Source organism: Dreissena polymorpha, chromosome 7, assembly GCF_020536995.1.
Source record: "Dreissena polymorpha isolate Duluth1 chromosome 7, UMN_Dpol_1.0, whole genome shotgun sequence".
NCBI lineage: Eukaryota > Metazoa > Mollusca > Bivalvia > Myida > Dreissenidae > Dreissena > Dreissena polymorpha.
This window is the reverse complement of record NC_068361.1, coordinates 45,694,943-45,820,701: the sequence shown is the minus strand read 5'-3', so window position 1 is coordinate 45,820,701 and position 125,759 is coordinate 45,694,943. Positions and strand designations below refer to the sequence as shown.

General features: G+C 35.7%; 2 protein-coding genes across 8 annotated transcripts; both read left to right on the top strand.

The window, feature by feature from the left end:
* Nucleotides 1–4,482: 4,482 nt before the first annotated feature.
* LOC127837540 (kinesin heavy chain-like) lies at nt 4,483–77,089 on the top strand. 7 transcript variants are annotated; one of them, XM_052364712.1, is made up of 28 exons: nt 4,483–4,937; nt 7,495–7,521; nt 14,329–14,416; nt 16,357–16,535; nt 17,410–17,458; nt 18,604–18,659; nt 19,370–19,457; nt 21,854–21,978; nt 22,368–22,388; nt 24,834–24,938; nt 27,705–27,853; nt 29,290–29,438; nt 29,949–30,139; nt 31,601–31,708; nt 34,733–34,798; nt 36,832–36,933; nt 38,507–38,656; nt 39,904–40,095; nt 41,988–42,105; nt 51,415–51,577; nt 54,199–54,361; nt 55,304–55,375; nt 57,293–57,409; nt 65,393–65,529; nt 66,368–66,388; nt 67,315–67,394; nt 70,644–70,747; nt 74,921–77,089. In XM_052364712.1, exons 1-27 carry the CDS (start codon nt 4,803–4,805, stop codon nt 70,745–70,747), a joined length of 2,955 nt encoding a protein of 984 aa, XP_052220672.1. In that variant the 5' UTR covers nt 4,483–4,802; the 3' UTR covers nt 74,921–77,089. The 7 variants fall into 7 exon arrangements, with proteins under 7 accessions (XP_052220672.1, XP_052220671.1, XP_052220676.1 ...); XM_052364711.1 differs by having other exon boundaries at nt 74,880–77,089; XM_052364716.1 differs by lacking the exon at nt 7,495–7,521 and having other exon boundaries at nt 74,880–77,089.
* A 24,013-nt stretch (nt 77,090–101,102) lies between these two features.
* On the top strand, nt 101,103–103,112 carry LOC127839163 (major royal jelly protein 1-like). Its single transcript, XM_052367398.1, has one exon. The coding sequence runs from the start codon at nt 101,537–101,539 to the stop codon at nt 102,929–102,931; it is 1,395 nt and encodes a 464-aa protein (XP_052223358.1). The 5' UTR covers nt 101,103–101,536; the 3' UTR covers nt 102,932–103,112.
* Nucleotides 103,113–125,759: the final 22,647 nt, after the last annotated feature.

The window sequence follows — 125,759 nt, the reverse complement described above, 5'->3', positions numbered from 1 at the left end:
AGTAGTACCAGTGGGGAACTTGACCCATTCAGCGAAACTGGGAGGCGAGTTACATTCTCGATCAAATATAGCAAGAAATATCTTTAAAAAGATATTCGACGTGTATTTTTTGTACCACCTATCTTTAAAAAACGTTATGTTACAGTAAAACGTTTGTGGGTTATAACATAACATTTCAGCAGATATATTCAAAACTTGACATGATCTTTAATTACACCATGCTCTTTAATTTCACATGTATATCATACCAAACTTTATATTTCGTTGTTTTCTTTCCTAAGTTAATGATGTCATGTGTACAGACGTAATTTCACATAATTTTTCTCTTTTGATTATTGTTTTTTCTCTAATTCAATAAGCTTGGGCATGTTTGTTCGTTAAGTACGGCAATAATTTCATGATGATTCCCGAAAGTAGGTTTGAGCACATAGTCGTAAGAGTACTTGAATACGTGAGTTCGCCCATGAACACATGGTAAGGTTGACTAAATCTCCGCGATATGACCTAATATGTGTTTAATTTATAGCTGAGCTTCTTTTACCTTTATCAATGATAGTCAGCGAGGTATGCCGATTAGAAAAATCGAGCTATCTCAATCGGATTGGCTCGGTCTTTTACATAGGTCGCCATTGTGAAGAATTTTTACATGGTATGATAACTTAGACGAGCTGCTTCTCAGCATCGTCAATAATAGACCTTCCGGTATGAAGAAGATTTTTATTTTTTTGTCATGTCAATCATAGTTTTGCGTGGAATTACATTCTTCAAACAAATTTGAATGTGTGCCATTCTTGGAGTATTTCTGCCTTGTTTTAGCAACATAGTCCAACTAATCGTGTGGCTGAAGGATGTCGTGTGACGCAAATTCTAATACGACGTTGTACTTTTATGCGGATCCTTTTGTAAAAAAAAAACAGTTTAGAAGAATTCATGGAAACTGAACAGTTGAATTCAGGTGTTAATAGTCGTCCTATCAAACGTTACAAACTAACCGTTTGTATTCCACATTACGTAACAAAAAAGTGATTAATTGAGATACAATATATCACACTCATTTACAGTTTACATATTACGCAAACGTTATAAAACGTTATTGCTTTTTTGTTTGTAAGCATTTTGACTTCACGATGGCATGGAATAATATGATTTTTACATGTATACGTGAATCTGACGCATTCGTTCATTTCTAATTTGAATGACATTGGCGTTATATTGTTGCATTGTGGTTAGATGGCGACATTGATAAGCGCGGGAAATGCAAGTAAAAGAAAGAGGGCGAAGAATAGACAAAGGTCCTGCATCAACTTTGTTAATGTTAGAATCGGGATGATTTAGTTTCTATCATACTGTTCTGACGAATACTAGTAACACATGATCAGCAGTATATATGCTTCCGCTCGAGATTGAATTCCTACACATCTAGATTCGTTACCTTGGGTGATTCGACAACAATTTATGATAGAAAATTAAAATATATATAATTAACTACATATTAGGCTGAACAGCCACAAACGACAAAATCATAGAACTTGTAATAGTGTTATTGTGAGATAAATATGCAAGTGAGTGCAAACAGTACTCGGTCAATTATTTTCTTACAAACACACTTTTGCAGTCAAGATTTTAAAGTATCAAATTAAGATTTTATCACAGTACAAATATCAAACAAGGTGGACTATACAGGCTAAAGGAAAAAAAGTTTTTTGGATGTAGAGGACTTTAATACATAAAATGTTTTGAAGTCCGGTCCTAATAACGCCGGTGTCTCTCCTTGTAAATTATGTTGCTTCGGATAATTCAACTGAGCTTATATGTTGCTTCGGGCAATAACTAAATAATCTAAATTTTGTATTTCATCTATTGTGGTTTGCTACAGATAAATGGTAAGCACATTGATCTACACAGCATCAATGTCTTCTGTTATGAAGTTTCGAATAGGCAATCTAATTTTGAAACGTGCAGCTTCTTTAATACGGACCTTACCCTCTACATTTCGAACAGTTATCGGACCATGGCAAAGTTGCATAGAATGATACAGTGTGCAGGATCAACGGCGTTCAGAGTGGTTTGCACACGTGCTCGGCATAATGAAAACACACCGTTCCGAACTTTCTTTCCAAATATATCAAGTTATTGAAATATACTTGCAAAAACCTTTAGAGCATACCAGACAGTTTTTCTTTTAGTTTGTGCCGATATCTAAAGATTTAGGAATACATGATTGAATACGTCTGAAATCGGTGCCAAAATTTCACATTGCGTTCAGCATAACCGTGTATATGAATGCGGTACACATCGAATTTTTGAACACAGGCTTATTAAATAAAGTAATTCGGAGGTTTTTTCACATTGCAATAAGCCGCGTAAAACTGTCTTTTATGCACTAGTTGAAATTCTTCAGATAAAATTGTTTAAACAGTTATTTTAAAAAGCACCACTTACGCAGTGTGTTTACATCCATTACCGTAATATCCATTTGTGTACTCTATAAAGTCACGTGATCATGCACCCTTGATATGTTCTACACTAGAAACAAATTGTACAAAGTATTGAAATGAACACTTTATTTTTGATATTAAGGATAAGGAATGAATATCTGTTTGACTTGGCTAAGGATGACCTTACTCGTCCAACAAACCGGGTTGAACAAAAAAAAACACACAATACTTTGCATTGATACTTACTAGTCGGTTACACCAGTTTCATTCACTGATGTTTTGTTTCCGTCATGTGTTTGATCTTGTTCCTAAGCGAATGGCAAACTGTCGCTTGTCTGAGATGAAGTACCATTTCATTATGATAAGAATGATATTCTGCTGATGCCACTAGAATTTTCTTTTGTTTATATTTGAATTGATTTGACTTGACTTGACGACTACTTTATGCATTTGATAATGATGACATAAAATCGTGAGCATAAGCAGGAACCTGAAAATATATGATGTATCATGTTTGTACCTTATAAAAATGGTTTAGTTCGTGAAGTATCAATGCAAAGTCTAGTTGTTTATATTCAACCCGGTTTGTTGGACGCCAAGGTCATCCTTAGCCAAGTCTATCTAGTTTCCTTTTGCAAAAGCTTTCGTTTTATATTTGAAAACGTAGTTTATTGAGTTTTGTAGCTTTCGGTCTTCACATTATTTAAATATGTTTTATATAGGGTAAGCTATGAAAAACTACAGTATTGTATTATTCCTGTTATTTCGCCTCATTTCATTCTTCGACTGTTACTCCAAACGATTTCCGAGTATGTCCGTAAAACTACGAAAATTCGGTAATACAAAAAGTAAACCAGGCTAGCAATTCCATTCGCGTCAGCTGGAACAATTAATAAGCTTCATTTTTAGAGGTGGGACATTGGCCTTGACAATAAGTGGTCCAGGCTGCGAATCCCGTGGCCGGCACACTTGTTTTGTTAAATCTATTTTCTTGCTATTATTATTATTTTATACCATTCCAAATATAATTTTGTAGCCAATACATATATTACTTTTATCATAGCTACATGATACATCTTATTCACAACTTATGTTCAAAGTTTATACATTTCATAGTTCTTTTTTATTTCCTCAAAAACGTCGTTTGGCTAGAGGATGGTATTTTTCTTTGTTCCCGAAGGTAGATATATAATGTTTAACGATTTGGGACTTTTTGTATGATTCCACTTGTTACACCTTAATTAGCCTGTTGGTATGGCATATCGGTGTATTTAGCTTTTGTCTTTGAAAAAATGGATGTAATTAATCAAATTAAACACATCAGGTTAAAAAATATATTTTACCATTTTTGTGTTTATAATTTGTATCTCCGATATTGGCTGCGTTATATTTACGGTCGAACGCCATTTTGTTTGTTCTGAGGAGTACTGCGTATCGGTGTATTCACGATACGCAGTAATCGCAGTATACTATCATAGTGTCATCTAATAAAATCATTGTGTGTATAAATATATACCGAACTAAGTCTAGATTGATCATTATTGACGCTCATACGAGTGAATGTGTATATAAATGTTTCAGAAACAAAATGAGAAAAAATATTGAAGGATGGCAACTATAAATGTCTGAGAATCTATGTTTTTTTTCGGTAAAGTTGTTTTATATTTCGAGTGTGAATGCTTAATGGCATTATACTACAAAATATCAATCTTTTGCACGGCGGTTTCATTACATTCATCGTATGTGAGAGCATGGAACGACAACTTTGCATGGAGATTGACAAAATATGCGAAGAAAGAACAGTATTATAGTTCTAAAATCTTAATGAATTCGCGAAATCGTTGATGGACAATGTAAATTGATATTTTATATTTAAATATATATAATTGTAAACGTTAAAATTCGATATCTTTAAGTCATAAATTGAAATAGCCTTAAACACAAAATTAGTGCATTGTAATCTTAAATATTGCGAGTCATGATTTACTGCTATGTAACCCTCTTAAAGAATTATTGCGATGTAACCTTAAGTCGATGACATCATTCTCCCACAATCCTTTCGAAAAATGGTGGACAGGAGGCTGAATTTTTGATGATGGAAACATAACTTTATTGATTTATGTCTGTCGAGCACCAAAAGCCGATTGTATGTCTTTGTCTAGATGTACATAAAAACATTTTCAATAAAGTCAATTCATGTTTATGTCATACTGTGTACGCTGTGAACGACAATCAACATTTTCTTCATCAAAAATGAGCCGAATGAATTTTTGACTGGAGCCCATGAGCCCCATCTGTCAAAATTTACGTGAACAGATTGACACTTACTGGCTTTATTAAGAATCTGTTTCAACATTCGGAATAATGGGTGAACCAGCAGCTCCTGCTGATGAAACTATTAAAGTCGTATGTCGTGTAAGACCATTGAACAGCTCCGAAGAGAAGGCTGGGAGTAAATTTGTTCTGAAATTCCCGTCGGAAGAAACTATATCATGCGGGGTATGTTTTAAAATTTTAATGAAAACCTTTATCCATAGTAATATTGTAGATTCAAGTGAATAATGGAACTGACAGTTTCTTAATATTGAATGCAAATCTTATTTCCATAAATTATTTCTGCTTAACAGTGTACTAATAACTTGAATAACATCTTGAATATTATTGTTGCATTTTAAAAATTCTTTTTAACCTACTTATCTAAATAAACATTCTTGTCAATAAATAAAGCTTTTCACTTATAAAATAAATTATCTCAGGTTTTGTTAGTTTGAGCTAGCTTTGCAGCAATGTCATGGCTGCCATATTTGTTATGTTGGTACCTATTTCCAGTGCATAAATTAAATCCTTAACACTTGTTTGCTGTCTGCCAAATAATTTTTAAGAGCATATGCCTTGAGCCATACAGCAGTTTGGCTGTCATTTGCCATTGTCACCAAATGCTACAAATTTGCAAGAGCAGCGTCAAGTTTTTAAAGTGGCATGTTTCCTTCCTGAATACATAATTATTGGATGTGTTATTAAATCTGTATCACAAAGAAATTTAAAGGGTACTGGAGCCAATTATCTCACCACAGGGCATTTTAACAAGCAGTCTATTCCAAACTAGGAACTTTTTTTTTCATACATTTTTGATACAGAAAATACAGGACCTCCTCCTTTTTTGCAACATCTATCGGCCTTAGAATGTTATGTTTTTGTCATTTGTATATCAGGCATATCAATAGTATGAATGATTATGTGCAATAAATTTCAGATACTATTACAAACTTTGTTAAGGTCATACATGTATATCTGAAGTTAAATAATAATTGTTCCATACATGCCATAGGTGGAACTTGTAAAATTGAAACATCTTTTCTTGAACATGTACATAAATTCACTGTATAAAATATACAATTATACATGAACCATTCTGATTGTATTCAGTACAATAAGATTAAAGCAGTGTTTCATAGTCTATTTCATTTCAATAATTTGCAAGGAAATCATCATTATTTACATCATCAGACTATGGTAAACTTCATTCAAATGTGACTTTGTCAATGTCAGTCCTAAGACTCTGCAGGAGTAGGTGGGGTAGACAGTTTTCCACCGGAATTATTCCATTCTTAATACCTCAAGATCAGTTTGTTCTCAAATTTTGTATGGGACAATCCCTATGCAGACTGCATTAACATCAAACATTTCTTAATGTGGACTTATTTTGAACCACTAAAAACATTTAAGATTATGATAATTAGGATTAATGACTCTTTGAATCTATTATCTATGCATAAAAAAGGTATGTTTTTCAATGATTTTTTGAAATCAGCCTCTTTCAAATGACTTTTGTAAAAAAGCCTATTGAAGGAGATATAATTTATTGCTCTGCCATATTTTATAAAAAATACATCCTCAATAAACTTGAGACTTTGTGATTATTATTTTTTGCCCATGGTAGGGTGTAATAGAGTAGTTGGGTTGTCTGTTTGTCCAGCAATCAAGGTTCAGTTTTGTTAGGGTCTATTGATTTTTGGGCCTAGTACTTCAAAATCAGTTTTCCGGACTTTTTTGCTGAAAACTTTTGGTGTGTGAGTCTATTTACATGATGTGCAGATTAAGTGTGAGTTTCGTTGTGATTTATTTATTTGAGCCCTGCAAATAGGCTGGTAGCTTACCGGTAAATCACCATATAAACTTTTATCTTGGATTTCGCTATGTCATCATAATGAATTTAGAAGTCAGGTTTTAAGACATTGAAATGAATGTTTGACATTTTTTGTGCATTGAATTTCATGCCCTTTATGACATTTTATTTCTTTTAACATGTTTACTTTCTTGAAAATAAGTCAGTGCAAATAAAAAGTACTGAATTATTATTATAAAACAGAAAATTTAGTTTTAAAATTAGCGCAGAAGCTTTGCAAGAACTGAAGAAGATATAATCTGAATGATGAAATAAATTATTTGCACTGGCTTATGCAGTATGACTGTCAACACATTTACCATAATGATTCCATAAAATATTTATTTTGCATTCTTTTTTATGTAGTTTTGTTATAATTATTTTTGGCAGACTGTTTTTGCAGATTGTTCCATTCTCTCCTGTCTGTTACATGTATGTAGTAGCATGGATGAAAAACCACATGCTTTTGTTTAACTGTTTAGTATATTTTAGCATAAAATTTACCTGAATCACAGTTTGCAGAAATTATTTGTACAAACATTTTGATAGCTCTTGATAACAACTTAAATTTACATTAGCCTCGCTGTGGGAAAATGGGGTGTAAATCATGTGCGTAAAGTGTTGTCCAAGATTATTCCTGTGCACTCTGCACAGGCTTATCAGAGTCGACACTTTTCGTCTAGACTGGATTTCTGTTAAGAAGAATACGGAGAATTCCATAAAAGCGGAAAGTGTTGTCCGTAAATAGCCTGTGCAAACTGCACAGGCTTATTTTTGACAACATTTTACTAACATTTATTTAACATGTTTTCAAGAGCAAGTCCCATTGAAATGTTTTTCATCCATGCTCAGCTGTTCGTAGTACATAATACACCTCTTACAATGTTTTAGGGTCTAGGATCCGATAGCCGGGGCCCTGTGAGTTTTGTAGTAATATTCTGGAGAATCTATGGGAGCACATTTTACTTGTCTTACAATACAGCTGTATTTTATTTTTTCAAGCTACATGTAGAATCTTGCATAATCAAATCATGTGTCAATCCTTCTGATTAATTGGTTTTTATTACATCGCAAGAAGGGTTTTGATGCCATGTTGAGTCTGCATCCTTTTGTGTCTCATTTGAAAAGGCAGACAAGGGTGAATTTGGATTAAAATAATATTGAATACAAATATGTATAAACAATGAGTTATCTTCTCATTAATTAGTACTTTATGTGGGGCATATGTCATGATCATTAAACAATAATCACACAATTGCAAAGATTGAAAAAAGAAGATACCTAACTGTAACTGTGTCATGTAGAAGTGTGCTTTATAGATGAGCATGTATGCAACATTTAACACATGGCTTGGTTGAAGGGAAATGTTGAACAGTTCAAAGAATTCAAGTTTTGTTATTTTTAAATTTTGAACATAGGGAATTATGGTTATTGATTAGTTGTATATTAAATGTATTTAAATGCCCTTGGCATCAGTGGATGCCAGGAGTCATATAGCCATTGGCCTGTCCCTTTGTCTATCCATCCGTCTGTCCGTAAGAGGCTAAACCAGTTTTTTTTAAAGCCATTTCTGGAAAAGGAGTCTGTTCAAATAAGGAATTTTAAAATAGAAAAAACGGCAAATTTTGAAAAAGTTTTATCAACAAAATGGACCAAATTGGAATTTATTTTTCAACAAATATCACATCTGACAGGCCTGGCCAATTTGGGAAAAAAAACATATAAATTATACTTTTATACTTTGTTATATGTTTATGAAATAAACTTGAAATATAATAATCATTAGACACTTCTTTCTTTGGGAGGGTGGGGGAGGAATTGGGAAACAAATTGAGTTTGGGATTGGACCTGTTTGCTTTTGGATTGGGTCCATTTTACGGCCTTTTTTACATAGCAAAAAAACCCTGTAACCCTAGGGTAAGGAGAGTCATTACACATCAATACCTCATGCTACATGTACAAAGCTTTGATACTTTTATGGATATCACATTATGAGCATGCATATGACCAGACTGCATTTTGACAACGACATTGACCTAACAGTGTTTTTTTTTGTTCAAAATCGGGGCCGGTATCCGGCCCCATTCCCAACGGAAAAAAGTATATATTTTTCCCTAATGGGACCTACAAATTCCTAATTGAAAGTTTCCACACATTTTTTAAATATTTTTTTAGATCAACATTTAGTTTCTCTCCCATCCAGCTCTATAAGTTGCACTTTATTAAATATTACATGTATATTTAAAACACTTTTATACTCATTTTTGAAGCATTTGTTAGCAAAAAAACAACAACACTAATTTCCCAATTTTGGTCAAAACGCCACGAATTTTCCCAATCCAAAGGGACCCGGCCCCATTCCCAAATGGTGAAAAAACACTGTCTAATTTTGGACAAAGACTAACTAATATGGGCCAAATTCAGGTGGTAAGTATTCTAGGTTTAATCAAATTGAGTGTTCGACAAAGTTTAACATTAATACGACTTACTGAAAAGCTCTGAAAACAATCCCCACACTCACCTGACCTTATGTTGACCTTGACATTGACCTAATGTTGACCTTGACATTGACCTAATGTTGACCTTGGAATTGACCTAATTTTAGACTCACATCACCTGACCTCATGTTGACCTTGAAATTGACATAATTTTGGACTAAAGCTTACTCATCCAGGCATCAGCAATTATTGAACCTGGCATCTTGTTTCACTTACGACTCAGTTTATCCATGAAACGTTATATCATTAAAGGGAAGTGAATAGCTTCTCATTAAAACCTAATTATTAAAGGATCAAAGGAATTTTGCTGATGCACAACATTAAGACAATTCATCGCTTTACGTCAAGTTTTTGTCAGATTTTGTAAACTATTTTTTAAAATGAAGCATACATTCTGTGGAAAATGTAAGGGTTAACAGGATAAAATATCTGCTATTATTTAAAGCAATTATTGAGAAAAAATTATATTGCAACTGTAAGTAATTTGCATTTTAACATCGTGTTTGAAATTTAACTGCAGTATATTCATCTTCTTTTTATGTCCCCCACTATAGTAGTGGGGGACATATTGTTTTTGCCCTGTCTGTCTGTTGGTCTGTTGGTCTGTTTGCACCAACTTTAACATTTTGCAATAACTTTTGCTATATTGAAGATAGCAACTTCATATTTGGCATGCATGTGTATCTCATGAAGCTGCACATTTTGAGTGGTGAAAGGTCAAGGTCATCCTTTAAGGTCAGAGGTCAAATATATGTGGCCAAAATCGCTCATTTTATGAATACTTTTGCAATATTGAAGATAGCAACTTGATATTTGGCATGCATGTGTATCTCATGGAGCTGCACATTTTGAGTGGTGAAAGATCAAGGTCAAGGTCATCCTTCAAGGTCAGAGGTCAAATATATGTGGCCCAAATCGCTTATTTTATAAATACTTTTGCAATATTGAAGATAGCAACTTGATATTTGGCATGCATGTGCATCTCCTGGAGCTGCACATTTTGAGTGGTGAAAGGTCAAGGTCATCCTTCAAGGTCAGAGGTCAAATATATGTGGCCCAAATCGCTTATTTTATGAATACTTTTGCAATATTGAAGATAGCAACTTGATATTTGACATGCATGTGTATCTCACGGAGCTGCACATTTTGAGTGGTGAAAGGTCAAGGTCATCATTCACAAGGTCAAGGTCATCCTTCAAGGTCAAACATCATATTGGGGGACATTGTGTTTCACAAACACATCTTGTTTTTCCTGACTAGCAGGGCTTTTTTATGCCCCCTAAGGAGGGCATATAGTGATCGCACTGTCTGTCTGTCTGTCTACCCATCTGTCTTTCCGTCACACTTTTGCGTTTAGGTTTCGAAAAATGCTCATAACAACTAATGCTCATAACTACTATGTCGCTTCAGATGTTAACTTCATATTTAGTATGCATTTGTATATGGACAAGGCCTCTCCATACACACAAATATGTTGACCCCCTTGACCTTGAACTTAGGGTCCGCGTTTAAGTTTCGAAATCTGCGTTTAGGTTTTAAAGCGCGTTTTTCGGGGGCATATGTCTTCCGATGGAGACAGCTCTTTTTTTATTTGGGGGGAAAGGTCCTGACCTTTCATTATGGGGAAAAAAATTATCAACAAAACTGAGAAAGGGGAAACAATTACCCAAAGTAGGCTTGAAATTTGGGTAAATTGCATAATTTTAAAGAAATTCTCTTTGGGGAAGGGGCCTTTCTCTCGGGGGAAGGGGCCTTTATAAGGCCCTTGCTAAAGGAGGAAAAAAGATCTGACTAGTGTTACTATGTTTTGGCTTCTTTTATTGACCTGAAAGCTGCCAGTTGTGTAAGTGGTTGATTTCTTTGGTTTAATTTTTTTAATTTTATTAATAATGTAGTAGTAATATACTTGTCAGGATTTGTTATTCTGGACATTATTAAGGTGCGTACATTTAAAATAAATAAAAAAAAGTGAAACCATTTCCTGAAAATTTGACATGACATAAAAATGTTTCTTTTGATGGACAGCTTTGAAGTCATTCTTTTGTAAATATGTTTATGTTGCAATACTGTTCAGCTTTCTATTTAATAAAACATGTACTAATTTAGCAGTTCTGCTTGTTCTTTTCTTTTTTCTTTCATGTAATGTGTGTTTTTATGTCCCCCAGTCTATACTGGGGGACATATTGTTTTTGCCCTGTCTGTTTGTTGGTGTGTTTGCGTCAAACGTTAACATTTGCCATAACTTTTGCATTATTGAAGAAAGCAACTTGATTTTTGGCATGCATGTGTATCTCATGGAGCTGCACATTTATAGTGGTGAAAGGTCAAGGTCATCCTTTAAGGTCAAAGGTCAAATACATTGGTGGGGAACACAGTGTTTTGCAAACACATCTTGTTTTGCTTTGAATCAGAGGTGCTAGTTTTCTGTTTTAAGTTTTTGTTTTGTTATTCTTCACTATTAAATCATTTAAAACTGATCTGAAAGATTTGCTTTATAGCATTTACATTTTTGTCTTTAGTTGAGCCGTACAATTTACTCTTTTTCTTCTGTTATATCTATGAAAACTTCCAGGTGTAGTCATAAATAACTAACTAACACTTAGATTGTAACACTTTCTGTCATTTATTCTTACTTTGCATAAGCAGATTAGAATACTAACATGTTCTAACATGACACACACTTGCATGATTATCAAGTAACAATCAATACATATAAATAATTAATCAGCTTTTTTGTATATATTTGGAATTTCATAATCTGTGCAAGTAGGACAAATAGCCATATTGCCATCATCGATGACAGTTTTGTAGAAATATAAATATATTAGGCAGTTGCATTTATTTTTGCATTTTGTAAGAAAACGTATTTATAAATTTTGTTATATGAAAATTTTCCTTTTTATTAGTAAAAGATTGTTTTGTGGCACGATTGTAGATCATTATAAGATCATTATTTACCTGATTTTAGTTTCAAGATGTAATATTGTATTTGCCATGTGAATATTGAAAATGAGAATGAGAATTACATTTTTGTAATTTATTAATGATATTAAAATCCTGTAGAAATACTGGTTAAACCTTTTCTATGATAAATAAATTTATTACATGTAGTCTGATCAATGCATTGTTTCTCCATATGCTGGAATTTTACTCGCATGAAATTTTTATACGCCCGTTTTTAAAAACAGGACGTATTATAGTTTCACCCTTGGCCGGCGGCGTCCACAGCAGTGTCCGCTCTCTAATTCAAATAGTTTTCATCCGATCTTCACCAAACTTGGTCAGAAGTTGTGTCTAGACAATATCTAGGTCAAGTTGTATATGGGTCATGCCGGGTCAAAAACTAGGTCACAGGGTCACTTAGTGCATTTCAAGGATTAAGCATGGTGTCCGCTCTCTAATTGAAGTACTTTTCACCCGATCTTCACCAAATTTGGTCAGAAGTTGTGTCTAGATGATATGTAGGTCAAGTTCAAATATGGGTCATGCCGGGTCAAAAACTAGGTCACGAGGTCACTTAGTGCATTTCAAGCATTTAGCATGGTGTCCGCTCTCTTATTGAAGTAGTTTTTATCTGATCTTCACCTAATTTTGTCAGAAGTTGTGTCTAGATGGTATGTAGGTCAAGTTCGAATATGGGTCATGCGGGGTCAAAACGAGGTCACATAGTGCATTTCAAGCATTTAGCATGGTGTCCCCTCTCTAATTGAAGTAGTTTTCATCTGATCTTCACCAAATTTAGTCAGATGTTACATCTACAATGTAAATGATATGTAGGTCAAGTTCAAATATGGGTCAAGCTGGGTCAATAACTAGGTCTTGAGGTCACTTAGTGCATTTCAAGCATTGAGCATGGTGTCCAAAACTTTGGAACGGGCGTATCTTGTGACAGTTCGGCACTCTTGTTGTAATTAATTAATGATATTAAAATCCTGTAGAAATACTGGTAAAACCTTTTCTATGATAAATAAATTTATTACATGTAGTCTGATCAATGCATTGTTTCTCCATATGCTGGAATTTTACTCGCATTAAATTTTGTATACTATTTTTGTGTTTCCAAAGAGTTATTTTTTTAAGTTGCATCAAAAGGCATGCGTGTATAAGATATTGCACAGTTCCTGTGCTTAAAATCTTAAGGTGCATAGCAATATTTGAGTCTAGACTTGTGCACATTTGGGCGTGCAGAATTATGCTATTGCGCAGTTACTTGCATAATCTTCTTAGATGCATCAGCTGTATTTTGATCATCACAAGGCAAATAGACACACTGGCTGTTTCTAGAATTGGAGAAAACCATCGAACGACAAGCTTTATTGATTCGTTTAGCTGACTCAGCTTTTTCAGTATGGTTCAGATTGTTTTGTTTTTCCCAATAGCTAGCAGCTACAGGTCTGTGTGTGGCTTTGCTTCAGTTACTCTATTTATGCTTTAAATGCGAGGGAGATCAATACATATATGTAATATACCATGTATTGCATACTGGTTGACTTTGGTTTGGCCTTTATATTTGGGTTCAATGCTGGTGGTCTGTTTTTTTACAGATAATTGTGACATAAGCTAAGGAGTTCTAAGCATCCTATCTTGAATACTATTTATATTATTTCTGTATGGCAGAAATAATTAATGCCTTTGATCCAAAGAAATTAGCGTGTATGTTGTTTAAATATATTCATGTTGAGAAAAGAACATTTGACAAACACTTCTTATGTAAAAAATGGCGGTTTACTTCTACATACAATGTAATTATGTTGATAATATCGGCTGTATTTGCTATTAAACTATTCCCTGTTTTTAGTTTCCGTTGATATGCCAATAGAAAAAATCTAGTAAAAAGGTTAATTTAAGGCGACACATTCAGTGTTTTGTTGAAATTTTGAATATATTTAAATTTAGAATGAATCTTTATGGTTATTTACAAACATATGTTTCTTTAAAATGTGTATAAATAAATTGTGTTGATACATTGTATTTTATTTCATATATTGAACTTTATAATGTACTGCTAATAAGCAATTTTTGCTATTGGTGAATGGGAAGTAAAACTTTTAAAAACTTCATTGTAAAAGATTTAAAAGTAAAGCGTATTTTTCCAGCTGATAAAAATGGCTGTATGGCAATGTTATATTGTAAACAATAAATTGCTTCTGATCTGTAAAAAAGTTTAAAAAACAACAACACAAAATAAATAATATTTTCATATTTCTTGCAATGTTTGCTTTTCCAGGGCAAGTTGTTTGCATTTGATCGCGTTTTGAAACCCAACGTCAGCCAAGAGTATGTTTACACGGTGTCTGCAAAACCTATAGTGGCAGGTATGAATATACGGAATTGCACTTTCAGCATAAAAAAGATTTTCAATTTAAAAACATCATTTGATTAAAAATGTCAATAAAAAGGGAAAGTGTCATCCCTGATTTATCTGTGTAGACTTCTCTGGCATATCGGGGAGACACTTTAAGGACATGCTTTAAGGCCCTTTTTCTCATAAAGCGGCTCACATATTTTTTCCATTAACCCTTTGCATGCTGGGAAATTTGTCGTCTGCTAAAATGCAGTCTGCTGAATTTCTAAAATTAGCATTTTCTTTGATTTTTTTTCAAAGAATACTATCAGAATAGCAAATAGTTTGGATCCAGATGAGACGCCACGTTCTTAAGGACATGACACCATAAGTTTCATTCTATTACGCCATTTAGCTGTAAGGATAAAAATATATTTCTTCCACAGACGTACTAAGTAGTTACAATGGCACGATATTTGATAGATTTGTTATTTAAAGCACAAGATAATTAACATATAACCATGAACATATTTCCTTCTCAGATGTGCTCAGAGATTTCTATTGCATGAAATTCACGTAAAGTCAGACGGCTTTTATTATAGAGACATAAACACATCAGTGGTTTTTTCTTTAAAAGGGTCCGGAAGGGGACCCATTCCCAATGGAAAAAAGTATATATTTTCCCCAAATGGAACCTAAAAAATTATCCCATAATTAAGATTTCCAAAAATTATATATTAATAAGTTTATATATACTGTGAAACCATTTATTTTTGTCAGCATGAAATTTCGTCCTTTTTAAAAAAATGACTATTTCGTCAGCACTTAAATTCGTCCATTTCTGGTTTTGAAAAAAAAAGCGTCCGATTTGTTTGTAATGTTTGTAATACATGTAATACGCGGTTGCGAAAAATTCGTGCTGGGGAAAGAGGTGTAACACTTGGTAGTCACTTGCAGGAGGTGGGTCTTGTTTGGCATATGCCAATTAACAAGTCTGTTATTTCAGGTGATAGTAACTATCTCTTATATTTTTAATAGTATTGTCTTTTATCCGGATTCGCCGCGTGTTGGCTGTATAATCTGCAACACCCCTGAAAAACACAATACACACAATGGGTAATAAAGTTGTTAACAATTAGCGCTAATCAACACTATTCTACCTAAACGAAGTCGAGCCATTAGATACAGCCTTATTGCATTCGCGTTTTACAGGAAATGTCAGTTGTCAGTACACTGTATAATGTACACCCCTTTGTGTCAAAACCGGATTTAACTTGAGTGTGAATAGTCTACTGTTTCATGTTCTTTGTATCAATACCATCCGGGTATCTGTACTATAAGTATACCAGTCTACAAACAAGGTGCGCGCTTCCGCATATGGGTATTCGAACGTTCACAAAATTGACCTACGGTTTAGCGTTCATGCCGTCGAACACATTTAGCAATATAACTCGTTTTTTTCACTATTTCTTTACTTGCAAAAAATACTAGTGGCTTATAATTGACCTTGCAATCTTTTTTTACTCGCATTTTGCGAGTGTGCGAGTGTTAATTTCAAGCCCTGTGTAAATGCGTGGATTGCGCTGGATTTAAATGCCTCATGCCTACGGTAATTCAGTCTTATTTGTTTCAAATATGGGACATGATTGTTCGTTAGGATCTTGAATCGCCCATCGGTCGAAGGACGAAAAAGACGAAAATTAATGTCTGCCGAATAATAATGGTTTCACAGTATTTTAATATGTCTAGACATGTCATTTATCTCCAAATCCAGCTCAATAGGTTGAACCTTAGAAAATATAACATTAACATTAATGTTATTATAAATTTTAAAGTATTTGTAAGCATAAAATCAACAAAATTTATTTCCCAATTATAGTAAAAAAAAGATGCCATATTTCCCAATCCAAAGGGAACCGGCCCCATTCCCAAAATTGTGAAAAAACCACTGCACATATATTTCTTCCACAGACGTGCTCAGCGGTTACAATGGCACAATATTCGCGTACGGCCAGACGTCCTCGGGCAAGACCCACACAATGGAGGGCGTGTTGGGCGATGCAGAACTGCAGGGCATTATACCACGTATCGTGCAGGACATCTTCAACTATATCTATGGCATGGATGAGAACCTGGAGTTCCATATCAAAGTAATCACTTTGAGGATTTTGTGCACTCAACTACTCAACTTAGAGTTATGTTCAACCCTTTACCAATCGGATACGTACATTGATGCCTTTGTAGTCCTGTAGAAAATCAAATTAAATGATAGACCTTTGTCACTTCATTCTTGTTTTGAAGGCTTCATTTCCATCTCTGGTTAGCAACAAACAGCATAAAATATGAACAGCCTTCTAGTAACTCACAGGCTGTTCTGGTTTTATGATGGTTGCATGTGGCCATTTCGACTTTGCTTCTGTGTGTTCTAACTAATTTTGTGCACTGATTTTGTGCACAGAAATTCAAAAACTAGAATTATCTATATAAAAAAATGGACCTCATTTATTTTTGCATTGGAATTCAGCTCCATTAATCTGTTGAAAAAGTAGAAATGCAGATCATCCACCTTGATTTAACTTGAATTCCTGCTTTGTCTTAAAATGGAACCTTTGTGTAAAGAAAAAGTTCCTAACTACTGGCCTGCAACCCCTCACCCCATCCCAAAAAATAAAATTAATTGATATCATGCATAAATTCTAATTTGTAATTACATGAATACAATAAAATGAAGTAAAAACATATCTTAAAACGTTACACTAATAAGTCTTATTTTATTTTCAATTACACCATGGCATTTGAAGTCTGAGTAATAAATTAGTACATGTATTTTATTTCTCACTGTTCATCATTCCGATACCTGCCAAGTCTGAAAACATATATGAACTTTGAAAGCTATCTCCAAAAAAAAATTCTTAAATGAAATAATAAAAAAAATAGTTATTTTCATGTCTATTGGTTCACTTCAGTTATGTTCACGTCTATCGGTTCACTTCAGTTATTTTCATGTCCATTGTTGCACTTCAGGTGTCTTACTTCGAGATCTACATGGACAAGATCAGAGATCTGCTGGATGGTAGGTTCTGTAGAGATTTGTTTAAAGTAACATAAAGACTCAAAATCAAGTAATATTTCACAAATATTTCGTAAAATAAAGTTAACCCATAAAAAACAGTGTTCCTTATAGCAATAGCCAAAATTTCAAGGCTAAGTTGTATGGAAACATAGATTTAATGAGATACAAAATGCTTGTTTTTATTTTTTGTGGCACAATATATTCCATTTTTATATCCTGCAATGATATCTATTCATACGTCACAAACAAACATGATGGTGTTCAAAATATTGTCCCACAAATAAAAAAATAATTTGTATCTTGTTCAATCTATCTAAGTAGACCACATCTAGGGTTGAAATTTTTGCTATTGCTATAAGGAACATTTATTTTTAATGTGTAAACTTTATTTTTTGAAATACTGTACAAAATATTTGTTGATTATTAGTGTTCATGGGCTTTTAAACATATTTATCTACCAAGGTTACAAGATATTTTTATTGCACAAGGATAGGTTTGATGCCCTCTTCATTAATGTAAGTTTCAACTTAATAAATATGAGCGGCATTATGCGAATATGGGTCTTACTGAATATATTTATATATATATATATATGAGCCACATTGTGCGAATATGGGTCTTAAGCCATACGGGGCCAGCGTAGCGTAAGACCAGCCTATGCATTAGCTCAAATTAGTTGGTAGATACCCTGTCCGCTGAGTAGACCACAAAACTTGGTGTGACGTTTTAGTGACAGAGCAGACTTCACCGTTGCACTGGCTGGGTGGGAGCTAGGCTGGTCGCTCATGGCGATAAGACCTATTTTCGCATGACTCAGCTCATGTTCATTAGGCTTGAAGACTTGAATTATTGTCTCTGATTTGATGTTAAAAGTTATTGACCCATTATCTTATAATTTCCACATAGAATTGTTCAATAATTCTTAAGATAATTTAATGAAATTGAAACAGTTGATAGTTTTCTTATCTTTTCTATTTAAATAAAAAATTGCACACATATTCCCTTATTAAGCATATACCATCATATATGTAGGTTATTTGTTTATGTCTTACAAAGAAACTGTTACTTCTTGCAGAAAGTGTGAAACGTCTGATTTCTGTTTTTCTCTGTTAAACAATGTAAAATGTCTCATTTTTGTCTTCCAGTGACAAAAACCAATCTGTCCGTGCATGAAGACAAGAACAAAGTTACTTACGTCAAGGTAGAGTATGGCATATTTTGAAGTGCATTTATGGTTAAAATTGAACACCCACATTTCTCTTTAGGGGCGTTTAAACTTACAAATAAATATCTTGTCTTAAATGCTTCTTTTGCTTTTGTGTTGATTTTGTTACTTACATGTACAGTTTTTAGTCTTTTCCTTTTTTTTATTTAATAGACCAGTCCCTGCAGTTTTTACAATTACAATTTACTTGTAGACAGTTTTCACGGAGATGAAGGTAGATCACTCTGCCTTGATTGATTGCAGCATAAGCCCCAGGGTTATACAAACACTCTTGAGTCCATTGCCTGGGAAGAGCCAGTACTTTGTATCTTTTGAAAGATCTTCAGAATGCGTTCATTGTGCAGATCGAACTCGGGACCTCCCGATTGCAAAGCAGACATCAAAACCATGAGACTTATCTGTCTTTTTCAAGGATAAGAAGAAAAACTCTTGGATAATACATGTGCAAAAAAGTGGAGTCCGAGATTAACCTGTAAAAATCTCTTCTTAGGCAAAGTCCATTTTAGACAGAAAGTCTTGTCACTGATTAGCCTGTATGGACTGCCCAGGCTAATCTTGGACGACACTTTACGCACACGCATTAAGCCCCTTTTTCACAGAACGCGGCTTATATTAAAAAAACAAATCTGTTAGTTTAAGAGTTAAGAAAAAGGAACACCTCATAAAAAGCTATTTTTCGTACACAGGGGGCCACAGAGCGGTTTGTGTCAAGCCCTGAGGAAGTGATGGAGACCATAGACGAAGGGAAAGCCAACAGACATGTGGCTGTAACAAGTAGGTGTCTTTCTGAATCTGTGAAGGCCTAGATAAATCAGTGTATCAGCTAGTCTAAATGCAAGGGCACCCTGCCCTCCCTTCTGAAGCCCCGCCCTGCCCTTTAATTAATTTTTTTTAAATATTTTTTTTTTACATAAATTATGATTATTTATAAATCTCTCACATTGTAATTAATTTATTCCTCATTGTAGACATTTTATTTGCATGATTTAATAATAATGGGAAGAATATATTGTAACAAATATTAATAACTTAAATAATTAATATGAAACATGGAGTATTCCAGATACGCCTGCGTACTCGAATGTTTCCTTTTGACAAAATGCTGTGCGTCGAAAGTGCCTTTTGAAAAAATACCCCCCCCCCTTCCCTTATCAAATCCTTGCTGGAGCAGTGATAAATCCTTCTTTATGTGGACCATCCATCCCTCAAATCTGGTCTATGATACCCCTCTGTACTTGCACACCACGTTGCCGTGGACACAGTGCTGCAGACCTATACCCTGCTGAGGTTACTTGGTTGCTAAAATAAAAACGCCCTAAAGAAAAGAAGCAGATAGGGATACGAGATTTTATGCTTGACAAAAAACTGGAACAACCAATGAAGATGCTGACAGTTTTTTGTTTAAGGCCCTTTATCCCTCTTTAAAAATCTATATTTTTCTTTAGTTATGAATTGCAAACTTATAACCTCTTGTTCGGTATTTCAATGTTCATTAAATAAATACATATTCACTTGAGCCTTGTCAGAAACTCTTCATTGATTCCAATCTTTAGAAGTATGAAAGTAAAATAAGGCATGATTGCTGAGACACACTCCATGTCTTAAGAAAGTGCAGTAGAAGCTCTTAAACTCAAAATGCAATATCAGAGGTGTAGCTACTCAAAATGATATATCAGGGGTGTAGCTACTCAAAATGCAATATCAGGTGTAGCTACTCATTATGCAATATCAGGGTTGTAGCTACTCAAAATGCAATATCAGGGGTGTAGCTACTCAAAATGCAATATCGGGTGTAGCTACTCATTATGCAATATCAGGGGTGTAGCTACTCAAAATGCAATATCAGGGGTGTAGCTACTCATTATGCAATATCAGGGGTGTAGCTACTCATTATGCAATATCAGGGGTGTAGTTACTCAAAATGCAATATCAGAGGTGTAGCTGCTCAAAATGCAGTATCAGGGGTGTATCTACTTAAATGCAATATCAGGAGGGTAGCTACTCAAAATTCAATATCAGGGGTGTAGCTACTCAAAATGCAATATCAGGGGTGTAGCTACTCAAAATGCAAAATCAGGGGTGTAGCTACTCAAAATGAAATATCAGAGGTGTAGCTACTCAAAATGCAATATTAGAGGTGTAGCTACTCAAAATGCAATATCAGAGGTGTAGCTACTTAAAATGCAATATCAGGGGTGTAGCTACTCAAAATGCAATATCAGGGGTGTAGCTACTCAAAATGCATATCAGGTGTAGCTACTTAAAATGCAATATAAGTGGTGTAGCTACTTTGCTTTGGGACAATTGGAAATCAAAAGTACTCAAATCATTTTTAGCTCGGCTGTTTTTCGGAGAAAACCCGAGGTATTGTCATAGCCAGCCCGTCATGTTGTCCGCCGTCCGCGTCATGCTAAAACCTTAACATTTTGTCAAGGTTTTGAACATTGGCTCTAAAATCAAAGTGCTTCAACTACAACTTTGAAACTTCATATGTAGCTGCACCTTGATGAGTTCTACATGCCAAACCCATTTTTGGGTCACTAGGTCAAAGGTCAAGGTCACTGTGACCACTAAAAAAATATATATAAAAATAATTCTGACAAGCTTTCATCTATTCAAAACTGCACCTGCAGCCGAGCGTGGCACCCGTTATGCGGTGCTCTTGTTTATATTAAGTGATAGCCTTTATTTTGTATTAATAGCTTGTCTGGAAACGACATGAGTGTTGATACTTGATTCTTAATCATACATTGAGCATGCATTTGATCATAACATTAACCAACCAGTTGTGTTGCGCGGTAGGGTTGTGTTTACATTCACAGTATTTATTTTTATGCCCCCAGATCGAATGATCAGGGGATATATTGTTTTTGGCCTGTCTGTCGGTCTGTCATTGTACGTGTGTGTCCCAAAACTTTAACCTTGCTCATTAAATGAAAACTCTTGGGTCTATGTTTCAGGCCCTCTTGTTTTAGACTGTATATACATACAAACTATAAGGTATTTTCATTTTGTCTAAAACAATTCTTTATTCTTAAATGTTAGAAAAGGTTTGTGCATGAGCCCTGATCTTGTTGGCTGAAACCCCTGCAGGATGAGTTTCTTCAGAGCTTTTGTTTTAGCCCTGAATCTCTTTCTTGATCATTGGCATGACATGTTTTCTTTTCCAGATATGAATGAACACAGCAGTCGAAGCCACAGTGTGTTCCTAATCAATGTAAAACAGGAGAATACTGTCACACAGAAGAAACTTAGCGGGAAACTGTATCTAGTCGATTTAGCGGGTAGTGAAAAGGTAAAAAACAATGATGGCTGGCATAAAAAACTACCAAAAGTTACACATTTAATTTGCATAAGTGTTCATCTTTACATTTGCAGATCGTAACATTTCATGAAGAACCTTTTGTGTTTAGTGATTGAGCGGGTAGTGAAAAGGTAAAAAATGTTGAACAATTTGATGGCTGATGAACAACATTACCAAAAGCTAGATAAAACATTAGTCTTCATGTTTCCATTTGCTAAAAATGACGTGCAGATTTTTTTTGTATAATACCCCTGTTCCACAAAAATCATTAATTCCCCAAAGCCCCTTTAAAGTGGTTTATGTTAGCATTCATAAATTAATTGTAAACATTTCAGCACTCATAGTTTAATTATTTGTATGTTTCTAAATCCTTATCATAGGTTGGCGCTGAGGAAAAAAAAGTAGTAGCCAAATTTCAACTTTACGATAAAGACCCACATATAAGCTTACGTGCTCTATATATACAGGATCTGGCACGAGTTGTCATAGCATACCATATTTATGCCCCCCTTCCAAGAAGAGGGGGTATATTGTTTTGCACATGTCGGTCGGTCCGTATGTCGGTCCGTCCACCAGATGGTTTCCAGATGATAACTCAAGAACGCTTAGGCCTAGGATCATGAAACTTCATAGGTACATTGATCATGACTGGCAGATGACCCCTATAGATTTTGAGGTCACTAGGTCAAAGATCAAGGTCACAGTGACTCGTTCTTGGATGCAGTTTAGGACCACATTTGCGGATAATATTATGTACTGGTGTCGTGGGGTCTCCGTCCCCACCAGATGGTTTTGCAAACAGCCCTTGTTTATTAAACGAGTTAAGGAATTTTGTTAGTAAGGGAGCCTTTGGGGAACTTACTAACGAATTTTTCTGGACGAGTTTAATAAAATATGGTATGAAATGACAACGAGTGTCAGATCTTTTTTATCACATGCTTTGAAATGAGCAAATTAAATAAATATTGACATAAACATAATGATAAATCTCTAATGTTGTTTACATTTCGTGACGTCATTTGAAGTTGCAAAGTCTTTTATAGCAAAATAACAAAATGCGATTGGTCAATCGCACGAAAACTAAGCCCATGAAAACTCTAAAAAAGTATATTACACATGTGTAAGATAAAAATATTTGTAATGGTTATATTACATAGGAAACAGGTTATGGCATGTGATAAATGAGTGTACCTGTCGCTTTGTGTCACTGTGTGTGACGAACAAAGAATGAATAACAACATAATTATGATCTTAAATGTATTGGTATCAAAAAGCATTGTAATAAAATATTGATCAAACCACATTTAAATAAAATATGTTTTCCTCTGAAATTAATAGCTTTTCATTTCATTTTTATTTTATTTTCATGTATTGACAAAAATGGTCGGCCCCCCTCCCCCCCCCCTCCTCTCCCCAATATTTTTACAAACGGACTTGTAAACCTTGTGCTTTTTTGCTCTCTAAAAAATACATGTATTGCTATGTATTAGTCGTAAATTGACGCATTTTTCTATAATTTAAATGGATCAATACTTTCTATTTGTGTGCATTAATTCCATGTTGATGTTTCATTCTAAAATAGTACATGTATGACTGAGTTGCACGTTTATATTTAGTCACACCACATGGTCTGTTGCAACACGCACACTTTCAATGCGTGTAACTTGACAGCAACAATTTCGCGCTCTGTTTAAAACACGGTTTATACATGTATATTGAATGGTGAATGCGGTAAATGTAATGAAACTTGCAGAAGCAATTACTATCACATGGCTGTAGAAAACGGTGTACATACATTCTATAAATAGACATGATAAAAATATCCATGTACTTGAATTTAATTGTTACCTCATAAAATTGTTATCGGCTGTTGTCTTCACATCTTACACGCCATAAATTATTAATTTTGAACCATTCGCCTTTAACTTTTCATAATTAAGATTTTTTTACAACAAATTTGACGGTAATTGTTTGCAGTAAAAAAGTGTGATGACGATGCCCGCTGCTGTCTTTGATGCACTGTTTTAATTGCCGTTGTATATTATGTAAATGGTAAAACTGTGATTCCTTGTAAATCTATACGCGATAAACACTTACTTCGTGACTGATGTCAATCAAAAATAATAGTAGCCGGTAAACCCCGCCCTCATCAGGTTTCCGTAAACCAATTGGACGGTGAACATTACAGTTTGGCGACTGGAAATTTACCTGGGAATTTCTCCTGATGCATCCGTGTCAGCATACATAACTGTTTAATGTAGCTTGAATATTTTATACGCACGTCATGCTATCTCTTATCAGTGGATTATGTATTACCCCATACAGCGTTTATGGCGATTACATGCGGAAGACGGTACTTAGTGCTCTTTTTAAGTAGGGAACATTGATACACAATGTTTCTGGCGATTTATACAGCCTGAAAATAGGAATTTCGAGAGTGAATGTGAAAATCAAAGGGTCCATTCTTTTCAATCGCCAAGTTCATGAAAATCTAATTTTTTATCGCAAACCAGGAATTGTAATCGCCAAATGCGATTTTTGCGATTGGTAAGGCTTACGTAGCTTATCGCACGCCCTGCATTTATACCTTGTTGAAAATAGCAAACACACAAGTAGAGAAGTCATTGTTTTATTTTCATGTTTTAATTTTTTCAGCCATTACTTATATTTTTGCCAAGACTCGTGGTAAAGGTTTTCTAAAGGCCTTGCTAACTAAATTTACCAATATTAAACACTAAATATAGTTTTATCCTTTTAGCATTTGTCTTTTGTTTTTAATAGCAATCCTTACCTTGAACTATTCGTTTCTGGCAATCTGTTAGAACGCTTGTTTCATCTCTCCACAGGTCAGTAAGACTGGCGCAGAGGGAGCCGTGTTAGACGAGGCGAAGAACATCAACAAATCTCTATCAGCACTCGGAAATGTTATAGCTGCATTAGCAGAAGGCAATGTGAGTATATAACTACTCTGTCAGCGCATAAGCTTAGTTAAATGTGAGTATGTCAACAAATCTCTGTCAGCACTTGCCAAGGAAATGTTATAGCTGGGCTAGCGGAGGGAAATGAGAGTATATGTCAATGATGAATCTTCTGGAAACCTGGCCTGCAAAAGGTTATCTGAATAAGGTCTTAAAGAATATAAATCTTCAGTTCCGGTTTGTTAGGCTATGGAAAATAATATATAGGATCTTTCATGAGTGGTCATTTTGTATTGAATTTCGTCTTCTGAATGAAATAACTAGGGTAACTGACATTTTGAGAATTGTTAAGGAAAGCACATTTTCAGACATTTTCCAAAATACAGTTAGAGCACTTATGTTATTTTGCGCTCAAATTATTTCAGTGTTGAAATTATGGTAACAGCTCCTTTTTAATTTGTTATTGTTTTAAAAAAGACATATCAATTTGGAGTTTTGTTTTGTTTTCCAAGTGTTATTATAATACTAATCAGAAAATTTGAATACGGAAAAATGTTTATTATTTTAATAAAACATATTTTTGCTTCTCCTGACAATTTTACAAAAAGTCAGTTACACTACTTTTTACATTCAGAAAATGACATGTGTTTGTTATGTCAATTTCAAAAATTTGATAAAAAAATTATTTTTACCAAAAATGTTGACTTAATATTTTAACAGTTGATGTATGATGTCACCTTAATAAACACAAAAATTGAAAAAAGTAAAAATGTCAGTTACATGACTTATTTCATTCAGTAGGCGATTTATTAAACGAGTCATCTTAATAAAGGTAAAAACGAGGCTTGCCGAGTTTTTATCTTCATTTAGATGACGAGTTTAATAAATTCAATACAAAATGAGCACGAATCTAAGATTCTATTTATAACATGACTTACAAATTTTTTTTTATTTTATGCTCTTTTCTCTGTTTATTCACATTGCAAAAGTGTTTAACTGAAGAAATTCGCTGGAATAATGACGTCATTTCGTCACAAAAATGACGTCATTTCACAGTAATATAACTAGTGTAATAACAGCCGTGTAATAAACAAAATTGAACATTACGTTATTTCACTCCTGGGGCCGTATTCACCAACCGATTCTTAGACTTAAGAATAAAGAATAGACTTAGAACCAAGAAAATGTGTTCAGTGTTTGAATATATACAGGCCTCCACTGGTGACAGGGGTGTCAATTTTCCGGATTATTCCGGAAATCCGGATTTGAGCCGGCCAGGTTTGATTTTGAGGTGAATGTAAATCCGATGAGTTTGTTTAAGGCGGGTGGGGGTAGGGACAAAATTATTTTAGTGCGGGATCATTTCAGAACGAATATTGTTATAGCATCGTCGGCATTCTGGACATTTGCGCTTGGTACCGATTTTATTTATTGATTTCTGATTGGTAAGCGGCTGGCACTGACATGAGCAGTAACTGGCTAAGTAAAGCACTGCAATATCATATTTTAAAACAATATGTTAATCAAATTATATATTGACTGCGTATTTGCTAGGTTACTGGTTACTGGTTTTCATTTTCTGCAGTCAAACGATATGCATATTTTATTTCATTTGCAAATGATGTATCGCAACATGTTTTCGGACAGTCGTTTTGGGATACGCTGGTTTGTCGATTTTAATTTAATTTCGAAGTTCTTAATATCATTTGTTTTGAATGACAAATACACATGCGTAGTGTAACGGATGGTTTGGTTTATAATATTTCGCATTGTACTCACCAGAAATTGCACCTAGAAAGACTATTAAAAAAAAAGAACAATAAGCTAGGGCTCGGGGGGTTGGGCCCTCTCTTCCCTTTATCCTACGGCTTAATTTTCCGGATTTCAAATTTGGGACAATTGACACCCCTGTGGTGATTATGTCATTAACAAAATGTTCTATATGAAGAATAATATAGATAGAGACGTTTACTGCAGAGTTTGACTCAAAATTAAAGAAATTCTTGAATATTCTAATTTAAAGAATTTTCTTTATTCTTAGACTTAAGTCTAAGAATTCTTTGGTGAATACGGGCCCTGGAGTGTAGGTCATGTTTTAAAGAATATTATGTAATTTAATCTTTCAAAAACTTGGCTATGAGCATTTTGCATGAAGGAATCCCCTTGAATTTCTTTGGATCCTGACTGAGATGAGAGAGTACGAAACTTGGATAAATCTTCCCAGAATTTTTCTGCAATGCAGTTACACAAATGACCCTACCTAGCAGCAAATCAAAAGCTTAATAAACTTCCCGGATATATCAAACTTGAATTGAATGACTTGAGTATATATGGAAAATGCAATATCCAGGAAATCTATGACATGCAATTCTGTAATCACAGCTCTATCATAAGTAGCATCCGTTCTTTTGTAAAATATCAACTTGTCTAGTAAATACTCCTGGGTGCTAAAGAATAAAATAATGCCTTATAATAAATCAATTAGCTGTCAGTAAATTGATTTCCATGTAAACCGTGTAAAGCGCATGAACAAAAAAATGTATTTGCCATCTATCAAAATACTTTTACAAAATTTAAATGGGTGTAGACAGAGTACACCACTTGAGTTTGATTTCAAAATCCCTGGTCTTCATTTTTGGTAAATAAATATTTCAATTTAAACATTCTGCCAAATTTTGTAGCAATTTTCAAGTAGAGAAGTTATAACTTGGAATGAATTCATCTGTATACAGTATAGTTTCCCATCACCCGTTGATGATCTGACTTTGGCTGATAAAACGTTGTGTCTGCGTTTTGCAGAAGAGTCACGTGCCTTATCGTGACAGCAAGCTGACGCGTATATTACAAGAAAGTTTAGGTGGGAATGCCCGCACCACGATGGTCATCTGTTGTTCACCGGCCTCATATAACGAGTCTGAGACGAAATCCACGCTGTTGTTCGGGCAGAGGTATGGTTTTTGTTCCCCTTAGATTTTCTGTGTATTCATTATTATTTAAGAAAATTTACTCTGTATTTTTATGCCCCCGAAGGTGGGCATATAGTGATCGCACTGTCCGTCACACTTTTGCGTTAAGGTTTCGAAAAATGCTCATAACTTCTATGTCGCTTCAGATGTAACCTTCATATTTGGTATGCATGTGTATATGAACAAGGCCTTTCCTTTCGCACAAAATTTTTGACCACTTTGACCTTGGCCTTGAACTTAGGGTCTGCGTTTAGGTTTTGAAATCTGCGTTTATGTTTCAAAAAAGCGTTTTTCGGGGGCATACGTCTTCCTATGGAGACAGCTCTTGTTTGAATGTGTGTTCTGAATACATGGTAGAGACATGACAATAAATGAAAAGGTTTCTATGAACATAAAAAATGTAATGACTTCTTGATTTATGCTGAATGTCTCAAACAATATAAATAAAACTTCATATTTGTTTTGCACCATGAAGTATACATTTGCAGGGTTTAGAAACTTGCTCTTGATTATAGCAAATAAAGCAGTTTGTAGAGTATAAGTCATACTTGTGACAAAGCTCTAGGATTTTTCCTGACTTGCTTCCTTCTCATAGGGCCAAGGCAATCAAGACTAAGGTTTATGTGAAAATTTTAAGTGTGTAACACCTACTTAATTAATATTTTTCCTGAACTGCTCACTTCAGACCTGTAGGGTTAAGAAGATAAAATACATTGAATATTATCAAGGACATTAAATATTATCAAGGACATTGAATATTATCAAGGACATTGAATGTTATCAAGGAAATTGAATGTTATCAAGGACATTATATATTAAATCTGTGAATATTGAAGATTTCAAAACCTTAAGTAATATTTTAGCTAACCTGAGCACAAGAAGGCCTTCTTTGCCTCATTTTTAAATTTGTGCAGGAAATATGTTCAAATGATGGTACTGCCCACATTAAACCTTTGTCAAAAAAGGCTTTTTAAGAAGTCACATTAATTACACAAACATCAAAGCAGATCAGATCAGTTAATTATCCCCCGTCATAGGCAGAGGGATATTGTTTTGGCATTGTCCGTCTTTCCGTCCGTCCGGAGCCAAGTGCTTTGGCGGATTTCATTGAAACTTGGTATGAGTATATATATGGATAAGAGGATGATGCACTCCAAAGGGCATTGTACACCATCTGTTAATAACGGAGTTATGGTCCTTTGTATCGTGAAAAAAGGCTTTTTTGAGTGTCAAATATAACACTTTTGTGTCCAGAAGCATATTGGCGCGGGATATCAGTTCAACGAATTGGCTTGTTTTCTTTGAGTCTCAGCTGAGCCTTTGACCCACTTGTAAATCTGACCAACCACACAACTGTTCTGAAATTATGATTACTGTTAAATTCATATTTGTCCTGAACCCACACTGTTGTTCCGTAGGGCCAAGACAATCAAGAACGTGGTGTCGGTGAATGAGGAGTTGACTGCGGAGGAGTGGAAGCGCCGCTACGAGAAAGAGAAGGACAAGAACAACAAGCTGAGAATTGTGATGGCTAAACTGGAGGCTGAACTGGCAGCTTGGAGAAGTGGTATGTCAGTGGCGCTTTAGGGTGTTCTACGAGTAATCATGGTGCTCTGCAATGTTCATGATTATCCAGGGTGTGCTGCAGTTTTACTCCACTTGGAGCCTGCTATTCTGTGTTCATGTTTTCTAATCCATTTTCCAGGTCGTTCTGTGTTATAAATTCAAGTGCTCTAAATTTCTAAATTCAAACCAAACTCATGTTATTCCGTCCCTCATGAAGGTCTGTCAGTGTTCTAAAGTCAAGTGTTTTAAATTCATACTTAACCCTTTCCCACTCAGAAGTGAAAATGCGACCAGCATAAAACAAGAAAAACTGTGAGTAACTTGCATGCTGTTCAGGTTTTATGTTGTTTGCTGCACATCAGTATCTGAAGGCTGGAAATGATGCCTTTAAAACTTAAATTTATTAAGAATATTCTTCAATTTAATTTGATTTTCTAAGGGACTACAAACAGGTAAAAATGCGAATCAGAGGGGTTAAGGTTAACTTATGTTCCCTCATACCCTCATCCAGGTCAGTCAGTCCCACTGGAGGAGCAGGTGGATGTTCTCAAGGTCGCAACCTCTGACATGGAGACCACGCCCACTGCCACGCCCTCCACATCCCTGATTGGCTCCCTCACAGGCTCCATCACCATCAGCGAGGCTGACAAGGCCGCCTTCGAGGCTGAAAAGATGAAGTTCTACCAGATGCTCGATGATAAGGTGGGAAATGGTGTAATAGTAGGGTGGAAAGTGGTGTAATAGTAGGGTGGGAAAAGTTCTTATAGTAGAGTTGGATGTGAAGTTATAGTAGGGTGGGAAATGGTGTAATAGTAGGTTGGGAAATGGTGTAAAAGTTTGTTGGAAAATGTTGTAATAGTAGGGTGGGAAATGTTGTAATAGAAGGTTTGGAAATGGTGTAATAATTGGCTGGGTAATGGTGTAATAGTAGGTTGGGAAATGGTGTAAAAGTTGGTTGGAAAATGTTGTAATAGTAGGGTGGGAAATGTTGGAATTTTCAAACAAAGTTAGCATTATCACCTTAGTTTTTTTTATAAAGATTTAAGGAAGTGTACTTGTTCAGAAATAATAAAATTCATCCATGGACTATATCTTTGTGCATGCACATAAGAGAAGTTTGCTTACACATCCGTATACAGAGAACACTAACATAGTGACATCAAAGTTTGTATACAATAATGGTCAAAAGCATTTGTAAGACAAAGTGGTGACTGTCTTCCTTATTGCTCATTTACTCCCTTAAAATGGCACAATTGTAAGCTTATAGCCCATAAGTTTCCGGATATCATTAAACATTAAAGAGTTTTGCTGAACTGTTGTTTTTTTCCTACTTTTTTACAAGGTTGTACTGAGAGCACATCTGTGCTTATCCTTGTTCTAGGAAATTTGGGCTTAATTTATGTGCCCCATGTGTCTTCCCAGATTAGCCTGTGAAATCTGCGCAGACTAATCAGGTACAACACTTTCCGCTTTTATGGAATTTTTTGTTTCAAGGTGGTCTCTTCCTAGCCAAAATCCAGTCAAAGCGGAAAGCATTGTCCCTGATTTGCATGTGCAAACTTCTTAGGCTTATGTAGGACAACCATTTAAGCACATGCATTAAGCCCAGTTTTCCACTAATGATGCTCAAATAGTTGTAACATGTTTGAAAATCATTTAACATGAAGAGTTTTTGCTGGGATGTTCCAAGGTATTAGTTTTTCTTCATCCTCTAAGGTTATTCTGTGGACACATCTACAGGGTGCAGGATCAATGGGGTTTTCACCCTTTATTTTTGCAAATATCTCAAGTTATAGAAATACATTTACAAACATCTTTAGTGCATTAAAAATAGTTTTTCTTTTAGTTTGTGCGGATATCTTAAGGTATCAGAATAAATCCTTGAATAGTCTGAAATTGGTGACAGCATTTCATGTTGCGTGAAGCATAACCGTATACATGAATGCAGTTAAAATAGAAGTTTTGAACAAGAACACATGCTTATTAAATAAAGCAATTATGATATTTTTGACACTGCCATAAGCAGCATAAAAATCTGTCTTTAATGCACCAGTTGAAATTCTTAAGAAAGATTGTTTTACCGGTGTGTTTACATTCATTAACTTTTAATTGGGAACCTCACAGTCACATGTTCCTGCATCCTGATCTATGTTATGCTTGAAGGATGAGGAGATTGACAAGCAGTCACAGCTGATTGAGAAGATGGAACAGCAGATGCAGGAGCAGGAGGAGCTGATTGCAGCAGCCAGGAGAGATAACGAGAACATCCAGGTACTGAATGAGAAAATTCAGGTAGATAATGAGAACATCCAGGTAGATAATGAAAACATTCTGGTAGATAACGAGAACATCCAGGTAGATAACAAAAACATTCAGGTACAGAATGAGAACATCCAGGTAGATAACGAAAATATTCAGGTAGATAATGAGAACATCCAGGTAGATAATGAGAACATCCAGGTCTGTCTGTCTGTCTGATAATAAGAATATTCAGGTAGATAATGAGAACATTGAATTAGATAATGAGAACAATAAGGTAGATAAAAAGAACATTCAGGTAGGTTCTGAGAATATTCAGGTAGATAACAAGAACATTCAGGTAGATAACGAGAACATTCAGGTAGATAACAAGAATAAGGTAGATAACGAAAACATTCAGGTAGATAATGGGAACATTCATGTAAATAACAAGAACATTCAGGTAGATAATGAGAACATTCAGGTAGATAACAAGAACAGTCAGGTAGATAACAAGAACATTCAGGTAGATAATGAGAACATTCAGGTAGATAATGAGAACATTCAGGTAGATTGTGAGAACATTCAGGTAGATAATGAGAACATTCAGGTAGATAATGAGAACATTCAGGTAGATAATGAGAACATTCAGGTAGATAGTGAGAACATTCAGGTAGATAATGAGAACATTCAGGTAGATAATGAGAGCATTAAGGTAGATAGTGAGAACATTCAGGTAGATAATGAGAACATTAATGTAGATAATGAGAACATTCAGGTAGATAATGAGAACATTCAGGTAGTTAATGAGATCATTCAGGTAGATAGTGAGAACATTCAGGTAGATAATGAGAACATTCAGGTAGATAATGAGAACATTCAGGTAGATAGTGAGAACATTCAGGTAGATAATGAGAACATTCAGGTAGATAATGGGAACATTCACGTAAATAATGAGAACAATCAGGTAGATGATGAGATAATTAGAAAATTTTGGTCGATAATGAGAACATTCAGGAAGATAATGGGAACATTCATGTAAATAACAAGAACATTCAGGTAGATAATGAGAACATTCAGGTATGTAACAAGAACAGTCAGGTACATAACAAGAACATTCAGGTAGATAATGAGAACATTCAGGTAGATAATGAGAACATTCAGGTAGATTGTGAGAACATTCAGGTAGATAATGAGAACATTCAGGTAGATAATGAGAACATTAATGTAGATAATGAGAACATTCAGGTAGATAATGAGAACATTCAGGTAGTTAATGAGAACATTCATGTAAATAACAAGAACATTCAGGTAGATAATGAGAACATTCAGGTAGTTAATGAGATCATTCAGGTAGATAGTGAGAACATTCAGGTAGATAATGAGAACATTCAGGTAGATAATGAGAACATTCAGGTAGATAGTGAGAACATTCAGGTAGATAATGAGAACATTCAGGTAGATAATGGGAACATTCACGTAAATAATGAGAACAATCAGGTAGATGATGAGATAATTAGAAAATTTTGGTCGATAATGAGAACATTCAGGAAGATAATGGGAACATTCATGTAAATAACAAGAACATTCAGGTAGATAATGAGAACATTCAGGTAGATAACAAGAACAGTCAGGTAGATAACAAGAACATTCAGGTAGATAATGAGAACATTCAGGTAGATAATGAGAACATTCAGGTAGATTGTGAGAACATTCAGGTAGATAATGAGAACATTCAGGTAGATAATGAGAACATTAATGTAGATAATGAGAACATTCAGGTAGATAATGAGAACATTCAGGTAGTTAATGAGAACATTCATGTAAATAACAAGAACATTCAGGTAGATAATGAGAACATTCAGGTAGATAACAAGAACAGTCAGGTAGATAACAAGAACATTCAGGTAGATAATGAGAACATTCAGGTAGATAATGAGAACATTCAGGTAGATTGTGAGAACATTCAGGTAGATAATGAGAACATTCAGGTAGATAATGAGAACATTCAGGTAGATAATGAGAACATTCAGGTAGATAGTGAGAACATTCAGGTAGATAATGAGAACATTCAGGTAGATAATGAGAGCATTAAGGTAGATAGTGAGAACATTCAGGTAGATAATGAGAACATTAATGTAGATAATGAGAACATTCAGGTAGATAATGAGAACATTCAGGTAGTTAATGAGATCATTCAGGTAGATAGTGAGAACATTCAGGTAGATAATGAGAACATTCAGGTAGATAATGAGAACATTCAGGTAGATAGTGAGAACATTCAGGTAGATAATGAGAACATTCAGGTAGATAATGGGAACATTCACGTAAATAATGAGAACAATCAGGTAGATGATGAGATAATTAGAAAATTTTGGTCGATAATGAGAACATTCAGGAAGATAATGGGAACATTCAGGTAGATAATGAGAACATTCAGGTGGATAATGGGAACATTCAGGTAGATAATGAGAACATTTGGGTAGATTATGAGAACATTCAGGTAGATAATGAGAACATTCAGGTAGATAATGAGAACATTCATGTAGATAATGAGAACATTCAGGTAAATAATGAGAACATTCAGGTAGATAATGAGAACATTCAGGTAGATAATGAGAACATTCAGGTATATAATGTGAACATTCAGGTATATAATGTGAACATTCAGGTATATAATGTGAACATTCAGGTATATAATTTGAACATTCAGGTAGATAATGAGAACATTCAGGTAAATAATGAGAACATTCAGGTATATAATGTGAACATTCAGGTATATAATGTGAACATTCAGGTATATAATGTGAACATTCAGGTATATAATGTGAACATTCAGGTATATAATGTGAACATTCAGGTATATAATGTAAACATTCAGGTATATAATGAGAACATCCAGGTAGATCTTGAGAACACTGTGAATAAGTTGATAAAGACCACCATGACAAGTCTATGTATACATGTAGAAAAATGGTGTTAAACGAATGATTGATAAAAAACGAAACAAGTGGGTTTGATTGCTCATGAACTTAATGGCTGCATTTTTTCCTTAAGGCTGAAATGTCCACCATCTCCCAGGAGTATGATGCAGCCAAGGATGAGGTTAAAGAAGTCCTTCAGGTCAGTGAAGATTCAAGTTTCAGGGCTTTTTATCTTTATTTTCATTACTTCAAACAAACAAATCTTACTTTAGGATGTTCATGCCACTGGTACCCACTTTTGCCAAAAGGCATATTGCTAGTTGCCTATCTGTTTGTTTTGTTTCTTTGTTTGTCCATCAGTCCATCCGTTAGTCTATCATAGGAAGTTAACCCAAAATGACACTTTTTGTCTAGTATGGATAACAGTCCTTTTCATGGCAATTTGTCCTTTACGAACCCATTCCCAAATGGAAATTAAAAAAAAATCCCAATTTGAACAAAATCCCAATTTCAATTATTTTTTTATGATTATCGTACCTCAATTTTATTTCAATTACATCTAGCAAAGCATATAAATACAATTTATATGATTGCCTTCTTCTTATTTGAATTATTATAGAGATATATTAAATTAGTTTTTCCCAAATCAGTCGACCTTTTGTGCCAAAAAAAATCCCAATCCAAAAATTGCATTCCCAAAATGATCCGGAAAAGGCCAGGATAAGGTCTTTGAACACTTTTAACACACCCACATCATCTGACCACATTAAGACCTTGACAAACGTTTGGACTTGCGCTTTACATCAATGCTGCTTACTAAAAAGCTTTAAGCCTTCAACTCTACACTCGCCGCACTTACATTACCTGACCTCATTGTGACCTTGACATTGACCTACTTTTGGGCATTGACTTGGGCAATTGGGCTAATTGTTCAATACTGACAATGTACCGCTGGATGCATATACATTAATTGAACGCATTTATGGACTTATTGAAATGGGCAAATTATTCAAAACTTACAAGGTGGCATATTGGGACGTATGTGTTTATTGAATGCAGCATATTTTCATTATTGCTGTTATGAGAATGTTGCCTCAATATGCCAAAGGAATTTTTTGTTTTAAATGAGGACAACGTGTCCTATCCCCAACAGATGATAAACAGAAAAAATGTGTTATCAATCTGTATACTGTTTGGTTCTCAAGGTGAAAGAGAGTAAGCCAAAAATTAATGAAACACTTTACTGAGCCTCAAGTGTTGGTGTTTTATTAACCAGGTTTTCCGAAGGAAAAAACTGGTTATTAGATTGGCGAATGCGGGCGGGCTGGCTGGCTGGCTGGCGGGCTGGCTGGCTGGCGGGCTGGCGGGCGGGCGGAACAAGCTTGTCCGGGCCATAACTATGTCGTTCATTGTCAGATTTTAAAATCATTTGGCACATTTGTTCACCATCATTGGACGGTGTGTCGCGCGAAATAATTACGTCGATATCTCCAAGGTCAAGGTCACACTTTGAGTTCAAAGGTCAAAAATGGCCATAAATTAGCTTGTCCTGGCCATAACTATGTCATTCATTGTGAGATTTTAAAATCATTTGGCACATTTGTTCACCATTATGGGACGGTGTGTCGCACGAAAGAATCACATCAATATCTCCAATGTCAAGGTCGCCACGACTAAAAATAGATTTAAAAAAAATAAAACTTACAAAGGGGGTTAATTTTTTTTGTTCATTTCAAAGGTTCAGTTTGAGTTTTCTGCCTTTATCAGATTTTTTTTTCACAATGAAAACCTGGTTTTGTGACAATTTTGTCCCTTGTTTGCATCTTAAGTTAGGTGCAGCATTATTTACCAGATTGGGAAGATTTTACTGACATTAACCATCAATAATTGATATGTAAGTGGTATATATAAATGATGTGTAACCTGTCGACCATGAGGACATTGTTTCGTGAAAATGTGTTTCCTTTTTAGGTATTGTTAGTTATATGTAACCTGTAAACATTGAGTGATGTGTAACCTGTGATGTTTTTTTAATGATCTGGTTATGTACTTTAACTTATATACTCAGAATTCAATCATATAACATTCATATAAAAAATGTGAAATCCTTTTATCTTAAATGGTTTGTAGTGTTACATTATAGACAATTTCAAATGGTTGATATAAGTCATGTGTAACCTTCACAACATGGAAATATTCAGTGATGAGTAACCTTCATTGTTGTTGTTGTAGGCGCTGGAGGAGCTTGCAATGAACTACGACCAGAAGTCACAGGAGGCTGAGAGCAAAAACAAGGAGTACGATCAGCTTAATGAGGAACTCAGCCAGAAAATTGTACGTTTATAAAAAATGCCCTTCATTTTACCTTTGATAGAACATTTTATTTATAAGCCCTTTTACTCAGAACTGTTATTCTTATTTTGTATTCATCAATATATTATGTTACAAAAAAAATTACTATGATCGTACATACTTGCTTTAAAACAATATCTGTTGTGCCTTAACTTGGTTACATACATTATTCTTTGCTGATTGGTTCGTACAACACATAATAAAAAAAAATTGTTCAAATTTGAATAAACCTGTTGGTTTCATGGTAAACTTGGTCTTTTCAATTTCATTGAAGAATGTGACAATTGATTTATGGGACCATTATAATATATTTATTTTATTTATCTTTCCTTTTTATACGCCCGTTTTTAAAAACGGGACGTATAATAGTTTCACCCTTGGCGGCGGGCGGGCGGCGTCCACAGCAGTGTCCCCTCTCTAATTCAAATAGTTTTCATCCGATCTTCACCAAACTTGGTCAGAAGATGTAACGAGACAATATCTAGGTCAAGTTAGAATATGAGTCATGCCGGGTCAAAAACTAGGTCACTGGGTCACTTAGTGCATTTCGAGGATTTAGCATGGTGTCCGCTCTCTATTTATAGTAGTTTTCATCCGATATTCACCAAATTTAGTCAAAAGTTGTGTCTAGATGATATCTAGGTCAAGTTCGAATATGGGTCATGCCGGGTCAAAAACGAGGTCATGAGGTCACTTAGTGCATTTCAAGCATTTAGCATGGTGTCTGCTCTCTAATTGAAATAGTTTTAATCTGATCTCCACCAAATTTGGTCAGAAGTTGTGTCTAGATGATATGTAGGTCAAGTTCAAATATGGGTCATGCCGGGTCAAAAACGAGGTCACATAGTGCATTTCAAGCATTTAGCATGGTGTCCACTCTCTAATTGAACTAGTTTTAATCTGATCTTCACCAAATTTGTCTAGATGATATGTAGGTCAAGTTCAAATATGGGTCATGCCGGGTCAAAAACCAGGTCACTTAGTGCATTTCAAGCATTTAGCATGGTGTGTGCTCTCTAATTGAAGTAGTTTTCATCCTATCTTCATCAAATTTGGTCAGAAGTTGTGTCTAGATGATAGGTAGGTCAAGTTCAAATAAGGGTTATGGTAAAGTTTTCAAGTTATCTACCCAGAACTCCAAAGTGTAACAAGTACTGGTTCTACCCGGGACCCCAAAGTGTTGTTATGAGCCTTAAGCTTTGGTTGCCATCAAGTAAACAAAAATAGGCTCTTAACTCATATAATCCTTGTTTTTTAACCCTTTGCCACTTAGAAGCAAAGTGCGATTGGCTATATGCAACCAGCATATAACCAGTAAAACCTGCGAGTTACTCGCAGTCTGCTCAGGTTTTATGCAGTTTGCTGCTCATCAGTAGTATCATAGTGTTGAAAATGAAGCCTTTAAAACTTAAATCTTATTTCAACAATTATGTATATATTATACATTCTGCCGACTATACATGCGATTTATTACCATTTTCGTATGTGTTGGAAGAATGACTGAACTTCAGCAAATATTCCCCGAAATCAACTCGGAGGCTCATGTTCCTTTCAGGCCCTTCTGAACAGTCTTCAGTCTGAGCTAGACAGCACAAAGGACTCGAGTCTCCACCAGCGCAAACGGATCACCGACATGATGATGTCCCTGCTGAGAGACCTCAGTGACATTGGCACCATTGTGGGAGGCAACTCTGCAGAGACAAAGGTGTGTTATGGGTTTGTCTCCCTTTATTATGAAATAGGTAAGTTAATTACCCTTTTTTCTTAGTTACTTATTTGCTGACATCGGCGCCATTGTAGGAAGCAACCCAGCAGAGACCAAGGTGTGTTAATGGATTGGTTTTAAGATACTGTATTAAATTTAAGAAATTCTATGTTTCTTGGGTATTTAAATTTTATGTGTACAATTTATGTTTAGAATATATCAAAGGTTAGTTATATTTTTACAGACTTGAATCTTCTTTGCCAACAAATTTTGAGCTTATTTTTTTTAAAACAATTGTTTAATAATTGACTGAATTTAATTACCAGTAAATACTTGACCAGTCAGTATATTTTGCAGAATTAACTGAAATTTATCTCCATTTTTGTATGTCTTCGAAGAATGACAACATTTTGGGGGCCATCTACTATTTAATATCGACATCACTGCATTGAATGTATTCCTAAATTGTAACCTGACTCAAATTTTATGGCAATATATTCCCAAATTGTGGCCTGACTGATATTTTATCCCCATTTACTGTCAATTTTGGTCTGACTGGAATTGTATCCCAATGTATTCTCAAATTGTGGCTTGACTGAAATTGTATCCTTTACCAAATTTGTGACTTGCATCTCATTTATTACTACATTGTGATGTGACTGAAATTGTACCTTAATTTATTCCCACATTGTGGCCTGCTTGGAATTGTTTACCTTTTTTTCCAAGATGTCAACTGGCATTGTAACACACTTTTTCCCAGACTTGAGTGGAAATTTCATCTCAATTGTTTTTCACAGATTATGATTTTGATTGTGTTGGTAGTGATATGTACAAGGTAAGAACAGTTTGATATGCTCAAAACTTGCAATTTTGCATGGAAAAAGTGCAAAAAAAATAACTTTGTTTTTTGATGCTTAAACAGTTTATTCTCATACTTGAGTGGTTTATTCTCAGACTTGAGTGGTTTATTCTCATACTTGAGTGGTTTATTCTCATACTTGAGTGGTTTATTCTCAGACTTGAGTGGTTTATTCTCAGACTGGAGTGGTTTATTCTCAGACTTGAGTGGACCTTTATCTCCATGTATTCCCAGATGATTCTATGCAACGCTGAGAAGGTTGATTTGCGTTTGAAGTGACACTTTTTTAGCATAGAACACATCAAATGCCATAGTAAAATTTAACGTTTGTTACCATCCTTAAACATGCTAAAACAATATCTGGAATGTTATCTCAATGCATGGCCAGATGATGACGGGCAACACCGAGAAGGTGGAGGAGGAGTTCACGGTGGCGCGACTCTACATCTCCAAGATGAAGTCTGAGATCAAGACTCTGGTGACGCGCGCGCAGTCTCTCGAGTCCACGCAGCAGGATGCCTGCACCAAGCTGACCAGCGCAGAGAAGGACCTAGATGACTGCAGGCTACTCATTCAACAGGTACGATGATAGCATGGGAGCTTTGGTCTGGAAAAAAGGGCTTAATCAGAAGGATTAATCAAGTGATTATTAAGATGGCGACCTCCATGCAAAGATAGATAAAAAAATTGCCATTTTTTACCCTTTATTAATTTTATTAATTTTTTAAATGCCGCTCACTTCCCAGCCATATGAGCACAAAAGTTTTAAGAAATTATTTCGTAATAATATATCTCCACTTTACTCGCAACAAATATTTTAGAGTGATCACAAAATTAAAGCTCCTGCTCGCTTGGTTTTAAAAATTTATTTTGATCTTAAATGGGATGCTTTTGTGCATTGACAGAGCAGTGCAGGTAAATTGTTCAGTGGAGAATGAAATTTATATGAATTTATTTGCCTTGAATTAAGACCTGAACCACTTGCGAAGACTCGAGGTTGACATTTCTCTAAGCCTGGCTACATGAACATATCTATATTCAATGCCTACCTAAACCCATATTTACTAAGCAATTTTTAGATTTAAGTCTAAGAATAAAGACTATTCTTATAATATTCAAGTGTTGCTTAAATTTTGAGTAAAAAAATTGGCATTAAATGCCTCTTCATGTATAATAGTCTGTATGGGCTTGAAGCCTGTTGATACGTGCTCATGCTGAGCTTTTGTGATCGCTTTTTGTCCGTCGTGCGCCGTGCGCCGTCACATTTGCCTTGTTAACTCTCTAGAGGTCACATTTATTGTCCAATCTTCATAAAGTTTGGTCAGAAGATTGGTCTCAATGACATCTTGGATGAGTTCGAAAATGGTAACGTTTGCTTGAAAAACATGGCTGCCAAGGGGCGGGGCATTTTTCCATATTTTGCTATATATGGCTAAAGTAAAATCTTGTTAACACTCTAGAGGCCACATTTATTTTCTGATCTTCATGAAACTTGGTCAGAAGATTCATCCCAATAATATTTTGGATGAGTTCGAAAAAGATGCCGGTTGGTTGAAAAACATGGCCACCAGGGGGCGGGGCATTTTTCCTTATATGGCTATAGTAAATCTTGTTAACACTCTAGAGGCCACATTTATTTTCCGATCTTCATGAAACTTGCTCAGAAGATTTGTCCCAATGGTATCTTGGATGAGTTAAAAAATGGTAACCTTTGCTTGAAAAACATGGCTGCCAAGGGGCGGGGCATTTTTCCTTATATGGCTATAGTAAAATCTTGTTAACACTCTAGAGGCCACATTTACTGTCCGATCTTTATGAAACTTGGTCAGAAGATTCATCCCAATAATATCTCGGAAGAGTTAAAAAATGGTGCTGCTTGCTTGAAAAACATGGCTGCCAGGGGGCAGGGCACTTGTCCTTATATGGCTATAGTAAAACCTTGTTAACACTCTAGAGGCCACATTTATTTTCCGATCTTCATGAAAGTTGGTCAGAAGATTTGTCCCAATAATATCTTGTTATCTCAGGTGAGCGACTTTGGGACTTTCAGGCCCTCTTGTTTTTAAAGCTGGCAATATATTTCTTGGTCTGTTCTTTATTCTTACGTGTAAGAAAGGGTTGTTGAACCAGGTACTTTTTTAACCAGTTTTGGAATGGGGCTGGGTCCTTTGGGGTTGGGAAATTTTGCGGCGGTTTGACTAAAATTGGGAAATGAGTGTTGTTATTGATTTGCTAAAAAATGCTTCAAAAGTGAGAATACACGTTTTTTCAATATTATATTTACTAAGGTTAAACTTATATGGATGGGAGATGAACACAATATTGAGATCTAAATAAAAAAGTTTCTGTTTTGTTTTTTTAAATCTTCGATTATGAATTTTAAGCTCTCATTTAGGCAAAAAAAAATCCTTTTTTCCATTGGTAATTGGGCCGCGAATGAAAAAAAAACTTGTTTTCTTTGATAATGTGCAGCACGAGGCAAAGATGAAGACGCTGCAGGAGACGATACAGGACGTGGAGACCAAGAAGAGATCCCTGGAGGAGAACGTAGACATGCTCAGCGAGCGACTGGCAGCTGCATCTGCTGCTGGTATGTTTTTGGATTGTAATTACCTCCCCTTTCAGCTTATTACCTTCCTTGTCAGCCAATTTCCTCCCTTTCAGCAAATTTTCTCCCCTTTCAGTTGATTACCTCCCATTCAGCGTATTTCCTTCCCTTTCAGCTAATTACCTCCCTTTTTAGCTGATTTCCTCCCTTTCAGCAAATGTTCTCCCCTTTTAATGTCATAAATACTGACCTGTTATCGTATGCTTATACTTTCCAAGGGGAAATAACTTAACCGGAATTTTAACTGGGAATCCGCCACCTCAATACCGTAATACAGGCCAGGTTAAACATAGTGCAATGCAACCTAGCCAAAAATCGGTAACCAACCCCCAATATTCTTTCCGGATCAACCAGGTGTATACGTGTCTTTTACGGCTCTGAATTAAAATATTGTTTTTCACTTGGTTGATTGGGGTTTTGAATAGATAAATTGTGTTATTTATCTTTTTATTTCTCATTCGGATAAATTTGTGTGGATTTAATGGATTTTGTTTCATTTGTAAAAGGTAAGCCATGCTTGTTTTTATCGAACAATGGTTTATTTCTACCATGCTGGGTGTTTTCAGGCGCGAACGACCACGTGCAAAACGTGCTCTTCTAATACATTGCTAGAACGTGCAAAGCATGTTCTTCTAATGTGTTACGAGATCGTGCAAAGCGTGTTCTTCTATTGACAGATTGTTTATCATTTGCCATTGTGTGCAATAATGATTTTAACGTTCCGTATGACAATCTAATTGATCGTCATTTTATTTTTCATCTGTTTTGAATTAAACTTTTGTTTAATTTATGATCTACGGCAGTATTATTATAATTTTCATTATGGTCAAATAATGATTTTATGTGCCGTATGATAATCTGGTCTGTGACCAGTTTATGGTTGAATATGCTTTGCTCTTGTTTTTCATATATTCGACTACATGATGGTCGCAGAAACAAGAGTGGATAAATACCCGGTGACTTCGCAGATCATGGATGATAGTTGCAGTATCAGTCACCGGGTATCGGGCACGATCGCGACCATACTATGCTAAGTCTCTTAGACAGTCGGTCAACATCAGACCATATGGCGACACCCGTCAGCCGGTCTTTGCCCGATGGCATTGGTCAAGGACATCGACCAATGCCGGACCATTTGGCATCCGCCATACGGTCATTATCCGGTGACAACACTGGTCATGATATGACCGGTACGTCACCGGGGACGTTGATCACGGACCATTGATCGACGTCTGACCGGCCGGTCCGGTCACCGGTCATGTCACCGGTCCGGTCCGGTCATTGATCACCGGTCATGTCACCGGTCCAGTCACCGGTCATGTCACCGGTCATGTCACCGGTCCGGTCACCGGTCCGGTCATTGATCACCGGTCCGGTCCGGTCACCGGTCATGTCACCGGTCCGGTCATTGATCACCGGTCCGGTCACCGGTCATGTCACCGGTCATGTCACCGGTCATGTCACCGGTCCGGTCACCGGTCATGTCACCGGTCATGTCACCGGTCCGGTCATGTCACCGGTCCGGTCATGTCAACGGTCCGGTCCGGTCACCGCTCCGGTCATTGATCACCGCTCCGGTCACCGGTCAACAGTCATCAGTTAGGCCTGCCACCGATAACACCAGTCACCGGTCAAGAAGAAGAACTCGGTCTTCTTCATTGAATTATTCTCCTATTCTTCGTTGAATACATCGTCTTCATCAAGGATTAGACATCGGACACGCTCTTCTTCGTCGAGCAGTTCTCATCGTCGCGGCTCTCGTAAGCGATCACGTCGTCACTCACGGAGACGTTATTCTAGAAGATCTCGGTCTCATCGAAGCCGATCCACATCTCGGCCGATCCAGATCTCGACATCGCAGGAAACGAGGACGTCGTCAACCTTCACGTAGACATCAGCGGACTGCATTGAGCACCACTGGATAGTTATCGAACATACCTCTCCTTCATTGAGCAGTTTCTCGGCGTTGATACGCTCGTAAGCGATCATGTCAATGCTCACGGAGACAATATTGTAGAAGACAATATTTCCAGCGTAGCCGAACAATATTTCGGCATCGAAGTTATATGGATGTCGCCACTTCTCACGTAGGCGTTAATGAACCTACTGGTCATATCGACGTTCTCCATTTTATTCCTTTAGGAATATCATGTCTCCATTCCACGTGTGATGGTTCTTCTTATGGCATCCACACATGTTGCAGTCACCGAGCCGTAGTTGTATACGAACACTAGTTCGTTTAACATTCAGGCTTCGGGATAAGCTGTTCTTTTCTCCACTACGACTACAAGGACACTTATGCCTATTAATACTGATAATCTACCGTTGTTTTCCGGTTAACATTATCAGATGACTTCGTGGATGGTCATTCTTCTGCACCAGATATTTCCATTCTGACGCAGTTATATTATACCGGTCCCGATCACCGGACATCGGTCACCATTCATCGGTCATATCACCGATCACTGATCACCGGTCAGAATAAGTGATGTCTCATCGCCATCGGATTGGATTTTTTGGCATGATCTTCTTTTCCGAGCAGTGCTTGACATTGATAACAGACCATATGGATTCCACCATTTTTCGGTCTTTAACTGGTAACGTCACCGGTCATATTATGACTGGTCCGTTCACCAGGCTACAGTTACCGGTCATTGACCGGTCCGGTTCGGTCACCACTTACCAATTACCGGTATTCCACTGTGTTTTCATCGGTCAATTTTTAGTATCACGGGTATCGTCTACATTACATAGTTGTATACCCCTGGCTATGATTGTATTGAATACTATATTTTATGGATTTAACAATCTACATGACTTTTTGTGTTTTTCAATACTGATGTTCTACTGGCGACGGTTACCAAATCATGCTACATGTATATCTGTTATTTGTACTTCTATCTCAACCGGCTACATGCAGACTACTGGTCTTGCAGATAGATCGGCTGAAGTGGGCTCGGAGACTAGCATTGAGGTCGAACATTACTATTTGACCTCTATTAATTTATGTTCGAGACCCGAAGGATGAATTGTTTTAACCGCCTTTACCTGTCGGCTACAGACTTTGCAGTCAGTGTCACGGAACAGTTGGGACACATTAATGACGCTAGCAGGATTAGCAAGACGACATTTGTATCGACTTCTTCTTTTCTATTGCTCCTACGGCAGTGCATATTTTCAAGCTACTGGAATCAACAAGAGTTCTGATGCATAGGATTGCCTATCAGATTGACCGCATAGCGGCTACAGTCTTGTAGATGGCTTAGGACCTATTGAACTCAGATCTTAGATCCTAGGATCTGGAGGGACCTCATAGAAGTTATTCTTCTATTACACTTCTGGCCATAACAGGCCGTCTTCCTATAACTGGTCGTATTCCTTTCGGAATTCGTCCAGGTTAGAAGTCTTGAAGTAAATGGATTAATCAAGTCAGAATTTAAGACTTCCATGCATTCTACCGGCAAGCGTGGACCCGCTTAAGGTTACCCCTAGGGTTTTCACCTTTTTCTGCCATCACACCTCCGATTCCGGAGGTACCACTATCAATCATATTTCCGTACTTCGCAAATCGATGACTTCGCGACCTGTATTATCCAGGATTTTAAAGGCGCCTGTTATTGGTTCAAGAAGAGGCTATATTCTGTAGATAGGTCATAAACTTATAAGTGTTAAACACTGTCCTATTCTACCAATTTTCAAGTGTGTTTGGAGTGGGAAAGTTCGGCTTGCCGTGGTTTCTTTGCCCACCCATCCTTGACAAATGGTTCCGGTCACCGGTCGGTATTTACCGGTCCGGTCACCGGTCCTTCTGCTGAGACGTCTTTTCTTACGTCCGTTTCAGCTTTATTTTTTAAGATAATTGTATTAATCTCGGGATTATTTAATGACACAGATTTCCATCTTTTTGTCATTATTTACCACTATTCAGTGGTGTCTAGACTAGAAGATTATCTTGGCAAGAATATAGTTTATTCTACCACAATCTTCCTTACATCTTATACAGATGTGAGCAGATAAGGTTATGGACGATCACATAGAACAACGTATCTTGATTTTCTCAATTATGTGGTATCCTAACGAATATCACCTGCACATCTACATCTTGAAAAGCGAAAATTCTTTTAGCTGTTTTTCATTTACAACACATTTTCACGATTCCTTTGTGATGGTTTCAACTATCACACATCGGTCGTGGTTTACTTACAGACACGGAGGTGATCATATTATCACTCCTTGTAACTGGAAATCAGAAACTTATTCGTTCTTTGCAAGAACAACAAATTTTCTCTATCGTCTTTCTCATACCAGTTCGTCTCAACGCCCTGTTGGACCTTTTGTCCTGCAGTTCTTTCTTTCGAATTATTTTTCCGTTGGGTTCAATAATGTAATTGCGCATGCGCGGCAGTGAAGTTGCAGACGAGTTGCATGGTGTACATAGTATATCAAAGAATGTTGTTTATCATCAAACGCTAGTTATTAGCGTTTGCGATCGTATATCGCAGTGTATACCGGTATGCTGAACAACGTCAACAATGCAGTTCACAGAAATCGATCCAGCAGGGTGTGCGATTGTTATACATTCGTCCATTGACATAAACTGGAATATCTTGCCTTCTCAAGTTCTTGGTGAGTTTTTGCAATAACTGAGTTTTTGCCATAATTTCATGAAATATACTTAATGAACCATGGGATTATGGTTCTACGACCTTTTAAGTCTCCTGTACAATTATTTTCAGGAAACTTCTTCACAGGTCAAATATCATATCTCACTGAGACATATTTTTACTGATCCAAACATGTGCCACTTCATGTCTGGCCATTAATAACTTTTAGTTATCTCTACAGAAGAACGTTTTTCTGTTAGTTTCAATCCTTGTTACTAGTGCAAGGATAATTCCATCAGAACTGTATAAAGGTTCTATGGAAATTCATTTTTTACTGGGTAATTGAGAGCATAGTTATTACCTTAATCACTCTGCTAGATACATAGAGGTTTTTCTCATCTTTTTCTTGATGATAAGAAATTTGTTCTTTTCTTCATCAAAGGATAGAAATTATGCTTTCGTATACCTTGTTTTGTGTAAGTCATCGCAACTCTGTGCTGTCTTACCTATTTTGGAACTGATCCAAACTATGGAACGTCAACACTATGTTTTTCGTTCCTTTACCTTCTTAAGCGGTTTTGACTTGTGTAACATGTTGGGATGCTTAATGAGCTCCCTATGAACCTTTTTCATCAGGCTTATTAACAGTTCCAATATAATTTTAAGACGGTTTTCCTTCTTATTATGGCTTTTACCATACGGAGAAGTGAAATTCATGCTTTTTCTGTTGAATACGACCAATTCCAGTTGGATCTATTGTCGTTTTCACTTTGTTGTGTCAGCCAGGATTCCTTGCTTAATATCAAGTCCTCTATATGGCTTCTACCTTCAAGTTTCCAAGTTTTCTTAAACTGGTAGTCATAAAGATGAGGATAAACTTCTTTGGGCAATCAGGGCTTTGAAGTTCTATCTCAGCAGTGTTAGTCAGAAGTCCATTCGAGGTTCTCAAAGACACTCTTCATTTCCCCAAAAAAGGGGGGGGAGATGTGTCTGTGGCTTCTATTTCTCGGGGTTAGACCTCGACTAAGGAAAGTTAATCTTATCCTATCTAAGGATTCATTCCTTTTTAGGATCTGACCGCATGAATTAAGAGCTCTGTCTGTTTTGTGGGCATATATTAATCACACCCCACTTTTTGACGTGCTCTAAGCTGTTTACTGGAGGAATCCGACCACCTTGTCATCTTTTTATCTTCGTTTTCTGAAGTGCCAACAATACAATTTGTATACGTTTGGGCTTGTTGTGGTTTCACTAACGGTAGTGTCTTCTTTACGACATAGACATATTACTCTGTCCGAGAAGTCATAATTAATACCGTTTTAACAAAGATTACTTGATATCATTAGCTGATAACCCTGTTTATGGGTTCTACTGTGTTGGGAAAATATATACGAACCTTCCCACCGCAGCTGCAAAATCAGCATACGATAACAGGTCAGTATTTATGACATTAAAACAAATTTTTTAAATAAAATTCATTTTAATTATTAAATACTTACCTGTTATCGGTAAGTCCCACCTCCCACCCCGCTATTCGATTAATATTTTTGTATATATATTGAAAGAATATTGAGGGTTGGTTACCGATTTTTGGCTAGGTTGCATTGCACTATGTTTAACCTGGCCTGTATTACGGTATTGAGGTGGCGGATTCCCAGTTAAAATTCCGGATGAGTTATTTCCCCTTGGAAAGTATAAGCATACGATAACAGGTAAGTATTTAATAATTAAAATGAATTTTATTTAAAAAATTTGTTTTAGTTGATTTCCACCCTTCTCAGCTGATTTCCTCCATTTCAGCGTATTTCTTCCCATTTCAGCGTATTACCTCCCATTCAGTGTATTACCTTCCGTTTCATCTGATTGTCTCCCTTAGAGCGTATTTCCTCCCATTCCAGCGTAATTCCTCCACTTTCAGCAGACGTCTATGTCTTTCAGCTGATTTTCTCCCCTGTCAGCAGATTTCCTCCTCTGTCAGCCAATTTCCTCTTTCCAAATTCGCCTCGATTGTTGGTTATTGTTTATTTTAAAAAGAGGGAGATTAGTAGTTTAGGGTTAATGATGTATTAATTTTGATCGTTGCCATAAGTTGATAAAAGATCTAATAAGCTGCTTTTTTCAATCTCTTAGCTTCAAATAAATCTCAATATTTGGATGACACAATTAGTTTAAATTTTTAGCTCCACTGGCCAGAGGCCAGCGGGGCTTATGTCATGGTCCTGTGTCTGTCGTGCGTCCATGCGTTAACTTTTTCTTTAAACATCCTTTCTTAAACTACAAGTCCAATTCTGATTAAACTTCTCACAAATGTTCCCGGGTTGAACCATTTTCAAATTTGTTAAAATTATGCTCCTGGGGTTAAATTTGACCCTGCCCCGGGGTCACAAAAATGAACATACGCTTAAATAAGGCCTATTTTGTGCAAACTATAAAATCTTCTTGTCCATAACTGTATGGCATAGGGCTATCAAATTTGGTATGTAGTGTGACATCTAATAGTTCTCTACCAAGTTTGTTCAAATTAAGCCCCTGGGATCAAATTTGACTGTTCCTCAGGGTTCACAAAATAGAACATATGCTTATATTTGGCCTATTTTGTGCAAACTTTAAAAATCTTTTTGTCCATAACCATTGGGCCTATTTCTATTAAATTTGGTATGTATTGAAATCTTAAAGTTCACTATCAAGTTTTTTCACATTATGCCCCTGGGGTCAAATTTGACCCTGCCCCGGGGGTCACAAAAATGAACATATGCTTAAATAAGGCCTGTTTTGTGCAAACTTTAAAAATCTTCTTGTTCATAATTATAGAGCCTAGGGCTACTAAATTTGGTATGTAGTGACAGTTAATAGTCCTCTACTAAATTTGTTCAAATTATTCCCCTGGGCTCAAATTTGACCCTGCCCTGGGGATCACAAAACTGAACATATGTTTATATAAAGCCTCTTTTGTGCAAACTTTAAAAATCTTCCTGTCCTTAACCATTGAGCCTAGGGCTACCAAATTTGGTATGTAGTGACATCTCATAGTTCTCTATGCACATGTGTTCACCATCATTGGACAGTGTGTCGTGCGAAAGAATTACGTCGATATCTCCAAGGTAAAGGTCACACTTTGAGTTCATAGGTCAAAAATGGCCATAAATGAGCTTGTCAAGGCCATAACTACATGTATGTTGTTCATTGTGATATTTTTAAATCATTTGGCACATTTGTTCACCATCAGTGGACGGTGTGTCGCGCGAAAGAATTACGTGGATATCTCCAAGGTCAAGGTCACATTTTTAGTTCAATGGCAATTAATGATCTTGTCTGGGCCATAACTATGTCATTCATAGTGAGATTTTAAAATGACTCTGTACATTAATTTTGTTCACAGTCATTGGACGGCGTGTCATGTGAAAGAATTGAAGAGTTCAAAGGTCAAAATGGCTATAAATGATAATGGCATAATAATTCTTAAAAATCCCCATAAATTAGATTCTCTTGTTTTGTGAAGACAGCATGCAAAATAGTCTGTGTCAATGCGGCACGTGGGGTATACGTCACGTCTGTGACAAAGCTCTAGTTTGTCTAATAAACATTTACTTTGTTTAACAAACAACCTCTACAAAGTTATCATTCCTACTGCCTTTCGGCACCTCATGAACCTGAAAAATTCGTAACTTTATGTTTCCTCAGGCAAATATCTTCTTTGTAAAATAAACAATTTTTTCACCACGTTAACAATCCTGCTACACTCACTAATGCCTCAAGAATGAAGTAAAGTTCAGGTGATCTACGTCATTAGGTATTTTGCATATGCCATGAACTATATAAGTAATAGAAACTTTGAAACCTACAAACACTTTTTGGAATTTTGGAAAAAGATTCATGATTGAATGAAGGAACTTTCATTAATCTTGTAGAACATGCGTAGATTTGATCTTCAGCATCTAAAAATATGTGAAATAGAAAGAACAACAATATCTTTTGGAGAGATAAATGTACCTATGCTATAAGCAAAGGACCTGTGCGACAATTCCCGGGCTTTTTAGTCTGTTTAGTTAACACCATAGTAACGTTGTCCATATATAAAAATGCCCACCCTTCCAACTTTAAGCGCTTAGTGGGACGAGGGATAGAAAGAGAAAGTCACATGCTTGAGTACATTTCAACCCATGCACATTGCACGCTTTTTTAGCATAAACAAACTGTGGAGCGATACAGGGCCATAATGGCCCTCTTGTTAGTTTAAGCCGAGTTATTTAAGCACGATTGCATCGAAAGCCTAAAGCTTATGAGTCTGTTGAGTCTGTTTCCTGGGTATAACTAGTACATAGTCTCTTTTGGGTAAGTTTAATAAAACATCCCAATAGTGGGGATCCAAACCATGAAGTCCTATGGCTAGGTTGACACCATATCCATCACCTAAGGCGACTAAGTCGGTGAAAATGGGTCCATGAATTTTCTTTTTACATCAAAATTCTTCAGACATGATGCTTAGAGGTCGACATGACATTGTGTCTGCCTAGCAATAGAAAGGTCAGTGGTTTGATTCCTTCTCTTGGCATTCTTTTGATCTCCCCTTAGACAGCAATTACTTGTTCTACCCAAGAAACAGACTCGAGAGCATTTCAATAATTCTAAAGCTTTCTATGCAATAGAGCTAAAATAAATATGTTTTAACTAAACCTTACGCTTGCAGAGCAAGTGCACCTGTCTGCTAAGGTAGAGTTGCAGACGTCGATGGACATGAAGACCGCGCTGGAGTCACAGATGGAGGTGCATCGGGAGCAGCACGCCAGGCAGATCTCTAGCCTGCGCGATGAGATAGCCTCCAAGCAGGCGCACATGGACCAGCTTAGAGAGTATGTTGTAATTATAAGATGATGTGAGATAGCCTCCAAACTGGCTCAAAATGGGCCAGCTTAGAGAGTATTGGTCAATTATCAGGTATTAGATTGTCTCTAAACAGGCTCAAATGGACCAGCTTCTAGAGTATGTCTGACTTATATGATAATATGAGATAGCCTCCAAATAGGCAGTCATGGAACAGCTTACAGAGAATATGTTAATTATTAGATAATATGACATTATGTAGTAGTTATTTTTTAGCTCATCTTTTTTTTTGAAGAAAAAAAATGAGCTATTGTCATCGCCTTGGCGTCAGCGTCGGCGTTGGCGTCGGCGTCCGGTTAAGTTTTGCGTTTAAGTCCACTTTTCTCAGAAAGTATCAATGCTATTGCATTCAAACTTGGTACACTTACTTACTATCATGAGGGGACTGGGCAGGCAAAGTTAGATAACTCTGGCTTGCATTTTAACAGAATTATGTGCCCTTTTTATACTTAGAAAATTGAAAATTTTGGTTAAGTTTTGTGTTGAGGTCCATTTTATTCCTTAAGTATCAAAGCTTTTGCTTTCATACTTGCAACACTTACTAACTATCATAAGGCGACTGTGCAGGCAAAGTAATGTAACTCTGACTGGCATTTTGACAGAATTATGTGCCCTTTTTATACTTAGAAAATTGAAAATTTGGTTAAGTTTTGTGTTTAGGTCCACTTTATTCCTACAGTATCAAAGCTATTGCTTTCATACTTGCAACACTTATAACTATCATTAGGGGACTGTGCAGGCAAAGTTATGTAACTCTGACTGGCATTTGGACGGAATTATGGGCCCTTTATACTTAAAAAATTGAAAATTTTGTTAAGTTTTGTGTTGTGGTCCACTTTACCCCTAAATTATCATAGATGTTGCTTTCATACTTGGAACATTGCAAACTATCATAAGGGTACAGTAAAAGGACAAGTTGCATAACTCTGGTTGTCATTTTTACGGAATTATGGCCCTTTTTTGACTTAGTAACTTTGAATATATGGTTAAATTTTGTGTTTCGATCCACTTTACTTCTAAAGATCAAGGCTATTGCTTTCAAACTTCAAATACTTTCATGCTATCATGAGGTTACTGTACCTGGCAAGTTGAATTTTACCTTGACCTTTGAATGACCTTGACTCTCAAGGTCAAATTATAAAATTTTGCTAAAAATGCCATAACTTCTTTATTTATGATTAGATTTGATTGATACTTTGACAAAACTACTCTTACCTGACATACCACAAAAGACTCCACCCAAACCATCCCCCGTGCCCCCCCCCCCCCCCCCCCCCCCCCGAATCCCTCCCCCCCAATTTTTTTTTTTTTAAGTTCATCTCACAAATGACCACCACCACCCTCACACTATACTATACCCCCCCCCCACCCCACCCCACCCCCCAAATTGTTTTTTTTGAAACGGTTAAAAAACACAAATATTTATTTTTATTATTTGATGTTTGAAATACCGTCCAACCATCGCACTTAAGAATACCTCCCCATCCCCCCACCCCTGAATTCCCCCACCCCCCCCCCTATTTTTTTTTTTTTTTTTTTTTTTTTTTAAGATCATCTCACAAATGACCACCACACCCTCACACTAAACTATACTCCCCCCCCCCCCCCCCGCCCCACCCCCCATTTTAATTTTTTTTAAAACAGTTTATAAACACAAATATTTTTATTATTTTATGATTGAAATACCTCCAACCATCGCACCCAAGAATACCCCCCACCCCCCCACCCCCACCCCCCGAATTCCCCCCCCCCCTATTTTTTTTTTTTTTTAAGATCATCTTACAAATGACCACCACACCCTCACACTATACCCCACCCCCCCCCCCCCCACCCCCAATTTTTTTTTTTTTTTTTTGAAACAGTTAAAAACACAAATATTTATTTTTATTATTTTATGTTTGAAATATTGTCCAACCATCGTACCCAAGAATCCCCCCCTCTCCCGCCCACCCCCCCCCCCCTCCCGATTTTTTTTTTCTTTTTTTTTTTTTCGCTTTTTTGGAAGATAATGTAATAAATGTCCACGCCCCCACACTATACACCCATCTTCACTCCACCCCTCCCTCCTTTGTGATTGAAAATGAGAGTCCCTTCACCTTTAAAAAGAAAATAGATGAGCAATCTGCACCCGCAAGGCGGTGCTCTTGTTTATAGTATGAGACATCATCTAAACTGACTTCAGTGGACCGGCTTAGAGTGTCGTTGTTGTTTTTTAAAGAAAATATTAGATAGCCTCTAAACTGGCTTAAATAGATCAGCTTAGAGAGTATGTTTGAAATAAAACTTAATGCTTAATGCATGCACCTAAACTGTCATCCCAGATGTGTGCAGTCCACAGAGGCTAATCAGGGAAGACACTTTTGGCTTTTGTGCAAGTTTTATATAAAGTCTCGACTAAAACCAACTCGAGGCAGAAAGTGTCTTCCCAGATTAGTCTTTGCCAGTAAAATTTAGAGAAATTAATTATGAGCAAAAACATGTATGTCAGAAAATTTAGAGTCACAAAAATATTTATTTTTGCTAAAAATGTGTATGTCCGAAAATTGAGAGTGTCAGAAAACTTCAAGTAATAATGGTATTCATATTGCAGCACCAATCAGAAGCTGACGTTGGCCCTAGAGAAGGTGCAAGGAGATTATGACAAGCTGAAACAGGAGGAGTCCGAGAAGTCCACCAAACTGGCTGAGCTCTCCCTGCAGATCGACCGCCGGGAGCAGGCACGCCAGGACCTCATGGGGCTTGAGGAGACAGTGGTATGTGGCTGTCATTACGACGGAAGAAACAAATATACATACTGTTGAACTAATGGGGTTTCCTGCAGAATTGGCATTTTGCTGCAGTGATGTCTCTTGTATATATTATATGTCATTTTTATTAGCTCATCTGTTTTCACAGAAAAACCGAGGTATTGTCAGACAGCTCGTCGTGTCGTGTCGTCCGCCGTCTGCCGACGTCTGCTAAAACTTTGACATTTTGCTCTAAAATCAAAGTGCTTTTACCTACAACTTTGAAACTTCATATGTAGATGCACCTTGATGAGTTCTACATGCCACACCCATTTTGGGTCACTAGGGCTAAGGTCAAGGTCACTGTGCCTCTTAAAAAAAAAAAAATTCTGACAAGCTTTCATTTATTAAAAAATGCACCCGCAGCTGAGCGTTGGCACCCGTTATGTGGTGCTCTTGTCTAACAAGAATTACAAGTTTTCATTTGAATGGTGATATTTTATTTATAAATTGTAATGCATATGTTTTTGTCACATGTTTAAGCCTTTTAACCAAATAGTCATATGGAAACTTACAAAATTAAGAATCAAGAAACTGAACTAATTAATGAAAGCCTTGCCAAAAATTAGTGGAAGTCTTACTTCTTTTGAGCCTTGTTGTGAGAAAACTGGGTTTAATGCATGTGCGTAAAGTGTCATCCCAGATTAGCCTGTGCAGTCCGCACAGGCTAATCAGGGACGACACTTTCCGCCTTAACTTGATTTTTGGTAAGGAGGGACTTCCTTGATACTAAAAATACCATAAAAGCGGAAAGTGTCGTCCCTGATTACAGTGATTAGCCTGTGCGGACTGCACATGATAATCTGGGATGACTACGCACATGCATTAAGCCCAGTTTTTCCAGAATATGGCTCAATTAATGAAAGCCTTGCCAAAATTAGCGGAAGTCTTACTTCTTTTTTTTCACAGGCCAAGGAGCTGCAGACCCTCCACAATCTGAAGAAGCTGTTTGTTCAGGACCTCCAGAACAGAGTCAGAAAGGTAAGCTGTTTGTTCAGGGCCTCCAGAACCCAGTCAGAAAGGTAAGCTGTTTGTTCAAGGCCTCCAGAACAGAGTCAGAAAGGTAAGCTGTTTGTTCAAGACATCCAGAACCCAGTCAGAAAGGTAAGCTGTTTGTTCAGGACCTCCAGAACCGAGTCGGAAAGGTAAGCTGTTTGTTCAGGACCTCCAGAACTGAGTCGGAAAGGTAAGGTGCAGACGCTCCACAATCTGAAGAAGCTGTTTGTTCAGGACCTCCAGAACCAAGTCAGAAAGGTAACCACAGTTACGGGACTTAAATTGATCTTTTATGCAACCACACATTTTGTTGGTTCAGGTTGATGTTATAGTCTCTTTTCTTGTCTTGTATGCGACCGCAAATGTTGTTGGTTCAGGTTAGTGTAAAACAATGAATGGCCAGACTTGCAACCACCTTGGAAAGGTAACCATACTTACGTGGTTGTTCTTGTTGAGTGCTTTGTTATTGGTCTGAAAATTTGTTGGTTCCGGTTGTTTTAACCTTCTTAAGGCCAGAATTCGAAATTGAGTTGAAAGAGTTACCAGGGGTGGCGAAATCTCAAAAAACTATACTTGTCCACGGACAACCATTTAGGAAATTTAACTTGTCCATTGCTGAACTACACTTGTCCGTTAATGTTTATATAAATTATAAACGCATTTATTGATTAATGTAAAACAATGTGGAATATACCAAAATGAGTATGATTTGCTAGTTTTGTTTATAGTTGTATTTCAATAGTACATTCATTATAGCAGTATATTATAAACAATATAAAGACTTTCTAAAACTTTTAATCTTGCAAAGCTAGTGTTACTAAAACATGTGTTGAGCATCGTAATCTTAACAAATTAAACTAGTCCAATATGTCGACCTCATCAGACTGAGGCTCTGCGCCGCTACTTGTAGCAATTTGATTATCATCAACTGGTAACCATTGAAAATCTGTGAGCCAAGTTTCTTGAAAAGTTCTGGTGCGTTTACTTAGATCATATTTTTTATCATAATCTTTCTTAGTTTTTTTGGGAGGTGGACTGCTCAAAGCTTCGGGTTTCTGCTCCGTTGTTGAAGATTTAAAAAAACTAAATATTTCATTTTTACCATTAAAGTTGTCTTAAATAACAAGGTAGACCGTGTTTTGATTATCTTACTTTGATACTTTTTATTTCCGTCTGATTGTAAAAATAAAGAAACCAGTCTGTACACTGTCTACTAGTCGGGCCGAATGTTCAAAATGTGGCATGCTCCTGGTCTCTTATAGAATAAGGGAGATCACTGCGCAGGAGAGTGCCCGTATTTTAGCTTGATTGCTCCGCAAATAGCACTGACAATGTAATCGCATGTCAACATCCGGTTTTGTAAAACTTAATTGCGGCTTTAATACAATGTATTTTTTTGTATTCCTGGACCCGACTTTTAAAAAACTTGTCCACGGACAACTTAATTGAAAAAAATCAGTTGCCCAGACAAGCAAATGTACGACTCGGGCAACTCGGACATTTGATTTCGCCACCCCTGGTTACCATGGTAATGAGATGGTAACAGTTACAAGATATAAATTGCTCACATTGTTTGCTTTTTTCCATTTAGCAATCCTCTTAGTGCAGCATTCTGAAATTAATCTCTAGAGACGACCATTAAGTATTTAACCCTTTCCAGCTTAGAGGCAAAAGCAAAAAATGGCTACATGCAACCAGTTTAAAATCAGAACATTCGGCGAGTAACTTGCCGTCTGTACAGGTTTTTATGCTGTTCGCTGCTCATCAGTATCTTAAAATAAGGCTTTAAAATTGGAATCGCATTAAAAAGGTCTTTCATTTAATTAGATTTTCTAAGTAACTACAATTGCTGCAATGTGCCTGTCTGAGTAGTATATGGTTATTTATGTTTTCTTGCTTCAGACGACGAAAAAAGGAGAGGAAGACGATGAAGAGGATGTTGGAGGAAGCGCGGCCCAGAAACAGAAGATCAGCTTCCTTGAGAACAACCTGGAACAACTCACTAAGGTCCACAAACAGGTGCAGTGTAAACTTGAACAACTCACAGTACCACAAACTGGTGCAGTGTAACCTTTAACAACTCACAAAGGTCCACAAACAGGTGCAGTGTAACCCCTTAAAGAACTATCAAAGGTCCACAAAAAGGTGCAGTGTAACCTTGAATCACTCACTAAGGTCCACAAACAGGTGCAGTGTAAACTTGAACAACTCACAGTTTTAATGTCATAAATACTGACCTGTTATCGTATGCTTATACTTTCAAAGGGGAAATAACTCATCCGGAATTTTAACTGGGAATCCGCCACCTCAATACCGTAATACAGGCCAGGTTAAACATAGTGCAATGCAACCTAGCCAAAAATCGGTAACCAACCCTCAAATATTCTTTCCGGATCAACCAGGTGTGTACGTGTCTTATACGGCTCTGAATTAAAATATTGTTTTTCACTTGGTTGATTGGGGTTTTGAATAGATAAATTGTGTTATTTATCTTTTTATTTCTCATTCGGATTAATTTGTGTGGATTTAATGGATTTTGTTTCATTTGTAAAAGGTAAGCCATGCTTGTTTTTATCGAACAATGGTTTTTTTTCTACCATGCTGGGTGTTTTCAGGCGCGAACGACCACGTGCAAAACGTGCTCTTCTAATACATTGCTAGAACGTGCAAAGCATGTTCTTCTAATGTGTTACGAGATCGTGCAAAGCGTGTTCTTCTATTGACAGATTGTTTATCATTTGCCATTGTGTGCAATAATGATTTTAACGTTCCGTATGACAATCTAATTGATCGTCATTTTATTTTTCATCTGTTTTGAATTAAACTTTTGTTTAATTTATGATCTACGGCAGTATTATTATAATTTTCATTATGGTCAAATAATGATTTTATGTGCCGTATGATAATCTGGTCTGTGACCAGTTTATGGTTGAATATGCTTTGCTCTTGTTTTTCATATATTCGACTACATGATGGTCGCAGAAACAAGAGTGGATAAATACCCGGTGACTTCGCAGATCATGGATGATAGTTGCAGTATCAGTCACCGGGTATCGGGCACGATCGCGACCGTACTATGCTAAGTCTCTTAGACAGTCGGTCAACATCAGACCATATGGCGACACCCGTCAGCCGGTCTTTGCCCGATGGCATTGGTCAAGGACATCGACCAATGCCGGACCATTTGGCATCCGCCATACGGTCATTATCCGGTGACAACACTGGTCATGATATGACCGGTACGTCACCGGGGACGTTGATCACGGACCATTGATCGACGTCTGACCGGCCGGCCGGTCCGGTCACCGGTCATGTCACCGGTCCGGTCCGGTCATTGATCACCGGTCCGGTCACCGGTCATGTCACCGGTCCGGTCCGGTCACCGGTCATGTCACCGGTCCGGTCCGGTCACCGGTCCGGTCATTGATCACCGGTCCGGTCCGGTCACCGGTCATGTCACCGGTCCGGTCACCGGTCATGTCACCGGTCCGGTAACCGGTCCGGTCACCGGTCCGGTCATTGATCACCGGTCCGGTCACCGGTCATGTCACCGGTCCGGTCACCGGTCATGTCACCGGTCCGGTCACCGGTCATGTCACCGGTCCGGTCCGGTCACCGGTCCGGTCATTGATCACCGGTCCGGTCCGGTCACCGGTCATTTCACCGGTCCGGTCACCGGTCATGTCACCGGTCCGGTCACCGGTCATGTCACCGGTCCGGTCATGTCAACGGTCCGGTCCGGTCACCGGTCCGGTCATTGATCACCGCTCCGGTCACCGGTCAACAGTCATCAGTTAGGCCTGCCACCGATAACACCAGTCACCGGTCAAGAAGAAGAACTCGGTCTTCTTCATTGAATTATTCTCCTATTCTTCGTTGAATACATCGTCTTCATTAAGGATTAGACATCGGACACGCTCTTCTTCGTCGAGCAGTTCTCATCGTCGCGGCTCTCGTAAGCGATCACGTCGTCACTCACGGAGACGTTATTCTAGAAGATCTCGGTCTCATCGCAGCCGATCCACATCTCGGCCGATCCAGATCTCGACATCGCAGGAAACGAGGACGTCGTCAACCTTCACGTAGACATCAGCGGACTGCATTGAGCACCACTGGATAGTTATCGAACATACCTCTCCTTCATTGAGCAGTTCTCGGCGTTGATACGCTCGTAAGCGATCATGTCAATGCTCACGGAGACAATATTGTAGAAGACAATATTTCCAGCGTAGCCGAACAATATTTCGGCATCGAAGTTATATGGATGTCGCCACTTCTCACGTAGGCGTTAATGAACCTACTGGTCATATCGACGTTCTCCATTTTATTCCTTTAGGAATATCATGTCTCCATTCCACGTGTGATGGTTCTTCTTATGGCATCCACACATGTTGCAGTCACCGAGCCGTAGTTGTATACGAACACTAGTTCGTTTAACATTAAGGCTTCGGGATAAGCTGTTCTTTTCTCCACTACGACTACAAGGACACTTATGCCTATTAATACTGATAATCTACCGTTGTTTTCCGGTTAACATTATCAGATTACTTCGTGGATGGTCATTCTTCTGCACCAGATATTTCCATTCTGACGCAGTTATATTATACCGGTCCCGATCACCGGACATCGGTCACCATTCATCGGTCATATCACCGATCACTGATCACCGGTCAGAATAAGTGATGTCTCATCGCCATCGGATTGGATTTTTTTGGCATGATCTTCTTTTCCGAGCAGTGCTTGACATTGATAACAGACCATATGGATTCCACCATTTTTCGGTCTTTAATTGGTAACGTTACCGGTCATATTATGACTGGTCCGTTCACCGGGCTACAGTTACCGGTCATTGACCGGTCCGGTTCGGTCACCACTTACCAATTACCGGTATTCCACTGTGTTTTCATCGGTCAATTTTTAGTATCACGGGTATCGTCTACATTACATAGTTGTATACCCCTGGCTATGATTGTATTGAATACTATATTTTATGGATTCAACAATCTACATGACTTTTTGTGTTTTTCAATACTGATGTTCTACTGGCGACGGTTACCAAATCATGCTATATCTGTTATTTGTACTTCTATCTCAACCGGCTACATGCAGACTACTGGTCTTGCAGATAGATCGGCTGAAGTGGGCTCGGAGACTAGCATTGAGGTCGAACATTACTATTTGACCTCTATTAATTTATGTTCGAGACCCGAATGATGAATTGTTTTAACCGCCTTTACCTGTCGGCTACAGACTTTGCAGTCAGTGTCACGGAACAGTTGGGACACATTAATGACGCTAGCAGGATTAGCAAGACGACATTTGTATCGACTTCTGCTTTTCTATTGCTCCTACGGCAGTGCATATTTTCAAGCTACTGGAATCAACAAGAGTTCTGATACATAGGATTGCCTATCAGATTGACCGCATAGCGGCTACAGTCTTGTAGATGGCTTAGGACCTATTGAACTCAGATCTTAGATCCTAGGATCTGGAGGGACCTCATCTTAAAGTTATTCTTCTATTACACTTCTGGCCATAACAGGCCGTCTTCCTATAACTGGTCGTATTCCTTTCGGAATTCGTCCAGGTTAGAAGTCTTGAAGTAAATGGATTAATCAAGTCTACCGGCAAGCGTGGACCCGCTTAAGGTTACCCCTAGGGTTTTCACCTTTTTCTGCCATCACACCTCCGATTCCGGAGGTACCACTATCAATCATATTTCCGTACTTCGCAAATCGATGACTTCGCGACCTGTATTATCCAGGATTTTAAAGGCGCCTGTTATTGGTTCAAGAAGAGGCTATATTCTGTAGATAGGTCATAAACTTATAAGTGTTAAACACTGTCCTATTCTACCAATTTTCAAGTGTGTTTGGAGTGGGAAAGTTCGGCTTGCCGTGGTTTCTTTGCCCACCCATCCTTGACAAATGGTTCCGGTCACCGGTCGGTATTTACCGGTCCGGTCACCGGTCCTTCTGCTGAGACGTCTTTTCTTACGTCCGTTTCAGCTTTATTTTTAAGATAATTGTATTAATCTCGGGATTATTTAATGACACAGATTTCCATCTTTTTGTCATTATTTACCACTATTCAGTGGTGTCTAGACTAGAAGATTATCTTGGCAAGAATATAGTTTATTCTACCACAACCTTCCTTACATCTTATACAGATGTGAGCAGATAAGGTTATGGACGATCACATAGAACAACGTATCTTGATTTTCTCAATTATGTGGTATCCTAACGAATATCACCTGCACAACTACATCTTGAAAAGCGAAAATTCTTTTTAGCTGTTTTTCATTTACAACACATTTTCACGATTCCTTTGTGATGGTTTCAACTATCACACATCGGTCGTGGTTTACTTACAGACACGGAGGTGATCATATTATCACTCCTTGTAACTGGAAATCAGGAACTTATTCGTTCTTTACAAGAACAACAAATTTTCTCTATCGTTTTTCTCATACCAGTTCGTCTCAACGCCCTGTTGGACCTTTTGTCCTGCAGTTCTTTCTTTCGAATTATTTTTCCGTTGGGTTCAATAATGTAATTGCGCATGCGCGGCAGTGAAGTTGCAGACGAGTTGCATGGTGTACATAGTATATCAAAGAATGTTGTTTATCATCAAACGCTAGTTATTAGCGTTATGCGATCGTATATCGCAGTGTATACCGGTATGCTGAACAACGTCAACAATGCAGTTCACATAAATCGATCCAGCAGGGTGTACGATTGTTATACATTCGTCCATTGACATAAACTGGAATATCTTGCCTTCTTGGTGAGTTTTTGCAATAACTGAGTTTTTGCCATAATTTCATGAAATATACTTAATGAACCATGGGATTATGGTTCTACGACCTTTTAAGTCTCCTGTACAATTATTTTCAGGAAACTTCTTCACAGGTCAAATATCATATCTCACTGAGACATATTTTTACTGATCCAAACATGTGCCACTTCATGTCTGGCCATCAATAAATTTTAGTTATCTCTACAGAAGAACGTTTTTCTGTTAGAGTTTCAATCCTTGTTACTTGTGCAAGGATAATTCCATCAGAACTGTATAAAGGTTCTATGGAAATTCATTTTTTACTGGGTAATTGAGAGCATAGTTATTACCTTAATCACTCTGCTAGATACATAGAGGTTTTTCTCATCTTTTTCTTGATGATAAGAAATTTGTTCTTTTCTTCATCAAAGGATAGAGATTATGCTTTCGTATACCTTGTTTTGTGTAAGTCATCGCAACTCTGTGCTGTCTTACCTATTTTGGAACTGATCCAAACTATGGAACGTCAACACTATGTTTTTCGTTCCTTTACCTTCTTAAGCGGTTTTAACTTGTGTAACATGTTGGGATGCTTAATGAGCTCCCTATGAACCTTTTTCATCAGGCTTATTAACAGTTCCAATATAATTTTAAGACGGTTTTCCTTCTTATTATGGCTTTTACCATACGGAGAAGTGAAATTCATGCTTTTTCTGTTGAATACGACCAATTCCAGTTGGATCTATTGTCGTTTTCACTTTGTTGTGTCAGCCAGGATTCCTTGCTTTATATCAAGTCCTCTATATGGCTTCTACCTTCAAGTTTCCAAGTTTTCTTAAACTGGTAGTCATGAAGATGAGGATAAACTTCTTTGGGCAATCAGGGCTTTGAAGTTCTATCTCAGCAGTGTTAGTCAGAAGTCCATTCGAGGTTCTCAAAGACACTCTTCATTTCCCCAAAAAAGGGGGGGGGGAGATGTGTCTGCGGCTTCTATTTCTCTGGGTTAGACCTCGACTAAGGAAAGTTAATCTTATCCTATCTAAGGATTCATTCCTTTTTAGGATCTGACCGCATGAATTAAGAGCTCTGTCTGTTTTGTGGGCATATATTAATCACACCCCACTTTTTGACGTGCTCTAAGCTGTTTACTGGAGGAATCCGACCACCTTGTCATCTTTTTATCTTCGTTTTCTGAAGTGCCAACAATACAATTTGTATACGTTTGGGCTTGTTGTGGTTTCACTAACGGTAGTGTCTTCTTTACGACATAGACATATTACTCTGTCCGAGAAGTCATAATTAATACCATTTTAACGAAGATTACTTGATATCATTAGCTGATAACCCTGTTTATGGGTTCTACTGTGTTGGGAAAATATATACTAACCTTCCCACCGCAGCTGCAAAATCAGCATACGATAACAGGTCAGTATTTATGACATTAAAACAAATTTTTTAAATAAAATTCATTTTAATTATTAAATACTTACCTGTTATCGGTAAGTCCCACCTCCCACCCCGCTATTCGATTAATATTTTTGTATATATATTGAAAGAATATTGAGGGTTGGTTACCGATTTTTGGCTAGGTTGCATTGCACTATGTTTAACCTGGCCTGTATTACGGTATTGAGGTGGCGGATTCCCAGTTAAAATTCCGGATGAGTTATTTCCCCTTTGAAAGTATAAGCATACGATAACAGGTAAGTATTTAATAATTAAAATGAATTTTATTTAAAAAATTTGTACCACAAACTGGTGCAGTGTAACCTTGAACAACTAACTAAGGTCCACAAACAGGTGCTTTGTAACCCCTTACACAACTCACAAAGATCCACAAACAGGTGCAGTGTAACCCCTTAAACAACTTACAAAGGGTCACAAACATGTGCAGTGAAACCCCTTAAACAACTCACAAAGATCCACAAACAGGTGCAGTGTAACCCCTTAAACAACTCACAAAGGATCACAAACATGTACAGTGAAACTCCTTCAACAACTCACAAAGATCAAACAGGTGCAGTGTAACCCCTTAAACAACTCACAAAGGTCCACAAACAGGTGCAGTGTAACCTTGAATCACTCACAAATTTCCACACACAGATGCAGTGTAACCTTGAATCACCCACAAATGTCCACACACAGGCACAGTGTAATCTTGAATCACTATGTTTTACAAACAGGTGCAGTGTAACATTGAAAAGCTCAGAATGGTCCAAACACTGGTGCTGTGTGTAAAAAGGCAGTTTATCTTTGCATAAGTAATGCACCTTCAAAACTTATCTGTGCTCAAATTTAGCACTCCTCTACTTGCAAAATGCAAAATTTTAATTGTACTGGAAGGTTGCGAGTGCTAAATTTGAGTGATTTCATTCTAATGGTAAAATAAATGAGAGTGAAAAATGTATGTAGTGAACAAAAAGTAATCTTGTACATCGTTACCAGCCTTTAACATAATTCATGAATATAACTTTCCAATCAGGTTTTCAAATGAAACAAACATTTAAATTTGTTTAAAAAAAAACATACATTGACAATAACAAAATAATCTAATGAGAAGGAGAGCACAACATCACCAATTATCTCGGGTCTCTGAAATGAAATTGCCAGTGCAAACTAATTTCTGTGAGTTGAGCTAGTTGTCATTTCACTTAAGGGTTATTCGTCAGGTTGTCATATCACTTAATGGTTATTCATCTGGTTGTCATATCACTAAAGGGTTATTCATCAGGTTGTCATAGCAATAAAGGGTTATTCATCAGGTTTTCATAGCACTTACGGGTTATTCATCGGGTTGTCATATCACTAAATGGCTATTAATCAGGTTGTCAAAGTACTTAAGGGTTATTCATCACTTTATCATAGCACTTAAGGGTTATTCATCACATTGTCATAGCACTTAAGGGTTATTCATCACTTTATCATAGCACTTAAGGGTTATTCATCAGGTAGTCATATCACTTAAGGCTTATTCATCAGGTTGTCATAGCACTTAAGGGTTATTCATCACTTTATCATAGCACTTAAGGGTTATTCATCATGTTGTCATGGCACTTAAGGCTTATTCATCAGGTTGTCATAGCACTTAAGGGTTATTCATCACCTTGTCATATCACTTAAGGCTTATTCATCACGTTGTCAAAGCACTTAAGGGTTATTAATCACTAATGGGCTATCCATCACTTCTGTGACAAGTTATATAACTAGAGGTTCTGTGTGTTTTAGTTGGTGCGTGATAACGCAGACCTGCGCTGTGAGCTCCCCAAGCTGGAGAAGCGTCTACGAGCCACCATGGACAGAGTTAAGGCCCTTGAGACGGCCCTTAAGGATGCCAAGGAAGGGGCCATGAGGGATAGGAAGAGGTCTGTACTACAGCACTTTGTGCTTTATATCCCTTCGTTGTGCTTGCATTGATGAAATAACACCCTTAGACAGGGTTACCAGCCAACCGTGAAATCAGGGAAAACCTGGAAAAAGACTTTCATTTTTTCCAGTCAAGGAAAAGTCAGGGAATTTGAGAAAAGTTCCTTAAATCAGGGAAAAATCAGGGAATTTTGTTTCGTCAGCCTTTTCCGACTTGTGTCGAAAAGTCCATATTTTTAAAACAGCAATAATTTATCTGTTTGGCTATGGTGGCTTTGTAGTATACATGTAGCTCAGTGTACTACATGTATTAGAAAATACCTACTGCTTTCTCTCTGTTTATATAGCAGCTGTGATGCACCTATATATATTTATTAAGGGTGTTTAAAACAAGAAATAGGTCAAAATTATGATCCTCGAATTTTTATTTTCCATCAGGGAAATATCAGGGAATTTTGTTCATACCAAAAGTTGGGAACCCTGTAAGATACATAAAGATGTGTTTTCCAGCTGGCTAAAGCGAAAGGGGTCTTATGGTCTTATGATTTAATTTTGTTGATTGTTGGAGGGACATGGTTGCGAATTTGTTCCCGTTTGGTGACTGTATTTTTTAATTCCTGAAAAGGTGGTATAGAGCTAATGTAAGGTTAATTTGTAAAGAAGTATTTTTAAGCATGCAATTGTGAACCACTGACGCAGAATTTAAAATCGTAAATTGAATATTTTTAAACATTTTGTTAGTGATTTCTGTTTGCTCCCTTTTCTTGTAACAAGTTTATGGATAATAGTTTTTTGCATCTGTATAAAGTAAATTGTTTTGTCATATGCCTTTTACAGCGTTGCTTTGTGGCAAGAAAGGTCAACTGTCTAATTTACCTTGCATTGCCCATTCCATTCATGTTACCCTGACTGCACTTTTACTATATAGTGCACATACAGCGAACTATTTTCATTCAAAAATATATCGGTGTTAACCTTCATTAATAATGCACTGCACTGATTCTACCATTTGTAAACTGATGTTCTGACTTGGCACAAAAACATCATCGCTGCATAATTTTCATTATAATATTTGAAAAATAAACCCTACATATAAATTTGCTGTCATTGTGTTGGAGGCATTAAGCATTTCACTTCGTCTTGTCTGTCTGTCCGTTCATCCTCACATTATGTATTTGTGGAAGCCCATGTTACGAACTCCTCTTCAAGTACTGGGTTTATATTACTCAAACTTTCACACTGAATTACCTTATTTTTTTAGATGATTGTTAAGTTTTTGGCTTTGTCAAGTTTCGACTGAATGGTGGCACTTTTTACGACTTAAGAACATACAGCTCACAAATTGCTTGTGTTTTCGTCTTCTCTGAAAAGGCTCAGCAGATCTAGCTTAAACTTTTAAAATTGATTGACCTGTGTAAATAATAAAATGTGCGATTGCTGTGCTTACATAAATAATTGAAATATTTAAAATTTGCGTTCTGTCATAAACTAAGAAGTACTTAAATGAAACTTATAGAGATTCTGTTCTCACTCTTACATCGTTAACCTGGTAGGGGACTGTTGTTTTATCTGACATAGATATTGTCTTTTGTTTTGTTTTATTTATTAAGTTTTTAGTTTTTCTAGTCAACTCACATTTTTGAGACCATGGCCTGAAAAAGAAAATTGTTTTTATTTTTGCCTAAGCACAAATTTTATAAGCACACTGTTATTGGTCCTACAAATGTATTTTTTAAGTAACAAATCTTACTAAGACACTGATTTGGTCCTGTTCTCCCCTGTAGGTATCAGCACGAGGTTGACAGGATCAAGGAAGCTGTGAGACAGAAGAACCTGGCCCGCCGTGGACACGCTGCTCAGATAGGTGAGTCATAGCAGTGTTATACTATATGAGCCTTGTTCCGGGTAAACGGGGCTTAATGCATATGCCTAAAGTGTCATCCCTGTCCATTCCGTACAGGCTTATCAGGGATGACACTTTCTGAAGTAAAGGTGTGGGTTTTTTTTATTAAGGTAGTATGTTTTGAACGGAAATCCAGTTTAGGTTGAAAGTGTCGTCCCTGATCGGTCTGTTCGAACTGCGCAGGCTAATCTGGGATAACATTTTATACACATTTGTTAACCCCAGTTTTCTCAGAACAAGGGTAATTTCTGAACAACAGGGCTCGAATTTAACTTTTTTTTCTACTTGCAAAACGTAACAAGCAGCTTTAATACCAACTCGCAAAATCAAAAACATTCTCGAAAATTTTGCTCGAAACATAATTTAACGTTTTTGTTTTTTTTACTCAAAGGTAAAACTTTGCTTTATCTTACGTATTGTTATTTACGCCTGTGGGCAAAAAGAAACTAGTTATTTTTCGCTTCGACACCATGTCTGTTCAAATTCAATGAACACGTTTGAATAAGTAGACTGTTTAACGTTCTCTGTACCAATACCATCCGCGAATCTGTACTATAAGTATACCAGTCTACATACAAGGTGCGGGCTTCCGCATACGGGTATATGGACGTTCTATGACCTACGGTTTAGCGTTCAGAACGTCGAGCATATTTAGCAATATTACTTCTTTTTTTTTTTCACTATTTCTTTACTCGCAAAAAATTACTAGTGGCTTAAAACTTAACTCGCAATCCGTATTTTCACTCGCATTTTGCGAGTGTGCGAGTGTTAATTTCGAGCCCTGGAACAAATACACACACAATGTTTACGAATACTTACTCTCTTTGGCCTCAAAAAGGCAATAGCCAGTGTAGCTTAACTTAACACATCAGTGTAATTAGTTTAACAAAGGTCGCCGTGGTGTAGGGGATATGGTGTCCGTCTAGCGACCAGCAGGTCATGGGTTTGATACCCATAGTGGGAACGTTCTTTATATCTTCCCTATAGACACCAAGTACTGGTTCTAGTCCCAGGAAACGGACTCGAGAGCGTTTCAAATAAGCCTTAGGCTTTCTATGCAATCGAGCTTCAATAAATAGGTTTAAACTAATGAATTTTACAAGGTTTGAAGAATATGTTTATCAAAACTTTGAAAAGTATTTAAGCATTTGTTCTCGGTTTGCATATATTTTTAACTTTTACAATTTTATTTGCAGTCAAAACTTGATCATAATGTTTAACAATATCATAATGTTTAACAATATCATTATGTTTAACAATATCATAATGTTTAACAATATCATAATGTTTAACAATATCATAATGTTTAACAATATCATAATGTTTAACAATATCATAATGTTTAACAATATCATAATGTTTAACAATATCATAATGTTTAACAATATCATAATGTTTAACAATATCATAATGTTTAACAATATCATAATGTTAACAATATCATAATGTTTAACAATATCATAATGTTTAACAATATCATAATGTTTAACAATATCATAATGTTTAACAATATCATAATGTTTAACAATATCATAATGTTTAACAATATCATAATGTTTAACAATATCATAATGTTTAACAATATCATAATGTTTAACAATATCATAATGTTTAACAATATCATAATGTTTAACAATAAGAATGTTTAACATATCATATGTTACAATATCATAATGTTTAACAATATCATAATGTTTAACAATATCATAATGTTTAACAATACCATAACTGCCTGCTAACAATGTGAGCATCTCAGCCATTAAGTGTTTTGAAATCTCATCTATCAGAACAGTTTAAAGTTTCAAAATAAACCTGGCATTTATCAATTTACATGAACAGTTTAATAGAGAAGATACCAGAATGTCAAATGATTGTCATTAAAAGTTAACATAGCAAAATGGATGTAAATTCAAAACTTTTTTTGTTGTATTGATTATTATTATGTCCTTCATTTTATAAGTTTATGAAATTTGTTCTGATAGTTTATGAATTGGTCCTGTTGAGTGTGGTCAAATTATAACAGATTGGTTTATATTTAACTTCATACCATTTATGAAATCATTAAGGTCGCTGTGGTGTAGTGGATATGGTGTCCACCTAGAGACCAGGAGGTCATGGGTTCAATCCCTGCTGAATACACCAAGTACTGGTTTTAGGCTCAAAAAACAGACTCAAGAGCGTTTCAATAAGCCCATGCGCCCAGGGCTTTCAATGCAATAGAGCTAAAATAAATAGGTTTAAAAAATTTAAAATATATTTAAAAAATAAGGCTTTGTATACTCCACCAAGGATATTAGAGAGGGGTATGTTAGAGTCGCTCTGATATTCTATGTGTCAGTCAGTCACATGGTCAAACTGTTATAGTTTGGCGGGGTAAACTTCTTCCATACATCTCGAGCGATGAACTTTGAAACTTTAAATATGTACCATGAAGTTTAGGTGGTCAACTCATTCTAGTACACAATAGTTCCACTGTTAAAATGATAGGAAGACAGCTTAACAGCATGAATGAACATTGTAGGGTAAATTCAGTTTTAGGCGATTTATTGCATTACTTTAAAGTGTATACAAAGCTTATTCCTGGTTAGCGCAGTTGTTGCTACACTCACTTCCCAGGTTTAATCCCCACTTCCCAGGTTTAACCCTTTGCATGCTGGGAAATTGGTCGTCTGCTAAAATGTCGTCTGCTGAATTTCTAAAATTAGCATTTTCTCCGACTTTTTTTAAAGAATACTATCAGAATAGCAAACAGTTTGGATCCTGATGAGACGCCACGTTCTGTGGCGTCTCATCTGGATCCAAACTGTTTGCAAAGGCCTTTAAAATTCGGTTCCTGCACTGAAAGGGTTAATCCCCGCTCCCAGAAGTTTGTTTGGTTCGCAGTCACCATACCACACAGGTGGGGGTTTCTGGAGGGTCCTCTGGTTTTCCCCCATAACACAAGACCACACCAACAATTTTAAATCTTTCAGCAACTACTAGAAATAGATGGAATTTTGTTTGCAGCTATAATTCCAAAATTGGTCCCAACTTTCTTAAGTCTATTGAGCAAATGAGGTAGGAGTGTTGGCACTCACTCGGGGTCCTCACATAATGCAACCTTAGGCATGGAAGGACCTCATAAACTCAAAAATACATACCGGTACACACACACAAACAGAGGAAAACATACCATGGGCATGCATTTATGACTGTGATGTTGTTTTTCAGCCAAACCTATCCGCCCTGGTCAGCACCCCCAGTCCACTGTCAGTCCACAGTCCGTGGGTATCCGTGGAGGTGGAGCAGTTGTGAATGGACCGGCCAGAGCTTAGGTGAGTTTGCTGAAAGGTGGGCTTAGGAGATTCCTTTTATTCATAAAAATTTCTGTATTTGTTATTCTTTTTTTTTATGCCCCCCTTCGAAGAAGAGGGGGTATATTGCTTTGCTCATGTCGGTCGGTCTGTCGGTCGGTCCGTCCACCAGGTGGTTGTCAGACGATAACTCAAGAACCCTTGGGCCTAGGATCATGAAACTTCATAGGTACATTGATCATGACTCGCAGATGACCCCTATTGATTTTGAGGTCACTAGGTCAAAGGTCAAGGTCACGGTGACCAGACTTAGTAAAATGGTTTTTGAATGATAACTCAAGAACGCATACGCCTAGGATCATGAAACTTCATAGGTAGATTGATCATGACTTGCAGATTACCCCTATTGATTTTGAGGTCACTAGGTCAAAGGTGAAGGTCACGGTGACCCGAAATAGTAAAATGATTTTCGAATGATAACTCAAGAACGCTTTTGCCTAGGATCATGACACTTCATAGGTACATTGATCGTGACCCGCAGATGACCCCTATTGATTTTCAGGTCACTAGGTCAAAGGTCAAGGTCACAGTGACAAAAATCGTATTCACACAATGGTTGCCACTACAACGGACAGCCCATATGGGGGGCATGCATGTTTTACAAACAGCCCTTGTTTAAATTAAATTCATATTTTTTAAACAAGTAATGTTTTACCTTTTGTAAGAATTAAGCCTTTCCCACTGAGAAGCAAAGTGAAAATGGCTATGTGCAAACAGCATAAAACCATAACAGCCTGTGAGTAACTCGCAGTCTGTTCAGGTTTTATGCTGTTTGCTGCTCATCAGAAATTAAGGATTGGAAATGAAGCCTTTAATACTTAAATCTAGTAAGAAAGGTCTTTAATTCAATTTAACTTTCTAAGGGACTACAAATGCGTGAAAATAAGTATCTAAGTGGTAAAGGGTTAAACATCACATTCCTTACAAAAACCTTTATCTGAAATATTCCCTAAAGTACATATAAATAGTTCTTATTGCCAGGAATAATTGCAAGGAATTCTGCCAATCATCTTATCATTGGACGTTGTTTATAACTATCCAATGTTGTCGGATTACCTCAATATCCCAAGGCTTGTCACAACTAAGGCTATGTGCGAACAGCATAAAACTCAAACAGTCTGCGAGTAACTCGCAGTCTGTTCAGGTTTTATGCTGTTTGCTGCTCATCAGTATCTAAGGGTTGGACATGAAGCCTTTTAAACTTGAATCTAGTAAGAAAGGTCTTTAATTAAATTTAACTTTCAAAGGGACTACAAATGCATCAAAGTACGTATCAAGGCACTCTTTTAAGTGAAAGTCACATTAGAACCTGCACTTTGTCTTATGAGTTGATGTTGTGAATGCACACAGAGTATGGGTACATTTAGGAACCTTTGGATCCCTAGGTGGACATTATATCCACTTTGTTATAGTGCGCTTGGATGTCACCTGGTATCAGTGGTTTAAATTGACATAAATGCTCAAAATCAACGAATATTTCGCAAAATATTTTCGTAAAATAAAGTTAAAGTTAATAATCAGTGTCTGTTATAGCAATAGCCAAAATTTCAACGCAAGATGTGGTATGGTAACATAGATTCAACAAATACAAAATACTCGTTTTTTAGCTCATCTATTTTTTGAAAAAAATTATGAGCTATTGTCATCACCTTGGCGTCGGCGTTGGCGTCGGCGTTGGCGTCCGTTTAAGTTTTGCGTTTTGGTCCATTTTTCTCAGAAAGTATCAATGCTATTGCATTCAAACTTGCTACACTTACTTACTATCATGAGAGGACTGGGCAGACAAAGTTAGATAACTCTGGCGTGCATTTTGACAGAATTATGTGCCCTTTTTATACTTAAAAAATTGAAAATTTTGGTTAAGTTTTGCTTTTAGGTCCACTTTTCTCAGAAAGTATCAATGCTATTGCATTCAAACTTGGTACACTTACTTACTATCATGAGGGGACTGGGCAGGCAAAGTTAGATAACTCTGGCGTGCATTTTGACTGAATTATGTGCCCTTTTTATACTTAGAAAATTGAAAATTTTGGTTAAGTTTTGTGTTTAGGTCCATTTTATTCCGTAAGTATCAAAGCTATTGCTTTCATACTTGCAACACTTACTAACTATCATAAGGGGACTGTGAAGGCAAAGTAATGTAACTCTGACTGGGATTTTGACAGAGTTATGTGCCCTTTTTATACTTACAAAATTGAAAATTTGGTTAAGTTTTGTGTTTTGGTCCACTTTATTCCTACAGTATCAAAGGTATTGCTTTCATACTTGCAACACTTATTAACTATCATAAGGGCACTGTGCAGGCAAAGTTATGTAACTCTGACTGGCATTTGGACAGAATTATGGGCCCTTTATACTTAGAAAATTGAAAATTTGGTTAAGTTTTGTGTTTTGATCCACTTTACCCCTAAAGTATCATAGATATTGCTTTCATACTTGGAACACTCGCAAACTATCATTAGGGTACAGTAAAAGGACAAGTTGCATAACTCTTGTTGTCATTTTTACGGAATTATGGTCCTTTTTTGACTTAGTAACTTTGAATATATGGTTAAATTTTGTGTTTCGATCCACTTTACCTCTTAAGTATCAAGCTTATTGATTTCAAACTTCAAATACTTTCATGCTATCATGAGGTTACTGTACATGGGAAGTTGAATTTTACCTTGACCTTTGAATGACCTTGACTCTCAAGGTCAAATTATTAAATTTTGCTAAAATTGCCATAACTTCTTTATTTATGATTAGATTTGATTGATACTTTGACAAAACTACTCTTACCTGACATACCACAATAGACTCCACCCAAACCATCCCCCGTGCCCTCCTCCTTCTCCCCGAATCCCCCCCATAATTTTTTTTTTTTTTTTTTTAAGATCATCTCACAACTGACCACCACACCCTCACACTATACCCCCCGCCCCCCACCCCCCAATTTTTTTTTGAAACGGTAAAAAAACACAAATATTTATTTTTATTATTTTATGATTGAAATACCGTCCAACCATCGCACCCAAGAATCCCCCACCCCTCCACCCTCCCCCGAACCCCCCCCCCCCCCCCCCCCCCCATAATTTTTTTTTTAAAGATCATCTCACAAATGACCACCACACCCTCACACTATACCCCACCCCCCCCCCCCCCCCAAGTTTTTTTTTTTTAAACGGTTAAAAATGTTATGTTTGAAATACCATCCAACCATCGCACCCAAGAATCCCCCCTCACCAACACACCCCCCCCCAAACCCCCCCCCCCCCCCCCGATTTTTTTTTTTTCATTTTTTTCCGCATTTTTGGAAGATAATGTAATAAATGTCCACACCCCCACACTATACACCCCTCTTCACTCCACCCCTCCCTCCTTTGTGATTGAAATTGAGAGTCCCTCCATCTTTAAAAAGAAAGTAGATGAGCGGTCTGCACCCGCAAGGCGGTGCTCTTGTATTTTTTCTGCAACAATATATTCCATGTAAATTTCCCACAACGATCTCAGAACATTTACGAACAAGCGCAAGACTAGCTTCGGGCAGCTTATTCAGGAGATCTATGTCCTGCTTCCGAAGCTGCCCAAAGCCAATGTCGAGTTCGCTCTTAAATGTTAGGATATGGTAAACTGGAAATTCACATGGAATATATATTGTTACACACACACAAATGAGCATTTTGTATCGTGATAAATCTAGGTTACTAGACCACATCTAGCGCAGAAATTTTGGCTATTTCTATAAGGAAAATCTTTTTTTTTATGTGTTAACTTTATTTTTCGAAATATTGTACGAAATATTTGTTGATTTTGAATGTTTATGGTCTTATAGTCATTTGCACATAGGAGCATGATCCTATGTTGGTGGTAATTGATGATTGGGCATGTGTTATTCAGGATAACTCAATGATAACAAGGGTTTTAAAGTATAAGAACAGTTTAAAGAGTTCAGTAAGAGATAATTGTGTTGTTATTATTATTATTATATGTGAACAAAGAGTTTTCTGTAAAAAAAAAATAATAATAATTTTGTAGCCAAAACTGAAATTAATCCAAATTTTTGGGGAATATATTTTTAGTGTTATTTACATAGTGTTTCTTGCATTTTCAGATTCCAGATTTAGTAAAAGTTATGTTTATGTCTTTAAAAAGATCAACCAGAGAACAAGAAGACGAAGTTAAGAAGATTGTAGCATCATAGAACTCAGTGTTATGATGCAGGCGTTTACAGACTTCATTAAGTTCACAGTAAAATGGATTTCCTGCATTCCACTCTTTGTAATGCAAGTTTGTGTTTGTTTTTGCTAGCGGTGTTGTAACTTTTTGTGTTTTTATTTATCAATTTATGTCATTTGCTTCCACTCCATAGTGTTCTCTGTCAATTATTCTTAATTGAGGTCAAATTAGAGCTGTAATTAGATAAATCATGCTGAACAAAATTGCTTTATTTTCTGTAAATAACGGTGTTCAAGATGAGTAACTGTACTTTAACTTCCCAAAATGTTCATGATATTCACTAACTGTAATTTTGTTGTGAGTTGACAAATTTTATAGTTTTTTGCCTATTTTGTGATGTTAGGTTGTAGAAAACTTTATGGTTTACTTTAAATGGTTTTTGCAACTTACTTTCATTCATGAAAAACTATTCCCTTAACAAGAATTATTATTTGTTAACAGTGTTAGAAATCATGATATGAAAATGTAATGAAAGTTTGAAAGTCATCATGACTTTTGGTCATAATTCAGTGTGCTTTTTGTATATTATAAGTTGTTATGATCATATTTAAGTACATAAATACATTTACTCTGCTTGTTCTCTCCTATTAAGTAATGTTACTTTTGTCTTGTAGCTTGATAGCATATGGTAGGGGTAACAGTTACTGTAAAAAAACTAGAGTTTGTCTGTACACAAGAAAACATTCATTGAAATAACTGCCTGTTCACAGCTCGTTTAGTTTTGTTAGAATTTGGACATGAACTTGCTTTAACCATTTCCCTCTCAGAAGCAAAGTGAAAATGGCTAAGTTCAAACAGCATAAAACCAGAACAGTCTGCGAGCTGTTTGCTGCTCATCCTTATCTAAGGGTTGGACATGACACCTTTAAAACTTGACTATAGTAAGAAAGGTCTTAAATTAATTTAACTTTCTTAGGGACTACAAATGAGTCAAAATACGTATCTATGAGATAAAGGTTTAAAACTTCTGATGGCGCTTCAATAGCATTCTCTCTGATGTTTTTGACTTTCAAAGTTTCGCGTGATGTGGCAGTCTTTCCTCAGTAAAAGTTAACGCTGTTTGTACCGGTACGTACAATAAAGTTTAAATGTTAATTCAATTGATCATTATAAATAAGCGTACATTAACTTGATGTTCCAACAATTTTCTCTTCAATAGCATTCCTCCATTATTGATTACAGTCATTAATTTAAGTGTAAAATTGAGAGTCAACGTGAATTGGTTGCTTGAAATTCTAAAATATGCTGTGTTATTATGGATCACATATGACTTTTTATTTAACATTTTAAAGCATACATGTCTTTATGACTGAAAATGTCTAACTTCAAAAAGCTTGTGAACATGAACGTACGTGAAAGTCCAATAGTGATATTAAGCAATTAAAGAATTGTAAGATATGGCCAAAATCATAGATCCTGATACCAATGGCTTCTGACCCATATGTTATTGAAAATATATTTTACATAGTGGCACTTTTATTGATGCTGGTTTTGAAGTAGGTAATAACAGTACATTGTTCAAATTTATTGTGATTTTTCTTAGTTGTGAACAGGTAGTGTTACGATGGTGTTATTGTATCGGTGCAATATTGAGGTATCTTCTGTTTGGGCATCTGTGTATAAACCAGGTTATCAAACCAAATTGCTTGTAGCCGTATTAACGTCTCTTTGTTGTACATGCATGTACTTGTATTTATAACCTATCATGTCTATTTATCAACATTATGGTATTGTGAATATGATAGTTTGCTGAATATTTAGAGAGATTATTTTATCTGTCCATTTTCCACAGAATTGTAGGTATATATTAATACTTATGTAATTAAGTTAGTTAATGTACAACATTTAATCATGTTATGCAATTAAAGTGAATGTTATATTGGATAAATTGTATTTTGGGGAGATGGGTTTTTTGGCGTGATAAAATGACTGTGAGTGTATCTCTGCATTAAGTTGCATGCAATTTTTTGAATGACTTTTGCTGCCCAGTTTGTATTTAATGAATAGTGCATGCTATTTTGTTTTCGGTGTATTTATTTTGTGATGTGAATGGGTATGCTTTGAAGTATATAAATATAAAGAATGCATGTTTGTGTTTTGTCTGTAATGTGTTTGTCACACTTACAAATCCTCGCTCAGAAATCAACACTCTTCTATTTAAATTTTATGTATACAGTCTGTTATATGGTTCAAGTAGTACGCATGCCGTACAACTTTATCAAAAATAATTTAACGTGTTTTAAATAAGCCGATTTAATTTATATGACGGATTAATATGCACAAATACAAAATTTGCAGTTTCAATTCACATTGGGTTGAATTTGTTAGTATTTTTTGTTTTAATAAAAATGATGGGGTTGTCAAAACATAAGTATAGAATCATTGAAAATCATTACGTACATGTTTTTATATGTTTATAAGATTGTGAAAATCGTATAAAAGACAAAAGTAAAACTACGGGCATTTCAAAATTATAAATAATACTTAAAATAGATAAGTAGTTACTCCAACACAAACCACATGAACTACAAAAAAGTTTTAAATATGTATGGTTGCGATACTTTACCATTCTACGTAATACACCTTTTGCCCACAAAAAAGTTTCTGTTTGAATACAAACTAATTTCACATGTTCATGTTCAACAGGCTCCTTGCGGCTTACTTTCTTAAATTTATAGAATTCCTCAAGTATTCTGCACTTGACGTGTAAGCCATTTCAAATGAACATTTAACTAAAAATCATTGATAAAATGCTTAATATTGTATTATTTGTAAGCAGAAAACATTTTATTTCTAACTGAAAATTTGATCAGAAAATTTCCAAGAAGTTAAGATCAATATTACATGCAGCCTGTCAAAGTGTGAATTGTTTTAAACGAAGCAAAATAGGACACAGTGCATGTTATTTAAGCTTAAAATCGATCACATAACGAACTCAAATGTTCGTTTAAACAAAAAGAAAATAAAAAAATCACAAAACATAAATTATTATCAACACTGTCGTTTCTACGATATTCTGATTTTCTTGTTTCAGTGTTACAAGTTTTTTTCATGATACTTTGATTCTCTAGTTGCAGTGATACAATTCGTTTCTATAATATTCTGATTCCCTAGTTTCATTGTTACAAGTCGTTTCCATGGTTTTCTGATTTCCCTAGATTCAGTGTTGCAAGTCGTTTCCATGGTTTTCTGATTTACATAGTTTCAGTGTTACAAGTTGTTTCCATGGTTTTCTGATTCCCTAGTTTCAGTGTTACAAGTTGTTTCCGTCCATGGCAGTGCGGTGACCATTGGCAGACAGCAAAACTAAATCCATTGGTAAGTACCTGATAGAATCGATGTCCAAATGACGAGTGAAATTATTTACATTTTCAGATCATTACCGATCATCTTAGCTTAAATAGTAAGGTCACTATGGCAAAATGGTAAACGAAATTTAATTATAATTATGAGGAAAAATGCGTAATAAAGTTAAAATGATAGCGTACTAAAGTGTTAATGGCAAAACCACGTTCTTATGGTAAATGCAGCCGTATACAGTTAATAACAGTTGCTTAAATTGTAAGCGGAGCTAAGGTCAAACAATAACCGTACTTGCTCCTAATTGATGAAACAATTATTTGCAAGACTGCATCTAAGTGAAGAGCATAGCTAATTGTCCCCTACCGGTGAAACCGGGGGGGGGGGGGGGCTTGTGGTCTGTAGTCTGTCACACTTTTCTGAATTCTGCGATAACTTGAAAAGTTTTACATATTTTTTCATGAAACTTAAAACATGGATAGATGGCAATGTGGAGATTATGCACGTCATTTCATTTTGTTCCTACGTCAAGAATTCTGGTTGCTATGGCAACAAATAAAAAAATACTGACAATGTTGGAGTTTCACCGGTAGGGGATCGTATTACTTGGCAATCTCTTGTTACAAATGATAATCAAAGCTATGGCCAAACTATGATCACACATAAGTAGTCCGTTAGTAAGGATAACATTTTAATGGGCGGCAACATTCATTGGTGATATTCGTAGTCCGCGTGTAAAAAACAAGTCTTACCGGAAATTCTCGTGTAGAGACTCGTAACAAATTTAACCTTTTTTTTCGTTTTTATTTTAGGAACCAAACTGCCGTGGATGGACAGACCAAACGAACGTTTCAAAGTATATACGCAATAAATAAAGATATTGCAAAAAGAGGTAAAGCTTTTAATGTTGCGAATTGTCACACATTTTGTACTCGGGACCCCTCCCTTTCCGCTCCACATTTTTTTGGTTAGAAAAAAACTAAATTATTATTCAGGTTAAAGAAGCTCGCTGGCAGCGAATATCTTATTTTACACATAAAGAATTTAGTTGGTTTTCTGGATTTACGTTGATAGTTTTTTAATTGGAAAACCTTAGTTTATTTATGCATGTTTTATCAAGTAGTTTCGTGCAAATTTGTATCGCAGTTTTACATATCTTTCCGTATGCCTGCGCCAGTAGTTCGCGAACAATCAAGTTTACGCGGAAATTTCGGCTTGCCAACGCTAAACGCTTATAAAAATTGTAAACTGACATATGTTCTATATAAGCAGTCAGTCATTTCAGGTTTTAGTTCAAATTTGATCACCTTCGCGACATCTTTATTACTTAGTGACCCTGTCAACTTGTCGTTAAATTAAGTGCATCAGTCTCGAAATTGATTCACATAAAAAAGTTTTAATTCATTTTGGATGAGAAGCAAAAAATTAATAATTTGTATAAGAGAGTCTATTGCAAAACAAAGTGACAAACCAGTTTAAAAAGTGCATATGCAAACAATTTATTTCTGATGTCATAGGTTTGTATAAGAACTCATTTACGATCGTAATATTATTTAGTCGTAAGCGACCATGGATTGCTTTGCCTATGTGAAGTTCCGAAGTTTTATTTAAGCATTTAATTTAAATTGATTGGATATGCAAATGACCTAGTGTTGACCATTGCATAGTCATTGTTTGACAAGTATCTTATCGTCAAGGACAAGTTGCAGTCGTTTGTGGACATGTATATACATTTCCAGGGCATGTCCTAAGGCATACATTAGATCTAAAATATCCCACTTGAAGACAATTTTGTAATCAAAATACTGGTCAGCACTTAAAAGAAATAGTGAAGTTGTTAATGTTGTTTCTAATTTTACAAAGAGATCGTGATAAAATATGTCGAAATAGGGCGATGTTATATTGTTCGTTTTATAGTCAGCATTTAATGGTAGGTTAGTCCTATCATACAAATAAATATGAAATGAAAGCTGCACTAAACGTGGAAATATGAACTTGATTAACAACTTGTATCATGTCATTGCAATTAATAATCCAACGTTCATATGTTAAATACAGCCGTAAAACCTGTTGACATATGTATTGTTTCACGATTTAAAGCGATTTTTATGTTCATAAACTAATTGGCAGTAACTGAATTACATGTTTAATTTTTATTACATGTTTATGAAAAGGTATTCATCAGTCTTTTAAAAGTCCTTTTGGGCGTCATAGGAGTATGGGACAGAAATAAAACCAAGTTGCAAATGTTAGGAACTTTCCATAAAAATGTTATACGAAAAAGTATGTTCAGTTATATATTTGCATGACAGTGAAGTGGTTCCCATAAATTGGGAAGCGGACAACGACAACGAGCGAGGCATGGTATTGTAACGCGCATGGGGGGGGGGGGGGGGGGTAGAGGGTAAGGTTTAGGGGTCGGGTTAGGGTTAGCCTTAACCCATACCTTAACCCTAACCCGATCCCTAACCCTAACCTAACCATAACCCAGGGTAATCATGTTAAATTTTGCTGCAAAGGACATTTTACAATGCAAAGCAATATCATCGGTTAATTTACTGGTAATTAGTTTTACGTTGCAAGTACAACAGAGAAAAACTTTCAATTAAGATGAACATTCTAGACTAATTAATGTATTTTGTGATTCTCCGTTTTGCTAAACATTGAGGTCGGTTATGACTGAAGGCAAAAACGACCCTGAAACAAAGGTATTTTCTTCAACGCCAATTATAAAACATGTTATACATTAATGTATTTTGTGATTCTCCGTTTTGCTAAACATTGAAGTCAGTTACACTTGAAGGCAAAAACGACCCTGAATTAGAGGTATTTGCTTCAACGCCAATTATAAGACATGTTTTCCTTGCAAAATCTGTTACGACGATATGAAGCATCGCTGACGTTGAATACTTAAAACTGTGCACGAACTATTAATATGAAACAGTAGACAAAAAAACAGAATTAATGTTTCAAAATCTGATTTAATTTTAGATGAATTTAAGTTGACATGTTGAATAACGTAATCGGACTTAAAAGCGCCAAAAACTTTAATACATGTTGGTCGGTATATTCGTTTTAAGTTTGACCAGTTGTATTAAGTTTTAAAAAATAACCGTTTAACAACCAGTTCATTTTTAGTAATCATATTAAACTGTTCATTAAAGAACAGAACGTTATATGTTCACGTATGACAACAAAACGTATTTTTACATCGGGTTTGATCAAAACGTAACATTTAACGAATAAAAAACGTTCCATAATAACTTTTCTTCAGATTGATCGTTCCTTTTTTATGAGCACATGTATTTGGTATTCTGTTTAATAGTGATATTTTGATTAATGTATTTAATTGCATACTGCTCGTATTGAGCGAAAAAAGGTTATATGACATTCCTGTAGAGACACGTTTTTGCGAGTTAGACACAACTTGGAGACGAAATGAAGGTTAAGATTTCGGTGAAAAGACAACTTAAGGATTTTGGACTCGTTCTAAATTCTTATGAATTTTCGAAGATTGAGCTCTCCTACGGATTCCCTTTCTTCGGACATAACTGTATCGTTCAGATGATTTCCTGTAATATAAATATAAGAACCGAAGAGGTAGTATGCACATATATTTACGTTCAACACAAAAATAAAGAGGCCCTGTGTCGGAAAACCTTAAGTGTATGCTTTATGAATTATTATTTGTAAAAAAAAGTATAAAAAGCACAATATATCTTTGTTATTAAGATATGCTTTGTCGTTTAATAACTTCAATATACTGAAGCATTCCAGCGATATTTGGCACTTCGTGTGGGTTGTCTTTATTGTATTGGCGATTTAGTGTAGAATGCCAACGTTTAGGGACTTGTTGCTTATATTGACACATTTAAAACGAGTTCCCTTGTTTTCTAACACATCTTACAATATTTGTGTATTGACATGTTTTGAAGAAAGGGAATTCACAGTTAGGATGGAGCTGGTTTTGACGGGTTTTGATTTGAAGATGATGAACATGTTGCCTTTAAAAGAACAAACTTCAGATAAATGTCGCCATGGTATTACACTGACATGCTCCATATTGTATCTGCTAATTAATTTAAATGTTATTGTGGTACAAAGAGTGATTAACCGCGTTGTAACTAAAATGTCAACTTACACTCGTTCATCAATATACCAACATGTTTAATGAGTGAAATCTAGTTCATTCGCGTAGTCAATATTTGAATCTAAAACATCTGTATAAAATAAATTTCCGCACGCAAATTACGCTATTTAAAGATATCGTATTAAAACTTCCACGCGATTACTTGCATGACTGTAATGCCTGTATTAACCAAAATTTATGAAACTGACATCCATAATACATCTAGAGGTAGAGGGGGGTACCGATGTTCATTCTGATCATAACCCTTTCTCGTATAAATCTACATATTCCACATACTACGTAAATATGCAACTGAATACTTAAACATAATTAATCAAGTATAATTAAAATCTGAAGACTGCAATAGAAGACAAACTCTTGCTACAAGTCGGTAAGTCATCTTGTGACTAATTACATAGAACTATTACAACCAATGGCTAGTCATCTAGGGACCAATTGTAAAGAACTATTACAACCAATGGCTATCCATTGAGTAACCAATTGAAAAGAACTATTACAACCAATGGCTAGTCATTGAGTGACCAATTGTAAAGAACTATTGCAACCAACGGCTAGTCTTGAGTGACCAATTGTAAAGAACTATTGCAACCAACGGCTAGTCTTGAGTGACCAATTGTAAAGAACTATTGCAACAAATGGCTTGTCTTGAGTGACCAATTGTAAAGAACTATTGCAACAAATGGCTAGTCTTGAGTGACCAATTGTAAAGAACGATTGCAACAAATGGTTAGTCATTGAGTGGCCGATTGTAAAGAACTATTGCAACAAATGGCTAGTCTTGAGTGACCAATTGAAAAGAACTATTGCAACAAATGGCTAGTCTTGAGTGACCAATTGTAAAGAACTATTGCAACAAATGGCTAGTCTTGAGTGACCAATTGTAAAGAACTATTGCAACAAATGGCTAGTCATTGAGTGGCCGATTGTAAAGAACTATTGCAACAAATGGCTAGTCATTGAGTGACCAATTGTAAAGAACTATTGCAACAAATGGCTAGTCTTGAGTGACCAATTGTAAAGAACTATTGCAACAAACGGCTAGTCATTGAGTGACCAATTGTAAAGAACTATTGCAACACATGGCTAGTCTTGAGTGACCAATTATAAAGAACTATTGCAACAAATGGCTAGTCATTGAGTGGCCGATTGTAAAGAACTATTGCAACAAATGGCTAGTCATTGAGTGACCAATTGTAAAGAACTATTGCAACAAATGGCTAGTCTTGAGTGACCAATTGTAAAGAACTATTGCAACAAATGGCTAGTCATTGAGTGACCAATTGTAAAGAACTATTGCAACAAATGGCTAGTCATTGAATGGCCGATTGTAAAATACTCTTTCTTCCATCAGCTAGTCTTTAGGTGACAAATCGTACAGAACAATGCATGAGAAGGATTTTGCATGTTTATGTGCACATCTTCTTTAAATGGAGACGGAGTTAAAACACATCTGTCATCTGATGGATGTACTTGTTTATGGATAGCTTAATATTTTGCAAATCTAAGATGGAGTGTACTCGTATGCATTAACCGAAAAACATCCATCTTCGTCGATTAAAACACTAAATGATGACTTTATTGTGACGCTTGAGAAACTTATGACGAGCATTATACACTGTTTTCAAAGGTTAATGAATACTTAAATGCGTTACACATAATCGGCTGGTGCAAAATATTGTGTTTTTTTATACTCAGACGTTCAGGTTGTTAATGTCTAAATGTTTTGTTAAATGTTGCACACATGCTTAACATGTTCCATTTGGCATTTCAAGTTGACGTACTTTTCATGACCATTGATATAAAATCAAATAAAGAAATCCACATGCAGCAGATCGTTTATAATACAGTTAACGATGGCAGCAAAATACAGCAACTTCAATTATTGGTGGATTATTTTAAATATTCGTAATATTAATTCTTTATTTTCGAATATTTCCCTTCAATTCGCATAATAAAGCTGATAAATTGGTCAACGCGTTTGGCATTTGTATGAAAAAAATTAATACCGTAATTTGGTTCAAAAGTATTGGCAGATAAATGACGAAGTACAAACAAATAAGTTTTTAAAGAATCAGGAAAGAAGCTTCAACAACATGTATATGATTAATACCCGGTCAATAGGCTGTTAAGTGCGTGTGTTCTTGTTTTTTTTATCGCATTTTACCAACAATAAACCATTACGTTATTGTTTATTTTCTTACAATTCATATCACGATAGTCTTGTGTACATTACAACGGCATCAATAACAAAATGATTGCAGTAAATCCGTAGCCCCATCCGTATTTAATATAATAATAGAGCCACATGTATGCGTTCCAGTTAAATGCCATATTCTTTGCTTAATAAAACGGTTTATGTATTATATAGGCATTTTAATTTCCTGTCATTATCTAAATTTTTATGGTATTTTTACCGTTGTTGAAAGTTAAACAATCCATGTGTGTTTAATTATATGTGTGTATATTGTATAATACTACATACAGACAGATTTCAGTTTATACATTGCTGATTATGTATGCGTAGACATATTAATCAATCAAGAGTATTATACAATCAGTTCACCTTTCAGCTCGACGAATTTGCCATTGGATGAAAACTTGCATTAAGATTGATGTCTTGCGAATATAGATACTCTTTTATAATTGATAGACCCTTGTAAATGTGGCCATACATATCACTGAAACCGTTGCGTATGCTGACGAAAATAATTACCTGAAATTGTAATTATTGCACGTCAAATCTGTTTATGACATGTTTGTATGTTTTACATATTATGGATAATACGTGACGTTTCTAACCAAAATACAATGTTTGCTTGTAATTCCAGAAGAAAATCGCTTAATAACGCATGTGTAGATTTATATAAAATTTAATAAACAAGACCGGTAAATAAGAGGATAAGCAGATAAGTAGATATTTATGTAACTTTAACACAAAGAAATACTTTGCACCAAAAGGATATGTTTCAAACACCATCTTTATTTTAAACAAATAACCATTTGAAAATACAGCACTGGAGGATTCAAAACAATCAGGACAAATAATCACTTGGTAACACAACACTGCACGGTTGTGAAGAATCAACACAAATAACAACTTTTGAACACAATATTGAACTTGTATACATAATCAAGACAACACATTTCTATCACAACAATGTTGGATGATTAAGGGTAAATAACCACTTGGGAACACACCGTTGCGCATTTCTAAAGAAACAGCACATCTTTGACTCACACCGGTAGGTTTTAGACTTGGTTCAAACTCTTAAATCGGAAAATGCAAAGCATTTGGGTAAGAAAATCGATTTTTTTTTAGAAAAAAACAATTTCGCTTGATGATTTACCAAGTGTACACAATTTAGGTCATTCAGAGTAATAAATATTAACTGGCTGACACGTTTAAATATAGGTTAGGGTGTTTTGATACAAACTGTTTCATAATATCTTGGAATGGCTCTGTTCCGATTGAAGAAGCAAAATCATTAAAATGTAGTTAAATATCTCAGAAAAGACGCGAAAAAACTGGAGAAGCCGCCGAGGGCAAAGTCAGCTCGTACAGTGATATTAAATTGATATAATTTTTGTCATATGGTCATATTTTATCTCCTTGTTGGCTGTTCTCCTTCGCGACAGCGTCGACCGCTCTGAACGTATAAAAAAATGTCACAAAGCGAGCATAACGAATATGACGATGTTCCTAGAAAACCCGTCTGTTCTATTGTCAGTTACAATGTATTTCAAGTTATCGTTTTTACCACGTTTTTCGGCACGTGTTTCGGCAGACAATGAAAAGATTGTAAAGTTACTTTACTGAACCATGATGGGCACAGTTACATGAACGCTTTGTTAGTCCGCTTTAACAATAAAATAGTCGTTAAGTCAGAATGTCGAAACATTGTACTTTAATTTTCTATTACCATATCATACCTCGTGAAACACTAATCTTCTTGTTCAGTTTTCTCGGTCCTTCATGCATGGATTTTATCCATCAACGATTTGACATTTTACATTGCTTATGCTATTTTAAAATCTTAATCCTAACATGGGGCTTTTGCTGAACCAGTCATTATTTTTTACCATGCTCCTTGTCGCAAATACAGTCAATAAATGTCTGGAATGTTTCGCTATTTTTTTTTTTCGAAAATCTGAAAATGATTGTCTAACCTGTTTTATTCTTCCTATTTTTGTTTCTATTGTGCTTCTTTTAAAACAATAAGTCAATAGTTGTCATGATAAAACAGTTTTGCAATGAAGTCCTGATGACCTGAGTGACAATGGTGGCTGCACAATATAAGAAGTTTCTGTATTATTTGTCGCATATCGTGACACAACACCACCTGTTACCTTGCTTGGCGAACGGCTGCATAAACGCGGTGTAATAAATCTTGACAAATCTGACGTCTGCAGTGAAATCTTTACTCTCTTCTGGCTATATTCAGTTTGATAAGTTTTTATTTTGCTTAATAATCATACGGTGGCTTTGCGAACTTTAATTCGTCTAAATCGATGACTCATGTTCTCAAAAAAAGAGCTGATGTCTGGCAATAATTTACAAACGTTGCAGTTTGTTGTACGAAAGTACGGATTAATAAGTAAAAAGTCTATTAACCTCTTCAACCATGTTTACCATGATCGATTCCTATGCCAACAATTTGATTTTGCAAAACAATTTTTTTTGTCAATTGTATTCAGTGCAAGATCTTGGACATAAAAACATTTAATTCCTCGTGTAGAAAAGTTTGTTAATTACATAATAACCACTGGAAGCATGTATATATTCTTTGAAACATTAGATTAATTTGTTTTGGTCTTTATTCTTTAGTAAATGAAGAATGGGGTTGGTGAATAGGGACAACGATCCATCCCTAATATGACACGACTTAGTAGACAGAAGTGGTAAATATCATGTTTAACTTAAATTAAAAAAAAGTTCTTTAATTGTCCAATTTAAAAAATATTTTTTATTCTTAGACCTAAGTCTAAGAATTGTTTGATGAATGCGGGCCCTGATGCCGAAATATGCCCGATAAGATCACGTGTAAGTATTATGACGAGTTACCGGTCTGTTGGGTTAGTCTTAATTGATAAAAACATGACGATGTAATCAAATGACGTGTAACATTTTATTTAGAATCACTTTTTACAATGGGCACATTTGTTGAAGTAAAATCGACTTGAAGTTTTTGTTTATTCCAATAAATCTCAGTTACCAAGCATTTATTTGAATCAAATTGCAAAACAACCTTTATTTATTTATAAAAAAATCAAAATCCATGCTAAACAGTTTGGGAAAACTGAATTAAAAAAAATAATTTCAATAAAATGTCAGCATTTACATCTTCGAAAGTAAAAACAATGTAAATTAATTTAGACTAGTTCTTCTGATGTAAAGCAGTACTTCGAAATAATGTTTAACATGCACTGTTAGCTTTAAATGTAAGACGGCTGAACACTTCACTTTTGCATCCGATGTGGGTCTGTTTCGCTTGATAATCTGTATGCTCTTCCAAACATTGTGCATGCATGTTGCATTGTCAAGAGGTAATTAAGTAACGGCCGTGCTGTCTCATAAGGAAATGGCTTTAACTGACATATGAATGCCTGTGACATAAAGTGTTATTTGATTGGTGCGATAGCATCTTGTTGTGTGGTTTAGAGCTAAATCCCGTGTTCGCTTTTAATGGTTGAACAAAATGCAAATAGATAAAGAAGAATAAAATCCGAAGCAATCTGTTAAGACTGTGACAGTTAAATGCATGAGATGTATAACTATATCTCGTACAATCCTCTCTGTTTCATGCAATTCATTAAAAAAAAACAACAGAAGTGTCATATTACTCCGTTCGTAGTCTTCTTTTGCACGCAAGTACGAGAATGGTAACAAGCAATGTAGCATTTGTTCAAATGTTTAAATATTCTCCTATTGATGTTAATACTGATTAGTATACAAAGATCATGGTGGATATTTTTCTCTGAATATAACTTAATTAGGCGTCAATACCGGTCTGAAAATCAGTAAACTTGATTATAGTCCTCAAAATGTTCGACGTGTGCGAGACTGTTTTCATAACAGATGATACTGATACTCGGCAATCCATAACCATTATGACTGTAGTATAGAGCAGGCAAAATCTAGATTAAAGTGGCCTCATAAAATCGTTAAAAAAATATTTTCAACCATCATCAAGGCTCGCCGCGACACTGGTGTATCTGGTAATAATATTTTTGACACATACAGTTTCACAATCAGCCGTCGATAAAACTGTTCGGAAAGCTGTCATATTTGAAGATGTATTGCCCATTATGTTTTTATTGTTTTCCGTTTTGTGAAATCATTACCTCAGTGTAGTGACCTTTAACTGTTTAAGGATATCAATTGTGATCATCAGTTTATGTCACGTTAAATGATGGATCAAACATTTGCCTCTCGTCGTACCTCGTGAACACTTTTAGTCGAGTAGATCGCTAGCTAGCTGCACGTGCATTTGTAAGTTGTTTAACATAATTTTGAGTTGTAACTTTGCAATGATGTTGAGTATTTCTTGTTAAAGATACCACAACGATGAAACCCGTGTCTAATTTGAAAGCATAATTATTTTGTTTAAAAAATACATGCATACAATAATTATCTTGACTAATATGACATTTACAAGTGAATTCTTAAAAAAGATATATAAGAAGTTCGAATATTATATAAAAAATAATAATATTATAAACTGTTTTAATAATAAAAGTTCACTAAAAAATGACGAAATCATGCTGTTATTTGCAATTGTGACTTCTTTCACTTCACGGAAATATAAATACGTGACTTAATAATTAAATTCAATTTAAATGCAAATTAAATTTAAATTCAATGTTGATGAACTTCTGTTTTGGCTTAAACGCATTCAAGGTCGTTGCGAAATGGGGAAAAGTTTCATAATTCATCCTGTTAAAAAGCATTGCTAACTCATAAGTGATACTAAGTATAAAGCGTTATAAATATGTTCTGTATGTCATTTGCAATGCCAATAATATTCATGTGATCGATCGGACGTTTGATTTTGGGAATGCGTAAGGCTCGATGAAAAGATAATCGATTGCACAAAGACAAAGATTCATTGTTAACGTAACAATAAGTAAGAACTTAATTAATTAAATTTTGACGGGTTAATCTAGAAGAAACGTAGCTGGCTATTTAAATGACATACGGTTACTTGCTTTTGGCTTGTATTCATTATGTTAATTTGTTATGCAATAATAATTATTGCTTTTATATTTAGCATTTTTGCTGCATATTAAAGTGCTTATGACATGTGTACGGTACATCATGTCTGGAAGGTTGCTGATGTATGTATACCGGTATTCTTCTACATTTATTTCTTAAAATGACTTGTTAACAATTTTGTTTTAATTATCATAATGTGTTACGTGAAATGAGGAAGAACACACAAACAAACAAACGGAACAACAACAGCATTAAAATCCACGTTAACAATACTTTACCGTATCCTTGTGTCTTATATAAAATCCACAACAAGTTTTGTTAAAACATAACGCTATCAAAATCAAAATGTCTTATATGTCCTTCCTCAATGACATGAATATGCCTGTATGTGAACCTTAGTTCTATACTTAAAACCATGACTAGTAAGATACCCTTTAAAATGAACTTGCCTTGACATTTAGGAGATCTGCATGAACGTTTGCAGCATGTATGTTTATATTACAACTTAAAGTATGATAGTGTTAGTATAAATACTATAATATGTACTATTCTATTATGAAAAATGTTATTCAACAAGACGTTATTATGAAGCACTTTATGCCAGTAATATCCAAATGCATATGCATTTGTATTTCATCTTTCCAATTTGTGACCAGCTTTAAGAAGACGTAATGGCGTAACAAAAACTTTGAATAAGGTACGATTGTATAAAATGTTATCGAAAAACGTACATTACAATAGATTTTATTTCATTCATGTGTCTTTTAATTGGAATTATTCCTGTTACAAAATATTAAATGCTTATGGTGATGGATTTGTGTGGTTTGATATGTAGAATTATACTTAAGTAAGCACATGTGCGCTATGTTATAATCGGTTGATTATTTGAAAGAAAATGTATTCATGTATAATATTATTTACTGTTATTCACTTGTTGCTTCGAACTACTTGATACATATATATCCATGACGTTTATTTTTTATTATATATTATATTTGCTTTGAACTACTACGGTTGCTTTTATTATATATATATATATATATATATATATATATATATATATATATATATATATATATATATATATATATATATATATATATATATATATATATATATATATATATATATCAATGACGTTTATTTTTTTATTATATATTAGATATGCTTCGAGCCACTACGGTTGCTGTCATAATCTATATTAATGACGATAATATGTTATTTTATTTTGTTTTAGTAATCATTGTATCATGGTTCAATTGGTTAGAATTTCTATGATTTAGTTTCCCTACTCCCATTCCTGTCATTGAAACAAAGAGGGGTCCTTGTTATATTTGAAATATCAATGGATAAAATCTGACTCATGTAATGTTTAATTTTACTATTAAATTGATATGTGTAGTATAAACATGCATACATTTCTTATTTGTTTGTATTAAACATTAATGTATGAAACATGATAGTGAATGGAAAACGTCTGAAATTTGGCAAACAAACTTCAGTTCTAAGTTCGATATGTTATCAATTAATTAATGTATTTGTATGCGTATTGTGTTGTTCAATTTTACAACATCATTGTTGATGTCTGGACATTTTGGTACATCGTTATATTGGAGATATGATCGTAATGGCTTCTTTGGCCTTGATATTGTTTATCATTTATGATAAAGCGTAGATCAAAGTTAATAACTGACATGTGCGAATACATTTGTTATAACATATTTCTATTTTGGTTGGAAAATATGCAAATGCAAGTAATTACCTTTCAATGTGTATGGTGTTGTATAATAACATGTTTAGGATTGTAACAATATGGCGTTTGTTGTAATCGGTGTCATTTATGTGCTTGGAATTTCATTTGCATTTTCTGCCTATGACTTAACTGCATATTTACTACACAGGAAATTAAACGCTTCAAAATTAAGTGTTTTGTCATTAATTAAGTCTTAGGAATTGTAAACCTAATTTAATGCACTAGAGTGTATGTTGTTGTGGGGCAGCAATATATACGTCTAACAGGTGTCTGCATATCATGACCAGGTTTTCATCTCTATTGTAAACAGTTTAAAGTAACATTAATACTCAAAATAAACGAAAATTTCGTACAATATTTCGTAAATTAAAGCTAAACAATTAAAAATAATTGTTCCGTATGGCAATTGCCGAAATTTCAACGGCAGATGTGGTCTGGTAAATATATTGTTGGTAGATACAAAATGCTCGTTTTTATTATTGTTTTGCATATTTAATTCCATTTTAATTTCCCGCAACGATATCTATTCATACGACACATGAACACTAACATGGTACCATTTTGGTGTTTGTGTGTCGTATGAAAAGATATATTCGCTGGAAATTAACATTAAATTAATTGTGTCACAAATAAATAAAAACGAGCATTTTGTATCTACAAAAATCTATGTAATTATACCACATCTAGCGTTGAAATTGTGGCTATTTCTACAAAGTACACTGATTGTTTAGGTGTTAACTTTATTTTACGAAATACTTTACGAAATTTTCGTTGAATTTGAGCGTTATAGAGGCTTTAACCTAATTTTAAAATAGAAAATATTTGATCCGATCTTCATGAAATTTCACTGAATATTTTAAGGGTAAAGTTCTTGAATAATCTTGAGCACTGAATTTTTTTTATTGACCATTGAGCCGTCATAAATTCGCCTTTTTTATCTGTCCGCTCTCTAAGTTTACTGGTTTTCATTAGTCCATCAAGTCTTTTTATTTGATCTTATTATACCTTAGCCGAGAATTATGATTGCCAAAACAGGTAAAGAGACTGCACAGTTATGCAAAGTATGCATCAACATTTGATCGGGTAGTGCGGTGGTCGAGTGGTAACACTCTGGTCTTCCATTCCAGAGGTCCCCGGTTTAATACCCAGCCGGGGAACTGGAAATTTCAGAAATGCTTCAAGTTTTTCCCACCCAACTAGAGATGTACTGGTATGAAACCAATGTAATTCTCGTGTGTATCGGTGCTATACACTGAGCACGTAAAAGAACCAATGGGATCTATTCGCAAAGAGCTAGGGTATCGCACCCAGATTCCTTGTATTCCAATACTGTCTCTTCTGCTTGCTGTCTCTTCAGCAAAACCAAAGGACCCCATGGGAAATAAGTGCTTGCACTTTCATGGGTTATCCTTGACTGCAAGGTCAAAAGAAATACAATACTGCGTTTTTTTTTGTTTTTTTTTAAACAAGTCTGCATAAAAAGTTTCAATTCATCTCTACGTAGATAAAAATCTAACGAAAGTCTAGAATCTATATTTATTCGATACTCAAAGCTGAAAAGATTTTTCCTGATTAAAAGAACATTTTTGACTCGATAAATATATGCCGAATGCGACGTTTATCGACAGTTCTTTTGCCGCTACCAATATTAGAGTCGTGTCTATCGGTTTCATACATGGCGGCCGAGTGTGACATTGGTTCTGGCTTAATTTTCGTCGGGGCATTCGTTAGGGATAGAAGAAACATATCTTAAATCTCTGAGACGAACTCATTTTTTTTTTATGAAAAGAATATTTTTCCTTAAAAATCATGAGTCGAGTGATGAAAACATTGACATGAACCGTTATTTAAATGCGAGTTGGATATGCCTTTGCGAGGTCAGCCGGCCACAGTATTTACTTTTATAAAGTGGAATTGAGCGTACACTTGTGTAAATGTGTATCTTTAACTTAATTAAAACTATCTAGTGATGGGTTTCAACAATCGCTGAATTTGTAAAATTATAAAGCAATGCTTTTTGCTGTCAATCAAAACTGTTCATATCTCGTTGCGAATTTTCCGGTATTGATATTTTCTCTGGCATTTTGACTTTATATATCAACACCTATGCATTGTTTGTTATGTACTGTTTTCTTTTTAAAGGAAAACGTACAGCCCTGATAGATGCTAATGAGTCTAGGTATCGCCTAACTAAAGTAATCATGTTAATTTATTTCGTCAGTTGGACTTGTTAAGTAGCTTCGTAGACCTCACGCGGAAATTGAAAACGTGACAAGTTCTTCTGCTGTTAATACCATACTGTTGACAAAAACACCGTTTAACGTAAATTTCGCGGCATGTAGAGTGGGAAACTGCTAACCCGTACCTTTAAAGTAAGTTATAACCGCTCCGAAAATTTCGACTTGTCATTGTTTTTATGAGTGTTGGAAGACGTTTAGTAGAAATCTGTGCGTGTGCGTAATTTATAGGAGCATACGTAAATATTCGCGCTAACGTTTGTCAAAATACAAAAAAAAGAAAAAAGAAAACTATCAAAGTCTAAAAAAGCGGATCTTGTCTTCTACTGACATTTTGTTTTAAATATTGAAACGGATATAGTACAGTTTTTATCTATTAAGAAAATAATTGTGTGTGTTTTTATACGCCTGTTAAAAAATGACAGTATGGTGGGAACACTTGAGTCGATGGGCTGGCGGTAGCGCAGCGGTTTTGTAAGATAATAAGTTTGTCCACATTGTGTATTTTTTCAAATATCTGCTCGTCGTGATTAGCATGATCAAACAAAATATTGCGCGCAAACACTTTCTCTGTAGGTCCAAGGACACAAATCGATGTCAAAAATTAAATGTAGAAAATTATACTTAGAACATTTTCCAGATGATACAATTGGCAAGTATTGATGAACTTTTAAATAACATGACTTAATGCTCAGCGTGATGAGAGCAAGAATATGGTCCCAATATCTGATGGCAATGTCACACTTATTAGGTCCCAATATCTGATGGCAATGTCACACTTATTAGGTCCCAATATCTGATGGCAATGTCACACTTATTAGGTCCCAATATCTGATGGCAATGTCACACTTATTAGGTCCCAATATCTGATGACAATGTCACACTTATTAGGTCCCAATATCTGATGGCAATGTCACACTTATTAGGTCCCAATATCTGATGGCAATTTCACACTTATTAGGTCCCAATGTCTGATGGCAATGTCACACTTATTAGGTCCCAATATCTGATAGCAATGTCACACTTATTAGGTCAAAATATCTGATGGCAATGTCACACTTATTACTTATTAGGTCCCAATATCTGATGGCAATGTCACACTTTTAATTCAATGGTTCAAATTTGGTATTTCAACACCATAGTTTGATTTTCATTTTACTTTCAACAAGCGATCGAATCATAATAATGAGACAGTGTCGCGTGCAAGAGGCATATCCTTATGATGTATAACGTCAATGTCGCAATTCAATGCAAAAAGGTCAAAATATGACAATTTCTACATCACTCCTTGTTCGAAGCATTAATTAGTCCTGCATGGATGGATGGCCACATACCTTCACAGAAGTCGATCGCATTAACCAGGTCCCTTGGTTTAAGGGCCATGTCAAAATTCAAGGTCAACCGTAAAATTTAGGTACTTTCAATAACCTTAAAAAGTCGCGCGATTAAACGCCTTGTCTAAGGTCAAGGTGAATAGTTGACAGTTTGTCCAGCATGAATGTTTTTTTAATACTTTGGGATAAGCGATCTTCATGGTGAACAGGAGTCTCATTAGGTCTAAGATCAACCTCACAAATGAAGGTCAAAAACAAAGTCTTCAGAAAATGAAGGATTTTTAAATAACGATGCACTTTTTACATGCATACTGATTGAAACACAATTTTACGTATTCCTAAGGTCGGTATTCATGGTCATAATTTAATGTCAAAGGAAAAATAAGACATATCAAATACGACTTTGTTCAACCTTAACTAAAACAATATTTAACCGGCGGGCGTATGTTTGAGACACTCAAGTTTCTATATTAAACACTACCGCTTTAAGGCGAGACAAAGGATAATAGAAGAAATGTATTGTGCGATAAAATGTCAATATAAATTTCATCAAATTAAAGTACTTGACCGGTTGGGCGGTTTATTGTCCTTTTAACATAGCTCTTGTCATCAATATTGGGTTTCCAAATATAAATTACTTTGCAGAAATGATATGCTTCACGAGACAATATGTCGTTCGCATGGACTAGGCCGCTATGCAGATGCCGGTCACGAGTTAAGATCAACATATACGAAATCCATACCGAACACTTCGTCCCGAGAATAATATTGGCCAGCAATGGAGGATTTTAAAGTTACTGATACAAATACTCATAAGTCCATGAGCCATTGGTCCCTTAATTGTGTTCTGGGCTCGAAGATTTCAGAAAAAAAATTAATATACCCACTACGACAAGAACAAGTGCGGACTCGTCAGATCATATGTAAGTTTATAAGCATTGTGTGACGGGGTAATGCTTACAACAAGGATGCCCCCTAGATTCAATACCAAATACACTGATAAAAGTAACAGGTAAGAAATCGAGTAGACTTTGTATGGAGCATAATCTTGTATTAAAGTGATAAGTTCGATGCGTATCGCAATAGTTAAACCAACAACAACCAAACGTTTAGCAAGATGCATGATTACTATAACTTGCATTATTACAGTTTGTAATGCTCCTCTTATTTTCTTTACCCGGCACAAAATATTTTGAAGCAATTCTGGACTTGCGTCACGCAGTGACATTCTTGTTTCCTATTTGACACTATTTGTACGTTTACCATCTGCTAAAAAAACCTTATGAATAACATGTTTTGTTAGATTTAAGTCCAAGTTTGACAATTCGAGTGACACTTGTGACAGTTGGCAAATGCAGTTAGAAAGAAAATACTGCAATAACCATCTGAATTAATTATTAATTCTAATCAACAATGACAATTGAGTTCTTTTGCGTAGGAGTTAAAGGGGCCTTTTCACAGATTTTAGCATGTTTTGAAGTTTGTCATTAAATGCTTCATATTGATAAATGTAAACACTGGATCTAAAAAGCTCCAGTAAAAAAATCAAGAATAAAATTTAAAAAAAGAAAAAAAGTAGCCCGCAGCAGGGTTCGAACCAGTGACCCCCGGAGTCCTGGAGTAAAAACCAATTAGACCGCTCGGCAATCCTGCCAAGCATGATTAAGAGACGTATTTTATACTTTATATAAGCAATCTTCGTAGTTTCACAAAATTAAACGACAACAACAGAACTTTCCAAATTATTCAATCGTTTCGAGTTGCAACGCTTTATAATTTTCATGTTTTTTAATCGTCAAAAGATGCATATAATGGCTATATTCGACCATGGTAAATGTTCAGTATTACTGTTTCCTCACAAATATCATAAATAAATGTTTTTTGTCGTTTTTTATAAACATTCGCGAGGATCATTTTATAATTGCTTTTTACCACTGTTGGTCTTTCTTTATTATATTTTTAAAATCAAAATTGCACGCCGCACATAATTAAAGTTAATACAACATGGCATATTAAACGATACAACATTTCACATTTCTATTACTCATGCATTTATAGGGAAATTCAGATATTAATTTTTGGTATAAGTGGGGTTTTTTTTTGCAACATAAAACTGAAATTTATTATAATGCCGATTTACAAACTCGACAATTTATTGCTATCGACATGTTTAATAAGCTTTTCATCTATTCATAACGACAAAAAAGATCACGATGCATTATTCTATGCCTTATGACCTACATATTCTCATATACATATTACAGGAATATGTTTTCTTTAATGTAATATTGTTCATCAATATTCCATTTGACATTTTAATAGCTTTATGTCAAATGATTTATTATTAATTGGATCGGCGTATACAAATTGCCTTGACAAACCTCGCACTTGGTCCATAATAACGCAAAGAGGAATAAAACCTAACTTCAAAGATCTGTCTTACTGAAATGATTCAGTGATAAATTTAAAAACGACATTCCATTTCATAACCAATTATAATGCACTTTTAAGTAAAACCTTACATAGGTACATATTTTCATCGCCTTTTTTTTCATTTTTTTTTGTCATAATCGTGTAGATACCATTTTACTCCATTTTATTTTCATCTAAGGCAGACATGGGGCGCCTGTAATATGTACAACCTAAAACCGTCTTCAAACGGAATCTTGATAACTCCCACACTCACGTCTGTCTTAAAATGACAACAAAATGGAGTCAATCAAGATGATTACAGTTACAAGGCAAACACAATCGTTATATTAAATTAAGATGACATTAACAGAACATCCCTATTAGCGTAGACGCGTGTTCAACAAGACAGTTAAAAATACCACACCCCGTTTTTGAACGTTATGAAGACAGCGATATGTTTGAGCGTCCATAAAAGCGAGTTCATTGATTTTTTTAGTATGTATGCTACAAGTATAATCACACCTTTGACCACGAAATCGCTTTCGGCAAAACTTTGATTTATTACGAGCATTTTGATTTGTTGACGAGACGATGATTTGACCAGTAACTAAGAGCCTCTAGAATGGCATGTGGTTTACATGAAAAGCATATTTGCAACACATGGTAGTGTCTCATAAAATCGTGATATTTTTACCATGTCCACCTTCAAATATCGGCGGGCGGGATGGCTGAAAACCTGGCCAAGGTGATTGAAAGGTGCTTGTAGTACGAGGAAATTAGTCTTTTATTTGTAAGTCACACCAAAAAGTCGGCAATTGATCAGCGAATGGAGAAATGTTTAATGACCATAATAAATATTGCTCATAGACATAGATTTCCCCTGAGGTATTGCCAATCTTAAAAAAATCTATTTAAAAAGTATGTTGTATATATGTTGTATTTTGTAACGTACACAGTGTGGACAATGAAAATGCAATACAATAAATTTACACACATAACATTGCACTTATCTTAGGGTGTTGCGAAGATAAAAAATATATATTTAAAAAATGTGTAAGGTTTGTTGCTTCATTGCGTAAAATAAATTGCATTCAATTTTTAATATATTTGAATTTGTCAGGATATGCAATATAAGTAGTACATATGTAACGGCCATTGTTAATGCAAGGATAATGCAAGAAGATCGCGGTGGTGTAGTGGATGAGGTGTCCGCCTAGCGATCGGGAGTTCGTGGGTTCTCATCTCCTCCATAGACACCTAGTACTGGTTCTTCACAGGAAACGGACTCGATAATGTCCCTCTGCCTATAATGCTCTAAAGGGCGCTTGGCAGTATATATAGATAGATAGATAGATAGATAGGATATTTGAACCATTCTCTGTGAAAAGGAATGTTAATGCATGTGTGTAAAGTGTCGCCCCAGATAAGCCTGTGAAGTCCGCACAGGCTAATCGGGGACGACACTTTCCGCCTTAACTTGATTTTTACAAAGAATAGACTTTCTTTAAACAGACAATATCATAAAAGCGGAACGTGTCGTCCCTAATTAGCCTGTGTGGACTGCACAGGCTAATCTGGAACGACACTTCACGCACATGCATTAAACATCCTTTCCACAGAGCGCGGCTAATATAGTTGCACAAGTTTCGCCATGTATGCGTCGCCAATTAGTATTATGATACCATGGCAATTTTGCCATGTAATATCTGATCTTTGTTCATGCAAAATGTGGAAAGTTTTTCATTATAAGCGTGTAATTAATACACTAGTTGAAGGTTGGATGAAGTTTCTTTTAATCGTTAATTCGAAGTATACAAGTCATTTCACGTCTCATTTGCATTAATTTTGTATAATATACTACCGTATATATGGTCATTAGTAATCACCCATTCAAAATATTTTGGCAGCATACTTTTGTGCAGCGGTAACAGTGACTAAATAGATGATACATTTAAACATATAATACACATAGCATATATATCATATAAACATACGATATGTATGCTCAATATGATACATGCAACCACGAGAGTGTCTGTCGACTAATTGTATGCTAAGCAGTGTGTGTTACCCAAATATATGCAAGCGGGAGTATTTTGTGTCACGTTGTAAAGTTGTCACCGGACATATTTGCAATCCGAGAGGTCAGATGCAACGCTACTGTGACGACGTTAATTCGACGCTTATTATGCGTGTGACCAGCAATGAAGACTCGTTAACACGCGCATTAATGTTAACGATGCGACGTGTTAGGACGAGTTATGTCACAGTGAGTCAGCGTTTGACCAGTCTGATTTGAATCGGAATCGACAGGCCTTTCGCTGCAATCTCCACGCAGAGTTGTCGTTCCTTGCTTTCACATACAACCTCTGCCACCACAAGAAAATTCTACCAGATTTGGTAGGATTTTGTTTTCTATGCCCCCGGATCGAATGATCTGGGGTATATTGTTTTTGGCCTGTATGTCTGTCTGTCTGCCAGTGTATGTGTGTGTGTGTCTGTCCAAAAACCTTGCTCATAACTTTTTCAATATTGAAGATAGCAACTTGATATTTGGCATGCATGTGTATCTCATGGAGCTGCACATTTTGAAAGGTGAAAGGTCATGGTCATCCTTCAAGGTCAAAGGTAAAATATATGGCTTCAAAGCGCAGTAGGGGGTGTTGTGTTTCACAAACACAGCTCTTGTTTGTTTAAGTATTATATTATGGAAAGTTCATGTAGTATCATTTTCTTTCATATTTTGAAAATAGTGTATAAGTTAAGGTTCATGATAAACAAAATTACTTTATTAAAAAAAATAATAATAACAACGGTAAAATTATTGTACCACGTGGCTAGGCTATCATCACGTGGTTGGTAATGAAGGCAGGGATTTGATCCAGCTATGCTGCTTCCGGTCAAATCTCTGCGCGGAGGTTGCTTTGGCTGCTGCTTAAAACCGAAATTTGTTTTCATTTGAACTTTGCGCGTGTAACAAATAAGGTTCAACTGCCGCAAGTTTGACAATTAAATGCGTACAAATTGTGTATAATTATGGGTTCTCATATTTATACAAGTGTATGCAAAATACGGTTGTCCTTCAATGGACGATTAATTCGCATACTATTCATGAGCAATCTCTATTGATCCGTATTAAATATTCACAACTTTCATAATAAATTAGAATATTTTCTTATAAATAACATTATTCATTTGTGATTCGATTGACATTGTATATTTCTAGCAAAACTCATTATTTACAGTGTGGACAGCCTACCGGTTTAGAGCAAGGTATTTTCACACCTATTCGCACATAAATATTTAAATCAAAATACATATCATCTCATAGATGTGCATGCAAACAGCTTTCAATCATAAATAGAGGAAAAACTCCATGGAAAATATTTCGTGAAATAAATTAGTCGAACATCACTCTGATGAAACAAAAAGGAAAAGAAAACAACCTGGCGTCAATAAAAGCAACGTCCTTATCGTTATGGCGTAATTAGCAGGCGTTAATATAGCGTTATTGACGTGTCCGTGGAAAATTACGTAAAGGGCTGCTCGAGTGGAGCGTTGAGTCACGATTTAATAGTATGCGAACGACTGGCAGGTAGTTAGTGAAGTGTTAACCATAAATTATCATCTCCGTGACGTCAGTTTGTTCTGTCACTAACGTCTGTCAACATTTACGTTACAGACGTTGGACGAATGACACGCTCGTTTCTTCTTAAGGTGAAACAGCGAACAAGATTTTGGAATACAGTTTTATAAACTCGATGGTGTGATACTTTTAAAGAAAAAAAGTATTACTTAGTGTATTTGACTATTCGTGATTTTAATTCCGTTCGCAATTAGTCTGTCGAAGAAAAATAAACATTATTTGACAATAAACATTTTTTCAAACGTATGCTACCAGGTTTTTTGGACTTTTAATGTAGAAGAAAAAGTACAAAGGAAATAAATATTAACCGGATTTTCTTAATCTAATGTAGCCTTTATCAAATGACGTTGGTTTTTGGAAAGTTTTCTTTTCAACGTCGACAACACGTGGGGGATTGAACAAAGCCTAAACGTTTTCAAAGTTGGACTTTATCTATTTTTCATATATTTGATATGTGAAAGCATTCTCTCTTGAAAAGGGGCGCATCATGTTTGTCACGCGCATGCCGCTGTTGGTTTGTGTTTCGACTCTGATTGTCGAGTTGTTGCTGTTGTTCGACGTATCGAAAGTGGCTGCCCACGGTGACCACGGAGACGCGGAGTCACTGTTCCAGTGGACTACGATCGACTACAATTGGCGGACGAAGACGGAGCGGGAAGCCGCCTTAACTTCCGGTAAATACGTTCCCTTGCAGAACGCTATCAACGGAATTCGCGTCTACGACAATAAAATCTTCGTGACGGTGCCGCGCTTCGGGGACGGCGTACCGTCGACGCTCAACACTCTGATTAACTCCAGGCGACCGTTCCTTTCAAGCAGCACAGTCCTTAAGCCGTATCCGAGCTGGGAGATGCAGCAGGAAGGCAACTGTTCGGCCTTCCAGAAGGTTCAGAATATTGAGATCGATCCGAAGCGCGGGATTATGTTCGTCATTGACACCGGGGGAAAAAACTACGGTTGTCCGGCGAAGTTGGTTATCTACGACGTTAAAACCGATGTCGAGATTCACCGCCATATCTTTCCCGACGACGTTGTCTCGCGTGGAACGAACTATCTGAACGATCTTGTTATGGACTACGTCGAAGGAAAAGTTGAGTATCTGTACATCACCAATACTCGCGACTACACCATTGTCGTTTACGACATCAAGGCGGACAAGTCGTACTCGTTCACTGACGCGTCGATGAAACCTGAACCGGGTAAAACCGGCGTTAAGGTGTTGAACGACATCATAGAGGTGAACAACGGCGTTAACGGCATCGCCATGTCCGCAAATTTTGATTACGTCTACTACAGCCCGATCGCCGGTACCGGATTGTACCAAATCCCGACGAAGGTTCTCCGGAACTCGAGCGCCGACTTCGCCGCGCATGTCCGGAAGGTGGGCGAGAAGCCGTCGCAAGGGGACGGCATGATTATGAGTACGAAGAACAGTCTGTACTTTTCGGTGTTGTCGAAAAACGCAGTCGCCATGTGGGAGCTGCATAAAGACGTTAAAAAATACGGGTCCGAGGGTGAGGTGATGATGGATACGTTGACGTATGAGGCCAACGACCCATCGATGGAATGGGTAGACTCGCTCGCGCTGGATCAATCCGGCTACTTATGGTTCACGACGAGCCGTCTGCAGTTGTACCTGAACAATAAGCTCACTAATGACACGATAAACTTTCGCATTTGGCGCGCCTTCGTGCACGAGCCGAGCTATGCGTATTTTGACGTTAACGCTATCAAGCATGACACGAACGCCCATGATCATCATCATGATCATTCTCACCACGGAAATGGGTCAAGATTATTGCAGTCGCTAGCTATGCTCATCGTCGGGGCGTGGTTTTCCAAACTTGTGGTTTTTATTACGTCACGCGGTGTTCGGACATGATCGGACAAAATTATTGGTTTTATAACGTCTAACGTGTGTCATAAAATATGTTACAAGAACACAAATATAAATATTAGTTTTATTAATGTTGTAAATATGTAAATTTTTGTAAATATTTTATAAATATCATCCACGTGTGATGTACGGCTTAACATGTTTGTATTTGTGTCTTTTTTCTGAAAAAAAAATGGCTTAATGCGTGTTTGTAAAGTTTCGTCCCAGATTAGCCTGTGCAGTCCGCACAGGCTAATCAGGGACGACACTTTCCGCTTTTATGACATTTTTCGTTAAAATGAAGTCTCTTCTTAGCAAAACAAAAATCCAATTTTGGCGGAAAGTGTCATCCCTGATTAGCCTGTGCGGACTGTACAGGCCAATCTGGGACGACACCTAACGCACATGCATTATGCCCAGTTTTGTCAGAACGCGACTCATTTTATCTCCGGAGCCACCCTTAAAATGCTCCGAACCAAAACAAGCAACTGAGTTCGTCGCCAAATTTTTGTATCAAGTTCATATTGCAACGCTTGTTTTTAAGTGCTATCTTTGTTAAATGTTGTTGTTGTCACACAAGTGTTTGGTTTTTGTATTGATCGCTATAGAGCATCGTTCATGAATAGGATCCAAGTGTTCATGAATAGGATCCATTTGTTCATGAATAGGATCCATGTGTTCTGAAAGTTCTCCAGTGTTAAATCCTAGTATAGGATACAAAATATACGTAAAATTATGAGCCACGCTCTGTGAAAGGGAGGCTTAATGCATGTGCGTAAAGTGTCATCCCAGATTGACCCCTGTATTCAGCACAGACTAATCAGGGACGACACTTTCCGCATAAACTTGTTTTTTGCTAAAAAGAGACTCATACAAGCACATGCTAATCTGGGACAACACTTTACGCACACGCATTAAATCCCCTTTTCACAGAACACGGTCCATTTATACCTAATTGTTGGTCATGTGACAGGAAACGAATGGTTTTAACGCCTTAATCTACATCAACAAAAAGAGGGCCTGGGACGCCCCTGACACGTGTCATTTATACTTATAGAGTTCATTAATAACATGTTATTGTTGACAAACTTTGGACAAGTGATTTACCTTTGTGATAAATACTAAATTGAATAAATAATTGTGTTATGAAGGAGGATTTTGATCATTTTTTTTCCATTGCTTTCAAAACAATACAATTTAAATATTAAAAAATGCGCGTATTTTTTTAAAGCCATTTTATACATATTATTACCCATTTCATCAATTAGAATTAAGTCATTTAAAGTGTTTGCCAGCGTTCTTTGGTTAAGTAGAAAATCATTACTTTTTCGTGGATTCTAATATGCATTTTAAATTACTTCTTAAAAATAGTGACGAACTTCGAAATTACGAATTACAGTTATTGCATTATAGTGCAACTTTTGGAAACAAATATATATCATATCATACATATCAAACGCCTAAGTATGACTAGTTGTTACACATGTTTGCTTGTGGTTTTTCCTCATTGACATGTTTGTCTATCTCTCATGGCTTAAATATTTATTGACAATAATACTCGGACTTTGTTATCTCATATTACCATTTTCGGTGTAATGACATTATTTTGTAGTTTGTGCGGTTTGTTCCGAATCATTAATTAACTACATGTATATACTTATAACGCAGTTGTCTAAACCCTTTACCACACAGTTACGTATTTTGACACACTTGTAGGCCCTTAGAAAGTTAAATTTGATTAAAGACTTTTCTTACTATATTCAAGTTTTTAAGGCTTCATTTACAAACCTAAGATATTGATGAGCATCAAACAGCATAAAACCTGAACAGACTGCGAGTTACTCGCAGGCTGTTCTGGTTTTATGCTGTTTGCACATAGCCATTTTCACTTTGTTTTTAAGTGGGAAAGGGTTAATTTACTGAAACTGAAAGTGTTTTGTGTTCTCAACTTATTATATTTCACTGCAGTTTTGTCTTGTAAAAATACTGTTCACCTTATGATGTGCTAATAATATTGCCTTAATTTGTCAAAAAGTACGAACAGCCAAATATGTTTTCATATTTAAGTATGTTATTGATTGTTCATGATGTGTGTTGTTTCAAGATTTGATTGGAGTGGCCGGCCGTTCTGATCATTGTAAAGGTTGTCCGCAAGCAGATTTGTCGGCAGAAACGTTTTATGTGTAGTGTTGTCAGTAATGTGGTCGCCACTTTTGCAGTTATCTCGAAGGCATACTGTAATGTGGTCGCCACTTTTGCAGTTATCTCGAAGGCGTACTGTAATGTGGTCACCACTTTTGCAGTTATCTCGAGGGCGTACCACTAAGAGGTTATTACTTCGACAACGGCTTCAATGCAGTTACGACTGTTACATGAACAGCCCTTGTGGCTCGCTAAAATTACAAAGGTTTCAGATCAGTTCTGTGGTCAGCCCTTGTTACTAATTTAGTGTTGTTATTACTATTTCCTTTAGAAATAAGGAAAAATAAATATTCATAAAAAAATGTTGTATTTGATTTTATTTCATTGGCGTTTTCTTTTTGTCTTTTCCCTTTTTTGAATCCTGACCTGTTGCCCGAGCTGTAATTAAATTAAATCCTTATTAGGATATTTTAATAAATACATTTCCTCAAAAACATTTTAACAAAGAATCGTGCTATTAGTCGACACCGCGCGTCGCACGCAAGACATGTCTCCCTAGCTCAAATTTCAAGCAAGAGATCAAATATACTACACTGTGTTCAAATATGAGCGGACAGGCGAGTTAGAGGTAATGCGATGGCGCAAAAACTCAGGCGTCGCAGGTGCGATCCTCTTCCGTCAAATTTAACCTTCCAAATCGTCTTTCGCGTGAGATGTTTAACCGAGGTGAAGTCTTCACACGATTACCTGGAACTGATAGACCGAAGGTCATCACGGCGTAGACCACCTATTTAAATTCTGGTGTTATCTTTACACGTGTTCAAAACATATTTGTGTCGTGGGGATATCAATTTATATTAATATTATAGTATAGTGACTCCTTCAAGAAATCTAAGTGTCGAAATTATTCCGTATTCGTATAGGCTACCCAAAATCAACAAGCCAACGGTCGGTAAACAAACAGTAGTTTTGCATTACCTAAGAGCATATATCGATAAAGGAACTCATACATCAACCATGTTCAATTGTATGGATACTACAAAATTCACATATAACGTTTAACAACGAAATTTTCATATGTTAAGGATTCGTCATCAAGGGTAAGATCACAAATATGATAAATGCAGGAAATCGACGATTTCATTGATGGGTGTGGTCATTCTGTGCGATCGATGCAATATATTGAACAAAATCAGTTATCCCAAACATTAATTGACATTTATTTCCAATAATAGTGTGTAGTGCGTGTGTTACATGAGTGTGTTACATGATGCTGTACAATTTATCATTAACGCCAAAGCCGTATCGTGTAAGCATGTATGCATTTGGAAAAAAAACACCACAGCCGCATGTCCGCTTATAAAAATAAAACTTGATGAATACGCCAATCCTACAAAAAACAATAATTATGTGTCGTTCTTCTTTGTAAAAATAGAATGCGTAGTGAGGACACACAGAATGCGCAGTGAGGTCACTGCGCACAAACTTGAGGTAATATAATAATAATAATAATATAATAACTTAATATATTTGATAATATTAAGTTAAAATAGAATCCTACTGGTTTGACCAGAGGACACTACATGTTAAACTTCCATCTGTAATATCCGTCTGTCCATCCGTTCGTCCGTCTGTTCATCCGTTCGTCCGTCTGTCCTTGTTGCAACAGTTAATGATAAAAAATCACAAATAAATAAAGCTTGTTAAAATTGTTTTGGTTGGTAGGCATTGTAATTTTGAAAGGCAGGGGCAGCTTATTTATGCATTAGTTAGGCTCTTTGAATAGCCAGTGCCGTGGCAAAAATTCTACTGGTGAAGTGCATTTGTGTTTTCCTGTTGAGATTGTTATAAACCTCAGTTTACCATGATAACGACTGTTCTTATTTTAACATCACCTAACTCAGTGACGCAGACAAAAAGTAGGTTTTCTCCAAGGCAGTCTCCAATCTCCACGCAGAGTTGTCGTTCCTTGCTCTCACATACAACTCTGCGTAAGGCTCAGCATGCCATTTTGTCTACCAAATAGGTAAAACCGAGCAAACGCATTCAATGTATATTTGAGTGGATATTTAAGATCGCATGCATTAAATTAAGAAATATGACTTTTAAATTGACGATAAATCGTGCAAAAACTTGTGAGTTTTAATGCAACTCTTTGGAACTATTTTATTGCCCATTTACACAGATGGAATCATTCCACGCACTTCACAAAAGTAAACAATTGTACAATTTTTTATTGAGTGACGTTAGGCATTGCTTCGACGTATTTATGTATGTTGGTTTCTTAACATAAAAAACATCAATTTTATAATAATTTATTAAGACTGATATAAGATATCATGGTATGAGATGGTTTGCTTTTTAGCAGTGAATGCAATGTAACCGTCGTGCAAGAGATTGTTTAGTATACTGTAACCTCAATGATGAACGCTTGGAATGATCATGACATGAATGAGAGGCTTTCATATCAGTAGTCCGTTCTGAGCCCAACACAGAGGTGAATGTAATGTAACCGTCGTGCAAGAGATTGGGCAGTCTCGGGTAGTCCGTGGAAACGCAAGTCAAATGAGGCCTAACTTTATTCACTGATATTAATGAAGCCTAGATACACGAGGAAACAGAAGTTTTAACATGTAACAAATTGGAAACGACACGCAAATCTTACATACTTTATTAATGTGAGGAAGTATGCAGCTTGATTAATGTCGTAGTACAAGATATATGTTATAATAGAGAAATAGAAAGGAAGAAGACTTGTCAAGGGAGAAAATACTGGGCATAGGAATGAGCTGTTCAGTATGCATTTGATTATAATTGATAAGTGTAGTAGGTTACTTGGCTTTAGTACATCATTGATGTTATTTTAATATCACATGACAGTGGTTTTCCTATGTGTTGGCATCACGAGTTTCTTGCACGTTTCATTTAACGAGACCACAAGGCGAGTGTAATACAATTTCACACAATCAAAGCGTGCGACACAAGCCGTCGGAACATTACAACCATAATAATAATAATAATAATAATAATAATAATAATAATAATAATAATAATAATATTAATAATAATAATAATAATAAAAGCTTTATTTTCAGAAGGTTACAGATAAAGACAATGGCACGTTATACATATTATGCAGATGAATCAATACTTTTTTACAATGTGGCCTTCTTAAAATAACATACACAAATAGGTCTATAACAAGTAAAACATTTAAACAATATTTTCTTACACCCATACATAACACACATTTTGTCTTTTAGACAGGTACACATGAAATATCATTGATTAAAAAATAACATGACATATTATTGATTAGAAAATAAATATGCTTTGTATTGCCTTTTAAAAGCAGAGATAGAGAATGCCATTCTTTTTCCAATTGGTATACTGTTCCAAATATTCATGCTATGGTATGAAAAAGCTCGTTTCTTATAACCCGTATTTGCTTTGGTATTAACAATATCGTTATAGGTGGCAGATCTTAAGTTATAGTTGTGATTTCGAGAAAAAGTTATAATATCATTTAAATATTCAGGAGATTGATTGTTGACACATTTTATATATTAAGATTGCCGTGTGGTATTTACATCTATTATTAAACGAGACCAATTAAGCTGTAAAAAAACAATTCTTTGGATGGTGTTCTATTTGGCTTTTGTTGAATGACTTTCGCTGCGCGTTTTGTAAAACATTCACTTTTGTTAAAATGCTTTTTTTAGCGTTGCCCCAGATCGTACAACAGTTATCGAAAGTGGTAAGAATATATGAATTATGAAATAATTTCTTCATACCAAAAGTAAGATAATTTGATATATTTTTTTAGCAGAGATATTTTACTGCTTATTTTAGAGCATGTTTTATCAATGTGTACTTTATATTGCAGATGTTTGTCGATATAAAGTCCTAAAATATTATAGCTAGTGACATTCTCAATAGCATTATTATCAATTTTCAGATTGATATTCTTAATTTTGTATTTAATAATAAGCATGCATTTTGATTTATTAGGGTTTATCATCATGTTATTGAGGGTGCACCATTTGTGTATAGAATAAATATCATTTTGTAAGTTAGTTTGAATTTCTGAAGGATTGGCCCCTGCAGCATACAAGTCTATGTCTGAATGCTAACCCAATATCATTTATATAAATTAGAAACAAGAGAGGGCCCAAAATAGAACCTTGATGGACACCACTCTTAATAGTTAGAGGGGTAGAAAAACTAGTCCATAGTTTAACGCATTGTTGTCTTTGACTAAGATAAGAATAAAAAGGGGACAAGGTACCATCCGAAAAGTGATGAAGTTTTAGTTTGTACAACATAATTATACGATCTACTAAATCAAAAGCTTTGTTCATGTCAATAAAAACTCATCAATGAGTCGAATCAGTGCTGTTTGGCAGAATGATTTTCCCTAAACCCTGACTTATGTTTATTTAACACATTTGTTTCACGAAATAATTATTTTAATTCAATTGATAGATGTCTTTCGAATATCTTGGATATAGTTGGCAAAATTGAAATCGGACGATAGTTATTACGGGAGACGGAAAACTACAATGGGCGAGGCATGGTATGGTATTGCGCAAGGGGGGTTAGAGGGTTAGGGTTAGGGTTTGGGTTAGTGTTAGGGGTCGGGTTAGGGTTTGGGTTAGCCTAAACCCAACCCTAACCCTAACCCGACCCCTAATCCTAACCCTTACCCTAACCTTTTTTTTGGGGGTTATCACCCCTGACCATGCCTCGCCCATACAACATACGCTTCTTAATTGGTACAACAATATGCTCTCAACAGTATGTTATAATAATTGCACCGATCGTGTCGATTCCCGTAACCTTGTTAACATTTAAATTGCCAATTATTTTACTTACTTCGAGAGGGGTAATGTAATTTATAGAAAATTCATGCTGTTTAAAGGATTTGTCGAGATATAACTTAAATAAGAAAAGTTTTCTTCGTGAAATTTCAGCTTATCAACAATATTTGATATGTTTGTGAAATGCTCATTTAAGGCAATAAGGATCCTACGTTTGCCCTCAATATACACACCGTTCACTAAAATTTTATTTGGCTCCGCAGTTTTGATCATTGTGAAATAATCAATTCGTTATATACATCACATATACATTCATTACATGAAAAACAGCATATAAAGTCAACAACGCAATTAATGATGTTTTAATTCCAAGCAGAAACATGAACATATAATCGACGACGTTAATATCATTACGTTATTATGAAGTGTACATTTAAGACGTCAATCAGTAGTGAGTCGTTTATTCGGTCTTCTAATACGGAAAGAATTGATAAATGTATTTTAATATGCAATGAATTACAAGACAGCATGTGAAGGGTAAAGCAATAAGATAGATTCATGTGTTTTTGCTGTAATAGCTAAACCACGCCCACTATCCGATTGTTTTCCAAATTTGGAGATTTTTTTTCCAAAACCATCTCTTGTACGATTTCAAGGCCACTGTCACTAAGTTTTACATAAAATAAACATTATCATTTACGTTATAATAAATATTAAGTAAAAAAAACATGTTTTCCCATATGTGTATGTAAATATATTGTTAATGATTATTATTTACTATTCCTGTACGTGGCGCGGTTGCTTTCTCATGCACGTAACGACGTCGTGGGGAGAGCGCAGAAAACTAAACCACGTAAACAGCAAATATGCATCTGGTCGCTTACTTATGGAGAGTCTTTGAACATACTTCAACGAAGGCGTGCTGAATATTAAGCCATACGGTCCCCTGATGTAGTCGTGAGCGGTAAAAACACCGCAGAGATGAAGTCGCGCTAAAGTTTTCCTTGGACCTGCATAGCAATTATTTATCGGCCGCTCGGGACTCAACGGCGAACCTACTGCACCCGATAACGTCGACGTAGATCAAAGCACGCTTACGGCGATTAAGTGTCAGCGAGTTTGTTGTATTCGTATTTTCCGACTAGGTCAACGTTGTTGTTTTTTCTTCGTCATTTTATACCCGTCATTACTTATAATAATCTTTTTTTATGCCGCTCACTGTTCAGCCATATTTAACATTTTCAGAGGGTCACAAAATAACAGCTCCCGCTTAAAATTCGTAGCGAGTACAATCGAGATATAGAGAGAATATAAATATGAAATTTACGCTAATCACTCTCTTGCTGATATGGCTGGAAAGGGAGCGGAATTGAAACAATTAATAAAAGTAATAAAGGGTATAAAACGGCGAAAATTAATTGCCTCAGCATGGACGTCGCCATCTTTTTTGTCACATGATAACCCCGTCTGACATATATCAAAGCGAAAGTATATTTTCATCTGAAGAAGTCCGGCGTCGCGAATGTATCCACGATTTTCGGTTTTGGTAGTGAACTAAACCTGTTGTTTACCTTAAAAGTGGATAGATTGACAAGTTTTACACCAATGCAAAGTTTAATTTATGTTGAGACCATGGTCCAGTTACCTAATTGCAGTAACATTCAGTATCAAAAGTGTTACACGACATGCTACGTTTTCAATTATCAAAATCATGATTGGCCTGGGGCGTAGCCCAAAGGCCATAGAAATGATGCAATTTGAGGAGCCTATCCGAATTGGCTGGCTGCCAAAAACCAAAATCTCAAAAGTCCGATTTAGCACTTAATACATGCGCAATAACATTAGTTCTTCGCAGATCTCAATTACCTGCCTTATCAATACAGAACGTCACTATATAACATGACAGTGTCTTAAAAAGCGTTCAAAAATATTATTGAAGCAAAATTGCTGAGCATTTGCTACGACATAGTTTTTATTGTTTACATATTCATGCGAGAATAAGCTCTTCACTTGACGGTCTAGGCCGAAAAGATACGAGTGTTTACGGAAACAGTAAGAAGACTTTTTTTTCTGAGACATTTTTTGAAGACCTTATATTTGGTATTTATAAACAAATTTTAAAATATTTTTATTTTATTTTATTTTGCGTTAACAAGACATTCCGGAAAAAAGAAGAAAATGAAAAAACAACAACAAATATTCACGATCATTCTCGGAAATAGACGTAGTAACCGGATATAGTATTTCACGGTGCAGATCGAGCGCGCAGATCGAGCGCGCAATTCGAGCGCGAACAGTTCTAGGTGAGACAAAGTACACAATCTGTACGCCGTTCTTTATCAGTTTAAGCGGATTATCTTTTGTATACACATTACAAAGGATGTATGAGTGTTTTCCTGATCTGTTAATTATGTAATAAAAAGCTATTTTAGGCTATTGTAAGTGATTTATTTGACGCCATGTTGTTTTTGTTGTTGTATATCTTTACCGCCTATGTAGACAACCCTCTGCCATATTTGTAGAGTTGAATAAAAGGTTATCGTTCCCACCACCAGAATCGTGTAGTCCTACACACCGTCTAAGAACACTGTAGTGTATACACAAATATTGTCTTTTCTTACAGTCTCTGAGCTTCTGCACTCAACCGCTAGGGTCAATCCGAATAAATTCGGACAAAGGGAGAAATTCGGACAATACTTATTCCAAAGCACACTAAATCTAACCCATGGCCTTTTATACCTTCAGCGCTTTGATTAATTTTCTGCATCTGACAAAATTGATGCAATGTTACATGAAACACGTTCCGTAACTGTCTGACTTAATTTCTTGGATTGTTTCACATTTGGGATCATTCTGACATATGATTGTCAACACATTTTTGGTCTGCAGATTTAATCCGTGTTTAAGCGTGCGTGGCTACGTAGCAATTTAGTTTTGCAAGTAGTTAAATCAGGGTGCAATATCACGTGATTTTGTGGGGTTCACAATTAAACGTTAATAGATGTAAACACACCGGTTAGTGAAGCTTGTTTTTTTTATAACTGTTATAAACATTTTTTAGGACTTTCAATTAGTGCATTAAAGACAGTGTTTATGCTGCTTATGACAATGTGAAATGCATAAGAATTAATTTATTTAATGAGCCAGTGTTCTTGGCCAAAATGTTTATGTGTTCCGGATTTATGTACACGCAACGTGAACTTTTGGTACCGATTTCAATGATGTATTCTTAAATCTAAAGATATCGGCACAAATAACAAGAAAACTTCTTTTATGCACTTTAGATGTATGCAAATGCATTTCAATAACTTGAGATATTTAAATACAGCCCGTGTTTAAACCAATGTAAACCCCGTTAAGCCTGCATCTAGTATATTAAAACTTCTAGCTGTATGTTTTCATATAACTGCCAAAACATACACAAACAATGGCCCTTATCGTTTCTGACTCCGAAAATATATGATTCGCTTCGTGATTCCCATTTGTCTTTTTAAATACAAGTGACACATTTTCCACAAATGTCACATTCGCTTTGCAGCGTGGTTTTCTCTGTGAACGAAATTTTCGTACATGCAACTTATTTATAATAATAATAACACAATGCGTTATTCTTCGCCGGCCTTCGTGTATTATTTTTAGTATAAATTTGCGATTAGTGCAAATTGCAGTAATATTTTAACATCTACAAATGCATGATAGTGGTATTAACACCACTTTTAGAACAGTTAACATCAGCCGCTATCTGCAGTTTTAATTTTCCTTCATTCTCTTTGATTTTTATGAGCGGAAATAACGTTCATTTGAATAAACTTTTTTATGCTTTTCCTTCATAACGTTTAAGATTTGTTTCTGTTTACCTGCGGAATACATTAATGATGACATTTAAGGCGTATTAAATTTAATTAGTAATTATGCATCGTTATCGTGTTTCGATCAAAATACTTTTTTGCATCCTTGAACGAAAACATTTTTAATATTTTCTTTTAGTTAATCAAATTTTGTTCCTTTTTTGCATCCTTGAACGAAAACATTTTTAATATTTTCTTTTAGTTAATCAAATTTTGTTCAGGAACTTGTTTCAACCAAACAAGCTGACATCTCTTTGCTCGAATACGGCGATAATGTATAAACGTTTTGAACGAGTCGGTCATATTTTCGAACATTGGTTATTATTTGTATGGGTCAGCAGAAAACCTGCACAATAAATCGATTCAAAGTGAAGTCTGAATTGTTAAGGAAATGTTTATCAAGTTCCAACATCTGTTGACCTGAGCATCCCTCCAACCGTGTTTAACTATATTTTACCAAATTCTTAACACCGCTGATTAAACGGTTGAATACTTGTATGGAACGCCTCGTCTGTCTCCTGTTGACTATTGATATATCGGCTGTTTCATTGAAATGATGTTTTTTTAAATCATATTATATGTTCTTAAAATGGTATGGTGTGTGCTTGTCATAGTATGCTGTGTGTTTGTGATGGTATATTGTGTGCTTGTGATGGTATCTTGTGTGTTTGTGATGGTATCTTGTGTGTTTGTGATGTGAACCTGCAGGATAGTACAACAACTACACAACATACCATGACAAACACACAGCATACCATGACAAGCACACATCATACCATGACAAACACACAGCATACCATCAAAAACACACAGCATTCCATGACAAACACACAGAATTATATGACAAACACACAGCATACCATGACAAACACAATGTATACCATAACAGACACAAATGATACCATCACAAACATATATCATACCATGACAAATACACAGCATACCATGACAGATACACAGCATAAAAGGACAAACACATAGCATACCATGAAAAATGCACAACATACCATGTCAAACACGGCATACCATGACAAACACACAGCATACCATTTTTAGCACATATGATATAATTTAAACCCCCATCATTTCAATGAAACAGCCGATATATCAATAGCCAACAGAGACAGACGAGGCGTTAAAAATATTTGCACAGTGTTTTTCGGCGTTACTGTCTACCCCAGCTATTCAAATCCAATGGCCTTTATTTCCCGCTAGCAGATCCGAATGGATGAATCCAAATATTTCATGGGCTGAATTGAGATAAATCCCGCAGAACATTGGCGACATTTTTCTGCGTGTTCATATGACACCTAGACAAACATTGCCCCAGTTACAATTACGCATTAAAGTCAATCTCGCAGAATTTCAGGGTCAGCACTCGGTGAGTCAATCGTCAAAAGACGGAATGGACTGTCGATAAACATTAATAACTCGGTATTGCTCCAAAGTAAAACGAGAGCGCCGATGGCGTTAAAAGCATAGGTGCAAGATACAGGGAAGAATGGCGTCACGTGGTATAATGTAGTTCGATATCGCCATCCGCGAATTTCTCAAATCAATAATTTCAAACAATTACCGACTATTTAAATAGATAATCTTTCCATTTACATCAGTGTTTGAAACGCTTATGAAAATTAATTACCCAAGCCTTTCAAAATTTAAGCACGGACAGATCTGTATAGAACTATTGTTTTCACAAATGAAAATAGACGCTACCCTATTCGTCTGCGTCAAGAATTTGTCGTAAAACTTGTGGTAAGCGTTAGATGCAGACGTGCACAACAGATTGAGTTCTGAATACAGATTTCTGAATGCAGATTTTTATAGAAACTCCTCACAGCAGTTACTTCCCTTGCTTCGCCCGGTCAGTAACTTCTAGTATAAGGGAGGCCACTGCGTAGGAGATTGAGATTTATAGTGCAGATAGAATTGTTTTACGAACGAAATTTGTTTTAGGTTATAAGAAGATTTTTTGACATAAAACGGTCTTAGAAAAATTCACTAAAAACGGTGTCAGCAATATTCTTGGAAGAAAACGTTAGAAAAACGTTTCCAAAAAAAAATTGTAAGAATGACCATATACTAAATTAAATAGATATTTCGTCTGATTTTTGATCAGGTAAGGCTTCATAAAGGGTAACCAATCGATGTGGATTTTTGAAATGTGGTATATACCATAAGCATAGGTGCGTAAACGCACCTATGCTAATCACACGAAGTCTAGGGAAAGAAAGGTTGAATACCTATAGGTAAATACCACATATTTGCATTGGTAGAATACAAAAATCCGAAAAAGTATAGTGTCATTGAAATGGGGAAATCGTTTATGTATCAAATGAGAATTCGGGGCGAATAGTTTCTTTATTTTGTAAATAGACACATGGACGGTGCACACAAATTATGTAATTCAATATATACATAAATATAATTATAAATCGTATAATTTGTATGAACAGTCTCTGAAATGAACCTTTAAAGTTAGTTAAATTATTGATTTACGACGGAATGTAGATCAACACGTGATTTACGTTGAACATTAATACGTTTATAATGAATATACTAATACATGCATTTTTTAATTGTCTATTTTTGACTCTCATGTTTGAAATTAACGCTGAATTTTTATATATACATTGTATTTGTTTTGTTTTTTTTTGTTATGAAAGGTCCACAACCCATCCATTTCCCTATTCTTATTTTTATCATGGCCATTGCCTTCTTTTAGATAGATTAATTCAAAATGGCAGTCCATTCCAACGGCATATGTTGTTATCTGACAAACATACGAATGTTCATGGACATGTTTTCTTATAAATCATATACTTCCTTATCTCTGAAATGAAGATAAATCTTTAAAAAATGTAACCTTGTAACTGGAAATTGTTTATGATAGATTTTATCCAAAAATTATAACAGACACTTAAATGTATGCACCATTTAGCTCTTTAAATACGATAAAACCACACTTTAAACTAAATTTATAAGATTTTTTAAACATTCATTTCGTCAAAAGACGCTGTAAAATGATATTTATAAATAATAAAACTGTAAAAAAATAGACCGTGATATTTATGATTCATAAAATGATATTCTGCTGGCCCGAAAAAATGCAGATTCGGTCATAACATTGAAGAACGTAGGGCACTTTTCGCCTCACTCGGCTATTTCATTAGATTAAAACTATAAATTAAACAACACGTCGTAGAAAATATGTCTTTTTTATTCTGTGTGTACTGGAGATGAGTTTTGGTTTACATAGTATTGTTTTCTTTTTCGTTTTATACTGACTGAAAAAAAATTAGTAGATTCAAATAAGACCATCATATATGTGGTGGGTTTGAGTCAGTTTAGATGTGATTTTATTCCTTGTCTATATAAGTTTAATTTCTAGACGTAAATTGACAAGTGAAAGCGAAGAAAAAGATGGGTGGAAATGGAAATATCGTAGGCACCGTTTTTATTTGATTGGCGTTTCATACGTTGAAGTTTTGTACTAAACATACAACTCTGTGCTGCATTTTGTTAATGCTCAAACGGCTAATTCAAACAAATTACAATGTTTCGGTCCGCTCTTTTAATTATTGCTCAAATAAACGCATCATACCTAGAGATTTTTGGAACATACTGGTTACAATATTGTGCATTTTACAACATCGTTATCTTTACTATTGCTTACAAGTTGCCTATATCAGTTACTTGTGTGCACTTTTTGCACAGTTAACAAAAATGTATATCTACAAAGCATGATCTTATAGAAACAACTCAACGCAAAATAAAATGTGAGACGTTTTATTTTTATCCCGTGTCCGCAGATATTCAATGGGTCTACTTTTAATATCTTGAAGATACTATCGATTTTTCGCAAGGGATACGTTCAAAGTTGACATAACCTTTTGACTGGCCAATACCACGGTGCAGGATCACGTGACTTTGTGGGAACCGGTAAGGGGTGCTTTTTCGAAAGCTTTTTTAAACAATTTTTCTATGAATTTCAACTAGTGCATAAAAGACAGATTTTTATGCTGTTATGGCAGTGTGAAATACATCAGAATTACTTTATTTAATAAGCATGTGTTCTTGTTCAAAATTCGATTAGCACGGTTATGCTTCACGCAAGGGGAAATTTTGTCAGACGTATTCAAGGATATATTCTTATATCTTAAGATATCGGCACAAACTTCAAGAAAAACTATATTTTTTTGCACTTAAGATTTTTGCAAATGTATTTCCAAAACTTGATATATTTGCAAAAATAAAGTTCTAAACGATGTGATTACATTCTGTCCAGCCCGTGTGTAAACCCCTGAAAACCCCGTTGTTTGTGCACCCTGTATTCGGGTGTTGTCAAATTGCATTGACTTTCAAACATAATTAATATGATTAGCCAGTATAGTATTGTATTTATGGCAGCATAAATATCATTACCAATCTACAAACCTGTGAAGTTGATGAAGATGTACTCAACTTTAAAACATAAGAACATAAAAATGACATAAACATACTTTTAAATGTTAATATTTGGTTATGAAATAACAAATGGTGTATGGAACGCTTGGAAATTCAAATCTTGCGATCTTTTATTACCTCATAAACCCTGACATTAAGGAGTGTATATTCTTGAATGACCGATTTAAAATGCAGATTAGGTTTTTGAAATCACCGCAACAAGTAGGACAAAACGGAGAGATATAACTCATCACTTGCGTCCGACACCACGAGGCAGTTATCATAAATAGTCAATTGGAACAGTGTTGCATATTACAAAGAAAATCGGACAAAATCGAAATTAAAACTGCCCAATGTGTAACTTTTTACTACCTTTGCTTTTGCTGCTTAACCTTAATAGTATGGCCAAAAGTAATACAAATATTCATTATTGTATTAAAGATAATTATGAGATCTTTACCTTTTTAATATTACATGTTGTCAACATGTTTGCGAGTTTCAACAGGCATTTTTATGTAAAAAAACATGTAAAAAAACAAACAAATCAAATGGAAATAATAAGCTGATATGTTTCTTTAGGACATTTCATGATTGTTGTATGTAAGAGAAAATCCCGTATTTATATTGCATAATAATTTTTATATTATAATTAGTATCATTGTTATGACCAATAGAGATTCACTTTATATGACATTGATGGAGAGCACTGTCTCATACATAGCAGTTGCACCTTATAAATATGCTTTTTCATGATATCCAATGTCAAAATAACATATTTGTTTGTGTGGAAAACACATATATATGTCTCAAAATACTTCAGTTTGTGTTGTTTTGCATTCATTTATTTTGAATTTTATTGTCAAATAAATCTAAATAAAACTTAAATAAAACAGATGTTCGTTTGGATTTGAAACACGTTATGCAAACTAAGGGAAAAAAAGTACGGCGATACAATTTCTTAGACTCCATGTGGGAATCTACAGATGAATGGCGAATTTTATTCGTAACATGATGCATATTTGTACTTCAAATACGTTTTCGGCATAACATGCTAATAGAGAAATTAAACCAAGGTTAACAAAGATAATTTTACTTCTTGAGAAATATTGTGAGTATCGAGCAGTATGAATAACCCATTAACAATTTTAAACTAATATTTTAGAATGTGTACAAACCTGTTTACATACAAAGTATACCAACCTAATTCATCTTAAGTAGAACCATTACTTGTATGTATTTAGTTTAGCCTGTAACAAAGCCACGTCATTTACAGGAAACAGTGATTTATTACAACGTATTATACGGGAAACAACTATAAATTACAACTTTTCGGAGAACAGGTGAAATCATAAACAGGCAGTAATATATTGACTAAGTTTTGTCAAATATTAAAATTATTTTAACCAAAAAAAAAGACTAATATGATGTTTACTTATAAGCAATAGTAATTTATTACAACTCGACCTACTGATCGCCTTGTTTGCATAGATAAAAGTATAATATGTCCATTTTCAGCGACGTCATACTGTAGATTTGGTGTTTTATAACCAGTTTTCTTAATCCTCGCATGCACACGGACCCGAAATGCTAAAGCAATGGTTACAGTAACAAAAACAAATAAATGCATACAGGCATGTGTTCAGCCAATAAATCGAAAAGCAATTCCGAAATATACATAATAACACCTAAATGATAATTAAAGATATCGTATTTTCTAACAATGTTGAATATTTCTAAATTTCATTTCATTTTTACATAATAAAAATAAACATTAGCGTCAGAGTGAAGGTGGTCGGAAGAGTAACACCGACAATTTAAAATTACAAAACTATTACATTAGCCGTATTATTTATTGTATAAGGATTTCACTAAATAGGACATAATAAACTAGAAATGAAGGGTGGGTAATGTGGACATGGATGGTCGAGATAGACCGTGTTGTCATAAGAGATGTTCAGTATGAATTTGAATTCAATTTGTGAATAAATGAAGAAGTTATGTTAAAACAAAATTTGGGGTGGGCGTCGTTGTCCACTATCTTATCCCACACTCTTAGCACTAGAACCTTGAAACTTACACACATGGTTGCTATGAACATATGTGCGACGTTGCACTATTTTGAAATTTGATCTGACCCCTGGGTCAAAAGTTATAATCATGTGCGTCGCATGTTGCTAGTAAAATGAGTTTTTTTACCCATTTGACCCATTTATTTACCCATAACTTTTGACCCAGGGGTCAGATCAAAATTCCAAAAAGTGCACCCGTCGCACCTAATTCGAATGCTGAACGGAAAACTGTCGTATCTCCTTCTTTATATAATATGAGTCACAACAGTCTTCGTTCATCCCTCGAATATGCGCATAGCTATCATGTGTGTAAGTTTCAAGGTAATAGTGCTAATAATGCAGGAGGAAATAGTGTCTAGAACGGACGGACAGACGGCGGGGATCAATACAATATCCCCACGCTTTTAAAAGCGTGGGGATAACAATATCATAAATCACGAAAGTCTAGGTGCCATAAATGTATTTACAACTATCGATGAGCAAGCGTTTGTTAGTTTTCGTTAACGATCGAAAGTGTAAGAGGTGCGTAGAATCAACCATAAAACAAAGCCCTATAAAAAGCGGAGTACATTCAAAGGTTTAAATTGAATGTCTATTTTCCTTACTGAATTTTCTTTTACATTGATCATTTGGTGTACGTTGAATGACAATGTTGATGTATTTTATCTAACAACTGACAAAATCAACACCTTATGTTAATGATGCAAAGTTAACTTGTATTTACATGCATTTTGAAATCGCTTCACTAGTGATTATGAGTGCTAAATATATGCCATTTTATAGTACGGATCTATTTAGTTTCTAATTATCCCTGTTGTCGTCAAACATTATCGCTTGTTTCAATGATATTGTTTTGTACATTGTCGTAACGTACACTTTGTGTAAGTACTGACGGAGTTTCAATTTACCGGTACCCGCTTTATAATATAGCAGTACATTTGTAAAATGTTACAAAGTATAGTTATAAAATACTTTTTATGATTAAACTGGCTGGTATCTATATAGTATATAGTTTATGATAAAATATATTTAGCACAAATGACTTTAAAATTTTACAATATGTTTCGCATTTAATAAAAGCAATATTTAAGTACTTTGGTGTTAAATTACTCAACGAAATGATTGCTAATTACAACCTTCAAGTGACAACATGGGGATGTTTATAAATTATAAACATAACATATCTTTATTCTGGCATAAAATAGCACAATGCATACTTATGGCCAACAATAGAATTATAGCGTAAAAAGTGAAAGGAACATGAAATACTATAAACATTAATCTGAGAAGGATTAACAGAGATGTAAGTGCCGTGCAAACATAATTTGCATAGGACATATTATATTTATTTACAACAATGACATCAACATTTATTTGCATGTAGGTGAATTTGAACTTCAAACATTTTAACAGTATGTTTTCTTTTGTGAAATAATATACTTATACAACTTTACATATTGGTCCAAACTAGGCTTAAACGTTCTTTGGAAGGTTAGAATTTAAATGGAGAAAAATTTAGATAAATAAACAGACATTTGTCCGCCACCTGTGGTTGACAGAACAGAACAGATATTTTGACAACCCATGTTGTTAGGCACTAATTGGACAGCATCGTATTATGCATCAAGATCATCGGTATGTGCCAGACAATTAAGCAATTAAACAACGCAGTAAAAATGCTCAAGTTGGTTCAAACAATTAAATTAAGACAACGACATTAGCTAATGACCTTTTCACTTCATTAGAAAATGGAAAGTCGTGCATAAATGCCTCTTATTGATTTTACACGTATATCAAGGTTCATGAAATTTGTCCGACAGTTTGTAGTAAAAAGTGGATTCATGTATGCGGATGTCGGTGCGTTCAGATGGATGGCAAGTGGGCTTATTCGTAATACATAGACAGTTATAGAAGCTCCATATTCTTATATCTTTGCTATACGCCAATTAATTCTTGTTGTGTATGAAATAAAGTTGATAACAAGTTGTTGTTTTGAAAATCTAGTTAAACAATGACTGGCATAATAAATAGGGCCATTAAGTAACGGTTCCGAATGTTAATCATCGGTGACAACATATAACATGGGTTTGTAAATATTTTGGCAAACTGACACAAATTGTCATGAACTCAAAATAGAATGTATCATAATAGTCAAGCAAGCAATTTTTACATATATACATGTCTAACACATTTTCAAGCGGGGTCATGGCGGGAGAGATTGCTAGCCTTTCAAACACATTCATATGGTTGTAAACAAGCCACGGTCTTGTCACATTGGCAATATTCTATTGTGTGGACGCGTTCTCATGCTACACGATGCCGCTACCATAAAGATAAAGGAAATTTTGCACAAGAAAGGACATGACAATTGGTCCCAAAACAACATTTATGTACACGTGTGCATTCAAATTGCGTTAAAAAAGAATAGCGGAGTTATATGCCATGCCTTCATTTACATTACGTTGACTAAACATATTATAACTTATTAACCAGATCCTTTTCCCATACTTATTTCAAATTCTGATATCTCGAAATAACTTAGACTAGGCATGTGCGTTTGAAATATGTTAAGCATAGTATTTAAACCACAACATACAAAAGGCTGCGACTCGTAGTGGTACATGTTCGTTTGCGTTTGATCTAAGACTTCCCGTACTGAAACCTCAAGGTTGGCGCATTTTATAATCAGTGTCCTTGTCATAATTACCGTTTAAAATTTTTCAAAATATGAAAGTTTCTATGTGAAATCGTTATCAAGTTATTTAAATAAAACACACGAAAATGTGTGAACAATTTTCTCTTTATGGCTCGTTTCAATTACTTGTCGCACAGTTGGCAAAATTGACAAAAACTATTCATGATAAGTAGTTTATGAGACGAAATGGTAAATAAAAAAAACTTTATGTATATTCAAATGGAATAATATGGGCACCATATGGGCACGTTAGTGCCGCGTTATATTAGAACAGGATTTTCTTTTTTTTTCAGATTCAGTTATGTTCCCTTCGATGTTCATGCTCCGAAGGGAGGCATATAGTAATAGCAATGTCCGTCCGTTCGTCATTCTGTCCTGCTTGTTATGCATTACTTGTTCTTTAGTAATTTTGGATTTATTGTCCTTTGTTATTTGGAGATATTTTATGTGTTTATTTTTGTGCAGAACATACTTACATACGTTCATTTTGTGTGCATAAGCATCAGTATTAAATTGATTATTAATAAATTCACATAACAAAATAGTGTATTGTGATTTCTGTTCTTCAAATAATAAATAAAACGTGTGTTTTACCCAATTTTTACCGTTACAGTCGAATTCGGTGCTATTTGACACTCATAGCACAGTTTTTACATAAGAATGGATCAACTTAGAAATAATAAAGCAACATTTAATACAAAAATTCTCTGTTCCCACGTTCAACTCACTTATTTACGAATTATATGTTTTTAAGGACGATGAAAAAAATCCCGATGAAATAGTGTAAATATAGTAAAACCAGGACCTCACTTCTTTCCCCAAAATATTCGCAAAGTGATATAATGGTACAAAATATACAGCCATAATTAAACAATGAGACATCAGCTGTTTAGGAATGATCGTGTGAAGATGATCGTTATAGATGTCATTTAACTCCAACGAATTTTTTTTTTGCAGATTTCTGGCATTTTGTCATTTTTTTCTGTAAAAAATGTTTCATACAGATGATCCTTTTGTGAAAGCCTCTTCAAGCAAATTTTGGATTTATCTGTCCGATTTCGGGTCGAGGTATTTGACACATTTAGTATTGTTGTTTGTTGCATGAATTGACGAACAATGGTCGTTTTATTAACGCGTTCTTACTGATTTAACGCATACGGTGCGATATACTATAATTTGACAAGTCGATTTATAACTAATTACCAAGGCTTGTTTAATATACGTGACTCTGACAAATGAATTGGTACATTCACAATTCGAATATTATGTCTATTAGCCTTAAGTAGATGTCATTAACCCCGAGTTTTTCTACATACACACAGAACACAATACAGGATTGTTGTCAAAGTGTTAACTTTGTTGAACTTAACAATGGAGCCCAGAGAAAATAAAACATAGCGCGGTAACGTCACTTTTTAAAGACGTCCAAAACTGACGTCGCTTCATATTGTATCTAAATCATCATGTACTTCTCAATGTATAAATATTTTCTTGATTTATTTTCGTAAGCAAATATGTGTTTTATGTGTATTTGGTTTAGGAATTTGTATTATTAGTATGTTGTTGTTGCTGCTGCTAAAAAAAATATCGTTCGACTTTCATAAACATTTAATGTTGTTGCTTTGTTTTTGTAAATCAGACATTAACCGTTCGTCAACCTGCGTATTGGTGCATTTTGACGTTATCGACGCTATTTACAGGTCATCGTTCATAAATTCAGCTTAACATGCGTCCAATAATTACAGTACATATCAATAAGCGATCATTGACGTTAAATGGTTGTTTGTTGACGATTGCGTTGGCGGTTCATGTTATTTGACCTCACGTCGAGACGTTAAATGGCATCTGTCGGCTTGTCTTTAGATAAATTAATACAAAGAAGCTCGTAATTGCTAACCAAGTATTGGAATTAAGAAGTTCTAAAAGCAATTTAGTGGCGAGTTTAACTGGACAATTACCAAACCATATTTAAACAATTTCCAACGTTTACGATAGCAACACCAGCTGTATACTGCATACATGCAATTTTTGTAAAGTATTTAAGCATATTGATTAAATGTTATATTACAATTAATAGAATTGGTTGATGGAGCTACAGTAACACAATGGCTATTTCATTAAATACACATGTATTTATGATCGATTGCTCCAGAAGTATAATCGTTTTAAGAGTTCATTTCTTCGATAAAATCCTTAACCTTAATAGTGTTATCAAGATGTGAGAACTCTCCGCCCTCGGGGATCGACTTTGCTTTGGACGTCCGGATCGATAGGTTGACACCATATTCGATGCGCCAGCACGAGAGCCATGTGACAGGATAAAAAAACAACAGTATATTGCCATTACACGTTCCAAAAAGCAAATGAATACAACTGTCCGTATAATTGTGCTCGAGGAGTCAAAGTATTTGTTTGTAGAAAGTATTGGGGTTCAACGCAGGTTTAAACAGGTATTAAATGAACCCACCTGGTTAGTAGATAACAAGAATTTATATGGTTATTTGTAACCTTAATCGATTGAGAAATGTTATGAAAATAACGAGCAAATATGGCGAATAAACGTGAAATCGAACACGTGTTTTTGTCAAATTATTTAAAAAAAAAAACAAGTAAAGTATATCTTTGTTGGAACGGACAACTGAAAGGTTAAATCGATCCACTAGAACACCACCTGTGTACTCTCATTCGAACAACTTTCTACAAGAGTATTTCGTCAAATCCCGTCAAGAAAAATAATATTGCAGATTCAAGTTAAGATTTAACTCCTTAGCAATTAAAATAAAAATGCGTGATTTTTATGAAATCGTGGCTTCA

Coding starts and splice junctions, on each gene's coding strand:
- LOC127837540 (XM_052364712.1), top strand. CDS start 4,803: ATGGGTGAACCAGCAGCTCCTGCTGATGAAACTATTAAAGTCGTATGT. Junction 16,536..17,409: donor ACCTGGAGTTCCATATCAAA/GTAATCACTTTG, acceptor GTTGCACTTCAG/GTGTCTTACTTCGAGATCTA. Junction 51,578..54,198: donor CACATGGACCAGCTTAGAGA/GTATGTTGTAAT, acceptor TTCATATTGCAG/CACCAATCAGAAGCTGACGT.
- LOC127839163 (XM_052367398.1), top strand. CDS start 101,537: ATGTTTGTCACGCGCATGCCGCTGTTGGTTTGTGTTTCGACTCTGATT.